The following is a 137,437-nucleotide window of genomic DNA, read 5'->3' as shown; positions in this document are numbered from 1 at the left end:
AGGATCCTTAAACTATACTATCCCTTTTAATTTTGATCCCTAAAGTTTGCTAATAGTTGCTCTTTTTCTCGAGTTATGCCCCGTGTTGTACTTGTGGTCATTTTCCATAACCCTAATGAACAGAAAATCAATTAAAATTAAGATTGAGAGTTCCGATTATAAGCACAAAGTTCTATGAATATGCCACGAATTATTTTCAGATGAAGTTCTTATTTTACAACTTTTAAGTTGACGGAGTTAAAGAAAATGACTACCAGTGCAATAAATGACATAATTAAAGACGGGAGAAACTATTAGTAAAGTTCGGAGACGAAAACTAAGGTATAATCAGGGACATTTACATACAATTTAGCCTTATTTTTTATTTATTTAATGGCGTTATGTTTCAAAAGAAAAAAATATTTTATTTCATGAATCAGACGATGCTAAGCTAAATAATAAGTTAATCATAAGTCATAACTAAATATCGTTTTCAACCCAAATTACGCATTTATTATCTGAAACTTAAAAGAATAATACGGAACTGTATTATTGGTAAGTAGACGTTTGATTAATCTAATACAAATTAGTAGCTCAGTCAACAGACCGTCTATTCCCCCAAGAATATAATATAGTTTTTCTAAAAATTCCCCAAAAATTAGAATATCCTTTTTCTAATGAAAAATTAAATCCTATAGATAATAAAACCCAAAATTTAATTTTTAATTGGGGCCTGCCTTTTCAAACTTTGACTGAGAAGCGTGAGAGGAGAGAGGAGAGAGGAGAAGAGGAGAAGAAAGAAGCATCAACCGAGAAGAAAAACAGAGCTCTGCAGCTTTCGGCGCTCTTTCTTTTTTTCTTTCTATTTTGTTTTCAGATTTGGCCAACACTTCCATAACCCATTTCGCTTCCTCGTAACACTGTTCGTACAATTATATACAAATCCCACAGCATTCATTGCTTTCAAATGTTAGCCAATTTTCTGCGCTGTTTTTATTATAATTTTAATTTAAATACACACCCAAAGACACCATTTATTGTCCACGTTTAACACAGTAGTACTTATACAAAAAGAGATTGCTATTCAGCTCAATCTGTTGCTGCTGCTTCACTGCAAAACTCCACAGCCCAGTAACGAAAGGTCGTTTCTTTTTCTTTGGGTAAGCTTACTTAAAGTTTCGTACTTTATGTGTTGTATTGTTCTTCTGCTGCCTTTTGCTTTGTGGGATTTTTTTTTTTTTTGGAAAACAGATCTCTGCTTTTGATCTTGCCGGACTGGATTGAGATGTTAGTTTGATTGAAAATAATTTTGGGTTGTTTTTGGATTTAGTTTTCTTTGATGGGTTGCTTTCGAAATCTTTGATTTTTGTGAAATGTGAATATTTTAGTTGGTGGGTGATTTGTTTGGTGTCCAGCTAAACTCTTAGGAAAACAGTAAAATATTTGTCAATTGAAAGGCAGATCAAATGCAAATCTGCAGTTAATATTTGCAAACTAATTATCTAGTTTGCCTAACTTGGCTGATGGGTTGTTCTTAATTTCGTATTGACGGTGGCATTGTATCTTAATTGCCATGTTTTGTTTTGAGGTTTCTGCCAGTCTTATATAGCTCCCACCACCAGCCGCACCCCCCCGGTATGAACTTTTCAGAAGGGATTTGAAGTTACGTTCAACACGTCGTGCAGAAGACTCGTGCACCGTCTATGCTGTCTATTTTGATCGAAAATATGGGATTACTCTGCAGCAGAAACAAGCATTACAACGAAGAGGACAACGAAGAGAATGCTCAGGTGGATTATGCATGATTGAATACAATCTTTGAATTTGCTATTAACCAAGAGTTGCTGGAGCAACTTTGCGTTTACGATTAGGCTCTAATTTATTGTCAATGCATGTATTTACAGACTGCAGAAATTGAAAGGCGAATTGAACAAGAAACAAAGGCCGAAAAGCACATTCAGAAACTTCTCCTACTTGGTACATATAATTTAATGATTTATTGTTACCTTTTTATGATATCCATGCTCAACAATTACGCACTCGCACTTACTAGTTTGAGCTTTGTACGGTTGCAATCTTTCATTTTTATGACCGAGAGTAGCATATGGATGTGTTGTACTGTTTGTGAGGCGATGATTTCCAATTTCAGGGAAGTAACAATTATAACTTTGATATGTATTCTGTCTGATGTTAAAAGAGTTTGCACCTGGTGCATCTATACCTTGGTCATTTTGAGAATTTCAGCTTTAATTTTCTCATTAACCATGGTTATCACTTCTACAACTAATGTGTTCAACCTATTTTTTTTAGGTGCTGGGGAGTCAGGGAAGTCCACAATTTTTAAGCAGGTAAGATATTGTATACGCTTCTCTATTTAAGTAACAATGTAAATATTTATACTTCTGTTACACATGATCTATTTGCAGATAAAGCTTTTGTTTCAAACTGGATTTGATGAGTCAGAGCTCAAGAGCTACATTTCAGTCATCCATGCCAATGCATATCAGACCATAAAAGTACGCAATACTTGAAAGGGTGTGTTGGTTATTTCCCTTTCTGCATTATACAAGGAGTATTAGAGTCCACTCTTCATAGAAGAAAATATATCTTATGGACTTGTATTCAGAGAAAAAGAATCTGAATGTTATGCTTCTATATAATGTATGCATGATATGGTTGAATAGGTACTGTATGATGGGTCAAAGGAGCTTGCGCAGAATGACAGAGAAACGTTTGAAATATCCAGTGAAAATAAGGTTGGAGCTCATCTTTTGATTGTCTATTACTTCGCCTTCTCTCGTGTTGTTTTTTAATTTAGCAAACAATACTTGATGGAATTTGGTTTAACTGTTTATGACATTTGATTTATACATGAAATTAATGCATGAGGTTCGGTTATTTAAAAAATTTGGCTTGTTCAGTCCTTTGCTTGAGTGTTTTCTTAAAATTTGGATTCGTTATTAGGGAATTGGAGAGAAACTATCGACAATTGGCAGCAGATTGGATTATCCACGTCTCACTAAAGAGCTTGCACAGGATATAGAGACTCTTTGGAAAGATGCAGCAATTCAGGTAGCTGTTACTTCATGTAACTGATTGACATATACCACTTGTTTGACATCGATCCTAGTGTTCGAAATCCAGAAGATATTTTTTACTTCTGCTTCTGCCTTTTGTCCAATGCTCTAAGTGAAGCACCCCTACTCTACAATTGTAGGAAACATGTGCTCGTGGTAATGAACTCCAAGTTCCTGACTGTGCCCACTATTTCATGGAAAATCTTCAAAGATTAGCTGACCCAGATTACGTTCCAACCAAGGTACCTAAAGTTCACAATTTTAACTCATTGTTTTAATTTAATAAAGCACCAGAATATTTTATATGTATTTGATTCGTAGCTTGAGCATGCCAAGAACTTCTTGCATTAATGCGGAAATGTTACAAATGTATAGCTCTAAAGTAGCATTTTTCGTTTTCAGGAGGATGTTCTTCATGCGAGAGTTCGTACAACTGGTGTTGTAGAGATCCAGTTCAGGTAATTATTCTGTTTTTTAACTTTTTAAAGACTTGTCACGACTTCTTGTTGGAACTATGACATTTTATTTATAGCTGTACTGGTGCCAATGATCGGATCTAAATCAGCTGATTCTTGCACTTGTAGAAATTCAACCTAGGGGCGCCCTCACAATTTCATTGAGTTCACGATTTTCTAATGACGTGTGCGCATTTACAATGATGCATTTATTTTCAATAAATTTCTATGTTGTGCAACTCATTTATAGAGCGGTTGAAAATTTCGAACAAACAACTCATTAATGACTATGATTGCAGCCCTGTTGGAGAAAATAAAAGAAGTGGGGAAGTATATAGACTCTTTGACGTTGGGGGCCAGAGAAATGAGAGAAGGAAATGGATCCATCTATTTGAAGGCGTTACAGCCGTAATATTTTGTGCTGCTCTTAGCGAGTAAGATCATCATTACTTTCAGTTACCCACTATCTCATCATTTGCATGCAGTGTGGTAGCGATGATTTTTTTCAAAGAGACCTCTGCCGAGCTGAAGTATTCTCGACTGTTTGTGTTTCAGGTATGATCAAACACTCTTTGAGGATGAAAGCAAGAATCGAATGATGGAGACAAAGGAACTTTTTGAGTGGGTTTTGAAGCAACCGTGTTTTGAGGTTTTATTTTCTTCTATTTTCTTGTGCCCGTATGTCGCATGTGCGGCTGTGCAGATTTCTTCTAACTCAGTTGGCTCTTTAACATTTTATCTTCTCTTCTTTTATATTTTGGTGCAGAAAACGTCGTTCATGCTGTTTTTAAACAAGTTTGATATATTCGAGAACAAAGTTCTAAATGTAAGAATTAGTAAATCAGTGTACAGTTATTCATCATTGACAACAAACTAACATCCGGTAAGGGCTGTTGAATTTTACTTGTGCAGGCACCGCTTAACGCCTGCGAGTGGTTCAAAGATTACCAGCCGGTTTCAACAGGAAAGCAAGAGATTGAACATGCATATGAGTAAGCATATACATCTTTATTGTGGTCCTTTGCTTTGGACGGAAGGAAAAATACTAAAACGTATAGTACACGTAGTTAGCTTTAACAACCCTCCGAAAACTCTGGCAAACTGTCCATTATAAACGAGAAACCTAAACATCGTAAATGTTTGCATTCAGGTATGTGAAGAAGAAATTTGAGGAATTGTACTTCCAGAGCACGGCCCCTGATCGCGTAGACCGGGTGTTTAAGATCTACAAAACCACCGCCCTTGATCAGAAGCTCGTGAAGAAGACTTTCAAGCTTGTGGACGAGACGTTGAGACGGAGAAATCTCTTCGAGGCCGGTTTATTGTGACCGGGGAGGGGACACACCAGATTTCATGGCCAAACCACAAGATTGTATTTTGAAGGACATCACATCTTGAGCACACGCATCAGATTCCTTGATTTTTAGCTTTTATATGTCAATTAAAATCCTGTTCCACTTAACGAGTGTCAAAAACAGATGTTATAATATATAAAAATAATTGTTGCAAGTGATTTATAGCTGAGTTGGTTAAGAGAATGCTGGAGGTCCCGATTTGCTTCTTCCCTCACCCGTAACGCTTGTATCGAAAAAAGAAAAACACGTCTTTAGCCCTCCCATGTAGTTTTGAAGATCAATATCATTGGTTCTCATTTTTTTATTAACAGGAGATTAGCAGATGCCACTGCCTAAGTAGTTGGTTAATGACCTAATTAGGAGGTCCATTTCATTTCATTTACTAATAAAGTAAAACAAAACAAAATTGGTTGTGTCATATCATATGTTGTACTTATCAAATATCATATGATTCTTCGAGACTTGTAGTTGTAGGCCGCTTGTAGCACACTGCTGGCAGATTCCGACCAAATAATTCCAACTCGTATTTTGGTCAAAGACTCAACAGAAACAGACCCCACCAAGAAGGGATGTCAAGTATTTTTCTTACCAAAACTGCATTTTGTGCTTAAATACAACAAAAATAAGTTTTATCTTACGAAAACACCATTACGCTCAATTCATCACTAGAGACTACATAGAATCAATAGTTCGCTATCTGAGAAACAAAATAATGTCGACGAAACATTAGCTTCAAATGCATGATGAGAATTTGAAACAACACATACCCTTGTATTTATCAAAATTCAAACATGAACAACTTGAGTTTACTACTCGTTGCATGCTCATGTATTAGGGTTTTATTACTTTGCCATCCATGCACATTAATTGTTTTTCGAAAAAGGAATAAAGTTTTGAAAATATTTTCTGTGACACACACGACAAATTTTTCGCGCCTGGAACATGGATGGAACACTACATGCCATTATATAATTAAATTTCTTTTTAAGTGGTACTCTAATTGTATAACAATAATACTGTTACATTTGTATTCTGAGCACACTGAAAAAACTCTCAACATCCACAAGTCCAATCCAAAACTGTAGTCAAAGAATATTTTATTTTTCATAATTCCCCAAGTTCTCTGTATTTGTTCCAATTTATTGGAAAAGAATCCTGGTCAGATCCTCTTTGTGGGGATCCAGGGATCAATTAATCACATTTGTTTATCGTATATCGTGCGGTTAGAAATTATTTAAAATTTAAAATTGAATATAAATAGTATCTAACGAAAACTAATTGCACGATTTACGATAAAATAACATGATTAATTAATATCCTGAATCTTCACAAAAAAGATCCGACGATTATCATTTTCCCAATTTAATGGGAGGTAGTTATTTAATTGTTGAAAGGAAAAGGCGTATGGTCAGCCGACCCTGCCTGCCGACTGGGATTTGAACACGCGTGTGCGAGAAAAATACCGAAGATCGAAGACAACTTTGGCACCAACTCCCCAAGGACATAAGCGTCATTTGAAAATTTACTTGCCGTCCAACAGAAAAATGCTCCAATTTGTCTTGGAAAATAGTTTTACAGAATTTTTTTTTTAAATTTTTTAACTTAGTACTATGGTGCAGTAGTATTAGATTTTCTGTTAGGCAATTTTTTTAAAATTTTTTGACTTAGTACTATGGTTTTAGTTCGATTCTTGTACAATGACGAATTTGAACCATATTATTACTAGCCTATTGTCAGACCAAGCTTATCAAGTCCCCCCTCAATGTTGATAATATAATTTGTTTAAAAAAAATAAAATCAAACAACATAATTAAAAATGGTATATGGAAAGTGAAAAAGAGTGAAGATATCTCTTCTTTATGTTATTTTGAAACTTGAATTTTTATTTGGTCACTAAAAAACGATGAAAGAGTACAAATTTTATCCAAATATAAAAGAGATGTCATATAATATTATGGTCTAATGAAATTCATCTTTACTTGTAAGTGAGAGGTCCAAAGGTCAATTTGTACCAAATTATTGATAGCTCATTATGACGCTGAACCTACCCCATCCACCTTAGTATAAATAATATCGTTAATTCAAAAAAAAAAAGAAAAAAAAAAGAGATTTTTACACAAGAGTCTTGGATAGAGACTTATGTATCACGTTATTAGTCTATCTATTTGAGAACACCAAATAAGGGGAAGACTCTACATTCGGTTTTACACGAGCCTATTTTGTCAAATACAAAGACAAACTTAGATCATATAACAACTAGCTAATTAGATGTTTAGGCACTCTCATAAGAGAGTGGTTCCTACCGTATATGCCTACAATCAAGTCCCATATGTAGTATAAAACTCCCAGTGCACACAACCAAGCTGCACTATTGGTGTTTTTTTTTTTCATTGAATGGACAAGAGCGACATGACACGTATGTCCTTACCTAAGAATTTCTTATTTTCTACTCTCATTCATAAATGTACAAACGATTACACCATACATAACAACATGTGATTTGTCTGGAATGCCTGAAATGCCCGAAGGACCTAAACTCCTAGAATATAAAGTTGAGATCCAACTTTGATTTGGCCGAAACTGTTTTCTCTTTTTCTGTTTTCCCGTTTTTGACCCGGGAAAACTTTTCATCGACCGTGACTTGTTCCCATTTCGCACCCAAAGCATATTCCTTTCTCTCCCCACTTTCTTTCGGAATTTAAAAATACACAAACTATACACAAAAATCACGCAGAAAAACCCCAACTTTTTGAATGCAGAAGAAGCACCGAAGATCAAACGGAACCCAATTGATATTTCGCCTCGGAAGCTCGATTGTTGCAATCCCAGGTTCTTAATCTTGTGATTTTCCTTTTCTTTTTTCTGGGTGCTTTTTATTTTCTGTCTGGTTCTTGAGAAAAATGAGGAAAAGCAAGCGCAGAAAGCATGAAAGCCAAAAGCGAATGCCAAAGAAAAGTGCTTTTCCCAAACCCATTTGCATGCATTTCCTCGCTTTCCCATTTCCCTTTTCCAATTTTCTGTGATTCTTTCCAAGAACAACTAATTGACATTTGATTAAAGGTCTGAAATTGCTGTCCTCAATGTGTCATAATTTATCAAATTGTTTTGATTGAATGTTGAAACTAATGGTTAGGAATTTGGGACTTAAATTATGAATTGTACCGTTAACATCGAATTATGTGCTTTATATCAATGGAATTGATTGAAAATGTTTATATAAATTGACAATGTTTATGAACGTTTATTGTTAATATTGTTACGTATGAATGTTTTCTTTTTCAATGGAATTGCTGTTACATTTATTGTTAATATTGTTACGTATGAATGTTTTCTTTTTCATATTCTGAACTGCCGTTTGAATTTCTGCAGGTGTATAACATGTCGTATCCGTCTTGATTTATATCTTAAACCCAATTTTTGTGTTGAGGAAGTTTTAAGTGCCAATTAGGTTAGGATTTTAGGACATAACAAAACATGAGGACTAAGCGGTTCGGGTTCATGGATTTCGATGAAGGATCTCCATACAATTCACATTTTAGTTCATTTGCGGATAATTCATTGCAACGGTGTAGATACTTTCATGTTCCCGGAAGTTTAGCTCTTGAAGGAGCATTTAACCACATCTCTAAACTTGCTGGTTCTTTACTGTTCTTCTTCTCTAGTGGACCCAATGCAAATGCTACTAGAGATATAGAGGGTAATTTGCATGATTCTGAACCTGGAAGCTCCACGTCTTATCCACAAGTTAAACATTTTACTTCTGGTCGACATAATCTTAGAGGATTTCACTTTGGATTTGCATCAAGAGGAGAATCTGCTAATGCAGTGATTTTTGGAAAGATTTCGGCTTTTGTAATGCAATTCCTACACAGAGAAGCTGAAAAGCTACATTCACATCCCTTGCTCTCGTTAGCTGCTGGACTTGTACCTCCTTTTGGCAGCTTGTAAGTCTTTAAACCCTTCACGAGGGAGTGGATTAAAGTGTAAAATTTCCCGATCGGTTCTGTTTTGGTGTTGATTACATACCTTTTTCTTTGTTATTACCACCAGATCTTCAAATGTACTAGCTGTTCCATTGGAGACTACGGATGTCTTGGATCAAGGGCCTTGTGAGGTTGGGCATCACAGATGTGCAGGATTACCAATTCCCGACTTGAACTGGAGAAGACATGCAGTGGAACCTATTACTGGCACTGAGTTTCCTATGATTTTGGACGACGTTTTAACAGGGGAGAGTAACTCCAGTTTAAGTTCAGAGGTTGGTGTTTGTACTTTTGTTCTTTAGTGCAAGGCAGCCATGTTTATGTTCAGATCTTCTCAGTTACATATGATTTAATAGCGACATTGTGTACTGTTGCAGGTCCTTGTGGGAACTGGATCCAAAACAATGACAATAATCAAAATAAAATCTCTGAAGGTCTATGCATTTGGGTTCTGTAAGTTATTAGTACTTTTATATTACTTCCGATCTGCAATACTTTTTGCATCCAGTACCTTACTCTCTTATTTATTTATCAATTCTTCCTATGTAGATATCCATCCTCACTCTGTTTGCAAGAAGTTGGGGCCAAAATATGCTTCCATTTCAGTAGATGAACTAAACAAGTGCCATGATTTCTATGAAGATCTTCTCAGGTATTGACAAATATCATGATCCATGCTACACGGTGTAGTTTTCACTATTTTTCATTTACATTTTTTTCTGGTACATGAAGATCGATCTAATCCGTAGATGCTAAATACTTTATGTTTCTTTTTGCAATTTCTTTCCAAGCTGAGTTAGCATATGAGTCATCATATTGTTACTGTTAAATTAATTTTTATGGCTCTGCTGCTAAGTTTCATGGATTTGGTTAACTTGCTGCTGCTTATTGCATTTTCCATTTTGCCTACAGGGCGGATATTGATATGACAGTTAGGCTTGTGGTTAATTGCAATGGGATGAAAATCAATACTGTGAGAGAGTAAGTTATATCTTTGTTTCAGCATACCCTTTGATATTTAATTGGGTTTTGTATGTCCCTATTTTAATTGAGATAAGAGACATTCTTGAGGCTTTTTCATTATGATTACCGTTCTCAAACATTCATAATTCCTGTTTCGGATATCATCACTATTAGGATACCATCTCGGTTAGCTCCATATTTTATAGTGGCTTGATAGGTTCACATTCAAATGGGTGGTGTGAATGTGAGTTGAGTGAACTTGACGCTTAACCAGCTGTTGTTGTGAGGCATTACATGTATAAGCTAGAAGTTTTACAAGTTACGCACTCATTCACTATCTAAAGCCCAAAAACTGATTCTGCAAGTTAATTTGACACGTTACGTGAGCTTAGCTTCTGCTTAGCCTTGTTCCTTCCTCGCTAGGTGTCCTAGTGTATATATGTTACAACCATTTTGAAAATTGGAATTAAGTGTTGATCATTCTCATTTATGTGCTTTTGATTACACTGGATGCAGTGCCTTTGAGAAATCCCTTCGAGCTCGATTGGTGAAGGTAAATCATCTCCCTTTCTAGAATCTCCCTTTTTTGTGTTTCTGATCTGGTATTTGCTAATTCTTGTCCTTTGGTTCCTTTAGGCGAACCCAGAGACTGACTATCATTGCATAAGAACATTTGGTTCAAACTTCACACAAGATATTCCTTTGCCAGTGGTAATACTATATTACATTATTGCTCTTGCCTTCCTTTTTTATACCAATTGTTCACTGAATTACATTAACATTCTCGATATTTCAGGGAACGACAATTGATTTCCAACGCACAGCTGATGGAAGCTTAATTACTAAAAGTGAGTGGTGGTTGCTTAACCAAATGTCAAATTGAGCACAAAGCATACACACTTGACAAGACCCGAGAACTGTCCCACATGTCCTTTCACATTCCTAGAACTGTTCCACCCGTCCTCTCACATCTCTTGTTTACATGCTTTTAATGCTTTAATTTTCCAGTTAAAATTTGTTGATTGATTAGCATTTTGTATGAAATTTTCCAGTTGAAGGTAATCAGATTGGAGCAGTCCACAGCAAGGATCTATGCAGTAAGTTAATTTTCCTTCTGAACCATCTGTTTTATTTTGATACTGTCCTTGGTACATTTTTATTTCTCATCATGTCTCAATGAATATGGTGAAGAGAATCCAGTCATATACTTTTGCGGGAATAGATTTCTAATGCCCAAAATCGTACTCTCAGGAGCCTTCTTTGACATGTACCTGGGTGATGTCCCGGTGTCAGAGCAAACAAAAGAAGAGATTGGCAGAAACGTCGCCAATATTATTCGAAGTTGCTGAAATGTGGCCTCCCTTGTCTAACTTTTTAAAGGGCAAGTGGTTGCCAATCCGGTGAAACTGCTTACTGCTCAACCATATTTTTTGTTCACACGCACTGAAGCTCAGCAGTGCCAGATGCTGAAGACGTTGATTGGACTGGAAGGCCTCACAAAAGCAATCAGAGCCTGCTGCAAAAGTTTAAAGGCTTGGCTGGGGTCTCGCCGGCTTCTAGAATAGCGATTATTTTCTTACGGAATGTGCCATTCTTTGTAGCTTAGCAGATGTTAGATGCGATTATTTTCGAATTGTAGCTACCGAAAGTATCCCATGAGAATAGTTTGGTTTCTTCTTGATGATATATACATATTTTTACTACATGCTTCTCGGTTTTCCATTTGACTTCTTATTTCCTTCATCCCTGCTCTAGTTGGTGGAAAGGGGGTCTTGTTCGGGTTTACGGTTTTATGCCGGTATCACTGGTTGATCAACATGCAAAATGATACAAAAGTAATAATATAATTATACAGTAACTCAAACTCGAGTATTTTCAAGTGACTAGGTAATGAAGATCTGAACTTAAGACCACTACACAAAACAAGTTGAGTGAACCATAAACTTTGCCGTCCATCATGTTACATGTGCCTCTCATGGGCTAAATTCTCCATAAATCATAATTTTTGTCAAATTTGAAAGGCTGCTGCCGTCACATCAAATATGGAAGCAGCACTAAACATGTGTTTTACACCTTTTAACGAGGAGTTGAATTCATCATCTTCAATTCTTCGTGTTGAAAACTCAAAATGCAAGGAATTAGAGAGATACCACAAAGCTATTAGGCAATTGGCCTTCCCTAAAACAATTGAAGATTTGGTAAAATCATAATTTAAATTAAGTTTTCATACTATTATATTCCTTTTAAAATTTTTGTAGGTTGGTTCCATCAGTTAAAACATATCTTCACTCCTTTATATCAAAGTTCAAGCTCCCCTATAACTTAATTCCTAGAATCCTATATAAGCTTACGATAAGGAGAAGTAAATCTCCAAAACTTAAGAAAACCTCAAGGACAGGGAAGAAAAATAAGAAGAAAATGAGTGGAATTACACCAAAACTAGAGTCTTATACACACTTTTTTTTTACCTTCTACACACCTCTTGTCAATTTTTGTTTTTTGATGCTCTTCAATTTATTTGATCAGACGGCTGAAAATTGAGAAGAGCGTAAGGAGGGGTGTGGATAGCACCACCATATAAAAGATGGATGCTAATTTTACTATTTTGAGCCCTCTAATGCTAGCAAATAAAAAAACCAACCAAACCAATTAAACATCTACCATATATTCAAGTATGGTAAAACCTTAAGTAAAAAATGTTTAATTCCAGCCCCACAATTTTCCTCTTCCACCCAAAATCCCACAACAACACACAAAATTAGCTTCTCTTCCCTAAACCTCTAACCTGACTCAACTCCTCTCAACTTTCCCGCCATCACAAACCAAAACTGATTAACCAGAGCCAGTTAAACACCACCTCACAAAATTACCTATTTTTCCAAAACAAATTAACCACCAAACAGCAAAACACAACCATTCACTTTGTTCCTTCTTCCCCCTCCTTATTTATTTGGTTATTAAAGTAGACAGCATTTGTGGGCTTCTTCATCCCATCCCTTTTTTTTCAGCTTTCTCAATTGTAAAATTGGGGTTTCTCAAAACTGTTTTGGGATCTGAGGTTTCGAAAATTTGTAAGGAAATGTTTGGTGGAAGAAGAGGCGTCGCCGCCACCGTTGTGGCATGCCTTGCTCTCCTCCAAGGACTTGTTCTTAGCGTTCATGGCACTGGTATTAATTACAAGGACGCTCTCACCAAGTCCATTATTTTCCTAGAGGCTCAAAGATCAGGGAAACTCCCTCCCAATCATAGACCTGCATGGAGAGGCGACTCCGCCCTCGACGATGGAAAAGAAGCAAATGTTCGTCTCTCTCCCCCCTCTCTTTCTATGATTGAAGATTAACGTTTGTATCTAACCATCACATGTGACGTGACATGAATGCATTTCATGTCACATTAACGTGAGCGAGTCATGTACGACGGTCAAATACAATATTTTCTCGACTTTTGTTTAAATTTTTGTATTTTGAGCTTTTGTTTTTAACGCAGGTCGACCTTGCCGGAGGATACTATGATGCCGGAGACAACGTCAAGTACGGTCTTCCCATGGCATTCACCGTCACAACTCTGTCGTGGGCTGCCATGTTTTACAGGCAACAGCTCGAAGCTACTGGTGAATTGGAAAATGTTCTTGCCGGCATCAAATGGGGCACTGATTATTTTCTAAAAGCCACTCGAAAAAACAGATTATACGTTCAGGTATAGAAATTCATTAAGTTGTATTCATTACTTTTAAAACCATACACTAATTAGTGGTGATGCATCATGCATGTATAATTAAATTGCTAATTATTTATCAAATTCTTAAAGGTTGGAGACGCAAATCAAGATCATCAATGTTGGACTAGACCAGAAGATATGCAGACACCAAGAACAGTGTTGAAGATTGATGATGGCACACCGGGAACTGAAATTGCAGCTGAAACTTCAGCCGCCATGGCTGCCTCTTCAATTGTGTTCAGAAAAACAGATCGTGCCTATGCTCGTAGTCTACTCAACAAGGCCAAACGTGTATGTATAATTTTTTAGGCGTAACATATGCACAAATAGAACCGGTTTACATATATCAATTTCTTGTAACATTATTGTTCTCTGTAGCTCTTTCAAATGGCTAAGGCGCATAAGGGAACTTACGATGGAGAGTGCCCTTTCTACTGCTCTTACTCTGGCTATAATGTAATTTTCTTCAACTCTCTCCCCCTGAAATCCAATTTTAGTTTAACTTGTTCACTGTATTTTCTCGTACAAATACAAAATTGAAGTGTTGGAAAATGTAGGATGAGCTGTTGTGGGCAGCAACATGGTTGTACATTGCCACAAAGAGGCATGTGTATCTCAAGTACATTCAGGAAGAAGCCATCAGCGCCACCGTGTCTGAGTTCAGTTGGGACCTTAAATACGCGGGAGCACAAGTCCTCCTGGCCAAGGTACTTATTTATAAATAAATTTATACCATCTTAACGGATCATCACTGTACCACATGGAAAGTTAAATCAAATGCAGCGGTTCCACTCCTTTTTGAATGCATGGGTTGGATAGTCTACTTGATTCGTTTGTCGGACTGTCCACCTCTCCTTTGTGAATATATAAGTTAAACAGTCAACCTGATCCGATTGTCCAACTATCCACTAGGTCTTACTGTCTAAACAAGATTTCTTCGCAACACATTACACATTGCATTATCATGATCGTAAAAGTAACAATACTGGCCGATACAACTAACTTGAATTTATTTTGTATATTATTGCAGCTGTTCTTTGAAGGTGAAAAATCCCTAGTGAACTACAAAAACGGTGCTGACAGTTACATTTGCTCAAACATCCCCGACAGTCCTTACAACCAAGTCACAATGACACCGGGCGGCATGATCCACTTGAGAGACGGAGCCAACACCCAATACGTCACCGGAACCGCCCACTTATTCGCCGTCTACAGCGAAATCCTCGCCCAGCACAACCAAAAAGTCAACTGCGGAGGCAAAGAGTTCGACTCTGGCGCCCTGATCGCTTTTGCCAAGAAGCAAATGGACTACTTGTTGGGTGAGAACCCAAAAGGAAGATCCTACATGGTCGGGTTCGGACCCAACGCGCCCCAACAGCCCCACCACAGAGGAGCTTCGGTACCGAAGGAGGAAAACGGCATCGTTAACTGCGCCATGAGCTTCGTGAACTGGTTCAAGAAGGACGTGCCAAACCCTAATGAGTTGACTGGTGCCATCGTCGGGGGACCCGATAGGTTTGATAACTTCGAGGACAAACGTTGGGCGTCGTCGTATACCGAGCCATGCACTTACGTGAACTCGCTCGCGGTCGGACCGCTGGCGAAGCTTGCGGCCTAAGAAAAGAACCATGCACTGCCTATGATATGTGTTGCCCTAAACCCTAATCCCAATCTAGTGCTATATATTTTTACGAAAGGAAGAGATTTTGGGATTTAAATGTAAACTTTTGGAAACCCAAAACGTACCGCCGTTTGTTGAGAGAAAGCTGTAAAAAGAGGGGTGGAAAATGGTTATATAACATAGTTATTAAACTGTTTTTCTTTTGTTCTCTTCCTTCGGAAACTCTCAACTAATGGTTGTTATATTTTCCTTTATTTTATTTATATGTGACAAAGGAAATTTAAACTATCCAAACTGTATGGTAACTAGAGGATAGAACTTAAAAGAGAAAAGAGAGAAACACATTAACTTAATCAACTGACCTAATAAGTTATTAATTTAATGTTTCTTTCAGAAAGGATAATCAAAATAATGTTGAACAAGTTAGTGTAACTATCGAGTCTCCGTAACACCAACCCCATCCCACAGCTGTGAAGCAACATGACATGCTCAATTGGGTTAAAACAGTAAAACTGGACTTGTTTTTGTCTCTCTTTCTTCTCTTTGATCTTTAATTGATATAAGTTCTTAATTCTACATAAGATACATTGTTATTGTGTAACTATCAGAGAGACGGACTAAATGCCCACTTTCAACAATACAAATATTATCTCAAACTTAGTAATTACGACATGCACTATCCGTCACGTGTGATGTTTTATCATAAAATACTTAAGTATTAGTTGAAGTTGAGCTAAAATATTTAAACTCTTATCTCAAAAATAGATCGATATAAAATATTTCAATAAATAAATAAATTAATCTCCTTGATTTCCGTGGACCTCAACAAAATGTAACTATATATACAAATTAATTAACCCTTGCTTTTCCATCACTGTCTGCAAACATCGCCAAGATGCCACAACAAGGAACATCATCATTTCAACCGATGCCTTTCTCGACAAGAAAAGGTAAAATTTAAATCCGTTTAAATTTTTAATCATTGGATTATCTCCCTAACACGTTCTGACCAACCATCTAATTGGCTTAATTAGGTAGAAAGATGCTTGGAAGATAAATCACAAAATCAGACATCCAAATCCGTACGAGTACGAATTAATTCATCGAAAATTAAAGATCAAGGAAATAGAATGAAATAAAGTAGAAATGTTTTTCATTTTTATCAAACGATAAATTTTATCAAATTATATGTTAGATTAGAGTTTGAACTTATGCCTGTCATATAAAAGTTCAACATCTAACTATAATAAAGACCCACTTGCAAAAGTAAAAATGTTTACCCTTAGGATTAATAGTAATGGAGTAATGTTATTCATATCATGTTTTTATATCACATTAAGTGACATTGATGTGGACAACCACATCATTTGAAAAATTTACAAAACCCAAGAAAAAGAAGGAGAAAGACTCATCGTATACCACAATCATCATTTAATTAACTAATTTTTCTTAATTATTAGTTTACTAAATAATGAACTAAATTTAAAAATCTGATTAATTCAAATAATATGGTTGTCTACATCAAATGTCATTTAAGATGGTATGAAAATATAGTACAAAAACATGGTATGAATAACATGAGTAATGCTATTCACGAAAATTAGTTAAAATTTATTTTCCAAATCTTCAATCCGGTGCACTCTTGTTTTCATGGGCTCAAATCTTAGTTAAAATTTATTGGTCAGAAGATTTGAGCCCACGAAAATTAGTTAAAATTTATTTTCCAATAAATAATAGCATGAGTAGTACTATTTATACCATGTTTGTGTATCACATTTTCATTAATTTGATGTGGACAACCACATCATTTGAATTAATCAGATTTTTTTAATTTAGTTAGTTAAATAATGATTGTGATATACGACGAGTCTTTCTACTTCATTTTCTTAGGTTTTGCAAATTTTTCAAATGATATGGCTGTTCATATCAAATACTTTTATAAAAATATGGTACAAAAATATGATATCAATATCATTACTGTAGGATTAATTAACTTTGTCAAAGTGGGTGGACAAAGCAAAATCTTATCCGAATTCGTTTTCGAAAGTGGGTTTGGAGTAGATGGTGGGCGGGTCCCACTCCGTTTTGGATAAGCCTCACCAGTCACGACTCACGAGGAGGGGAATTAGAAGGGGGAGGACCAATTGCTTTCCACGTTGCCACGTCATTCACCGACATAAACCTAAATCAAAGTAAATAAAGTGTCTCTCCCTCCCGAGGGCCGACCACATGCGACGTGTAAGCTTCTAGAGGCTCCGCGCGGCGCGGCAAGCAGAAACTATGGGCGGTTTATGGTTGGTATTTATCGGATGCGCCCCGAGTCGCTGATGCCCACAGGGAAACGGACTTTCCTTTTCGATCCGGTGCACTCTTGTTTTCGTGGGCTCAAATCTTCTCAACCAATAAAAATCCTTTTTAGCTTTTATTTATTGGAAAAATAAATTTTAACTAATTTTTTTTTTAAAAAATTCTCCAACCGCTCAGAGGCCAATTTAAATTTTTTTTTTTTTAGTGGTACTCGATTGGATTTAAGGGCTCAAACTTTTTTTTGAAGGTTGAAGATGAACGAAATAATCAAATTCATACAAAAATTAATCAAGTTTATTACTGACGAGATTATTTTGTATTAAACTTTCTCATTTACTAATGTCATTAAATTTGCATAGTAAATAATGTGACGATACTATACATATTCATATTATGTTATTGTATAGAAATATAATCAATCAAGACATTATATTAGTGATTAAAATCTCGATTCATCTTTGATTTATTAAATCGAAAATCAGAAAAACCAAAAAAAAGGATTGAGAAAGTGTAAATAATAAGGAAGTGAGATGGAAACATTGGAAGTAGAATAGGATGTGAAGCAGAGGATGACGGCTCATTGAAAAATATTGAAAGGTAGATCTTGGTTGGCAAAGGGATTGAGGATAAGGCCTAAAGTCTTTGCTGGCTATGGCTGTGCACTGCCATCATTTTTTTAACTAATTATAATATAAATTAATAATAATTAATTAGGTGCATTATCCTCTCCTAATCAAATAATCAAGCACTAATTAATCAAAGGCATATCCATCCTGTTAATCTCATCCGCCTTAAAGCTATATATACAAAATATTAATGCACAGACAACAAAGTATATGAAAAGACAAACACCATGTGTCTCCTTCTCCGGCAAATCTAACGCGCTCTCGAAGATCCGCCTTCGCTCATCGATCCTATTTCTCCGGTGAAGTCCCAAATCCCATTTATCCGTTGAAATCCCAAATCCTTTTTTTCCCTGATATGTGAGATTTAGATTGCGTTTGTGATATAGATTAATGTCGATCGCATTGAATAGCGCCGCCGCCAGGATCGGCATTGCGCCGTCGTCTGGGTTCGCGCGTGGTGGGTTGATCTTCGATTCACCGGAAAACCGCCGGACAGTTACCGCCGGTGAGGTTACGGTTTGTTCTTCGAGTTCGTCGTCGATTGGGAAGAACAGCGACGATGGATCGGAAGGCAACGACGGCGGCGAAAATGACGAGGCTCAGAGCTCTTATAAAGGTCCGTTGGATGTGATGAACGAGCTGGAGGAAGTTTTACCCGTGAGGTTAGCGGTTAAACCCTTTTCTCATTTTTTTTACTGCAATTTTTACTTTTGTAAATTGGGGTTCCTCAGAATGTTAGGAATCAGGATAGAAATTTTTTGATATTGGCCCAATTGGGTTTTTACCGCTTTTCGCGATATTCTAATTTATTATAATTTATAAAAAAAAAAAATTATAAACTTTTAAGCGGCGGAAATTGCCTAACCAACTGGCTTAACTCACGTCAATGGCAATCGAGTTTTTCTAATGTGATTTGATTGATGAAACTATGAATAAATGCAGGAGAGGGATCTCGAAATACTACAACTACAAATCCAAGTCCTTTACGAGTCTAGCAGAAGCTTCATCTTCTTCCAACATTCAGGAGCTTGCAAAACCAGACAATGCCTACACCCGAAAACGCAGGAACCTTCTTGCTTCCAATCAGATGTGGGAGAAGAACCGAACCTCCTTCCCGCTGAGAAGCAACGGCGGCGGAATTTCAAAGAGACCGATTCCGTCCAGTCGAAGCGCATTGGCTTTGGCTGTCAAGTTAGGCAGCTGCTCGGAAAGCAGTACTAGTAGCGCAAGCGAGGATTCCAATTCGAGCTCAAATCCAACGTCGCCGCGGCCGCCTCTCCCACCGGGTTACGCCTGTCCATTAGGAAGTTATGCAGCTTGGAGATCGTATTCATTGGCTGATCTGCAAGAATGTACCGCTGCTACTACTGTAAATAGTTCCCGTTTCTCGGCGGCCACCACTAAACCGAACGTGTAGAAACCTAACTTGAATCTTGCCGGTGTTGTTGCCCGCATCGAAGGAGTTTGCCATGATGTCGAGAGGTATGGTTTTTTTCTTGTCTAATTTTTAATTGAAAGTTTAAGGGTAGAACAATTTGAAGTATCTGATGTTATTTGTACATACGTTTAATGAGTAAAAGGACCATATATTACGAGTTCCATCTCCACCAATCTTCAACACTTGTATAATAATTAATTATCAACAACTGCGTTATATAATTTACAAAACATGGACGCCACCCCGCATCCAAAAGAAAAAAATTAATTGGAGAGAAATGTGTTATAATTACAATTAGATGACCAGTCCCTAAACCTGCAACTGACTGGAGGCAAAAGAATTCATCAAGTCTGATGAACCCTAAAACCCCCAAAAGTTAATTAACAAATTCGAGCAATGTAACGAGTCATCCCTCTTAATATTTAGATGACTGCTGCTCATTTTTCGAACTTCATAAAAGACGTTTCCCCTTGAGGTTAGCACACCATTTACTTCTGAGGCTGCACAAGAAACTGTACACAAATATAACCAGACAAGAAAGATGGAAGTTCGATTTCAGAAGGATCGATGAGAGGAATCGCCTTATCAATATCTTCGGTGGAGAATGGAATGCTGCAATCAGAAAGTGAATTAAATAGAGTAAGGTTTGCTATTCTGTTTTTATCATACAAGGAGCGATATCTTGTTGAGCGTGCAATTAAGACCAGATAATTGGACGAGAAGCAGATTACCTCAGATCGTCATCCAACAAGAACGAATTGGAGGTTAGATTGTGGTTGTCCTTGTTCAAATTCTCCCTCATTTGAGCAACCACCTGCAAGCAATGACGTTCAGAAAACAATTGGGACTCTAATCACAGAGTTTATGGCACAACAACAAAACTAAATACGCAAACATGCCTCGTTGGACACACTCTGAGTGCCGTATTTGTCGTCCCAGTACATAGTACTTATCCGGTAGATTTGTCTGACAGTCAATGCCTGGACATTGATCACAATGCCAATGAATTCGTTTCAGAGTTCAAATATACTTTTAGTGAAGCCAGTGACAGGAAAAAGAGAAAATTTAGACAAATAAACCATACCGGACAAAGATCCTGCCTAATTTCATCCAGAGACTTTTTCCTCTTCTGATGTATTACCTATACCAATCGCACACAGAAATGGTTCATAACTTCTCATAAATTATACATTTTAAAAAAATCAAAGAAATAGCTTTAGCTTATACCAGAAAACCAACAGCTTGCCTGATATAATTTAGCTCGTGCCAGGAGGTCCCTGCATACTGCATTGCACAAAGAGTCAGACCAACAAACCTATAAAGTTCGTTTAAACAGAAAACACTTGCAGCATGGTAGTTATATACTTGCCTCCTCCCCGGTGTTGACAATCCATTTCTCCAGTTCAGCAAGACCTGATTTTACATATTCACCATTTGAAAATGTGCAACATTCGCGTCGCAGCAGTAGACTGCTCGGGGAAAGAAAAGGTCGGGTCAATACATAAACCATTGCAAATGTCATTTTATTAGCAATGAAAAACTGGAATAGCAATAAACTCTTGCCTGTTGAAAAGTGACATATTGATGAAAGAGAAGACTTGTGTGATTAGCTTGCGAATAAAAAATGAAGGTACCTAAGCAGAGTAGTGTTTAGGTCAGAAATGAATAAGAAAAAGTCGACAAAGGGGATCTATGGAATAAATATTAAGCTTCAATTTAGCAAACAATTAAATGATCTCAGATATGAAGCTTTGACATCAACTAACGGAAATTGGTGATTTAGATCGAAAGAAAGCAATGTAGATCTAAAGAAACAAATCAGAAAAATGTCCCACATACATGATTTCCCCGTAACCGACTCATAAGGGTATCCAAGAATTTGATTATGTTGTCCCACTGACTTCCTGGTAATTGCTGAGGAGCGTTACCATGTGATATAGATGACTTTCGCGCAGCTTTGGGTGCCTAAAAAATTGCCATGAATATTCGTAACATGTTAGGTCAAAATAGTATGCAGATCAACCAAACACAAATAAAACAAAACTGAATAGCCAAAAGATAGCAGTCAGACATGAAAATCAAATATTAGGCTTCAGAAGGCCAGCAAGTACCAACTGACGTATGGATTCTTGCTTAGATAATTGCTAATGGCAGGTCAATACTTGTGATTGATTCAAAGCAAAAGAGTTAAATGATTTTCACTATCCCCAATGGTGTATCACAACTAAAAACGAAGGAAAATGCAAATTCATCCATTTCTCCGTTGTCTCATTGCTTTAAATTAACTAAACTATAGCAAGTAACCACTAAATGAATACACAAACATGAACAAAATTTCTGGACCAACTACCATTTTTCCAAATGCTAACAATAGTAAAATGAAAGTCATCCGATGTCACAGAGTGACATTGCACCCATACTTTGACTTAGAATATTTGAGCAGATCAGACTCAATCAGATTCACCTGAATGCATGAGCCCAAGAGCGGAGCCAATTCCTTCTTCAAATTGTCGCGCATCAAGCCAAAGATCTTTTCTACACAAGCAGTTAGCTGCTGTTTGAACAATACAGCTGGATATCTTGCTTCAAGATGTGACATACCACCTTCATAGCCAATATATTTGAAAGGAGATGTCAGTCCCTGAAAATGAAAGTGGGGGGATGACATTTAATAAACTACAATGAAATATTGAAAGTAAAGCAAACGACATAATAAACTCATCATGAGTGTGGAACTCAGTAAAGTTCAAAGGAGATCTAAAGAGTATTTTTTGGTCGAACAATTACGTATACAAAGAACATATATTCAACAAGCCTGTCATTTGATTATATAACTTACTTGTGCAATCCTGATAGCTAAAACAGAAGACCCAGAACGTTGAGTTGCTGGGAAACTATTTGGTCGTAAATTCCTCTGCAAAAGGCATAGAAGCGCTGAGGCATTGGACAGCCAATAGGGCAATGTTATGTTCTCATCCCCAACCTGAAACAATGACCATACAGATTTTTTTCAAATATTCTAAAACATTATGCAAGTAGTTTATTTCACATTTGATCGAGAATAGCTTTTACATAATATATGTATCTCTCCACATAATTTAAGAGAGTAAAACATCAGTTCGAGCCTTAAGCAGAAACAAAATCATAAGCCCAAAGAAAATTGACTGAAGCAAGTAAATTACCTTCAGAACATCATTTATTCCCTCAATTATATGGTCAAAAATAACTGTAAGCTCAGACTCAAAGGCATGCCACTGAAGAAGGCATTTGTATACGATACAAGCCGCCAATGGTTTGCTGTCTTTGAACCCTAAATCTTCTTTAACACATCTTGATAGGAATTCATAGTTCTCCTGTACATATCAAAGCGACATGCTTAAACTTATAAGCCCAACTACCTAGAATGGAAATGACAGAAACTTTATGGCACTGTGAAGATAACCGCAGTTACAGTCCATAAGAAGATTCAGTGGATACCAAAATTTAAAGCTAAGGTTCAAATAAACAATAAGGGACAAAACCTGGTGCTCATGCCTCTCAACCGCTAACTTTGATCGGCGTGATTTTGGCAAGCCATGTGAAAAAGGTGCAATCATTTTTGTAGGTGCGGGTGACTCCTGCATTAGATCGTATGACACATGAAGAAGTGTTACTGTGACGGTTAGATGAAAAATAAATCAGAGTGAGAGAGATCATGTCTTACGAATATCGGCTTCTGGTCAGTGATGGGAACAAGCGCACCAGAGTTTTTCTGTTTACATTAAAAAAAAATACCATAACTTGAGAATACAGTCCAGACCCACAAATCTATGTTATAAGATTTTATGAAGCAACAAAATTTGACACCAGTAAAATCAAAATGCATACAAAGAGGTTTTCAACCGACTTTTTAGATCAAACCCTTTAATTGTACGTCGCTTGTACATAATCATTTACCTCTGGAACCAACTTTTCAACACCACGCCGAGTGCTCTTTGCAGGCACACTAAGGGCCTTTAGTTGCAGGATAAGATTTTCCTCCTCTAATACTGAGAGTTTCTCCTCAAGGCTGTAATTTAGATACAACTTAATAATTAAGTAGCGTAATTGATCTGAAGAAAACATATTTGGGGTGATAAACAAATCTAAAACTGATGTCCAAAACTACTTAACAACTCTGAAATAAACACTCAAAAGATAATTATGAATTTCGGAAAAACACCTCTTTACATTCTGCTGGAGCTGGTTGCACTTCTCTTCAAATTCCCGCAACTTCTGAATGGTGTCTGTATTGTCGCTTTGAGCCTTGAGAAGTTCAGTTTCTAGAGCTGAATTCTTCTTATCCAAGGCATCCAAAGAGCTCTGGAAACAACAAATAAGAAAATTTTCAAAGGACACTGCAAAAATCTTAACCATCCCCAAATGTTGGGAGGGATAGGGTAGAGAAAAAAGAAAAAACACTCTCAAAAAGAAAGACATGCCAAGAAAATGAGAGAATAGACTTCAGTAAATGTTAAATACCTGTTTAGGTCAAGAAAAGCAAAGTAAAGTTTAAAATGATTAAAAAATAGTGAAAAAATTGAGTTTGTAACTTTGTATTTATCAAATTTTTGAGAATTCAACTGATTATATACCATGACTCTAGATTTCCTGCCTGAGAGATATATAATTTCTGAGTAGATAAGATGTAGCTTACAAAATCCCACAAAGTAAAACCGACCTAAGAACATAAATTTAATAAACATCAGAAGACGCACTTTTAAAAATGCACTTTCCCTTCTCAATTCAGCCATTCCAATGATTTCTCTTTCCAAAGATGATTTTTCTTTCACTGATAACTCCAATTGATTTTGAAGCACTGCATTCTTGTTGCACTCATTAATTGTAGCCAACTTTGATGCATCTAACTCAAGACTCAAGGATTCCAACACTTTTTGAAGTTTTGAAATTTCCATTGACTTAGCTTCCTCGTTTGATATCTGCATTCAGTTCAGCTTGCAGTAAGCAAAGGAACTTCTATGTACCCATACAACAGTTGGTCAAGTTGCTCAACCAAAAGAAATAAGGTTAAGTTGAAACTAAAAATTTACACAAAAGCACCTAAGCACCTTTATAATGATTTTCTGAGGAAACGTGACGAGCATATAAAGCAAATTACAAGTATCAAGTGATATATTGGAATCAATAATTGGGAACTCACGATATATATAGTTCTTTTATCAAGAGAATTTGGCAAGTGCTGAAGCTATTTTATGGAGGTAAGGTCAAAACCTTCACTTAGTCAATGAGCCATAATATTGCCAATTAGCTACAAACTCTATTGACATACATTTGGCAGAAGCAGAGTAATAACAGAAGTGCCCCAAAAGCAGGTTACCTAATACTTTAACGGATGAATCCACAAACCAACCAACACAAATTTTAACACAGCCAAAAAAATACCCGTAATCTTTTCTCAAGTTGTAACCGCCATGTGAGGTCCTCTAACTGCTTCTCAAGTTTACCCTTAGCTAAACGCAAGGCACCGGTTTCATTGGCCTCCTGCAAAATGAAAATAATTAAATAAACATATAAAGAAATTCTCATGCATATTGTTTCGTCAGGAGCAGCAATATAACTGACTCACTTGTTTAAGCCTTCGAAGCAATCTCCTTGCTAACTTTTGCCTCCAAAGACATTGTATTGCTACAACAGAAGCCTGGTGATGTTGGAATGCCGAGCGAACCTTGCACGTCCTCCACCGAGCCTAACAAGTACATACTTTATGTCAAAACAGAAATGAAGTGGCAGTGACATATCAAGTAGACAACCAGCCAGATAATCATTACAAAGAAAAATACATTTATGCATGAATAGAATCCAACTTCATAATGAAGAACATATTGCTATTCCTAAAAATATTCCACCCGCATATAAAATTTTTCCAAAACACCCTAAATTTCTAAACAAAAGAATCATATCATAACACTCTACATGCTTGCCCACCGCAAATTATTACACAAGAAAGGTCCATGAATTAAGTTTACCTGAATCAAGGTGGCAGCTTTATGTTTCTTTCCATGCAAAAATCTTTGGCGAATTGAAAAACCACGAATATTGGACTGTATGACAGTAGCAGCTGAATATAATTCCATATAAGCACACTTTAATAGCCATCTTTGGACATGTTTCTGTATTAAAATAGCAGCCGCTGCCTCCCGTTTTAAAGTATACAGCGCTCGAGCAAGGCATCCTTCAACCATAATAAACATCAAACATCAACAAAAAAATAAAAATACAATGGATCTGAAGAAAATGTTGGTGATAAGAATTTGCATTTCTGATGGAAGTCTGGCAGAAACATCTGACCTCTGCAAAAAGCTTGGATTGCAAATGCAGCAGCCCGTTTGGAGACAAAATCTTTGCGAGCAACAAACGTTCGCAATTGACGTTGAATGCGCTTTGCAGCATTGTCCAAAACCTCAGCCCGTCGGAAGTCCAAAACACCAATTTGACCAGCCCTAAGAAATACTTTGGTCCTACCCAACTTCAAGGAAAGAACAACCTTGTCAAATTCTCTGTGAGCAATAATATCATGTGAATACCATCCTACTGGATCATAGGATTCGTACCTGAAAATTCTCTAGCTTTAACTTTTTCAAAATTTTCTCAGTTAGAGATTTTTCATCATAGCTGCATAAGCATAGAGAAGCAAAGAGATCAAAAGATATTAGAACAAGGGAAAGGGAGAAAAAGGAATTGCTTCAGAGACTTAAAAGAAAAATATTTGAAAAATAAAACAGAATTAAAAAGTTAGAATCAAAAGAAAACATAGAACAGCATCTTTTGCTAACCATTACAAAATAATAGGCAGATTAAAGTTTGCAACACTAGTTTGCAGCAGAATAAAATGTAAAGTAAATATTTAAAAACATTAAATGTGATAAAGACAACCAGAACATCTTCGATATTTATTAGGCAGTCTTCAAGATTAAGCACTATGAATGAAGCTCACCTTCCATCAATGAATTCAGAAGCTAATAATCCAAATCGATCTATAAACTCTGCATAAGTTCTACGTGTGGGATAACCTGCCAGACTTATCCGAACAGCCTCTAGAACACCCTAAGCGGAATAAGAGAATCATTAGTGTAAAAAATATCACATTCGATACGAAACACTACGCAATGCGAATGCGGGTGAGAACAGAAACCAAACAAGTACATGAGGTGGAGTGGTTGGGTTAAGATGTGTGTTATGTTGCTCCAATATTGATAATACAAATAACTATTCAAAAACTAAGATACAGATATGACAAAGATATGAAGATAACAAAAATCCATATATATGAATTGTTACTTTCTTTTATTATTTATTTTTATGTTAGCATACAAACTCTTTAAATTTCAAATATCATTCAAATACTCTCTTAAATGAAAATTCGAAGTTTTTTTAATTTAACCTCAAACCTAAAAGAAAAAAAGTAGGCAATCCTTTTTTTTTTCTATGTATGACAACAGATCCAACATAAAAGAAACATAAAAATTTTGATCGCACTTACCCCACAGCGTAACTGATGTAAGATGCTCAGATTCTCAAACTTTTGTGGTTGATTCAATGAGTTCGGCTTAACACAACGTATGTAATGAGGCTCTGTTGAATTGAGGGTTTCCATCAGTGCTTGAAGTTGTTGCTACAATAACCAAAACAGAGGAAAGGGGCGAAGTATCAGCTTAAAGACCATCAAACAAGTAATTAAATGCAAAACCTTCAGGAGGTAGGTACATCACGCAAATAGGCTAATCTTAGAAGACAGTAATAATTCCCAATACAGGTCAAAGTAAATGATCAGTTGAATACAAGCAGAAATGATAACCACATCATGAAGTATTATCCGAACAATATCCAACAAGTAGGATGTTGTTGGACGCATGTGTCTGAGGAAAAGAAAGGTAGAGATTCAACCAAATGCTATTTACACAAAATCTAAGACCATATCAGAAAACAATGACATCCTCAAATTGACATTCATTTGTGGAAAGATAAATTGAAGCCCAAAATCCTGCACGACAGCAAACAACATACAATTTTTTTTTCTTCACTGAACCGTCTATCGGATTGGTCAATCCGATAGACTTTGTTCAACCTATTAGTCTTTTAAGCAGTTGCAACCAAACAACATCACATCACAGAAAGGATAGAGATGGAATGTACCTTAAATCTAGTGGCCACAGAAGAAAATTTATAGGATGATCTTGAAGATTCCTCAGGTAGTGAACCGAAAAGACCAGCAACAAAAGGGCGCTTGGATGAAGACAACAGATTGCAATGTTCTACGACAACATAATCACGATTCTTATCCAAAAAGGTATCGGTGTGATAAGTAACCTGGACAAGAAGTGAATAGACTATATTATAAATGATTCAATATCAAGATGCTGCACAAAAATATGTAGTGACGTATAACATGCCTTTCCAGCATAATGGGACATGGTAAAATCTGTTTCCGAAAATTTTGCCTTTTCCAACCTTGGGTGGGCCCAGAAAATTTGAAACAACCTAGTTGAAAAACTTTGGTGCGTCGATTTTGGGAACATGCTGCAAAAATAAGAAAATCAGGATAAGGATAAAATTCCAGAAAATACTACGTAGTAACACGCACCAAATTATAGTGAACTTAATTGTACCAAGCTTCATCCAAGAGAGCAATTATCCCAACAGGTTTCTGCAAACCAATGAGTGAGAACATAAGGTCCACGCCTTACAGCCTCTCAAGGCATATAAAAACAGAACACTATGGAAAATAACAGCAGGCAAAATGTTATTAGAAATGAAAAAAAGAAACGAAGAAATAAAGTTATTTTCAACTTTTGTCGTACTATAGATTCACCAAAACTCAGACCACAAACGCCCGTCATGCATTTTTCCTAAAAGCAGGGTGGTAGCTTCAATCATATATTAGTTCAGAAAATATGTAGAACTTCCCGACCATGGTCATTCCTTAGCACGTAAATACGACTAGAAATTAGGTCCACTCCTTGCACACATGCTACTACGAAATCAATCCAGAATACTGATTATCCTTTTAAAATCATATACCAAAAGGGAGCGAAGAAGAAGATGGCTTTGCAGCTTTCCATACAAATTTGTCCAAAAAAAGGGGAGACAAAGGCAAAACCTTCTCAATCAAATCTAGAACATCTTGGTTGTCTATGAATTCAATGTAGCTCCAATCAATTTCCTCTTTGCTATACTCTTCCTGCTCCATCTTGAACACATGCTGGAACAAGTGGGAACGAAGTTAGAATACAGTGACTAATTATTGCATAAAATCATATATTAATTTCAAAAAATATTAACGCTCACCTCATTGAAGTGTTGCTGCAGCTTCTCATTTGCAAAGTTAATGCAAAATTGCTCAAAACTGTGGAAAAGAATAACTTAACCAGAGGAATAATGTACAAACGCAAGGATACTCTAATAATAATAAGACTAGAGTTTGACTTTTGACAAGACAGAGATAAAACAATAATGGTAACAACGATGATATAGGACGAAAGAGTAAAACTTGAGCGGAGAGACTATGACTATCACCAACTAACAGATCAGTTGGGATGTCAAAAGTCCAATCACCTTATGAATTACAGTGACAAACAAGATGCAAAAACACACATGATCCCAAATAATTTATAATAGATTTATAGACCCTCTGGACAATTCAAGCAAATTCAGAGCAACATGACCATTTACTATTCAAACTTTCAATGGCACTTAATATTCCAAAGCCAAATTTAAGACTCGTAATATTTTAATGGAAATGGGTATGGGTAAAGATTTTACCTATTGTCCTTAAAGCATTCAAAACCATAAATGTCCAGGACTCCTATTTGCAATTGGGAAGTCACATCTTGGCCAACAGATTTATTAATCTTATCAACAAGCCTGTGAAAATATCCGAACCCAAATAAGGTAGAGAAGATCTTCCCAGACGAGTGAAGAAAATGAAGTTCCTAAAGTTGCTGTTGATGAAATCATACCAGTCAAACAACCGCGAATAAACAGTCTTTGCCAATGCATCTCTACTAGAAATAGCACCACTACAGTCAAGAGCTTTAACAATAATTCCTTCACGAGTTTGGATTGTACGAGTAGACAGTGTTGCTAATAAGAGGTCCACATCACACCTGATTGTACGAGTTTGGATTGTATCAAGCAACTCTAAGTTAAATTATTGAATGCAAATTATATTCATGATAAAGTTTGGGCAGGAACTTTCTTTAGCATGTTCCTATCACAAAATGCAATAGAATGATTCAGTTACAAGAGGTATTCCAGAGAAATATCTCCTGACTCATAATATGCACAGATTGCATTAAATATTCCATGAAGATACCCCCTCAGTAAATTACAAAGAAAATCTCTGAATTGAATGTTCACTCATAAAGTATTAAAGAAACCGACAGGATATTAAAATTAACCCTTCAGTTTGTTGAAAGTTGGGGAAAGTATAAGTTCAAGTTCAAGCTACACTAACCACTTACATGAAAAGATTAGCAGCCATCTGCATATGAAAGTTCGATTTCTGATCCTTTAGAACTGAAGAGTCGTGCTCTTTCCCTGGAGAAAATTCAATGTTCCCCAAATGCAGAATTGCAGCTAAGGTGCGGAATATTGCTTCCTAAAAAGGTAGAAAAATGAATCTCATAAACACCCAAGAGCGGAAGTGAAGGAAAAAAAAGTATTCATCTTAAAGCACCATCCACTTGGATTAAGTTCTAAACCTGATCTTCATGGCTGATACCAACAATGTCCATTGCTGTTCTTGTCTTCGTATACTCTTCCGCACTGCTCACTCCAGCAAGTTCATACGTCTTGCTTTGATTTAAGTAATGGAAGTGGCTTGGGTGGCCTAACTTGTACTTCTCTGCATCCTAGACTTAAAGAGACATCCAAATAACAATATCCATAAGCTTCAATAGAGTACATAATACTGATGATCATATGTGAACCACGAGGATACATAGAAATGGTGCAAGAACACACGTACACGCACACACAACTTGAAACATCTTAAGATGCATAAGAAAAACACATGCACTCAGTGATACACAGCTAAATGACTACAGATGCTTAGATATTTAAAATGGAAACCGTGTGATAAATCCATCCAATCACAGACACAAAGAGTACCTTTCCAGATGCGCACAACTGGTAAAAACAGTGGTAATTCCTTTCAGGATCTGTAATCTGAACAACACGGGATCTTTCCAGTAGATAAGTTCTAATTGCAGCTCCAGATATTCTACCGCTTGCATCAAACTGGATCTCAACAAACTTGCCGAAACGACTGCCTCAGAGAAGCATGAAAATGGAAGGAATATCAATTGTTAGTTCCAAAACTCAAATGAAAATTGGCATGATATCAGAGCAAATTGGCAGGAAAAATATACAAAGTAGTTAATGATATACTACTAAACTGATTAACGATTACAATAATATAACCCTAATTATTGTTTCATACAATAAATAAGTTCATTAATGAATACTATTACCTATTAGAAAGGGCAGAAAAAGTACAGTAATGATATTCTATAACCTCTACTACATCCTCCAGCAACAATTAACCTCAAAGCGTTTATTTTGTACTAAGAGCCAAGACCTAGTTCATTTCATTATGTCATGCTCTTCCTGCATTGCCCTTCATTCTCAACTACCCATCATAACTTTTACCCCATTCTTTTATCATCAAGAAAGCATACATTAAACTCAACAAAAAGTGTGAGAATTTCAAATTTATACATATCAAATTAGTAATATTTCAGGAGAAGAATAAACATGTAGCACACCTTGAATTGTCATTCCTAACAGTCCTTGCATTACCAAATGCCTCCAAAAGGGGATTCGACTAAACCATGCACAAAAAAGAATCAGTGACACATTAAAGCAACAAGATAAAAAAATTCAAAAACAAATTCCAACAAAGATATAGAACACTGAGTTGACCAATATTCTCAGTAAAAATGAAGAAGATCAAATACTTTTCTCAAGCGTTGGACAACGACGAAAACCAAACTGGTCCCAGAAAAAAAAAAATTTACCTCAACCATAACTTCTTCGCTGCCAAAATTTAATGGTAAAATAATAAAACCTTATCTATAACAGTGTGAATTTATGCCTACTCTTATACAGAGTTGGTATTTGTTTGAACAGAGGTAGATCTTACTTCAAGAACTTGTTGTTCAACAGTTCTCTCATCACCAGCACCAGCAGCTCGGCCTCCTACATAAGTAAGATACTGCATAATCAGTTTCGTCGTTTCCGTCTTTCCAGCTCCACTTTCACCACTGACCAGTATTGATTGGCTTCGTCCATCATTCATCATTGCTCTGGATTACAAAATCAAGAAAAGCTAACTTGAGTCATTCAATCGAATAGCAATATAGAACCAAGGTCAAGACTCAATAATCATAAAGTTGGCCTACCTATAAGATGCATCAGCCACGGCAAAAACATGGGGGCTTAGCTCACCAAATGGGGCTCCCTTATACTGCTCCATCATATGGACATTGTATAGATGGGGAAGCTTTGTGAATGGGTTAACCGCAATCAAAATGCTCCCTGTATATGTCTACCATTGACAAAAGAAAACAATCACTTCAATTCCAAAAGTAGGTGCCATAAACCAATTTTAGTACTATGAAAATATAAAAGGAAAAGTTTTTGTATATCCCATATGGAAACATAAACATTCAATATACCGCATTTTCTACAGCAATTTATGATATTATCCATTTATCCTTATCTCATCTGGAAATGAAGGAGTCAAACATGGCAAGTGAATAACCAAATCCATTATAACACTCAATATGAGCACTTTCCTATACATTTAACAGCAGACAATTTCAGTCATCCCAACTCAACAGTTGAAACCAAGGATTTATTTGTGTCATACTTAACATTTCTAGAATAAGCCAATACGCGTCAACTCATCGACTGCTAAGCCTCATCTAGGGGGTAACAGAAAACCAGTAGCACGCCACGTGGAAGCCATCAATGAGAACCAATAGTCAATTTGAAAAATTCTGAATCATTTAAACCGATCAACAGAGTAACAAGTCATCATCAGTTTTTGATGACATAACACAATGTGGCACATAACTTCATAAAATTCAGAACTCCGCCAAATGGGAAGCCCAGAAACCTTAAGTTAGTCCACAATTAACACCAGTTGATACGCAAATCAAGAAAGCCCCTTAATTAAACTAGCCGTAACACTCCAAATATATCAAGTGCACACGAAAATGGACTCACATATATATCATTGAGTGCGTATCTCCTCTGAAGATTATGCAGCACACCCGGCTCGTTCAAATACGTCAGCTTAGTCATGTCGTCCACTCCGCCATGCTCGTCCTCATCTGCATCCCTCGGAAACAGCTTCTCCGGCGACGCCAAAACCTACACACCCAAAATCCCCACAGTCAACACAAAAAAATCACCTAAATTTCAAACACACTAGTCAGTAATTTACACACAAAAACCGAGGGCAAATGTTTCAGTTCACCTTCTTTCCCGAAGCGGTGACGACCTGAAGCTGCTTCCCCTTCCAGTCGGCGACTTCAGCCGGGGCCCAGGCCAAATCCCGGTCCTCGACCCATACCTTAGAGCCCCGGCGGAGGCTCATCTCGGCGGACCTCCAGCGGAAACCGAGACCTTGAGCTAGTGACGGGAAGCCAGAAACCCTAGAATTCGGTGGAGAAGACGACAAGTGGCGGAAGAGCCGAAGTCGACAGAAACAGAGAAGGACAACGTAGAGAAAGTGAGAGGGGAGAGAGAGAGTTTTGGGTGAAAATTTTGGGTTCCCGCCCTAACAGCTACAGAGCAGGAGTCTGAAATGGTGAAACCGAATGTTTATATAGCGTACTCGACACGTCACCCTCCAGTGACTCTGGACGCAGCAGGTAGAAGTTGGCAAATTTTAATGGCGGTTTTATTTGTTTTTTGTTTTGCGCAGCTTCTCCCTGTGAGACGTTACGAAATTTCCGTTTTTTAAATTACTTTTTGCGAATCTTTCAATTTCATTTCCGAGAAAAATCCTTTTTTAACGTACAGATCCGTCTACTGATTTTATTTCTTCTTTTTAAACAAGCAATGAGGTGTAGGAGGATCGAACTCGAAATTTCAAGATAATTTTCTCGATCAATTGAGTTATAAGATGTTTAATTTTTTGTCTATTGTCTTGGCTTGTTAAAGACGTTATAATTTTTTTCTAAAACAAAGCTAAACTACAATGGAGCTGAATAAAACTACTTTATTATATTCTTGTGGGCATATTACAATAAAACAAAGAAGACTGAATTAAGATAAAAAAATTCAATACTATTTGTCAGCATATTCACTAACACTACAGTGTAGTGCTATTCTTCTTACTTTTAAGTTTGAAATCTCAAGTCCAGCTCATATAAACGATGAGTTCGATGCCTAAATAATTATGGATGTCTTGTGAAGCTTAACTTGAATTACGCACCTCTTGAAACCAACTTGGTTTGCAAATTAGGGGTTTGACATGTTACATGGATTTCAAAATCCAATTGAGGGGGGGATTTTGAAACCCTTATCCCCTCTTAGGATTTAAATTCCCTTGCCTATGAAAGCATTTATTGAAATTTTTATTTTTGGTGTTTTCTTTATAAGGAGGGTATTATTGGAAAATAAAACAAACTTTGATTTATTTCCTTGTTACCGTTGTCCCCAACATTTTCAAACAAAGGAGTAAAATCATTTCCTCTGCATGGAAGTCCACTTTTTATTTTATTTTCATAAAAGCAATTTACTAAAAATTTAACAAATATGATTATTTCTGGGCCGACATTTTCCAAGGCCCGTGTAGAATCACATGTCGATGGCGGGCCTCAGGTGGCCCAAAATCTTGTAGAATTAATGTCTCTTGTGGTAATGAAAATTGTTAAAAAGATAAATTAGTATTAGGATAGATCTTTTCCTTGTTTTGGTTAACCAAATAATTAAGTATGATGGGATTCAACTAATGAACTTTCAAGATCCTAAATCCAAGAGAATTTCTTTTGCTTGGACGCCTAAAGTTCATTACAACTTCTGAGATCCTAAATGTAGGGTACGAGGCCCAATTAGGGTTGCAGGTCCACGATTTAGAGTTCGAGGCTCACATTCATGATAGACACCCATGTAGACTGTAGAGCATCTGACTCAAAGGGGTCAGAGATGTGGCGTTCGATGGGATTATAGATTACATACCAAGGACTCCATCTTCTTTATGAGAAGGGCTGGATGGTTCATGAGGTTCAAGCGTTCGGATCCAAGAATTTCTCCATACTAAAAAGTCTTGGATCTCAAGTTTAAGACCAAATAATCCTTCTTGATAACATGTTACCCAAAAAATAATGTTCACAATTTTATAGGCAAAATTGCAGCAGAAGTCCCCGTTGTTTATCTGAGATTTCACTTTCATCCTTCCGTAACTTCCGTTAGTTTTTCACCACCCGCAATTCAAATATTAAAAAATAATTTGCACCATCAATAATGGTAAGAGGCAAACCTGCTCGGAGTTTTCAACTTCTCAGACTGACACTGTCCTCTCAAGGACTGCATTATTGCTCGGCAGTCGGCAGGCATATAATGCACCTCCGCAGGACCACCCGCTAATTTTACCCTGGTACACCTGACCTTGTGTGACCCCCACTCCGGCCCCTTACGCTGATGGGCCCCGGTCGGGCAAGTCTAAGTCAAAGTTACTACAATAACAACTCTAAAGTTACTATACTTACGTAGGCTCAAGTTGACTAAAGCAATATCCGGCAATATTTTCCAAAAAATAGGTGTTCCCCTCCCTCGAATTAGAACGGAAAATTGACCTACACGATCATCTTTCAAACCATATCAAACTTTTGATCATTTATCGTAAGTTTCTTAATTAGAATATTGCTTGAATAAAAAGGTAAAACAAAGTTTCTTAATTAGAATATCGCTTGAATAAGAAGGTAAAACGAAGAAGCTACTTAACTTTATAAAGCCATTAATAAAAGGTTGTTCATATTTTGCCCATCTTTTCACCTACAAACAAGCTGAAAGCCAAATCTTTGTACATAGTTTTCAATCCCCTGAGCCTCCTTACTTTCCCACTGCTCTTTCTCTGATGTTTCATGACATGTAACATCATCTAATAAGTCTTCCTCTCTTAAAATGCTTCATTTTTCACTCGCTGTTCTGAGAAATTACCTCTCCAAACTTGAGAAACAGCTGGGCATCTGAGGTGCTCATGGATGGACAATTTAGCATGTGCGGCGTTTTGAGATTCGCGTACTCGTCCACGTAGCACGGCACTTTGGCAGACGGGTGTTGTGTCGATGGTGGGTTGGCGGAGGCTGGTTGTTTTGGTGGTGCAGGGGATGGCACGAGACTCCCCAACACACGAGTTACTTCATGCATTGTTGGCCGGTCTGTTGGCTGCCGCTTTGTGCACAGAAGGGCAAGCTGGAAAACCTTCTTCACTGCTCCGAGGTCTGTGCATGTGGCCGTGATCTCAGAATCTACGGTTTCCATGACAGCATTGTTTGCCGTCTTGGATAATATCTGAGTCATTATATGAAGCATTATGTGAGAAAATTTGTTCAATTTGAATGCATTGTGAGAATACAAGAAAAGAAATAATGTGTCCTACCAAATGATGGAGATTTGATTCATTGTCTACGGCTTTCCTTCCTGTCAGCAGCTCCAGCAGAACAATTCCATAACTATACACATCGGACTTCTCAGTGAGGCGTGACGTTCGCGCATACTCAGGATCTATATAGCCAATTGTGCCCATTATGCAAGTAGACGTATGGGTCTTTGAGGGGCATAAGTTCTTGGCAATGCCGAAATCAGTTAAATGAGCTTCAAAATCCTTGTCCAATAGAATGTTGGACGACTTGACATCCCGGTGTATGATTCTGGGGCTGCAATCATGATGCAGGTAGGCAAGCCCTTGGGCTGCTCCAAGGGCAATCTGGAGACGAGTTGTCCAGTCGAGCTTTTTCTTCTTGGAAGGGCCTGAATGTAAAAAAAATTCAGTAGATAAGGAATTAAAATTAGGTACTTTGTAACACCAACAGGCCAGCGACATTCAAGAAACGGGTGAACCTACCATGAAGGAGATCCCAGAGACTGCCTTTTTCCATGTAATCGTAAAAGAGAAGGTTTCCGGAGGAAGACAAGGAGTACCCCTGGAGGGTCACCAGATTCCGATGCTTGATGCTTCCAACCGTCGAAAGTTCAGTCTCAAACTCCTTCACGCACTGAGGATAGTGCGAGTAAAGTTTCTTGATAGCCACTGGCTTACAATTTTTCAGAACACATTTGTACACTGTACTCGATGCACCATAACCAATTATATACTTCTCACTCAAGTTTTCGGTCATCCTCATGATGTCCTCGTATACATGAAGTGCCATATTCATGTTAAGTATCACCAGCTTCGGAGTCGAGTAATTAACTGCTATTTCACAAGCAAATGGAATTGATTAGCTTAAGTTTCTACTACTGTAAGTGTTGGAGTACAGAATAATTATCTTACGGGGAAATTACCTGGTTTGTCAAATGAACAGTCAGGAAAAGGAGTTGGATTATATGGCCTGCATGCAGCAACAAGAATCATGAGAAGAATCACAAGGGCACCAAGAGCGATTCCCAGGATAGCAGCTTTAGATAGTGTCACTGCAAAAGAAGGGAGATATGAGAAAAAGTTAAAATTCTTCGTACTAAAGTAAATAACAGATTATGTAGTCGGTCACGTCAAATTTTGGTCCCAACTGTATCAGTTATCTTTGAAGCTCATCATGCCACTTGATATCCATATTTACCTCGCTCTGTTGGACGAGACTCATGACATCGAGAATTGAGCCAATAGCCACAAAGATTAGGGTTTCCAATAAAACTGAAAACAAGAGGTTACATCAGCCAAAGATGGGGAAAAAAATTAAGCTAAATGGAGTAGCTAATTGTTTATGAAATTTCGGAAATATAGTCAGAATCTCTAACCTGTCTGGTGAAAACCTTGAGAAGTTCTTGCTCGTGGGAATATCGCCTGCCAAGTTGTTGTAAGATACATTTCTGCAAGGATTCAGCGATATTTAGTGTTTGAAAATAAAAGCTGCACAACCCTGCCATCAGATTGAACACATCAAATAGAAATTTGAATGCTTAGAATTGACTCACAATACGGAAAGGCTGAAGCAGTTTATCAGCAACACCACATCCCCGGATATATTGTTGTGGTCTAATCTCCTGTTATATCGTGCATTAACAACGCAAAGAAAATCAATATGCAAATTAGTGACGTATACAGTAACATTCTACTATTCTTTCAATGACTATACTGGTCAATATTATAGAGATCGGTATGTGGAAACTTACAATAAATTCATATTCTGCAGCTGACTGAGCTCTTGAGGAATTAATCCCGTGAGCTGATTACTTGAAAGGTCTCTGCAAAAGCAAACGCATTGAGTTTACGTAAGAAAAAGCAGAAAGAATAGAACAGATTATCGATTCAATTCATTAAAAATAAGTATCTAATGAATAACCAAATACGTACATTTCCATAACACTCCTTAAATTACCAAACTCCCCTGGAATAAATCCCGTCAAGTGGTTTCGACTCAAATTCCTACCACATAATATCATCAGGTGTCAGAGAATAAAAAGAAACGAAAAACCATTGCAAACGAAAATCAAGCAGTTGAACTCACAGCTTTAAAAGATGTTCCAAATCCCCAAGTGATGAAGGAATGCTTCCACTTAGTTTGTTATTTGAAATATCCCTGTGCGAAATTAACCACATACGTTATTAAAAGACAGGAACACAGGAAGAAAATACGAGGACATTTGATACTTACAAAGTATCCAAGTTACCAATCCGAGACAGCTCAATAGGAATTGGGCCACGAAGATAGTTGGAGGATAGATTTCTGAAAATGATAAATAATTTTTTTCTCATCAGAGCAACGGGACAGAAACCTTAATTCATAATACCTGACTTCATGACATGAACATGAAAGATAAATGTAAAACAAAAACAGGAGCATGTTTTAACCATAAACCAACGTTTATATTGATGGAACTTACAGATAAGTCATACTCTCGAGCCTCTGAAGAGCAGGCGGAATGGTTCCATTCAACTTGTTCCCATGCACATTGCTGATATCAGAATAATTAGGGATGAGCAACTTAAGCCAGTTGATAAAGCAAACTAATAACTGAGGTTTATATGCTTACAGGCTGTTCAGATTTGTACACGAACTAAGATTATCAGGAATGGGCCCTTGAAGATAGTTGTTCGCAACGTTTCTGCAAGGATGTTGATAAGTAACTCAAAATTTAAGGCATTCAGACACCGTTCTCACTTAAAAGAAACATGGCAAGAGAACCTACAGGTCATACAAATCCGTAAGCTTCCCAAGTTCAGGTGGAATATATCCCGTAAGATGGTTATCGTTCAATTCCCTGCATACGCAAAACAAATGGGACCATACATTGAATCAAAAAATCATATGTGCAAATAACTACGAAAGAGATGCATGAACAGTCCATATCTGTAGCTATGAAAGAAATACATTCAAGAGGTAAAGTAAGAAAGTTCACATACAAATAATGCAGCCTTGTCATCTGTCCGAGCTCTGGCGGAATGGATCCATTAAGCTTGTTACCATGCAAATACCTATACAGAATATTTAGGAGTCAGAACTTGCATGCAAGCAACATGTACTTTCTTCAATAAGGTGTTAAGTAGTAACCAAATAACTTAAACGCCCGATAAATACACAAATGTATTGATAGAAAAATTTTAATAATTTGTGGCTCATTAGATGGAGGTTTACAATCTGAAATTTATTAAGTCATACGCCAACATACTTTGTAACAATTTCATAATACTTACAATTTCTCTGTATAAGTCAAATTCCCCAAGATAGGAGGGATCGATCCACTTAACGCATTGCTGCTCAAATCCCTGGAATGGAGACAATGAAGATACAAGCCACAAAATGTAAAATAAATTGAAGCATAGGGGACTTGTTAAAACTCCACAAGCTTCAGATGTATACAGTTAAGCACTTACAATACAGCGAGAGCCTGCATCAGGCCGATCACAGATGGGATAGGCCCAGAAAGTTGATTACCTTGTAATGATCTTGCAAGCACAAGGAGAACATTTGATAAACTAATAAAATTGAAATTTTTTATGACATATCTTTGATTTGAGGAATCTCAAAGAAAATTCCAAGCACTTACAAGGTGGCTACTTGCAGAAACCCAATATTAAATGGAATCTCTCCAGTTAGCTGGTTGTAGGACAGATCCCTGCCAATCAAAAGGGACGAAACATATTTGAATAACCAAACTACGGCAAAGTAGAAATATTTCTTCATCAGTGAGAATTTGAGACAAGATACGTACAAAACCTGGAAAGCAGTGCAGTTCCCTATATTTTGAGGAATGCTACCGGTCAAACTGTTGTTTCGCACATCACTAAAGAATAGTAGGGAAAGAGGGTTAGACTGTTAAACTATCTTCTGTACTACAAAATATAACATTCTTTAAGGCTTGAGGAAGAAGGGGTTTAGATATGAACTTACAAATACCATAACCCAGTCAACTGGCACATATCTGGAGAAAGGGTTCCGACTAAATTGTTCCCTCGCAAACCACTGCAATGGTAAAGGCAATAATAATTACGTTGGCAGTAAAGCAGAAATAACATCACCAAACGAATTTGGAAAGGCTACACAATGAAGAATGAAAACAAAAATTTAGCATCAGCAATTGATCAGTCTACTCACAAATACTGTAGAACTTCATTCCAGTATATAAGCCTTGGTATTTCCCCAGTGAGATTATTCTGTGCTAGGTCTCTGGAATGAGCAATTCAGAACGTAAGAAATTCAGTCACGTGTAGAAAACAATTATACATATGATGAAATATAAGATGGGGAATAAAGTACTTACAAAATCTTCAGATTCGGAATCTGGGACAACGTCGAAGGAAGTGGACCGATCAATTGATTATTTTTCAAAATCCTGCAAGTCCAACTAAGCAGTAAGAACAATATAAAATATATTGAAGCAATGTTTATGCATAAAAGTGAGCTTCTTGGGAACTTACAGATTTTCCAGCTGTTTCAACTTGGATATCGAAAATGGTATGTCCCCAAATATCTCGTTGAAGGACAAGTCACTAAGAACACCATTAACGAAACATTCAATCAACTCGGCATTAAAAATGACAGATGCTAAAATAAATTCTGGTAAAATTCGAATAAAGTACATGTTTTGCAGAGCCGAACAGTCACCAATCTCATCTGGGATCTGGCCGGATAGGCGGTTTCCCCTCAAATCGCTGATCAAACAACCAAATAATAATCAATCTCTACCTAAAATCCCACCAAAAAACCAAGTGGATTTTGAAAGAAAGTTTACATAGACTGGAGGTTTTCGAGATCTCCTATTACAGATGAGATTTCCCCTCCAAGATTCAAACCTGATAGATTACTGCACACAAACATTATTATAATCAAACAAAAAGAACACATGTTTAAGATAATATTTAAAGAAATTAAATTAATTAAGTCAACCCCAAAAGGGTAGGAAAAAAGGGGATAGTGTTTCTTACAGTGCAATGACATTGAGAGAGTTATCACATGTGACGCCTCTCCAAACACAATAATCTAAAGAGGGTTGGTCTGTCCATTCATAGAGAACATTGTCCACATCCCTAAATGCCTTCTTTATCTCCAGCAGTGTTCTTCCTTGATCTTAAATATTACCAAAAATCAAAATCTCAGGCTTCAAAATGGTATACAAATATATAAAGTGATAAACCCCAGAAATTAATTTCATAGACAAACCCTGCTAATCCCAGTTTTTTTATTATTTTCACACATAATTAACACCCAGATAAAATTTCAGAAATTAGGGAAGAACAGACGGTAATGGAACAGATGGTTGTTATCCAATGCTTGGCTACTTAGAAAGAAGGAACGACGGTAATGGAAAACTGCTTTGGTAGAAAGTTGAAGACTTTGGTGCATTTTCTGGGTGCCCAAACAGAGAAAAAGCCTAAACTCAACCCAGAAAAATTTTCACTTGTTTTGGGAAAGATTATCCTCTGTTTGGCTGCACAGAAAGAGGGAAGAGTAGTAGAACATAAATGCTTGGTTGAAAGCTCAAAAGCTTTCGTGCATTTTCTGGGTGGCCAAACAGAGTAAAAGCCTAAAACATTCTGCAACAAGTTTTGTTGGGGAAAACAGATGGGTTAACCCTTGTTTGGCAACAGAGAAAGAGGGAAGAGTAGAGAAGAAAGTGCTTGGTGGAAAGCTAAAAACTTTCAAGCATTTTATGGGTATCCAAACAGAGCAAAAGCTCAAAACAATGTCAGCAACTCAACCCGGAGAAAATTTCACACTAATTTTTGGGCAAAACAAATGGGCTATCCCCTGTTTGGCTGCAGAGAGAGGGGTCAGCAGAACACAATTCGTGCTTAAGATCTCAAAACTTTCTTTGCATTTTCTTGGTACCCAAACAAAGTCTGTAGCTCACCGTTCTGTGAATCCCCATTGCCGAAGCTCATACACCCAAGCAGAAGAACCAGAAGCACAAACTCCACCCGAACTGCCACAACTGCAGTCACATCAAACCCCATTTCACAAATTGCCCGCCAAACTTCAGTCCCAAAAGAACAAATGCAGATAATCCGTACACCCCCAAAAGCCAAAAGAATCCCTCCTCTTCCCTCTTCCTCCTTCTCTCCTTGGACCCGGCTACATTGAACCACCTTTACAAAAACAGAGCTTCGGAGGCTGAGGATATTTTGGGCGATCAAAAATTCTCCAACCCTTCAGCTTTGGTATTTTTTTTCCCCTCCCCTTGTCCTGAAAGTCTATTGATTTGAAGAGAAATATTCAGACCTAGAGAGAGAGAGCTTCTTCAAACCAAAAATCTAAAGCCTGCCATTGTTCAATCACATCGCTATGGCAGTAGGCCTGTAAATACAACTGTGTCGACTGGAGAGTGTGTAGAGAGAGAGAGTGAGAGGAGCTAGAGAGAGGAAGGAGAATTATTTTCATGGATAAAGTTAAGAAACCACATGCCAGAGGTCTCAGTCTCCCTCTGTTTTCTGCAAAATCACTGCTCTCTCACCTCTCTCCCTCTCTCCCTCTCTCCCTCTCTCTTTAATTTTTCGGATTTCTCTCCTTTTCGCTCTGTCTCAGTGTCCACAATGAATTAGTGGTCGCCTTCAGTGGGCCTAAGTTTTATTTCTATTATTTTTCAAAAATTTTGTTATTGCAAAATGGCCCCTAAGTATTTTGTATTTGTTGGTTTGGCATCATGTTTGGGGACAATTACCAATTACATCCTGTAGATTCTCTTCTGTGATGGAAAAATAGCAAAATAAAGGAGTATATGTAGAGCTATAATTTCATATGTCAGAAGTTGGGGTCCTGATGGGTACAAATGCTCAAGCTACCTTGTGTTTATGGTTTGTGAAATGTAATCACACCTCTTGTTTCTAACATTCACACATTCGATTCTGAGTGATTGAATTCAATTAATCAAATTGTTATTAGTAAATAAAAGGCATAAAAATGAGAAATTAAGAGTGTGAAAATCATCGCTCTTTCATTCTATCATTTTGTTACATTCGTTCATATTGTCCACCTGGTTGCACATCAATGCACTTTGTTGCACTAGTTAATGATCAATCCATGTGATTCTACTCATGCTCTTGCTGTGATTAACGACCAGTCTAGGAACATGTATGTTATTGGTATGACTGCAAAGGACGTAGTGCAATTAGCGGATGTATTTCAATTTAAATAGTTCATATACGTGCCTAAAAATTGTAATGGGGTTGCATATAGATTAGCTCTTTGCCGTGTCAATTGGCAACGACGTAGTTTGGTTTGAGAATCCACCTAACATTATTCAAGATCTCATCATCCAAGATTTGATGCAACTCTCGTTTGAGGTGTTTTGAAGTTAAGCAAAAAAAAAACACCAGTTAAAAAGTTAGATGTTTTGAAGTGTTTTTTTACATTGACCATTAAATTGGATTAAATAATTATCATGGTTTTGGAATGTCATAAGAAATGGTAATTACATGAATACCATGTAAGGAAAGACAATTGTGTGTTGGTGAAAGGGAATTCAATTTATGGTCAATGCTCTTTGGAATAAAGTTCAAAGTGGTATTTGTTGAAAATAGATAAGGAACAAAGAAACACTAATTAAAAGAGACATTTGAAGATTTATTTCACTTTTGTGTGTTTGTGGAAGGGACATTGAAGTTGCAAGCCAAAAAACAAGCACCAACTAACATTAAGTAGTTTTATCTTGCTCAATGTTAAATCATGTCCACATTTCATAGGCAGTGTAGTCATCCAAATTTCATTTAACCATCTGTAGCATTGCCTGATGAACTATAGATCTGGTTTTGTTTTTTCCTCGACTTTTAAGGTGTGCAAATGTCCCTCGATTTGTCAGTTTTGTTAATTATTCTGTCAATTTAGTGGTTGTGTTTTATCCAATTCATACAATAAAAGCTTTTGAATTTGATTTTTGCACAAATTGAAGACTAAGGGGTTCAAAACCTAATTAAAAGTTTGTAGAACAAAGTGAAATGAGGTCCAAAGTTCGAAATAATTGTTGAAGTTTTTTCTTATAATGAATATTGGAACCATTCACTACATATTGTAATTCACATTGCTAAGTTTCCGACATGAGCTTCTTCATTCTTCGACCTAAAACGTCCCAAATAAAATTGAACTCGTTACAATATTGTTTAACATTAACAAACAAGACTAGAATAGGATTGGAATCATAAATACGTGTAATGATTTGTAAACCACACATGACTTTTGTACAATTAAGGTTCAAATTAAATACTTAACACAGACCCTAGAACTTTAATCATAATTAGAGAATCCATGAATTTAAGATCAAATGCCATTAAAAATATGGACCTCCCAACCTTTATTCATATTGGCATTTTATCACCTGGCAGGGGACCACATGAAACCAGAATTATGTTCCATATCGTCAAAAATTGAATTATGAGTTCTAGCATAATAAATAGAAACTCATCCTTGCAATAGTAAATGAGTAAATTGAATAAAGCGACAAAAGGGAAGTGGAATAATAGAATATTACGAATTTACACATGCTAATTATAATATAATAGCTGCTGAAAGTGGGGGATTCCGGTGAATACCAAAAATAACAAGGTAACAACTCTTTGGGTAAAAAAAAAAAAAGGGAGATTAGTAATAGCTTTCTTATTTAGATGTTCTCATTCGACTTAATCGGTTCTCCTTCTCGTGATGATCTGAATCAACTATTTTTTACATCATTCTTTAAATAACATCTCTAAAAAATTAAATATAGATCATTTAATCACGTAGCAATTGTTCAAAAAACAGTGAACCATATCAAGGCATTCTTTAAATAACATCTTTAAAAAATAAATATGAATACTTTTATCATCCAACAATTATCTAATAAATATGGCATATTTAGTTGATTTTTATAAATTGTCTATTAAAATAGAAATTATTGTTGACACTCTAAATTTTTTATATTTAAAAAAAGAAATACTAAATAAGGTAAAATAAAATTTTTAGAATGTCAATATTAATTTCATTTAAATTACTTATAAACTAGACGATTTTAATCATCAAGATAAATAAAATCCAAAAAATTAAAACGATAAAGTATTTTTCTTTATCAGAAAAACGAGAAAGTCTAAATATGAAAATTGCCAACGTCCACTAAAACCGTATATACATATACGCATACATACAAAAAATTTTAATACATAATGTACCAACTTATCTTCCGACCACAAAGCCATATAGAAATTTCTTCGTACAACAAAACTGGAAAGAATGCCAAGCCCATTTCGGCCTCTGATTTTTACTCCCTCCTATCCTAAAAGTGAAAAGAAAAGTTACTCGCTTTTGTCCTTTTACCTCGGGAAGGCAAATTGTACCGTCCTCTCATCTCTTAACTCGCCGTCTGACACACCGCCATGATTCGAACATGGGTCCCGCCCGTTGGCAAAAGCCTGGCCCGACTGACGACAGCCTTTTGACGGCCTCCGTTAATCGGACGTCAAACGCTGTCGTTTTCACTCGCCTGTCCTTTCTGTGTTATAGTATTACAGGTGTAATTAAAAAGTAATTTTGCGGTTAACAACGTTTTGGGCGTTTCGCTAATCCGCGAATGTTTCCCGGATTAGAGTATGTTCCTTTTAAAGCAGCATAACCCATCATTAACCAAAGAAAGATAAGGAATCAGCGAACCAATAAGAGCCCGCCACACGGGATGAGAATCTGAGTACAATCTGACCAATAACACATGCATAGGGCAGGGCAATTTTGACCTCCAAGTCATAGTGAAATGATTTCTGCTGTAAATACATCAACGATGACTACGCACGGCTAATCCAAATGACTCATGATTATCTTTGTGAGAATTTTGAGAGTCTGTAAATCGTGTTTCTAGAATTTGTAAATCATGTTTGTTCATTTATTTTAAATAATTTTATTTAAAAATAAAAATAATTTAACAAAAACTGATCGCATAATGTACGATGAACACACATAATTCACGAATTCCTATGATTCTTACCAAAAGGGATCCGGAGAGGATCCTGTTGGAATCCAAAGTATCTGGCTATCCTAAGTTGAAGTCCTTAATTTAATCACTTAAGTGATTTTTTAATGGTTGCATATGTTTGTTAAATGTATTTAAAATATGTACGATCGTTAATGAATGATTGTATTAAATATATGAATGTATTGTAGCTAATCAAGGATGTTTGATGAAATTGTTAATGCAATGTGTAATTTCTTATTGGTGGGTATCCCTGGTGGTCAGCATGTGCTTTCTAGCCACCGGTCGAGCGGCGGCACTTTTGTTGCTGGGAAAACACGACGGCGGAATTGTGTGGTATAGAGCCACGAAGGATGAGAATGGTGGTTGGGTCCTGAGCTAGATTTTTGTAAAACTGCGCGGAGGTTGCACTTTGTTTGGAAATGGACGGGAGGAGCAACGGCATGAGGAGTATGGATCTGGGAATAAAATACGGATTAGCTTTTCTTTTAATGAAATTACATAAATATCTTCAATTAACGGGTCCATCTGTTAACGATATGTTCCATTAATCATTCTCCTAAGTATTAATTTTAACGGATGAGTTGGGTCCAAAATGCTACCTCCAGGTGGGGCCATGACTCATGAACAGAGTGGACGACCGATTGTACCCAAAACTTCATTTCTTGAAGATGCTCTAAAACAAATGTAAGAAGTCATTACAATCACAAGTGAAAATTTCTAATAGAGATTTTCTTGGAAAAAAAAAGTTGATTGGACATGCAAGATGCCAAATATTTTTCGAAAGAAACTGAACGGACCCATCAGGTTTCCAAATTCCACTACTAAATAATGAGTTTAAAGTACTTGTCATAAAAAAAAAAAGCATGAGCATACAGTACATTTGATTACAATCTTTATGTTTTCATAAATAAGGATTGCATGATAATATTTTTAATTTACCAATAATAGTTCTTTCGTCAAAAATTTCATCTAAAAAAATTTTGATTGCGCCTCAACAATATCAATTGTACTTGAACTGTTACATAATTATAAACTCATAATCGGTGATACAATCATAGTTACTATCATTATTACAGAACTGTGCATGAGATTTTCACCTTATACGCCCATAAATAATTATAGGATTGTGTCAGTATTCTTTTATGAATCTTGATATGTTTGTAGGATGGATAATTATTAGCCGAAGTTTAAATTAGACCAATTGAATTAAGTCTCTTATAATTATTTTAATTCGAAATTAAATAATAATTTTTTTTTTGAATTGATCTCATCCTTTCTTCAATTCAACAATCTAAGAAATAATTTCTAACGTATTTTGAAAATTTATATAAACCAATGAAATTATTAATTAGATTTATTTATAAAAGGAGTGATTGATTCTCAAATGTTCTTAAAAGGGAAGAGATTTGGGATTTGGATTCTCTCCGGTTCCTCTTCCTGAGGATCCTAAAGATCAACGAACACGGACCATTGATATAAAATCGTCTAGCCACAATTTTTTCATTTTTTATATTTTTCACGCAAAACGATGGTATTTTACTTTTAAAAATATAAAAAATATTCGTATGATTTTTTATCAACGGTCCGTATTTGTTAATCCTTAAGATTTCCAGGAAGGGAATCCGACGAGAATCCAAATCCAGAGATTTGTAATGATAGGGAATGCAGAACAAAGCAAAAAATTAATAAAATAAAGAGGAAGAAAATAGGAAGAGTTGGAAATGTTGGCCCCCAAATCACATGCAAGGCGTTTCAGCATGAAGAGGCCTTCTCAACGGTTGCTCTCAATCACGTGCCGCATTAAATGTTGTGTATTAAAGCGTAGTGGGCCACATGGTCTCAAGAAAAAAAAGCAAATATTAAAGGTTGATGGGCCCGACCCGATATTGTTCTCAAAGGTTTCACCACCCGACCCACAAATAATAATTATAATATTATTTCAGAATTAAATCTCTCCAATTTGCATAGTGATCATCTATTGGTACAAGACACACACAAAACACGAATTTATTGTCCCCCCCCCCCCCCCCCCCATAAAAATCTCTCCAATTTCCAAGTTGTTTCGTAAGGACACTCAAACTGAGTTCATCCTGTGACATCCCACATCGTTCAGGGGAGTGATCCTTAAATGTATATTCTCATCCCTACTTAGAACGAGGCCTTTTGGGAGCTCACTGGCTTTGGGTTCTGTAGGAACTCCGACGTTAAGCGAGAAGGGGGCTAGAGCAATCCCATGATGGGTGACCCACTGGGAAGTTGCTCGTGAGTTCCCAAAAACAAAACCGTGAGGGAATGGTAAGCCCAAAGCGGACAATATCGTGCTATGGTGGTGGAGCGGGCCCGGAAAGTGATCCGCCTCGGGCGGGGATGTGACACATCCTATATGCATTAAAACCTTTTCCAACCCTTAAGTTAAAACCTAAATTTTTTAACCCATAAACAGTTTTTCTCACTCAACTCTTATGGATTAAATTTTTAACCCGAGATTATTAAAAAATGAATTTATAATATATTTTTTTTCTTCAAGTAACTTAAAAAAATAAAATTATGTAGACTATCCTAACTTAATTTTATGAACATTTTAATCTAAAAATATTTAGATTTCGATAAATATTGAAAATCACTAAACTGACACCATGAAACTCATGGAACACTATGGAAAAAAAATGAAACACATAATTTTTTTTTATAATTACTTTAGTTATTAAATTTAAATTTGGAATGTTAGATCTTTTTTTTTTACCATTGGATCTGATATTAGATTTTAACTGGTGGATTTAATGAAATTATAAATATAAAACTAAAAAAAGATATACATATATGGTGGGTTAACCCCACTAACTTAGGGGGAAATGAGTTTTGGGTTAAATTTTTTATTTATCTCCAGAGTTGGAGTAAGTTTGAGTAAATTTAAAACTTAAAATTTGAGTTTTAGTCCAAGAGTTGGAGTAGATATAAGTGAGCTTAAAGTTGGAGTACTTTTTACGTAAAAAACAAAAAAACAAAAAATTGGAGTACTTTCTTGTTCAAAGTTTTCTGTAGATTGTCTGTCCTTATGTTTGGGTGCCATTCTCATCTCCTTCTATTTTGTGCGGTCACGGCTAAGTTACGTCAACATTTTATATTGATTTTTTTATAGAGATAATAAGACAAAAAACAATAGGAATATAAAATGTTAAATTGACTTAACTGTGACTGTACAAATAGAAGAGGATGAGAAGGGTACTCAATCAGGATGACAGCCTTGTTCGGTTTTAGACAAAAGTACGAGTCGGGTACGCGTCCTGTCTGCCTGGCTAGCCATGCAAGCTTTTGCATCAACTTAATAATTGACTGAACGTTTGGCTGGTTGGAACATGGCAACTGGGACACAAGGACATAAAAATACACCGCATTATTTTCCCAAAACGAAAATAAAAATATTACACTACGTCGAGAAAAAAGCAAAATTGAAAAGTAATTGACTTTTTACATGTAAAAAGTCGATAAAAATTACTTTGGCAAATCATCGTTGTGAAATACAGACGATAATGATAGTTTGTTAGTATGACTTCAGAAAATTCAAATGAAATCCAATGAGAAAATGAATAAGCTTGGTCAAGACACCGCCCTATAAAGATGAAAGCTACGAGTTCGAGCCCTGTGAATCGACCGACGACCCGTTATTGGTGAAGCTAAAGTTTGTGGGTATATAACTGCATCGTATATATGTACCAACTAGCGTCTTTTTTTGGTTCTACAACCTGGATTTCTTTTTCCTGATTATGTAAATCCTAAAAAATACCTCCAGGATCCACCAAAACTTCGCCATCTTTGAAATGCAAACAATCCCTCAACAGCCAAAAAATATTTTGAACTCAAAGGTTCTGTGAAGGAGTGCTCATGAGTTCAGTCCGAGAAGTTCATCTCCCGTATTGAAACAACATGAGTGTATTTGGCATAAGGATATACCGATACGAAGAGCCCCAAAAGACGTATATTACGTTTGCCGGATGGTGCCACCATCGCCTGAAATTTCTCCGCTGCTAAATCGAACGACATGATTCTTGCATGCACCGGTGCTGAACTCTCTGTATATTCAAACTCTAACCATTGCAAGAACCCACAACAAGCCCTCTATGAAACTGGTTCAGAGTAGGAGGTTGAAGCTGCCGGTTTTGATGCCATCGACTGTGTGGCTGAGGTGGTTTTTGACAAAATAAGAACTGCATATTAAAGCTCGCCACGACTTGGATGCACACAGATATTGCGGTGGAGATTTCTCCAAAAGCTGAGACAGTTTCGACAACCATATCGTATTGAGGGGTTCAATTAGTTGTGGGGATAAATACTACTAGTTCGTAATGCTAAGTTAGGATTTTCCTGTTTGAATGTCGACAGGTTTTCTAGATTCTGGCGGGCTTTATTGATACTGTATAGGAAATATTATCAATTACATAGATTCGGGTACGACATTTCCTGTTTAGTTGAGCCGACCATTAATAGGAAAATGAATTACACGAACCAGATTATTCAACTTGAAGTCTTGGACAGACCGGCATCTGCAGCGCTAGCTTAGCTAACTCTTTCTACTCCCGTCGGATTTATGGAGCTGTAGAAGCAATGAATTGGAAACTACAAATATTGAGCTCAAGGCCATCATCCCGCCTGTAACAAGCATTTAGAAGGATATATCAATTTCTATGCAAAAATAGTCGTACGCAATGGCATGTTTTGCGAGAAGTTTCAACGTTGCTGTATGGTCCAGTTCCATTCAAGCAAATATTTATAGGAATGAGAGACGATGTTACTCACCGGAGAGTGATGGTGTCATGGCAAAATCATATTGAGGAAGCAGTACTCCGGCAGCAATGGGGATGGCAAATAAGTTATATGCGATTGCCCAAGATAAATTTTGATACACTTTTGCCATTGTTGCCTGTGACAGTTCCAGGGCGTCTACAACCTGCGGGCAACAGCTTCCGTGGTTTAAGTATAAAAATGTAGAGAAGCTAGTAAGCCTTGTTTATGAGACTGTAAAATTACTTGAGATAATTTGTTTCCGAGAAGTATAATAGATGCAGCATTTGAAGCGGCATTTTCTTGCCCCTCAATCTGAAAAGCAATCCCAACGTCCGCAAGTGCCAAAGATGGTGCGTCATTTATGCCATCGCCAACCTTCAGAAATTTAGATGTATCAGTTTGAGCATCAACTCCAGAAGGCCTAGTTAGATCTATTCGACATTTTACCAAAACCACCATCGTGGAAACAAAAAGAAGTTCCATAAAATAATGGTTTCTCATTATAAATTGGTATAAGTGTGTGAGGCCACTACTCTATGTAGCTCCCAGCAACAGAGATTTACCACCGTTTTACGATAGCTTTGGCATAGCACAAAACATGTAAGAGAATTACATTAGTGATCAAGGATGGTTACCATTGCAACGTGATGTCCTGCATCTTTAAGACTAGAAATAGCTCCAGATTTTCCCTGTGGAGTCAATGATGACTTGACAAATTCATTTTCTATTCCAACAGCTTTCGCTATAGTTGCAACTGCCTCTTCCCTGTCTCCGGAAAAGAGGACAGTTCTGATACCCTTTTGCTGGAGTCTTGCAGTCAGAGAAACAAAACGTCAGCACATAAGGCAGAAAATAACTTGCTAACAATAAAGTAGAAAGATGATGCAGGCTATCAGATTGTAGGTCAATATATTACCTATTTACAGTATACTCAGCATCATGACGCAGGCTATCAGATATTGCAATAGCACCAATGATGCCTTCTCCTTCACGACCGACATATACAATCGTTTTTGAATAACTTGAAGGTGTTATGCCTTCTGATGATTGGCGCACAGTATGTTCTAGATTCGAAAGATCAGACACATTGGCTTTTGCCTGGAACCGTTGATGGACCCATTCCAAGCTACCAACTGCAACCAATCGGCCATCTACTTCTGCTACAGTTCCAAAACCTGGTTCTGTTAATTGCCTTCTTGTGATTGGTATACTCATGTTCAATGATTTTGCTTTATTTAAGATAGCCCTTGCAATTGGATGTGATGCTGTATTCTCCACTGCAGCAGCAATTTGAAGAATTTCGGACTCTTCATACATGGAAGATGCAATACCAGAAACAGCAGGTTTTCCTTCTGTAAGAGTTCCTGTCTGAAGGTTGAGGTTTGGAGTGAGATTTCAGATTCACATGTAAGCTCTCTACAGTGCAATGCATAACTTATTCACCATATCCACGGAACGTGAGTGCCAGTTTCTGTGTATGAGCATGATGTTCAGAAATGTAAATCTACCTTATCTAAAGCAATATAATCTACGCTGGCTAAGCGTTCGAGCACATCTGCTCCTCTCACAAGGAGTCCCTGCCTTGCTCCTGCTCATTTTTTCATGCAGTAAAAGTAAAATCAGAACTTTCCAGAACTACATTAATGTCATAACGAGTCATAATTGTAAGCATGTTTGAAAGGGCCAGCAACTAACTGCAGCTCTCTTTTGACTAAACTGTCACATTCAAAAGTGTGTTATATAAGGAACAATATGCAACATCAAAGAAAATTTTAGGTGGTGTACCGAGTGAAGTCCCAACTAGGATTGCTGTAGGTGTGGCAAGACCCAGTGCACAAGGGCAAGAAACAACCTGCAAAAGAAACATGCATGCTTGTTTGAAAAACATAAAGGATAGGTTTTCCATATGAGATATATTCTCCACGAACCAGGAAATATGCCTAGTAATTGGCAGATAGTTCAGAGAGAAATGAAATGGTACTGGGGTTGCTTAATCCAAATAAGGGATAGCCTTCGTATTTTAAGAGTAATGCTACCGGCACCAAAATAAATCCCAAATTCTACATGCAACCTGAAGTTACAGTATTTCATATTTGGTCACGCCTGACTTGGGTCTGATGTCAATTTCCACATATATGGTGACTAAAATATGGGAAAACAATAGTGCCTCTATTAGTGGTTTTATAAATTAATCGGTAATTATCTTGTTGGCATGATTACACAATTTTACCTACAACCTAAGTTACAAATAAACCAACTGCCTAAATCATTTTTTTTTTTTAACAATAGTGATTGACAATCATAAAACAACACCTCCAAAGGAAGTCAATTGATTCATGGAACGTCATACTAACCAAGACATCAACAGCAAGTTTCAAGCTCAACAGCAATGGATCTCCATCTGGCCCAGCAATATCGTTGAGCAAAACATCTGGAAACATTTGTGTTCCAAAGTAGTACCTGGACACAAATTCAACGCATAAGTATGCATGACTGGAAAGAACCATTTGGCACTCATGCATGACAATGTTTTCACTAGTCAAAAGAAAGCACAATGGTTCTTCAATATACATGAAGTTAAATAATCTTTTCAAAAAATAGCTCAGGCCCAACAGTTGTAACATGTGTGAGAGAGAGAAAGAGAGAGAGTGACTACCACCTACCAAAAAGCAAATGTTGTAGCTGATAGAGTCATTATACTGTATACAAAAGGTCCGGCTATTGAATCAGCAAGCCTTTGTATAGGCGCTTCATGTCCTTGAGCATCCTCAACCTGACAAGTATGACATCATTAATCGACTAACAAGTAAGGGTGCCAAAGTTAATTATAATACACAGACAACATCAAACAAAGAAAATTTCCTTGCATTATTAAACTTTCCTCAATGTGGAAAAGTGTCTATCCTCACATCATCTGTAACAAATTGTCCGTGTGAAAGTAAGTTACTTACCATGCGAACGATCTTGGATATCATTGAATTGGAGCCAGTTGAAGATGCTTCAACCCGCAGAGGACCATCCTGAAATATGTAAACAAATGCCCTCATGTTTTAGGCATGCAAGGGACAATCTAATGGAATTACACATCACTCTCAAGCTAAAATAAACATACCCAGTTTATTGTTCCAGCTGAGACAGTAAGGTCTTTTTCCTTGAATACAGGAAGTGATTCTCCTGTGAGCATGGATTCGTCGACAACACTTCTTCCAGCCACAACTCTTCCCTGTTGAAGAAGTTTAGTTTCAGAAAACACTTAATCACAAGTTTACATGAACATCCAAATTAGACAAGTAATTGAACATTTGTTTTTTCAGTTATGGTCTCTGCAGACAATCCAAAATGCTTACATCCACAGGTATGGTTTCTCCTGGCAAAACCAACACAGAGTCTCCAACTCGAATATCATCAGTTGGGACTTCAACGCAAATTGCATCAGAGAAAAGTACACTGTTGCTGGAGGAATCATTTTCCGAGGAACCAATTACAAGTCTTGCTTGTGTGTTTATCAGTGACTGTCAAGCACATTCAAATCAAACTTGTGTTGGTATACTATCCACTATAAAATATTGAAGTATAAATGAAGAAGAGCCACATCCTGCATATATCATGACTAAAATGTATCAAATTTTATTTTTTCTCTACACGAGCTAGATTCTAACTTACCAAGAGTTCATTCATATCACTAGATGCCATGATCCTTGCCCTCTCCTCAAGAGAACGTCCTAGGAGCACAAAACCAAGAAGCATGACCTGCATACTAAAAGAGAAGAGCTTTATGTGAGAATCTCATCAACCAAAGATCTTTAGTATCTATATAATTATGTCACTGTAAAATGCAGGTTCTCAAGCAAATCTAGGCATAAGAAAGCCAAGAGAAATGCAAAATGGGATACCAAAAGGCTCAAGCTTGATACGGGATATCAACAACTTCTCATAGGATCGTGCAAAAAGCAGAAAATTTCATAAATGCTAAACAATACAAAGGTTGAAAGCAAAACCAGTCACCGGCTCATCGAAGAACGCCGCATCCCATTGAAGCCCAGGGTTGAGAAGAGAGACCTACATGAACAAAGCATTTAAATTTCAAAACTTTAACACCAAAACAAATTGGAACCAACTTGCATTGAAGTGAAAAACGAAGAATCAATGCTAGTTACTAAAACAAAAAAAGAGGGACAGACCGCACTAATTGTAAAAGCAGCAAGGGATCCGAATCCCACAAGAGAATTCATATTTGGTGATCCTTTCTTTAAGGCTCTCAGACCATCAAAAAGCAAGTCTGCCCGAAATTAGTTTCAAAAAATATCAGCAAATGCATGAAAAGTGAAAATTTGTTAGCTTCTACAGCAGAAAGCACTTCTACTTAGAAGATTGCAATCCAAATTTACTGAAAAATGCAAGTAAATTGCAGGAAGATCAACGAACCTCGGCCAGGTCCCAACAAAGCTCCGGTAGCTAAACCCGCCTTCACATACGAATTATGCAGCAGCTCCCAAAACGATCCTATTCCAATTCAAACCAAAATCCATTGTCGAAATCGAAATGCACCAAGTTAAACAAAGTTGGAAAGAGAGCATTTTTGGTTGTTAGTAATTTACCATGAGCAGCATGAATTCCAAGAGAATGCAAAATGTGAGAAGCATGCGATCCGCAGCACAATGCCACTAAAGTCCAAGCTAAAATCACTCTGTTCCTGCTCTTCACCAGCATCTCCTCCTTCTTATTCACCGTCTCCTTCCACTTCCTCACGCTCTCCGACACTCCCATCCCGGAAGCCCTCCTCTTGGAAGCGAATCCGCACTCCGTCAGCCTCCCCGCCAGGCTCTCCGCCGCGACATCGGCGGCGACCTCCGGCCTAAGCTTGATCGCCGCCGTCTCGGTCAGCAAGTTGACCGCTACCGAGTCGACTCGGTCGTCGGCGGAGAGAATAGATTTGACTCGCGAGACGCAGCCGCCGCACATCATCCCGGAGACATCGAGCAGCACCGATGCCTCGGCGGGTGGATCATTCTGGACTTGCTGAAGTGGCGCCGCCGCGTCGGCGGAGGTCTGGAGGGAGCTGCGGAGGGTGAAATTAGGGATTGATTGTGGGCGGAGGAGGTGGTTGGAACGGCGGCGTTGGGGGAGGTGGTGGGGCTTGAAGTTGAAGGCGAAGCGGTCAACACTGGAGGAGTTGGTGGTGTAGCTGAAGAGGAGCTTGGGGTCAGAGGAGGGAGAGAGCCTCAGCATACTGTTTATCATTGCGCAGATTCTAGAGAGAGAAAGCTTAGTTCAGAGAGAGAGAGATCTGATAGAGAGAGAAGAGAAAAACGTCAGTGGTGGAAGATGAAGGGGAAAGGTAGAGGTGCTCGTTGAAAATGAGTAAAATAATTGGCGCTGGAATTAAATTTAGTTTGCCACGTCGGATTCTTGCCCAACTCGTTGTCGGCTAGCAGCTCACCTCGTGTAAAATGAGCTCGGATACAAAATATTAAAAAAGAGAGTAATCATTGTAAATTAGTTTTTCTCGATCCCCTTAATTAATATTTAAATAATAATTTAACAATTGATAAATACATTATATAGTTCATAAACTTTGGTCTAAATAAATGGTATTTGTAGTATTACTTTCTTTTTTTCAAGCTATATAATCTGACAGTTGATGATTGAATATTATCTTTAAATCATTAAAAACATGTTCAATCACTATGACCAACTCTCATCTTTATTCAACTAGTAGGTCTCACAATCTGGACCGTCAATTGTCACATTGATTTATAAAAGATATTCTAAATTTGGTTTACCTAACTTTTCTTTATTATTGTCATTTAAAACTATTATCTAGTGATATTCTCATCCACTTGTAAATGAGAGGTTTTAAGTTCGATTCTGGTCAAAAAAAAATTTGAACCACATTATTATTAGGAGGCTTAGCTTACTCTCTTTCGGTTGGTATAGATAATATTTTTGTTCAAAAAAATAAAAAAAACTTTTCTTTATTACTATATTATTGTTAAGTTGGATTTCCATGTATTTCTTTAACACAATAATTAATTATTGAAATATGATTAAATTAATGAACACCAAAATACCAAAGGAAAACGAGTGGAGAGGAAACGTCGTCGTTGGAAGTACACAACGCCAGGGAAATACAACACCAATTATCCAAAAATAGTCTCCCCTGATCCTACGCTTTATCTGGTTCAGCTTCTGCTTCCTCACCACCACCAGAACGAAAATGGCTCCCAGCGAGTCGGCCTCCGCCACCGAAACCCCAAAACCTCTGGCACCAAGCTTTGGAATGCTACTTTCTTCCACCAACTTCGCACCATTTCTCAGAGCATCACCGTCGTCGTCATCCTCCAAGAAGCCCCATTTTGTTCTTCCCGACATTCAAGCTTCGATTGCATCCGCCGCCGATAAGTGCTCCCAATTGCTTCACTCTCTGGCTACTCAAAACCCGCTTCTCAGCAAGCTAATCTCTTTGCGCTGCGAATTTCAAAGTATCTGCCACCAGGTATTTCTATTTCCATCTGCATTATTTCTTTCATGATTATTTTCGATATTAATGCAACTATGCAATTGTAAACAATGCTTCCATTTTCTTCTTTGAGCTTTCCGATTCGTTAATATCGTCACACTTCAGAGAAAAACACTTCGGCTCTGATACTTTAGAGAAAAACCCTTCAAACTCGATAATTTTGAGAAAAAACACTTCAACTCCGATACTTAAAAAAAAACACTTCAAGCCCGATACTTTAGAGAAAACCACCTCAAGCCCGATACTTCATTGTCGGTTAGAACATGACAAGTGGTTATGATTGAACTCTTTGAAGTGTGTTTTTATTGAATTATTGTTGTTGTTGTTGTTGTTCAGATTGGGTGCAGGAAGAACAAGCAGGTGAAGGCTTTATCAGCTCACAATTTTGCGGCGGTTTTGCCGGGAGATTCAGTGGCGGGCCTAGTGGTGGCAAACGGCATCTCCAACTTCTTGAACTTGTACAACACTCTCTTGGTTGTTAGGCTTGTCCTCACCTGGTTCCCCAACTCCCCTCCTGCCATTGTTGGCCCCCTCAGGTATTGTAACGATTTGATTTGGTTGTCATTGCTCGATATGTTACATTGTCACACTATGAATTAGGATCTAGGACCGTGCAGTTCTGTATATTCTACTTGATCAATGCTCGTAATTTATAGTTTGACAGCATAACATGACCGATTGTTGGATAAGAGAACGTCAAATTGATTATGATGTGGATTTGATGTGCAGCACAATATGTGATCCGTACTTGAACATATTTCGGGGGTTAATCCCCCCACTTGGAGGCTCATTGGATCTCTCTCCCATTCTGGCATTCTTGGTTTTGAATGCCTTTACAAGCACAGCTGCTGCATTACCTGCAGAGCTTCCAGCATCACCGTCGTCAGTAGCTTCCCAAGAACTCACGGCTTCTCCTACCGGAATCGCTAATCTTTCTATATGTCAAAAGAAATGGATGACGAGGCTTCAGGGCCACAACAGCACAAAGAGCTCGGGCGGTGTCAATTAGGTTTACACACTATAATTCTCTTGTAATATCGAGTACCGAACATTAATCTTACGGCTATTCCCTTTTTTCTTGGTTTTGTACTTGGCTGAAATTGCACAATTTTTTTGCCTAGCATAAAGATAGTGGTGCTATTGATGCTTTTCATTTGTTGCTGTCTAATTTGAAAATGTAAAAGCATTTAGCATGCGACCCCAAGCCAACAAGGTTGCTGCTTTGCGAGGGGCGGGGAGGGAACGTCTTTCGTACACAGCCTTACCCTTACTTTGCAAAGAAGCTTCCACAACTCAAACCCGTGACCTTTTAGTCACAAATAAACAACCTTTTCTTAACAACCAATGAATGAATATGCAAGTTTGTATATTAGCCCACTTCCTGATGGATTTGAAGTGGACATTGTTGAAGTTTAAGATAGCACTACAATGTCATTCCAGTTGTTTGTAAGTTCTTATCTAACTTCCTGCCTAGAAAAACGTTCGAACTAAGAAGTCATAGGCAGCTCCAACCCCTCTTTTTTGGGTTTAGACTTCAGACCTAAGTTGATTTTGGTAGTTTTGCTCCTACCCAAATCTTTTTCCTTGATAAATTGATCAACTTTTAGTGATATTTTCAACTAGGCCGACGACTTTAACATTTGTCTTTTAGCCCTATTGCGCTCATGTGGGTGCGAAAAAATGATAAAATATTCAATTTAGAGTAGAGATGGTTAGCGTCAGATTTGCTATTCTACTCATACGGTAAGAGTCTTTGAAAATTCATGGGAAGCATGAGGAATCTGATTCCATTCAGCCACAACCAGTACACAATCATCTCTAAATTTTTGTTATTGGAGAATAATCTTTCCCACTCAGCCTTGCACTAGAGCCTTCGTGTTTAAGCTGCTAACTTCTCTTCTTTCAAAGAGCATCCACAGGGGACTTTTTCACCTTTTTAAGCTTCATAAGAGATCCAAGTTAGAGAACAGAAGGTGGTTTCTCCCGACTCTCCTAAGTTGGTATCATAAAATGGAACTTGGAGCGACGTGGAGGACAAGCAGGTTTTCATCGTACGAGAAGCTGGTGGCGATAGGGTTGGGCCTTCTAGCCGTGCTTTCTCCTCTCTACATCGACCGCAGAACTACAGATGATTCAGAGCTTGATTCGGAGGAGCCTATCAGCTTCGCTTCTTGGCTGCCTCTGCTGCTCTTGGTGTTGATCTTGGCCATCGCTTTGTCGCTTTTCTTAGATAGAAGCTTTTCCAGGTTTGATCCTTATTGGATTCACAGAGTTGGTGGTTCTTCGAGCGGTATAACAATAATTCTCATGGTTCTGGCTTTGGTTTTGAAGTGTAAATCTTCCATTAGGAACTGGGACGCTTGAGCTCAAATCTTTTGCAGTACTTGCTCGTTTTGCTGTGTAATTTGCTCTACGTTATGCAGAACAGAGTTCATGTATTTGTGTATATAAATAAGAGTTAGCAGCTTCTTCTCTGCATTATCTTTCCAGTCATAGCAAATTACGAAAAAAAATTAGAACCAAATAGATCGTTCATCAATCATCATTCATCTGTAATATAGAATAAATGCTTCTTGGCAGCCATTAGCCAATAATGTACTATTTTACAACTGAAGAAAATGAATGGCATTGATCGCACCGTTCAACTCTACATACAACGAATGCCAGAAACAAAACCCAAATTACAACAGACCAAAGGGGTTCCCAGAAATAATTGGAAAACAAATCCAGTATCTTAAAAACATGATCACAACCCAAAGGCATACCACATTGCAATCAGAGCCGTGGCAAAAAATGGCCACAGATGACTGCTTCTAGACCAATCATTGGCACCACTGGCTGGGTGATTAGATTCGCTGCAGTCGTCATTAGCACCACTAAAGCATCCGGGCCTTGTTATTTTAGCCTCACCTCCCTCCGTTACAAAGCTGCTGTTAGTTTTTCCACCGCTGAACAGCACACACCAGAAATATGGAGCTCCGCCATCACTGCCACTCGCAGCAGCTCCCACTTCAGTGTGGTTCTTATTGTATAGAATGTCCAAGCCCTTGCTGTTTTCAATCAAGATTGTTGAAAATGCTTCGTCAGCGTGGACATATTTGGACTGGCAGCCAATTAAACGACCGGTGATTGGAGTGAGGGTTGAGGGTTGAACACCACAGTTGGGAGCAAATGTTTCGGCAAATGCAGAATCAGCAGGCTTCTTGGCGTCAGTTCCTCCTACAGCATCGCAGTCACCTTCATACGCTTTTATGTACTGCAGGGCAATGCACGCCAAACCCTGGTTGCTGTAGAGGGATGATACTTTGTGTGCAGTTCTGTTGCTGTTAATTATATCGACTAGCTTATCCGCCGGGTTGTTAGTAACTTTGACTGCAATTTTCATTCATTAAGTCGGAGTTTATAAGGTTTTGTGAGCCTCAAGCACAATAATACCGACACAATGAATAACGAAACAAAAAGGAGAGATGTTTTGATCCTGACAAGAATACACTATTTGAGAGCATGTAACTGATAAGTCAAGCAGAAACCAATAAAGCGAAAATCTGAATCCAATGAAGCGAAAAACAGAACACCATGAAGTGAAAAACTGAACCCCATGAAGCAAAAAACCGAACCCTAATGAAGCAAAAACTGCCCCTATGCAGTGTAAAAAAGGAACCCAATGAAGCAAAACAACTGAACCTAATGAGAAGTGGGAAGCGAAAAACTAAACCATGTAGATTCTAAAATGTATCAAATTCGTATAAGCACAGCATCAAATTAGGGGGAAAATGAATCACCTTAGTATTAAATAGGTCCAATGCCAAATTTAGAAATCGAATACTGGCAATGTTATTAGTTGCATTGCATCCCAATTCAGAACCCTCTGAAATCTAATCTGATGTTTTGGTCCCCATAAAATAAATCTTCAACCGAAGAGAATATTCAAATCTAATCAAAATTACGAGAAGCGGGATTCGAACTTGGTTGGATACAGAGTGGGGAGCAAACAGCTCTAGCCAACTTGGCTACGCCTGCATTCAATTGTCCCTTTAAACATAAAAATCCAAGATCTAAAATTCTAATATTGCTATGAAAAGAAGCAAGATTGTAAATGGAAAAGACCTGCCACCAATTAGATCGACCGGCTTAAAACCTAAGCTCTGGTCTTTAACCACGAAGATCTAAATCCAAAATAAACTCCAACCCATAAATTCACAGACTTTCATGCAGATACATAGATGAAATATGCATCCACATTTGGGAAAGTACATCAAAGACAAGACATTCAAAGTTCAAACTAAAGAAACAGAAACCCAACAACCTTAAAGCAGCAGATCCAACAATTAGCACCCGCATAGAAAGACATGTTCCAAATCTGAGACAGACATCACAAATTTTCCAACATTTTCTACTTACATTTTTTTCTTCGTGTAAAAAACATGCATAAAGATGGAAACTTGGAATATATTTGCATTGAAGATTTGCAGGACACTTACTTTGGGTACCAGCTGAAGCAGAGACGACAAGAACAGAAACTACAAGAAAGAGAAAGAAAGTGCTGTTTGCCGCCATTGTTGCTGAGACTCAGGAGAGAGAGAGAGAGAGAGAGAGAGTTAAGGGCAGGAGAGGATGAGTGAGTAAGGTGTCGGCCTCACTTGGGTTGGAGCTTTTACTAGAACTGGACAGCTATTATTTGCAGGACCCTTCTTTTCTTCATGTTATTAAAGAGAAAATTTCGAAAAAGAAGAAAACTTGTGTTTGTGGGTTGTGGTTGTTGTGGGGGGCCTTGTGAGAATGGTATGGACCACCAACCGGGTCACCGGGTTGAACCCGTATTTGGGTATTGGATCTGTGGGTGTTCCTTCAAAGTTGAGCCATTTCTCACAACCACATTGCCAATCATTGTCAATTTGGTAGACAACTGCTTTGCAGTGTGGCCATTGTGTTACGTGGGATGTCCAAACAACGCCTTAATTGAATTTAATTATCACCAATTATTGGTAGTTAATATAGTTTATGAATATGGGATATGAAGAGCATAATGGCATTTAATTATAATGGGTGAGTAGTTAGTTTAATATTGTATAGTAAGCATTCACATTGAGTTCAAACATTATTCCAAATATTGAATTACGAATTGTAACGTGAAACTTAGATACTTTTTCTTTTAAAATAACCTGATTATCTAGTGGTTTCGCTATGATATATATATATTTTTTTATGCCCGGAAAGATTCATAAAAATATTTCAATCTCTTCTTCTGATCATCATTATGTGATTCACAAAAATAAAAAACTAAACTCAAAATATATTTTGTGAAATACGGATCTGAAATTTGTCCCTAATCATTACCCACTGGCCACCATGAAACTCACACTTGTTACTTCAGGTAAGCACATTGCCACATACGACGCACGATACGCGTCAATTCATCAGAACTCACAATTACAATAATGCCCTTCAACATAACCCTATAGAAATTGTTAAACAGAGATTTTCAAGGGCAAGTATGGCAATTCAGCATAGTCGAACAGATAAGACTCGCAGGTTTCTTCACAGTTGATCTGTGTCTTTAGCATGGCCACGCTGAGCAGCACCGCGCACGTTGGCACCAACCCCTTCAGCTCCTCAATTGTCCCTCTCTCACAGCTCGTAAAGGTCGCCGCAGCATCAAAGAAGTCGCGGCGAGTGAGGTGCGCATTGCCACCCTCGAATTGGCGGGAGAGCAGACGATTGGTCTCCATCTCTCTGTCTCTCGCCCTCTCTAATCTGCTCCTTGTCCCTAACCGTACGGCTCATAAATCTTTATTCCCTGTTTGGCAGCAAAGAAAAGTAAACACTCTCTTTGATCAAAATTTAACTCAAACCACGTTGTATTATTGGGTTTAATGCAGATGCTGTTGCCGGCGGATTCGACAAGTATGTGAAAAGGTAATTACAATTTTTACTTTATTTAATCAGTTTAGCTATTAGTACATTATCTTTCGGATACATCATACAAGCTTTAAGGTTTAGCTTTGGGAGGGGGCTAAAAGCGCTTTTGGCAAGCGCTTCTGATTGCATTTAATAGAAGGCATATTAGTCTGTTTGTTCTCTCAACTTGTATGGAGGTGTCATTTTTCTTTCTGAATTTTAATTGTAGCCGATTACCCTCTTGAACTTTCATAATTAGTTAATTTTCTCCTTGAACTTTAGTTTTAGTTGATTATCTCCCTGAACTTTTATAAATAGCCAATTTCCCTTATGACGTTAGATTTTAAAAAATTTCATCCAATTTTCCATCTATCTTGATCACGGAAACATCACATTACACCGGTATGAAGGCAAAAAGGATGGAAACTTGGATGGATGAAAAATTGAATGAAAGTTTTTAAAATCTAACAGCTGTAGGGGAATTGACCATTTATAAAATTTGAGAGGGTAATCAGCTAAAATTATAGTTTAAGGGAGAAACTAGCTAATTATAAAAGTTCAAGAGGGTAATCGGTTAAAATTAAAGTTAAGGGAGGAAATTGGCTGCTCCATACAAATTTAGGGGGCAAATCAACAAATATCTCTTAATAGAAAAACTTCCAAGAAAGTACTTGAGTTTTTAACAAAATTTGAACGTGTTTGTCATAAAAACAGTTTTACGTCTTATGAGCAGAAGTGTTTTTAAAGAATCAAATTCCAAATGATCCTATGGAGGACCGACCATTTGGGAATGCATTATGTACAAAGCACTTGTGGTCATAAGTGATTTTGCTAGAAGCGTTTTTGTTAGGATTACATCATTTTATTCTATTAAATCCAAGTGCTTCGAGCTCCAGAAACAATTTTATGACCTAAAAGTACTTTTTAAGTTTTTTCTGCTAGACACAGTTATTATAATGCGCTTTTAACCCATGGAAGTAGCACTGATTATACCTAAATATGATAAACTCAGGAAGAAGCTCGACCCTCTCGAGGCTTATGTGTCGCCAGTCATACTCACCCAATTACAAATCAAGGACTTGGGTAATTTCCTTTGCCTTTGTTTTCCTTCTTCATTCATTTCTCTAATGTCATTTTCGACGATTTATCGAGGCTTATATGTCAACAACTGCAGAGAAATCTCTGGAAGGTGATCAACCCCAGTTTGCTACTTGCCGGTCTCTGCTGCGTTCAGGCCCTGCAGCGTCCCTTCGCATAAATATTCGAGCTGTAAGTTGAGGATTCCTTGAATACCATCAGTCTTCATGCTTTTTTTTTTTTCCATTTGCTTTATGTTATTGCAGTTTTTATGTGATAAACTCCTAAGAGCTTTGGAAATGTTTTCGGGAACTATAGGTGGCGCAGTATGCTTCAGATGATGGTAATGGGAAGGCTGCTTCGAGCGATGTTGATCAATGTCTCAGGTACCATTGCTTTCTTGACGAAACTATGCTTCTTCTGAACTGGGTACAGGAGCAGTCACAAGCTTATGACCGATGTCAACTAACTTTTAAGACGGAAATTGTTTCAATTTTTGAAGGGCCTTGGAGGAACTGGATTCCTTGCTTTTGCACGCAACAAGGAACGAACGAGCTCCGGTCAGTTCGATGAAGGCACAGATTAAATCTGCCCTTAATGCGTTGGACAGGTGAATCTTTATCTCCCATCTTGTTTCACTTACAATGTCAATCTCCGATTTTCTGAAAACCCGTCTTCTTTGCAGCCTCCTCAAAACTGTACCTTCGGAAGTGCTAGACAAGGGGAAGGTAGCGGCCGATTCTTACCGGAACTCGTTAGAGAACGCAGATCTTGATATTTCGGACCCGGACCTGAAGCAGTTGGAATCGATATTGTAAATACAGGAACACATACACGGATGGTTTGTATACTTTGTATGGTGATACATTGTTTTTCGTTTCACGGTTCGATGCATTTCTTGTACAACAAGACCTGAAACCAAATCCTTACCGGCAGACGATCCAGGTGTGACAATACACATCTTTGAAATTCCGGTTCAAAAATAGCGAATCCTTGTGGAAATTTCAGGAAGTCAAAAATGGAACTACGAAATTAATCGAGAAACGCAATTTATTGTATACACAAAGGCAGTACCAAATTCAGTACCCTATACACACAGTACTCAATCGTTTAGAATTCCACTCGTCCCGAAAAAATCGAATACAAGAAAGATGAACAATAGGTCAACATAAAAGCAAACATTACTTATTGTATGGGTTACATAAGAAGCCTATGTCTGCTACCTATACTAATACCTAAATCAAATACAAGCACAATCGATGACACCATTTACATACAAGTTCCGGGATCGATGACCACATCTGTTTGCCGGACTACAAGCCGAATCCAATAAGCCCCCGGAAGAAAAGATGCATTTCTTGCTATAATCAAGACTGTTGCAGGCTGCTGAAGATGCGCTTCAAATTAGGGCATGCAGCACGTAATTTCCCCATGCTCATCGGGCTTATCTGTCAATCATCATAAAAGACAGTATTATAAGAGGTAGGTTTTCTTACAACGATATGGCGAAGGAGAGAGAAGATTGTACTGACCTTGGGACAAAAACGAACATCAAGAGTCTCCAGCATGCTACATTTAGATATGGCAGCTTCCACTGCTGCTTCATCAATGTTGCAGGACTAATACAAAATCCCAGCAAGAAAATGAACTTAGGGAGCAGCAAACAAAATAAAACTAATTTTATAGGAAAAAAAAGAAAAAAAGAAAAGATATAAATTTAAGTCTAACCGCACCTCTCTTAAAAAATATTCCCCAGTTACACGCCTTTTCAACAATTTGTTTGTGGTTGAACATGAATTTTATGTGGTAATGAATATTTTTTTAAGGTGATAATCCGTATTATAACCACAAAATGCATACCTGAAGAAAGAGACTAGTCAATTTCGGACAGTCAAGCTTCAAAACTTCCAAAGAAGTACAATTGCTGAAAGAAAAAACAGAAACGTTAGTAACAAGACAAAACATCATGAAAATCAAGAACCAAACATACAAAGAGATTTTCAAACTAAACAAACAAATTACCTCAAATTAAGGAAGCAGAGGTTGAAACAAGCGACATCAACGTCCTTTAAATTTGCAGAAAGAGAAAGGTTTAATGACAACATGTGGAAACAACGTGCTGCTTGTGGAATGACAACTTTCCTAATATTTGGACAGCCTACACAGTTGAGGTTCTGCAGTAACCGGTTTGGCTGCTCAATTGGAACCTGCACATTCTCAGGTAAAAACATGCCAGATAGAGCAGCAGGTTGCCCGGCACTGCTACCCCAATTCAGGTCATGCATGTTCACACAGCCATTCAAGCTCACATGAGTTAAGTGCGTGCAAAAAGAAAGAAGCTCCTCGATAGCAGACTGACAGAGGGTTCCGTAAGACAAATCCAGTTCTTGGAGAGCTGGAAGAGCCCCTTCCTTGTAAAGAGGCTCCAAGGATGAGTCAGATAAGTACTTGCAGGCTTGTAACTTTAACACCTGGGACAAGATAAGATCCAAAAAATCATGTCAAAAAATCTGCCCAAGATTCTTCTAATTTAAGTTCAAATTAAAAACAAATAAACAAAGTATGAGTAGGAGGACCAACATGCTATGTAAAATATCATATGGTAGGAGGACAAACACGCTAAATTTAACAACAAATCAACAAAGTATGAGTTGTACAAATCACCTTAAGTTTCATACAAGACTCGAAAACTGGCTTCAAGTTCATCAAGAAAGTGTAGGACAAATCAAGCGCAATTAAATTTGGAAGGCAGCACAAAGAGTAGAGTCCATCAGAACCAACAGAGGGGCATGACATTAGAATTAAAGACTCAATCAGCGGGCATGAAGCAGCAGTTGCAGACAAGCAATCATCCCTAAGTTGACTGCATGTGCAAATTAATAGAGATTTGAGTTTAATTGAGTCTGAAACAGTAAGAGCAGAGCGGGCAGGCACGTAGGTAAAGTATTAATAAGTAATGAAAATAACCTGCAAAAGGAAGCGTCTAGAGACGTTAATAATGGACAATTGATGGATACTTCAGCTAACACACCACATCCCTTCAGCTCAAGCAGCACCATATTCGGCGCTTCGATACTGAGCACATTCAATTTGGGACATATTCCCAAATTTAGTGACCTAAGACCAACCTGAAGAAAAGAATGAGAAAAGGATTCAGTTTTCTATTGACTGCTTAATGTCAGAATTAAAATGCAGTGAAAACAGTGTGATAAGCTCATGACTTTATATAAGGGCAACATAATGCATATTGTAAAACTCATAAATTTTCATAAAAATCTTTTTACTTTACAATCATTATATCTTACTGGACAAAATGCTGCTCTTTCAAGATGATCACAACCATCTAAAGAAACTTGTTCAATATAGGGGCAAGTCAGTTCGAGAGAAGTAATTGCCCGGCAACCAACAAGTGAGAGGCTGACTATAGAAGTGCTGCAGAATCGAACTGCGGTTAAGCTCTGGGTGAAGTAAAACATTATGTCAGCCAAAGGAAATATACATACCAAGAGACAGCTGATAACTCAACAGACCAAACCAGTAATTAAGGATGATTCAACCCTCCCTGAGTAACAGACTAACAGTCCAAGTATCAGGGGGAACAAATAACATTCAAAAGAGTTTTTCACAATCCCCTACATGATTCAGGGGAATAACCAACAGGTCATGCATTTGTTGACAACATGGTTTAAACTCACAAGTTTATTGCATCAATATAGTCTTACTCTTACATAAGAACACATCAAATAATTTCAAACTGCAAAATTTTATATCATCCCATAAGCTAGCGTAATCATTTCTCAACTGTATTAACTCAGGTAATAAGAAGAGATAAATTGACAAACCTCACAGTTTTCGAGAACTAATGTTTTGAGCAAAGGACACCCACCACCATCGCTGAAAACATCACATATAGAATTTGTTAAAGATTCACAATCTGTAAGGTCCACTTCTTGCAAACTTTGGCATTGCAGTGCCAGCGTGGTTAAGCTCTCTTGCTTTTGCAGAGCTAGTTTCTGCAAATTCCAAAGACAACTCATTCAGATTTCATGTGTCTAATAAAATGAACGCTAAAAGAATATTAATGGTTCTTCAAAAGATTTACCTGAAGTGAATTTGAAGTGATGTTGATACGATGGAGCACAGGACAGTTAGAGACCATTATTGATGACAGCATGATGCATCTTAGATTCAAATCAGCAAACCTGCAGGATAAATATGCAAGATTAAAAAATTTCTAAACAAGTAAGAGAAATTCTCCTCCCCAATTGGGAAGCTTTCTAGGTTTTTTCCACAAGGGAGGGGGGACTGGAAGAACATGAGCATACTTGCGACAATGTACTAGTCTAATATTCTGCAAGCGTGGAAGATCCAAGTTGACAGCAGTAAGTAGACTGCAATTGTCAAGCTCCAAAACCTACAATGAGTAATAATCAGATTAATATGTTTAAGGCTTTCAGTGAGATAGCACAAAAAATACCAATACTTGAGACCAGATTTATACCTCAAGCATGTAACTATGAGATATCGCAACCATTGAAGCCGAAGTGATGCCCTCACAACTGTGAAGCTTAAGAACCGTCAACATTGGCAGTCTTACAGACTTCAAAAGGAAAACAATGCACAGAAGCATGTCAAATAAAACTAAATCCAAATATTGCTAATAAAAAAAGGGCAGTGGAAACCATTACAAACTAACCTCAAGGGATATATTTGGACAGTATGACGCATTGAGAACATGGAGATTAGCACAAGTAAGAGCAATCTCACGTAGAGTTTCATCACTAACACATGAACAATTTGACATATCTAAAGACTCTAATTGAGGGCATGAAGTTGCCGCTGAACGAATTGCAGCATCTGAAAGCTTGTGGCAAGAGCCTATATCAACATCATGCAAAAGAGGGCTATTAAGAACAGCCTGCGCCATGTTACTGCGCTTCAATGACAGAGTTTCGAGTTGCGGACACCTGCAGAAAATCAGATTTAGCACAAAATGTAACCAAGCAGACAGTATGTAACAATTCAATTATAACTAAAAAAATCACCTGATGGATATGCGCATAACACGACATTTTGTTAATTGAAGATGACAGAGTCTATCATGGTTTATAGGTATCTCCTGGATACCATTCCCAAGAGTAGCATCATTGATGATCAAGCTTTTCAACATTTGACAGTCTGCCAAGGAATGGAAAAAGATGTCCCCTAGTTGCCCTTTACCTAGGATTAAAACCTCAAGATTCCTGAGAAACAAAAAAAAAATTAAGTTACGTGAACTGGAAACTATATAAAAGAATAAATAGAAGAGCATAAATATTTAGAAAAGCAATTTACCTCAATGAAGAGATAGCTTTCATGACAAGCAAGTGAATAGCAGGGGTACCAGAAATATTCAATTCAGTGGCATTGGGATACCGCCAACATACATCCTCAACTGTAGTTGCATATAAAATGAGTAATAAGCCCACAATTTTATATGATATTAAAATTCACACACATTAGAATTTACAAATGGAAACTAAAATTATACAAACTGAACAAACACATTAACCATGTCGCATAAACTATGAGTACTAACCACCCAACTTTTAATCTAATAAATGAATACTTCCCAAATGCATTATCCATATCATATGCTATGTCATAACACAAGCAGTAAAATTACATATAGCAAAAGAGGGTGACCCCAAGCCAACAAGGCTCCCTGCTTTGCAAGGGCATACAAAAAACCAACCAAAACATGGAAATCCATTACACATTTTAGAGGGGGAGAAGACAACATTCGGCCCAAAACACATCAGTGACCAGTGGAACAAATTCTCTACTTACTTGGCAGTTAGCACAATAAATCTTCAGTTTTTATACTTAATAGCAGTGAACCACAAAAAAAACAGTAGAACTCACATTGATCCACAGATATACTTCGATTCTCAAAATTCAGACACCTCCAGAAATCTTCATGAGCACTAGCAGATCGCCACTGCCTGCAGACTATTGCAGCTCGGCAAAGATGAATGTGGTCCAAGAAAGAGAAAACCTGACAATAAGGAGAATATGATATTAACAATAGTAATTATAATAACATAGTTGGGACCAAAAGTGATAATAGCCCTTCATTATATGCACTATACGCGAGGCTATGCTTACCATATGTAATAGGTCATCTGTAAGATCCATCCGAACTTCTAAATCTTCTGTTTTTGAGGTGCCACTATTATCCCCTTCATCATCCTTACCACTTCCAGAATCAAAGGGACCCTCCTCACCACCATTATTAGTAGTAGTATCTTGAAAGAATGTCTCACTCTTAAATGGAACAAAAGAGCTCTGATTTATTCTGTAGTCTCTGTCTGCAGATGAACTGGAATTTCCCGCACCTGAAGACATTGCCATTGCATAATGGAAATCACTGCAAGAAAAAACGTTGCGGACAATCATGAGCCTCTTTATTCCCAGCTGACAATCAGATTATACTGAAACCAAATAAAAGATAAGCATATACCACATACTCATTAGGCTAAAGTAAATTATTCCCAGCTGACAATCAAATTATACTGGAACCAAATATTCTAAAACATATAAACCTCTAAACTATTAGTAATGAAACTAATCAGTTAATCTTACATCCCCAATTATTCACCCAGTAGCTATTAAAGGTCAATATTTTTGTAACCCCATAGAAAATTACCTAAAATCTACCAATCAATCAACATTGAGAGCAAAACCCACAAAAATTAGAGAGAGAAAGAGAGTTACAGTGAGAAACTCACTGATTAAAGGATTGAACTTTGGCTCGCTTATGGTGCGAATCGTGATCACCACCATCGTCTGCAGCCGAGCTACTCTCGCCTTCGGAAAGCCGAGGGTTCCTAATTGAGGCCCTCAACGACGCAAGAGCGCCAACACACACAGACTCGTCCCACTGAGCACCGCCGCCGCGCATTGCCTGAACCATCCCTTCAAACAATCTCAGATGGTCGTCACGGCCGCGCTCATTCCCCACCAGCCCCAAACTCTGAGCATTGCCGTCAATTTCGTCGCCATTCCCAACGGCGACCTCCGAATTGCCGTCATTTCCGAAATCCCCCTCGTTCATGATCGCCTTCGCCTCGCTATCGTCCTCTTCGGGTTCGTCTCCTTGGGTGAAGCATAGGCAGCACCAAATCTTCATGCACTCGAAGAGCAAACCCCTCGGGACCTCGGCAAACCCTAGCTCTCGATCCGACGCATCTCCATCCCCCTTCCGACTCCTTCCCAAAAATTAAAACCCTAATTGTCGCAGAACGGCTTTTGAAACCCTAGAAATTTGAGGACCGTCGATTTGAATTTTTTTGATTTGGATTTTCAATACGAATTTCAACACGAATTGATCGATATCTACATTAATATACAGACTTGAATTGGGAAATTGAGAGGAAGAGAGGGAATTTCAGCGGATCTGACCGGGGATCCTCCTGAAAGTGCTTATTTGCGGCGAGGTGCTTTTTTAGTGTACCCTCGAAAGTGCTTTTGAAAATAATCTCTCTGTTTATTTTTCTACTTGGAAATGAAACTGCAGGTCTTGCAATAAGAGAGTCTTCCTTACAAAAAAAAAAAAAAAAAAAAAAAGAGGAAAAACAGAACCATTTATAGTGTAAACATGACGACGTCGTTCCCTTTTGTCTTTATTTTTGTAACTTTCTTATTTGCTTTTCTCTTTCCTTTTCTGCTATTAGTTGTTTGGGCCGGCTAGTAATTTTTTACAAAATGACTTTTGAAAAACTGTTTTGTAAAACGGAAACAACAAATATGATTTAAATTTTGTTGGGAATTTGTTTGACAATTGAGTCCGATAATGATTTTAGAGAATTAAAACATTGAAAACGCATTTTGTACCCAATGTCAAAAAATAAAAATAAAAATTTGTGTTTTGTAGTAATGGTAGATGTGGTGGTAAGGATGATGGTTGAGATGATAGTGGTGTTAGTAGCAATGGTGGTTGACATAATGGTAATAGCGGTGACAAAAAGATCTTACTATGTGAGCAGTGGTGGGATATAAGTGGTGGCAATGGCGGTGTAGAGGGTAATGGTGAAAGGTGCAATGGTGCGATGGTGGTGGTGGTGGCAGTCATTGAGATGGTGGTAGAGAATGGTTGTGTTAGCATTGCTTATGAGAGATGGTTGTGAAAATAGTGGTTGAGATGTGGGGATGATGGTAGCAAAGATGGTGAAGGTGGTGGTGGCCATGGTGAAGGTAATGGATGGAGAACGTGGTAATGGTGGTGGTGCCAATGGTGCTACAAGATGGTGGTGACCGCCACAATGTGATGGTGAAGGTGGTGATGGTAATGGATAATGTGGTGGTGGTGGTGGTGGTGGTGGTGGTAGTGGTGTTAGTGGGGGGTGTGAAGGTGATGGGTGAGGTTCATCTAGTGTTGGTCATAGTGAGACGGCGGTGATAATGTCGATACCGACGATGATGAGATGGTGAAGGTGTTGGTGACCATGGTAGTGAGGGTGATAACGATCAAGGATATGGTGGTGGGAGGTGGTGTTGTCAAAAATAATGGTCATGTTGGTGACATTGGTGATGGTAATGATGACATACATGATTTTATTTTTATCAGAGCTCTAACTTAATTTGTTTTATAATGTATCTTTTATTTTTTTTATTATTTTGAATGTTTTTGAAATACATATAAAATATAAAAGTAGGCTAAATATTGTTTTTTGCTTTTTTCGTTTTTTGAGTTTATTTTCACAAAAGAGTCTGTTGAACCCATTTTTAATCCATAAAAAAAAAAACCATTATTTTGCAAAACGTTAACAAATGTACCCTAATACGCTCATTGATTTGTTTATATTTTTTATTGTCAATTTCTTTATATATTTTCTTTTGTCATTCCATGCTTCTTACATTTCAAAAGGACTTAGAGAAATATTATCCGAACCCAATTGACTTATCTCTACATCAAACTTAAAATTCTTTAAAACTTCAACTTTAATTGCTGTTAGGTAAATAAAAAGAAAATAAAAATTAGAACTTGTTGGATGGCTTCGGCCATCAACACCTCTCCATATTTTCGGTGAACCCAATCGAAGTTCCAGCGACCATTGATGCTCTCCTTTCTCTTACTCCTTTGTCTCTTGTTTCTTTATACGAACTTAAATCCAATCAATCGGAAAAGAGAAGCCGGTATGAAGTGGAGCTATACAGTGAAAGATAACAGAACAAATTATTTAATCTCAACTCTGTAACTTGGAGTTATACATAAAAACCATGAAATTCAAGCAAGGAAAACTCAATACAACAAGAGTCAAACAACAGTTATATGACTATGTCCTTATTGGACAGGAATTGCCGAATTGGTTTCCAATAGGAACTATAAGAGGTCACATTGATGACTGATTGGAGTTATAGATGGTTTTGGGTTTTCAAATAGGAATTTAGAGCAGAGTCATGTTGGGGCAACCGCTGACAGTGTATGGTGATTCTTATTCTTTTAAGGTATAATAGTTGTCAACAACCTTAAGGAAATTTTTTGACGACGTTTGGTTGGGTTCGTGGAAAAGAATGGAGGAGTGCAAATGTGTGGCAAGATTTGGTTTAGAGAATGGGTGTGGAGATAAAAACACAAATTATTATTGTATTATATTTATTTATTTTAAGGCCAGGTTTGACAGTTTGAAGGATAACATTATTTAATTAAGTGTAGAAATAAAATAAATGGGTCCAAATAAAAATTCCCAATCGTTAATGTTTATGTGATGAGGTGGGGTTTATGCTCTACTTAAATCATTGTTCTTTAAGAAAAAGGAGAATATATGGAAATCTAATATTGTGTCCTGATTTTCCCACCTAAAAGAAAAATCATAGAAGGGATATTTGTTTGGTCAAAATAATCTGGTAGCATTTAATGAGTAAGAATATCTAATTAAAAAGAAGAATATGTCAACACAATGCCTTGAATTTGTCTTATTTCGTACAATGAAAAATGAGAAAAATAAATACTATATAGGCTAAATTTTACATTACTATTCCAAGTAAATTCTCATGTCAAACTTAATTGATTATATCAACTAATTTTTAGTTCAGTGATTCTTAATTTCTGGTATCTTACGTTCAATTCAGGCTCTCTATTTATTTGAAAAATAATAATATCAAACAATTTCGCAACAAATATTTATTATAACTGTGCACAATTACTCACACAGATTTAATAAAAATTGGTGGAGTCAGAAGCAACCATCAAAATACAGGAAGAGTGTTTTGTGGGGGTAATTGGACAACACGTGGCATGACTGTTCTTCAAAGCTAGATTAATTTCAACTTTGATAATTAAAGAATGATGAAGCATTACCCATATGTGACATTAAACATAGTGATAAACTTGCAAATTGAGGAACACGTGGGCCCCAATGGACATAATAAATTGTGGCAAAAAGATGTTAAGAAATCCACCATGTCTTTAACCCTAAATTTTAAACATAACCTAAAGCTTGTCCTGCCCATCAAAATGGTAGACAACATTGGACTTGCCCACAAAAGGTTCACATTTTCAAATATCAAAATTCACTTGAATCTTCTAAAGCCCAAGCCCTCACTAGCTTAAAATTACAAAACAGGCCTCACACAAAAAGCCCAAATATTTGATGATGGGTTTGATCCATTTCTTTAATTAGCATCAAAATGGAAGTATTAGTTGTGGCTAATTGAAATTAGGATGTTAAATACATGGGATAGCGTCACGTGCTTAAAGGTAATCTAGGTTCAAGCGTCAAGGATTTGTCCTTGACATTTGCTACACGTAGCGAGGAAGAGAGATAAGGTAGCGAATAAATGCATAGTGCTGCCCCTTCATATTTTCTCAATTACATTAGATCTACAACAGTGATGGTGGTGCGTGATGAACAGTCATCGGCCGCTGCACTCGCTGACGCCGGAGACGGCAGGGGGTGGAGAGGTCATTGGGTCGGATCTTCTCCAGACAGGGGCGGATGCATTGAGGGGTAGGGGGGCCAGCTGACCCCCCCCAACTTCGGTGAACATCCATAGATACCTTGGTTGCTGACCCGCCAAACTTTGGTGAATGTTCATGAATACCTTGGGTGCTGCCCTTTTGAAGATTAGAGTTGGCTTCATACACCCTCCAACATCATCATTTTTGGACAAACATATTAATGGGATGCAATGATATCAAACATTATTAGTGTGTTCAAGATAAGTGTGTTTCTTTGTTAAGCATTCATATAGACGCAGTCTTGGAACATGTTAGTTACCCTCGCAAATGAAGCATTAACAGGTGTGCAATATGCCTTTCAAATAACTTTAGGCCTACCAAGACTCGATGAAATGACGATATGCATGTTATTTCTGGTAAAAAAAAATGTGTGCGCAACGTACTATTCTTACTTACCCCTCTAATATTATTTCCTAAATCCACCACTGACTCCAGATATGATTTTTTTATTTTTTTAATCCTGATTCGGGTTGAGACATATATGCTTTAACAATACTCACATTCGAACATGCTAGAGCATAGATTAGCATTGGAATGGTTAGATTCCCTTCCCTCGTAACAAAATAAAAGTAAACAGCCGAATATTTAGCTCATCGATCCGTGGCTTTAGTTTCCACAGCATTCTCTCGATACTTCTCAACTTTCCATGCTTAATTTTCAAATATTTGCAGCCTTTTGCATGGTTCAAACCTTCAACGTAACATGTTGTGTATATTATTGATTTTAATGCATGGTCTGAGCTTTGATACAAAACACACACTACTTTCACCCGCGGTAAATACTAAAAGTAAAACACGTGATTGCATTTGCATGGCACATTTACAAAGAACGTATACGATGCTTTTTTGCATGGGAATTTAATTAACCAAGGCAGTTCTTTTTCTAACCATGATGAGTTTAAATCTTTTGCATTTATTTTATGTGTAGTTTTTATGTGACATTTATTATTGATTGATTCGTGTTAAATTTATGAAAGTTGAGTTAAGAAGAGTTAAATTTATAAATACATGTTAATTAATAATAGAGATCATAGAGAGACTACAGATAAAATGAATCACAAAAAGACTACAGATAAAATGAATTCGAAAGATTTGAATTCTCTAAGCACATATTCGATTGTAGCTTACAAGAAATCATGATCTTATAATTGCCTTCTAAAGCCTGATACGGGGCGCACAGTACCACAACTTTTCTCTACTTTTCATGAGAAAAAGATAAAAAATAAATAAATAAATAAAGGGAGAAGAAGGAAAAGTAGAAGATAAAGAGAAACCAAGTAAGATTTGATTTTCATTGAAACCAAAACAAACCAAAGCGAAGCTCGAGGTTTGGTAAATAAGATCCAAATCGATTGGGAGAAAAAGTGGAAGTTTTTTAATTTTTTTGCATGGTGTGTTTTGATCTTTTTTGCATGAAAAGAGAATCTGATGCCCTAACTACACGCCTAATTAGCAACACTTTTTTTTCCATCTCTTTTTTGTTGAAACGAAGACTAGTGGCACTTTGGACAAGTTGAAGTCAAATCATCTCGAACTGAACATCAAAACCAGTTAAGGTTATCCTAGATAAGACATAATTAATTTTGAATTAAATCGAGTGGTTTAAAATAATTAAACAAGTTCAGCTTGTACATCAGGGCTTAAGGTTTAAAACTTCAAAAAGGAGCAAAGGCAAATTTAAAGCAAAAGAAGAAAAGAAAAAAAACATACATATCATTTAGAGATTCTTAGTTATTTTTTATTTTACTTATGTAATGAGAGAGATAAATACAATAAATGATTATAAGTTAGAATCTCACATGATCATGATATTCGTGAGAAATATCGTAAAACTTCAGGCATAATAATCACACGCATGACTTCAATGTCATGGATAATTGAGTTAACCAAAGTGATGATCATGATCACATTTCAATATATTACCGGTTCTAAAATAGAATCTCAGATTATCACGGCATTCGTGATAACACACATACGTCAATGTCCTGAATAATTGATTTAACCACACTAATGATTGTGTGATATATAAATGCTCACCAAGAAGATGTGTATATCTGACTATTAGACAGATTGTCTGCTTAACGTGGCATGTAACGTCAGTATCATGGATAATTGAGTAAACCAAAGTGATGATCATGGCCACATTTCAATAAATGAGCATGATGGTCATATATACTTCCACATTTTCATCATCAACTAAGAAACAAATAGAAAGATGATAAAAAAACTTTGCTCAAAACTAAACCTTTACATTAATTTGCTCCAACAGCTTCTTTGTCGAATGTCAATTGATAACAACGGTACTGACCCACCAGAAGCAATGAAGCAAAAAATTTAACGAAAAAAGAAAAATAGATGACAACAAAATTACATTGGACTGAACCATCAACAGAGACTATTTATTCAACTAATGCTAGGGTTGAGAACCCTCGAGAAAATTTTTTGTCCAGGAGCAAGGATGGCCATCGGATCGAAGCACATCTTCCGCTCTACAAATCTCGACCATCGATCGTTTCCGAAATGTCGCTTCCAATCCTCCGAGGATATGTAGTGAGGCAAATACAACTTGAAATCGAACCCTTTCTTGGTGCAGTACTGTATAATTTCTTGGTTCTGAGCCACCAGATTCTCAGAGGAGGGGCCTTTTGGGTATGGTGGAGTGAAACGTAGCAATGCCACTATGTAGAAGATTTCGCTTTCTGGTAGCACCACGGACGTACGAGTATCCCACCTGATCACGCATAATTAAATGTTATTTAATAATTAATCAAATCTAATCTAGTTGCATAATTAGTTTATGACATCTACCAAACCACAGGGTTTTTTCTTAATTTAAAAATTGGAGCTGGAGCCTGACAAAATTATGGTGTTCATCGATATATATTCTCATTTGAGAAATATCAAATTTCCTTGTCGTTTCTGAAATGGCAAAGGATTTATGGAATATAAAATCCTCATTTTCCATAAAAAGTACAAAAAAGAAAAAATCCATATGACCAACATGCCCCTCGAAGGGCCATCCAACACATCTTGTCAGGTTAAAAGAAAAGAAAAGAAAACTAATGAAAATGGTTTGAAAACATTAAGTTTTAATCAAAAGAGCAAAAATGTGTTGTAAGTGAATAGTACCAAAAATGATTTTTTTTACAGTAAAAATATTATTTTTGTTAAAAATAAACAATACCACAAATATTTCGTTAAAACTTCCTTAAAAAAACCCTAAATTTACTGCACTACCCTTTAAATCCAACCTATGACTTAATTTTAAGCAATAGAAAATTAAATTAGTAGTTTTCGTTTTTACTTTGGGTGGGGCCCACTATATCTTTGTCCTGCAAGTACTCTCCTACGTTTGCTTATACGCTAACCCAACCCAAACAGCTCAACCAAACCACCTAACCCTGACGTATGTGGTAACCTCGAACACAAGACAGTTTGGCTTGTGTACGGTCGGGTGCAGAGGTAGAATAGTACAACCATCATCAATCCTTCTGATTGGGGTCCCACTTGATGACCTTACAAGTAGAAAATTTTTGACCTGCCATCGGAATCTTAACCATCCGATTTAAAATGTTTAACCGAGTTAGTCAGCGTATCTGATTCGCAAAACTATGTTCATGATGTCACCTTATTTAGTGTACCCAAATAAAGTATGAATCTTCCTAAAAAAGCAAAAAAAGGAAAAAAATATTATGCTACGGCGATGCGGATGTCATATAATTTTAATTGACATATACCAAAATCAATGCAATTATCGACATGAAAAAAGAAGAATGTATGACTGCTGATGTTAACACAACTTAAAAAACTATGTGGTCTTGAATTTCCGTTAAGAATTAAAGTAACAAATGAAGATGATATCCAAGAGGTTGGAAGTCAACAAAGAAAACTCCGTCGTATCAAAATAATGAAGAAAATTTTTTAGGGGATAATCTCATTGATTGAATGTTCAGACACTCTAACAATGTAACTCAACACGCATACGACAAAATAACCCATTATGAAATCGACCCAATTAGTGTGATTAGGCTGCTGTATTGGATATTTTCTCTACCAAAAAAGCAACGATCTCAATTAAGTAGGAGTGGGGAGTGGGGACGTTGAGGAAGGGAAAAACATACTTGCTTCGCCGGAGAGGGTAGACAAGCATGGGCCCGCCGATCCCATTCTTGAGGATCTTTTTGAACACAGTTCGATCGAAATCAGCAATATCTGATTTCGACACGAACATGTTCAACCAAGGGTGAGGAGCGTCCCAGATTCCATTTGCCTTGGCGTGTTCCTCTGCGCGCTTCACACGCAATAGAAACTCGACGTAGCTGATGTCCACCTGGAACTTCAACTGCTCAACGAATCCGAGGCCTCCAAGCAATCTCTTCACGCCCTGCAAAATAATTCAGCAAATAACGTCAAACAACGAGGGTAACTGCGTCATTCCGCACCACACGAGGGACACACATGCATGATTTACAGATTCCAGAAAATGATGGCTTTTTGGCCATTTGCGGAACTGCAGGGACCATGCCGTCAGCCAAATCTCAATCATGGACGCCTACTGGCGTGTATATTTACCATTTTATCCTCCCGAGAGTGTCATTTAAGTAATTAAGACGCAACATTAAGGGGCATTTTTCATGAGCACCATGTCATACAATCCAATGGAAGATAGTAAGATACACTACTGTCGTATTGTCACTCTTAAGTCGAACCACACGACGAACGAATCAAAACTTTCTAGAAAAAATGAATAATAATTTTATTTTCTCAAATTTAGAAATTAAAAAAATATGATTTTGTAAATGGCCTTGTGAATCGGATCTCGAATTTAGCTTCAACTTACTACGTTTCTGATTCAAACTGTCTTTTTCTAAATCTAGTAAGAATATGGTTTTTGATAAATAAAATAAAAATAAATGCTGATGGCAAAGGGGAATAAGCCGTCCTTGCATCGACAAGTTTCGTACACGTGTTTCACCAAAAAAAAAAAAAAAAAAATGCTTCGTGCACGTGTGAGACTGGAGTACACAGAGGGGGCGGGGCTGTTTTGACTTTTTCACTGTCCCGGTGGGACGGTTTTGCGCGGGACATCCCACTTAACCCGCTCGAGGTCAAAATTTTCGCGGCTGCGGGGCCCACTTAGCAACTTCTTAGGTCAAAACTCAGTCACCACCGCATGGGCCCTATGGATAAACTGTACTTTGTGGGACCCCCAGAACCAGCCCCATGACGCAAACTTTAATTAAAGTTATTATACACCTATCTGATGAAATCGTACGGCCAGAAATTGCGGGTGCAAAGTTACTATCCTACAGCAAGAAGCATGAGATAATTGTTGTTTGTAGTTACCGTATCGACAGTTGAGGGGTGGTCAGTTTTGCGGTAATGACGAGCGAGTTCGAGACAGTAGAGGATTGGCCCAGCGGTTCGAGGGAGATGGGCCGCGTCGAATGTCTCCTGAGGATCTAGCGGCACCGAGGGACGCCCGTCCGCCGGATTATCGCTGTTGACGAATGCGAAGCCTTCAACGTAGTCGAACGAGTCGCCGCCGTCGTCCTGCCGAGTTACCAGCAACTCGGCGTCCCGGGTGAAGTCGTCAAACTCGGTGTACACCAGCCTTATCCATCTCACCTAATCACATAATTAATTAACCTTAATTACTTTACGTAAATGTTAATGCAGCCATTTTTAAAACTAATTTGGGAAAAATAAAAAATAAAAAATCTGAAAATACTGACCATGTCCGGGGCTGGTTGGAGAAGAACCCTAGCTTTGGTGATGATACCGAACTGACCGAGTCCGCCGAGCGCGCCGAAAAACAGCTCCGAGTTTTCCGTTCCGGAGCAGTTAAAAATTTCGCCCTTCCCTGTAACGACTTCTAACTCCGTTACGTTCGACGTTTGCGGACCGTAACGGAAAGCCTGACCGCTGACCCCCGCGTTGGATAACGTCCCGCCCACCGTCAAGCTCAAGTAATCCGTCCACGACCGCGGCGCCATCCCGTACTCGAAAACGCACCGCTTCAGCACGTCTTCCCATAATGCCCCTCCCGACACGTCAGCGTAGAAGGAGCCATCCCTGGCCCTCACAACCCGGAAATGCTCCCCCAACGACCGCATGTCCAAGACGAGGCCTCGATCCGCCATAGCCTGGCCGTTGATCGAGTGGCCGTTCCCGCGCGCCGCCACCGTTAGATTCGACGACCTCGTCGCCGTCTTCACCACCCTTGCCACATCTTCTACACCCGCCGGCCGAAGAAAGGCTAGCGGCGAGATGGAATTCATTCCGCCAAAGTCTCTGGCTGCATCCGCGCCGCAGTCGGCGACGCTGCCCTGGAGGTCCAGTGCCTTGGAGAGGCTTGAGACGCCGCCATCGGGCCTGGATTCGGAGTCGTTTTCGTGGACGAAGCACTCCACGTAAGCTATCATCTTCGCCGGAAAAATAACAGAAACAGAATTTCTGAGGCGCTTAAGCTTCGATTCCGCTCTCTCTCTAGAGTTCGAACTTTCTCTTTCTAGAAAGCTTGGTTTGTCCTGTGTCAGACTGTAGAGAGAGAGAGAGAGAGAGAGAGAGAGAGAGTAGTAGAGTAGTAGTACTCTTTTGCTTGCTTTGCTCTCTGTGGTGGTTACGGTTTGAAGTTTACGCTTAAATAGGGGCTGATTCGCGTGTCACTCCCCCTGAGAAATTAAAAATTCATTTTTTAACTTAATTATTCTTTTTTAAAAAAATTTAATTATTTAAATATTTGATTTTTTTTAGGCGTTTCAGCGTTTGAGAATTCAATGGAACCTATTTTTTTATTTTTGCAGTCAACTTAAAAATGTCTTTAATGGAATTTCAACTTTACCATTAAATAAAAAAAAAACACTTTTAAAAATAAAATTGTTATTAGTATTTAAAAAATCTCATTCTATACTTGTATTTTCTTTCTAATTATAGAAAATTTGAAATGCAAAATGAGATTTTTGAAGCGCTAATAATAATTTCCTTAAAAAATTAAAATTTGTAGGATGGCTTAGCTACCATCGGGAAAACATAGTGCAAAGGAGGTTTTCACCGGTGCACCTTTCCATTTTTTAGGGGGAATGCAATCGAAGCTCCCGTGAAAATTGATGATCTCCTTTCTCTCTTTCTTGTTTCCCCATATGAACTTGGATCCAATCAATCGAAAATGGGAAAGGCTAATTTGAAGTGGGGTTAATGATAACATATTGGGGAGCCATGTTTGGCGTCTAATAGAGCATGATAATTCATATCCTTCTCGAGGGTATGAAAATGAGAAGGAGAGAGATAAGAAAAAGAATTGACGAACAAACTCATTGGAAAATTTTGCCAACATTTGGTTGTATTTGGTTTGCAGGAAATAATGAGAGATGGGATTAGGGTTATTGGGTAGGGATAAAAAAACACCAATACCTATTTTATTTATTTATTTAAAGACAAATCCAAGAGTTGAATGGAGAAAATTGTTTAGTTAGGTGTAAAAATAAAATAAATTGGTCCAAATAATTTTATTAAAAAAATTAATTAATTGAAAAATTATTGAAATCAGGAGGTATAGGTCCACTTTCCTGTTTAATTTGTACATCCTCTGTCTGCCACTTTCCGCATAATATATAAAAGAATTTAGTAATTGGAATTTTGTCAATTTCGAATTTTTGTTTTGTTCCGAGCTGGTAGCGCATGATTACTCGGTTAAGTGGTTATTAGTGGAAATCCTCTTTCGTATGCCTTGTTTCATTTTCTATTATTATTTTCATGTTTTATTTTGTTGTACAACTTGAGGATGTAAGTTTTATCTAATTTATTTATTTATTTTTCCTTTTAAAAGAAAATCAGCTCGTAGTTTTGTCACACCAGTTTATTTTTTTAGGAGACTAATAAGACTAACAAACACATTTCAGTCTCTCTGATTATCATCGTGTGATTCATCAACATCAAAAATTAAACCTAGAATGTGCGGTGTGGAATACAGAATTGACATTCATCCATGTCCACATACAGTGTTGATATTCATCTATGACCACTGAGTTGTTATTTATCCAATTAATTGTTGATTAGATTGACATTTTATGACACATCATCGTACTAGAATTTTGATGGATAAGTTGAGGGGATTGTTTGCTTTTGTTTGTCTCTATGATTATAATGTAGGAAACTTTAACGAAAAGTTTTCAGTACTATTTATTTAACGAAAAATTACATTTTTACACTAAAAAGTCAATCTTAGTACTATTCACTTTACCTTTTATTTTGTCCTTATCGTTAAAACTCAAAGTTTTTAAGTCATTTTCATTAGTTTTCTTTATAATGTATGCTTAGGCTGGTAATTTTTTGTACATACGTACCTTTGATTTTAGGAAATTGTTAAGAAGATTATATTTTTAAATCATATTTTGTAAATTATATGATGTGGACGTTGGTGGTTTGATTATTTTTTTAATGGATCAAACAAAAAAATCTAATTATCAACTATTACTTCATACGATTTTAAGATGCTCGTTTGAAATACTTCAGAGCAGTTCCACCGAGGAGGGCCAGCACCCAGCCAATCCACTCCAGCCGAGCAGATAGGCTGTCACCCAGCTCAAACTGCTCTCTAGACCAGCTCAGAATGTGTTGAGCCCTTGCCCGGCCTATTTGCTTTACAAAAAAATAAAAAAACAAAATAGGAATTTGGTAAGAGAAATTCTGCGCTACCTACAAAAAATCGTGTTGTAAAATTTAATGAGAGGGTTGTTGTTATTTAATGATGCATGCATGTCACATGCAAGTTTTAATTATTCGTCTATTTTGGCCAGCATTGTAACTTTAGTTTTACACGATTAAACTGAAATGTGTAAAACCCTAAACCTAAATTTAATATTCTCAGGTCCTTTTGCCTCTTGAGTTTTAAAATACTTTAGGTTTTAGCCGTAGAAAACAAGCATAGCGACGATCTTTAATACGTACAAACTTCCTATTTTCTTTGTCTCATAAACTATACGCATATCTGACATCCAATGATGAAAATAAAATATGTTTTTCTATTCCTCTTTTCTTTTTTCGTAAGCATATGTAAAAGTTGTAATTTTACCAGTTAACAGAAATGAAAAAAAAAAAAAACTAGGGAATCAGGAAACTTTGGAATATGTGAAGTAAGGAAACGGAATCGAACTAACTAGTCCTACCGAGTTGATTCCTAATTTCATGTTACTGGATTACAAATCTTGAGGAACCACAACATAGTGGATCAATGATTGGGTAGGAATTTTAGACCCGTATTTCATACGACACGTTATGTGTTTGACTTCTAGCGCTAGTGAATCATAAAATAGTGCCAAGGAGGAGGTTTAAATGCCTCTGTGAATCTTCTCAACCTCAAAAAAGTGGACTGCAATGACGAAACTACCAGCTGATTTTAAAAAGAGATTGCAAATCTTGAAGGGGAACCGACATTGTTTCAATTCCATATGCGCTAGAAGGCGCAAGGTTACTTAGGAAATAACTATAGAAGCACATAACTCAAGAATCAGAAAGCTTCTAATGGTTCAAATTCTTATTCTTTGTAAATAAATATATATTGATTTTTTATAATAACATGATTGATGCTCTATGTATGAGATTTTATTCAGTAGTTTTTTCAGTTTATATTATTAGCAGTGGAAAAGAATTTATCTATATAAGGTCACATTAAAATAATGCCAACTTTCGCTTATTTATATAAATTAATTCACAACTTAAGACTCTGTTACTATGCGAAAGGATTAGCAGATGGACTTGGTGCTGTATTTGGGGGACACTAGGCAGATAGTACTGGGGACGTTTGATGAGTTCGAGTTCATGAGCCAATATAATATTAATCTACTTAAGCATTTGAGTTTTCATATTCTATATTTAATCGCTTAAATATTTATTTTTCATTCAATTGTTGACATTGATATATTTATATACACAAATGTATATTCCCATAGTCAACAAAAGTAGCACGCCTTCCTTAATGCTTGTACACTACCACGGCTTTCGCTATAAACTAACTAACTATTATATGACGAAAGATTTTATTAGGTGAGTTTCATTTGTTGGTTTAATAATAATATAAACAAAAGTAAGACATCGACCTAAACAAACAAGTGGAGTTGAAATGGTATTTCAATGACTAAGTAATTGCAATAGAATAAATGTTTTGTTTTATTTTATTGGAATAATAGAAGAAAAATTTAGGTTTTCATAAGCTGAGGTACATGTAAACTTGTTTGTCAAATATTCAGAGAGACGGGTAATTGGTTCACCTCTAATCATACCGATATTGTCTCAACTTAATCACTTATTAATAGGTGTTGAGTTTTATCATAAAAAAATTTGGTGTTATTAGGAGTGAAACCATACACTTAAATATTGTATTTTATTTGCTTAATTCTCCGATGTGGGACTTATATTCAACACGCCCCCTCACATGGAAACACTACATAGTAGACCACAAGTGCAACCAATCTCACATCAGACATTAAGTGGGGAAGCATGGTGTACCTTATCTCGATAACTTAGGCACGACACGAATCTTGACCCAGAGTCAAACCCACCCTGATACTATATATGTTAGATTTTAGAGAGACAGGTCATTGACCCATTTCTAACACACTGATATTGTCTCAACTTAACCATCTATAGGAGTTAGGTTTTATCACAAAAAGCCTTAGAATTATTAGAATGAAACCATACACTTATATATCATATTTTATTTTCTCACTTCCTCATGTAGGATTTATTTTCAACATTGCCAGGGTCCAACTTTCACGTGGCTTCTTGTAATTAGCTTACAAAGTTTAAATTTAATATAGTGATTAACAAACATCCCAACCAACTAACAATAATATTTATATTCTACTTTTATTAGAGGATATTTAAAGTTCACAATAATTATTTCTGTGAACTCGATATTTGGTTGTGACAAACTCTCATTCTCTGTAAAATAATCCAAATTTAACCTTTTTTCGTAAAACAAAAGCACCATTCCAATATTCTGATAAGCACCAATTGAACTTGGTTTTTGAAAGAAAAAAGAAGCTGAATTTGAAACAAAATGCCTCATGCATATGTTGTGACCAGGCATTTTGTAAGACTTCAAAGTAGATGTTAAATAATTAAAAAAATGTTCATTAAGTCAAAAACTTATGTTATATCTCAAATATTCTATACTTTGCATAATTAAAATTGTTAATTAAGTCAACAACTTATGTTAGAGATTCATAAAGCTAACATATCTCAAATTTATAGTTGAAATCTTGGAATATTATTCAATTATTTATAATTCATTGGTTGTAATCTTTTTTTTTTCTCGAGTAATGTTAGGTGGACTATATTTGTAAACTAAATAATGTGTCACCAATAAGAAATAAGTATGTTAAGCAACACTTAAGTCAAGGTAATGCTAAGGAGACCAAATGTGTAGACTAATTGTAAACTAAATGACATGAAATTTGATGATTAAATTATTACTTAATTGTTTGTTAGCGTGCTTATTTATTATTAGTGACACATCATTTAGTTTGTAAATTAATTTTTTTTTTAACAAACGATATTATGTCATATCCCGGCCCGGGGGAAATCACTTCCCGGGCCTGTTCCACCACCGTAGCACGATATTGTCCGCTTTGGGCTTACCATTCCCTCACGGTTTTGTTTTTGGGAACTCACGAGCAACTTCCCATGATGGGCCCGGGAAGTGATTTCCCCCGGGCCGGGATGTGACATATTATCTACAATAAAAGGGGTGGGGGAGTGGGCTTAGCTTTACAATGGGCTAGCAATAATGTGGTTCATATTCATCTTTGGCGAGAATCAAACTTAAGACCTCTAACTTAAAAATGAAGAGGAATACCACTAAACCATAATACTAAGTGACAGTTTGTAAATTAATCTAGCTTCCTAGTAATACTCCTTAAGTAATAATCCAATCATTAATTTTCATGTTATTTAGTCTGCAAATTTAGTTTCTTAGCATTACCATTTATTCTTTCTTTTTAATTTTGCATTAGAAGCAACACTTGTAACAAAATTAGAGGCCCGAAGGTATGGAGTCGTTGCGATGGTTGGGCATTCGCAGTTAGTACATTGTACCTGTAATAACGGATTATAAACTTTGTTTTGGTCCAGGGTTTTTGTCAAATACATAACGGATGATATGTTTATGCTGCTGACACATTCAAAGTCAAAACCTTACCAAAAGTCAACTTAATTAATAAATAGTGAAGTATTAGCAGACTGATTAGTGTGTGATAATGAAAGTTGAGCTAAAAATGCAGTGGACTTAGAGGCAAATTAAATTCATATAATTAAGCGAAACTCGCTAAAACATGCAGTAATCCCATAAAGGTCAAATATTAATTTTCTGAATGAAATGATTATTTTTATAAATTAATAATATTCCAAATGTCAAACTGGGTTGTACTTTGCTACTAAACTATATAGTGATCACGTTGATCATTCGTTTTGCACAAGTCACCGGATTGACATCGTTTTATGAGTTAGTTAATTCCATATCTTGTTGTGTTGTCAAACCCTTGTTTAACGATTTATTTTTCTATATATATGTGTGTGTGTGTGTGTGTGTGTGTGTATTAGGAGTCAATCACCCAAATTTGTCATTGTATTTTATTTGGCATAATCTAGTCAGAAGATTTTACTAGCTCAGCCTGCACATAATTGACAATTGTTTATTCGAGTTCTATAAGCTCCCAAATCTGATGATACTTCCATTTATATTGCCAACCATTTGTTATCATATTTTAGAAACGTCATATTACATCAAGAGAAAGATAGAAAAAAAATTAAGAGTTAAGATAAAAAAGGACAGGGAGATCTTTTATCAAAGATGGAAAGTAATTTTAACATATGCCTTAATAAAAGTGAGTAACTTTAGCTCGGGTATTGTGTTTAATTGAGATTTAATTGAAATTCAAGATGAAGAGAGACAGAGGAGAGAAAGAAGAAAAATATTGGAGTAAAAAGTTGTTGTGCTACAAAGAGGAGAACTGTTGAGATAAGATGAGCATGGACTGGAGTAAGCTGGCCAAATAACGCTAAACATCACCTGCAAAACATTGTTTTTATTGAACTTGTTATAGGGTCAAGACAAATTAACAAGGGGGACTACATTGAGTTGTTGAGGCCAAGAACACTCAATGACCCCACTGTAGCTCGCTACTGATTGTTTTTAATCATAAAAAGAGTACTAATATGATAATATATATAATTGTTTTTGCCTATTTAGCAACTATCAAAATGAATGATAAAGTTACCTTGATCGCGCACGAAGTATGCGACTGAGTTTAGCATTTCCATTATACCAATCAACAAATTTGCAAGCACCATCCAAACGTGAGTCTGTCAAACCATTTTGCAAAATTTAGTTTCAATCTCCAAAACACCATTGAATTTGAAACAAGAAGATAAAAGGATATAGTGCCTAGCTTTGCAGAGGCAAATTGATAGGATCAATATTGGGGGTCCATATGATGCTTGAAATCCCTAGCATCTCTCCTTTTATATGTCACCCTATGATATTCTCAAGTTTGGCCCTTACAAAGTAGACAAAATTTTATGACTCTAAACGCCCAAAGTACACCATTTCATTTCGCCCCACACTTCAAATCCTTTTTGCGATATAAAAATTGCCACAATTTGCATTCGGGTAATGTTAGGGAAACTAAATTTGGAGACGAAATTTTGAAAACTAAAGGACATGGAAGTTGATGATTGGTTGATGTGACATCTCACATCGCCCAGGGGAGTGATCCTTATATGTATATTCTCATCTCTACCTAACACGAGGCCTTTTGGCCTTTTGGGAGCTCACTAGCTTTGGGTTCCGTAGGAACTCCGAAGTTAAGCGAGAAGGGGGCTAAAACAATCCCATGATGGGTGAGCCACTGGGAAGTTGCTCGTGAGTTCCCAAAAACAAAACCGTGAGGGAATGGTAAGCCCAAAGCAGACAATATCGTGCTACGGTGGTGGAGCGGGCCCGGGAAATGATTTGCCTCGGGCCGGGATGCGACAATTTGGTATCAGAGCCTAACCCTGGACGTGGTGTGCCGATGATGATGTCGGGCCCCTAAGGGGGGTGGATTGTGACATCCCACATCACCCAGGGGAGTGATCCTTATATGTATATTCTCATCTCTACCTAGCACGAGGCCTTTTGGGAGCTCACTGGCTTCGGGTTCCGTAGGAACTCCGAAGTTAAGTGAGAAGGGGGCTAAAGCAATCCCATGATGGGTGACCCACTGGGAAGTTGCTCGTGAGTTCCCAAAAACAAAACCGTGAGGGAATGGTAAGCCCAAAGCAGACAATATCGTGCTACGGTGGTGAGTCGGGCCCGGGAAGTGATCTGCCCCGGGCGGGGATGTGACAATTTTGGTCACCACCGTAGCACGATATTGTCCGCTTTGGGCTTACCATTCCCTCACGGTTTTGTTTTTGGGAACTCATGAGCAACTTCCAAGTAGGTCACCCATCATGGGATTACTCTCACGCACTACTCGCTTAACTTCGGAGTTCCAATAGAACCCGAAACCAGTGAGCTCCCAAAAGGCCTCGTGTTAGGTAGAGATGAGAATATACATATAAGGATCACTCCCCTGGGCGATGTGGGATGTCACAATGCTCTGATACCAAATTGTCACATCTCGGCCTGGGGCGAATCATTTCCCGGGCCCGCTCCACCACCGTAGCACGATATTGTCCGCTTTGGGCTTACCATTCCCTCACGATTTTGTTTTTGGGAACTCACGAGCAACTTCCCAGTGGGTCACCCATCATGGGATTGCTCTAGCCCCCTTCTCGCTTAACTTCGGAGTTCTTACGGAACCCGAAGCCAGTGAGCTCTCAAAAGGCCTCGTGTTAGGTAGAGATGAGAATATACATATAAGGATCATCCCCCTGGGCGATGTGGGATGTCATAGTTGATTATTTAAACGTTGATAAATGTATTTATTCCTATTGATGACACATCATTTAATTTGTAAATTTAGTCTTCGTAGCATTACTTTTTGCATTCCTGCCCATAAGGCAAAACGAAAATGAGAATCCGAGGCATTATAATTAAACTTTTCTAACAATGTAGACCATAGAAGGGGTATGTTGCCATGCAATTCCAGTCCGAATTCTGAGAGTTTTATTAGTTTAAACTTATGTCTCAAAATTAAGTTTCTCTCTTTCGGTTTAATTTTTTTATATTTTTAGAAACACGTGTCCACACTGACTTCAGTTAAGTTTTTCTCTTTCGGTTGTATCCTTTTATCTTCAACATATATTATTGATTTTTTTCCAAAAGAAAGTAGGAAAGAGGATTGTTGTATACAGCTTAAAGAAAAAGGTTATGCGATTATTTAAGTGAAGAACGTACCCTAGCTAATTATTATGGATGTTTATGTGTTGGTTTGTCGTTTATTGCTCCACTTTTTTCTTTAAAAAAACTACGGGCGATCATTGTTAAACCCTCGTTTCCAGTTTGATATCTAAACATTGACCAAACAAAAATTTCGATAACTAAAATTCAAGACTGAAAGTTGTTAAAAATAAAGGAAAAGACCTTATAGGCTTACAGTGAGTGTCAACTATTACAAGTAACTCCAAGAAAAATATATTATTACAAAATAGTACATTAGTTGGTAAATCTTTTGATTGATAATTAATCTAACCCTACTCGATGTGAGAACGAAATAAAGGGGTTTTTCGATCGAACCAAGGTTTTTGTCCTCGCGTTTAATTTGAATCTTAAAGAAAAAAAGAGGAACCAAGTGTTTTTTTGTTCTCATTTGCTATATATGATTAAAGTGCCGACCATTATATATAGCAACTCATTGTCTTTTTGGACGGTTCATTTTGTGTCAATTATGATTGTAATTGAGTTGTATGCAACCATGCAAATGGCGGGGACAACTTAACATCTTTTTGGTTTCTAATCTTTAGCTTATATGTGTTTAGACGAGGGATTTTTAGAAATAATCGAGATATATCTTGGGTTTCATATCAAAATTCTCGACAATAAGAGGGACATGCAGTAGCGAAGGTAGGTTTTATATCTATCATGGTGAGTCACAAGCTTAAAAGTACATGATTTCGCTCTTAGTATATAGCTATACTCTATATGTTATAAACCAACAGAGGAAAAGAAGAACCCTAGACATCCTCCGGTGCATAAACAGCTTTGCCACTTAATTAATTATACAACTTATTAATTTTAATGTTTAGCGTTATACTCATATATGTTTTGATATACTATTGAGATATAACTAAGTTAAACAAAATATGTACAACGAGAAGGATATGAATCATCAATTAAAGTCGACTTTGGGATTTAAACAAATTATATTATATGATCTTTGACTACCCTGGTCCAAGATCTCACGGATGATAGTAATAACTAGTAAAACAAAGGTTATACTCTTTCTTACGAAGTTGGAAACACTTGGACTTGGTCATTCTAAAACTAGCTTACTTGTTACCTAGTAACGGTCATAAACTGCCAGAGTTGCAATCTTAATCCTCAATTTTTCTTTCGTGTTATCTTAACTCTAAAACTTGTCTATTTCTTGCTTAAATCATGTACCAGATTTGCCATGGATTCTGGGCATCTTCCACTTAAATATTTATACTCTCCTATATAGCCAGAAATTCATGTGTTTGGTACTAGTTGCTATATGCCACCAATAAGACTAATTAAGTTCTTACTTGCATGATGAAGATCATTAATCAAAGGCGGTAGTATTTTATTTCATTTCAAACCTTATCTGAAATCTGAGTTTCTTTCTCTGATGTAGACTCTTGTTCAAAGAAAGGGTTTAGACTGGAGTGTTAAACTTACCTATCGAACTAACATACTGTTCAATATGTAATTAACCGCATATATATATATATATATAGGAGAAATTAGGTTCTCGTCCTTTCTTTTACTATTCCGTTGATTAAAATCCTATTCTTTTTCAATTTTTGATCAAGGTCATTGGTTATTAATAACAACATTAATTATTTCAATAATAAAATATTTTTTTATTTCTAAATATATTCATTTAATGTTAAAAATGTTACAATTAGTATATTTATATTTATGACTAAATTTTTTATCATATATTTTTAGTTTTAGTTTGTACCCGTTTTTAATTTGTACCAATTTTCTTTTCAGTTTTAATTTGTACCCATATATTAATTTCTTTTTGTGCCCATATTTTTTAAAGTTTATTTGTATTTGTACCCATATATTTTTTTTATTTGTACTTTTTATTTTTGCTAAATGTACCCATGCTAATTATATGTACCTATTCATGTAAAACTTTTTATTTTGTTATATGTAAAATGTACCATTTTTTTTATATAATCAATTCAATTTTTTTTAATCCATTTTTAAACTTAATGGGTACATTCTGTTTTCTTTGATTTTAAAATGTATCCATGTCAAGTTTAATCGAAGAAATTTACTAATGTTATTAAGCCTAATATCTTTTTTTTTTTTTTTTTTTTGGTGATTTTGAAGAATGTACCCATGTTTGGATACAATAATTTTTTTGGTTAATTTTGATGAATGTACCCATGTTTATATATATATAAACACACGCAATAGTATATTTATATTTGTATACCACAAATTATGGTTTTTCATTTAAAATCTCATTTATATAAACAATTAAAATTTCTAATTTTTAATTTAAAAAATATAGTAATGTACATAGAAATAAATTATCACATTGATTTCAGGGACCTCGATCAAAAATTAAAAACTAACAAGGTTTTAATCAAAGAATATTAATAACTAAGGATCGCATCCAAAGTCTCCCATATATATATATATCTAATAATATATATACTCTGTCCAACACGTAAACACCAAATCAAGTTTAAGGGTGCGTATTTGATATGTATTTGAAACCCATGAATGATTAATATTGCGAAGTCAATTTGCTTTGTGGTGCATGAGATTTGATCTTGTGATAGTTGAGGTTGGATATTACGTGTGTTAGTCTGCTCTCATAACGTGAAGGAAGTTGATTTCAACCCAAAAATCAATTGACAATATGGATTGTAACTCGTGCAATGTCTTAATTACACGATATAAGATTCACTCTCATAATTTCAAACATCAAGCACCAGTCAGCTACTAATTATAAGCTAGATCAATATAGCTTTACGGATATTATCTTGTCCAATCTTTTTGCGTAATCCAAATCTGGAAAATGGCAACACATGAGATAGATTCGGTAATGAAAAGTTGAAAACATAATGAAGTTGGTTTCGAGGCAATGTTAAACAATTATTCATAATCCAAGTCCTTCTTGGGGAATATATATTCTGCATAAATCTTAGAAATTTGGATGAATCAAGATACTCTGACCAATTTTTAACGACAGATTTCTTAAGATATCCTTTTGGAAGGGTCATTATATGATATATAAACCACTAGCTACTTGATATTTTTGAAAGTCGATAAAATTATATGATTTTGAACTTCTGCAGCAGATCTTGCGGTTGAAAAATGCATGGCAGCTGAGAATCTCTATACGATGTCAAACTTTTTCACGAAGCTGAGGAAGCAAAAATAGGTCTTGCTTCCAGAAGCAATACGATTTTCTTTACAGCTGATGATGCATGTTTACAAGTTGACCATTACTATTATTATCATATCTTGTAATCTTGATCCGATTGCAACTTGGTGCCTAACCGTACTGTTTTCTTATTTCAAATTCTTAGGGCTAAAGGCTGCTGGAGTATCATTGAGCCTGTTGAGTTCCGGCACATGCCGAAAGTGATTGTTCGATGAACAGAAGGAGAGAGCTGTAGCTAGGTTTTATTGTTCTAGAAAACTTGTTTAATTTGTCAAAATAGTTTGGAACATGTCACACCAATATTACTTAATAAACAAGTTAACATGTTGCATGAGATTTGATATATATTCTGATGCAAACTTTGAGTTTTGCGGAAAAATTCTTTTGTAGAACCAATTTTTGTAATCAAAACTAACTTTTGGTTTCAACCGAAAGATATGATTGGGGTCTATCGAAAATGAAGGCATCTCGAGCAACCTTGTAAACTCAGAAACCCTAGAATTGCCAAGTTGTTGCGTCCAATATATTTGTTTGAAGAAAATTTGGAAAGGGTTCCTTTTCAAATTTGTTAAACCAAGTTAATTGGACCAATTGTTAAAGATGGATCTCCTAGGATATTTTTTTTCCCACTATCTGATGATTTTAAAGTCAATTAACATCTGATTTCGAATATTGCAGTGATCTCGCAGTTGAATATATGGCAGCTGCGAAAAGAAAACAGAGCTAATAAGGAGCAAAAACAGATTTTGCTTGCATAAGCAAATGGATTTTCTTTGTGGTTGATGATGCTTACAAGTTATTGTCTTCTTCTTTTGGATAGTAACTAGATGGCGGGATCTTTGACAATCAAAGGCTAGCTGTTTAGTTAGAGCAATACGAAAGTGATTGGTAGATAAAAAAAAGGCTGCTGTGACTTTTTTAAATGAATAACTGCTATAATCTACGGATATGTGCGTTTCAAACTTTCTTTGCGAGCGGGTGGCACATTTCCCTGAACAACTTGCTGCCGACTTAATAGACAATCGCATTGCAATATTAAGCATTGACCAAGATTGCAATATTTTTGAAGAAATAGGAACTGCAAATCACAAACTAACACATATTTTAAGTGACTGATAAAAAACAACAAAAAAAAGGTTAAAGAATGATATGTGACAAACTGTGATTTTGTTTGTGAGGAGGCTACGTCGTCCAAGTTATGTTAATCGCCTATTGGGTTGTGTCCAAATTATTTGGGCAGTTACGGCCCAACGAATCCAATTTTGTGAGAGAAAAATGATACCAACTTTGGCCCAGCAATCAACTTAACGCTCAATTAACGTTCTGGTCCAGAAGAAGAAGGGCTAGTTTCCTCCCTCCAAAATCCCAAAATCAAGAATGTTCTCCCTCCAAATTCTCAAATCTTGCAGATCACTCCAAAGCCACCCCCCGTTCATATCCTCATTGCTTTCTTCAGGTACTCTGTCTCAATGTTCACATTCACTTAATTACTGCCTCAATTCACTTTCCAATGATTCATTTGCAACGTGACTTGCAATCGTAACGTAGTTCACTATTTTATATAAGTTTGTTTGACATTTTTAATCTGCATATGCTTTGCGAGTTCACCCACTAACCTAATTTGTATTTTTTGCCTCTGATTAGATTACTGCTTTTACTGCAAATGTATCCATCAGTTGTTTTATATTGACTTTGTTACTGGATTTCATATTCGATCTCTAAGAGACAAAGACGTGAGATTAACGGTGATTGTATTTGTAGTATAGCTAATTTAAACTTAATGGTATTTTTCGCACATGTTGCACGTCACTAATTCATTCCCTTAGGCTAGTGAAACTGAATTGGTGGCATTCCGTTGTTGCACCAGTTGTTTTCGACTTGTCACGTACTTGATCGAGAACGCTGTTGAACTCGAAAAAATTGGTCTCCACCAAGATGTACATTTCTGGGACGTTCCCGCACAGAAGAGTATGGAAGAAAAGAAGAGGGAAGATGAGGAAAGAAATCGTGCTGCCCAGCAGCTCAAAGCAAAAGTGCCTTCAAGAATTCAATTTGTATACCTTCTCTAAGCAAATTGCTGCTGGTTTGGCTTTCTTGTGCTAAAGGCTTGACAATCAAGGTTGAGATAGCTAGTCAGTTTGTTGAAAACTTGTCTAATTGTCTAACCAACACAGTAGTGACTTGTTCAAAAGAAGACTATTGTATTTTACATTCTAAACGGTTATAATCTATTTTGAGGGGACTTTCGAGCTTAAGTGCGACAGGATAGGCACGCTATCTTGACCGACAACTTGCCAACAACTTTAATCTACAACAATTACTGTTTGTCCCATCTCAATATCGAGTCTATTCAATTTTAAAGCCTTTTAAATTCTAATATTTCAAATTTATTAATGAAATTGGGGTCCTTGTGCCAAGAACATGGCCATATAATTGAGAGTTTGCTTTTTTCACATGCCCTAAATGATGGCAATTTGTATGGTGCGGGTTTCAACTCTTGGTTTTAGATGTTTGTAAATTCTAGATAAATTAATGGAGCTCTGGTAATTCCCATAAGAACATTGGGTGAAACACCTGGTAATTGCTAATTACTGCGCCACATGCTGACGGGTCAACAGGCTCAATGATGGATATGACTAACTGTTAAGGATATCATTGCTGCAATTTGCAATGTAATAACATTCTTCTACTAATCATGATTATCAACTCAAAACAACTCAATTAGCATTGATCTTCGAAGTTTGAATTGCTTTTTCTATTTTCATTTCATCGGTGGTGGTTGATGTTAGAAAGTGATAATCCAATCCAAAAGGTTTGAGGTATTTCTATTTCAAAGTTTCAGAGTCAGTTCAAATCGACCATTGTTACTCCACAACTTTTTATTTTGAGTTTCAGAGACACCTTTTTTTATTTGCATTTTGAGGATTTGATTCAAGTATCCTAACTCAAGACGTCAGAATTTTCGATATGTTGAACTTAATTATTTGTGCAAGGCAATGGATATGGGTTTTTGTACAAAACCCGTAATGCAAGTATTACTAAAACCATTTAATACGAGAAAGATTTAACTTCATCAGGTTTTCGATATGGGATCATGATTCAACATTCTACTACGTTTTAGAGAATAATTCTTTAATTTCATTCAATTGTATGATTTAATTTATAGAGTTATCTTATGAAACAATTCCAGCAGCTATACAATTATTTATTATGTAAACTCCATTCATTAGGATCCAACCGACTATGCTCTTCCAAAACATGTAAATCCACTACTTCTGTTAATTCTAAATAAAGAATGAATAAAAACAGTGCTGCAAATGCTCACTTTTTACCTAATCCTCAATCAAAACCACTATAAACATGTCATCTGTATTCAAATGTGTGTATGGAACTCTCTGCAGGGAGAAAAAAGAGTTGAACCTTTTTGAACTGGGAGAACCAAGGTTTCATTAAAATATTACTGAATTTGCAGACCCAACATAACCAATCCTAAAGTTCATGGTTAATTCCTAACAGTAGAGGCCAATGCAGGAAATCATGCGTCCACATGGCTTTTAAATTTTTGGAGACAGTTTTGTCAGTAAGTTTTGAGTGTCAACACCATTACGTGGATTACTCATTCGCTCATATTATAATATGTGCATGATTTTATGAAGAAAATTGAGGTTTTATTATAAAATTAATTGGTAATATGAGAAGTAGTCCAACTTCTTATAATAAGTCCATGCAAGGTCCCTCCTCCCATCAATGTGAAACTCATTCTCAACACGCCCCCTCACGTGTGGCGAATTTTCGAGTTTAACACGTGGACAACACAACGGGGTGACATGGAGCACATGTGGCCGTTTTGCTTCACACATTAGACAACTTGCTCTGATACCATGACAAAAGTTGAGGTTTCACCATAAAACCAAATGGCAATATGAGAAGTAGCCCAATATCTTATAAGCTCATGCGAGATCCCTCATTCCATTAATGTGAAACTCATTCTCAACATTTTTAACACTAAAATATAAATTAAGCGACAATCTGTTTCATAACATGAAAATTAAATTTCTCTTTCAGTAAATGTTAAAAAACATGAGAGATTATTATTATAAAAGTTACAACTGAGGATGTATGCTCTCTCTCCATCTAACTTGACATGTCATAAAACGAGAGATAGAGAAAAGGCCATATCACTGGTTATGAATACCCTATGAATTTATGCCATATATATATATATATATATATATGTCCTGGAGTCGACTCCCAATCTATACGAGCATGGCAGGTTTTAAGTGGGTTTCCGATGAGTGAGATAGAAAAAGAATATATCACGGATTATATGTAATATTTCATTTCATCTTAAACAGTTAGCTCTTGCCAAGTCGGCTGAAGTTCCAAATGATACCCTATGATTGCTGGAATTGGCCCCAATCTATACGTGCATGGCAGTTTATTCCAAGTGGGTTCCCTGACTTCATCAGCCATCCAAGAATATATAGAGTCCAAAAAAATGAATACCACGTCATATATGTAAAAAAAATTAAACGTTATGCACAATAAATCTCTAGTCTAAATATAGTTACATCTTTTTTCAAGTTGGCTGAAGTTCCGAAAGGATACCCTATGATTTCATGCAACATGATGCGCTGGAGTTGGCCCCAATCTATGTGTGCTTGGCAGGGTTCCAAGTGGGTTCTCTGACTCCTTCAGTCATCAAAGAAGATGGGGTAGCTGGGGTCTGTGGTTTAGTTGTAGAAGATAGAGTTCATGGCCCCTTTTGTTTTTTTTGCATTTTTTTATAAAAAGTTCTTTTATGTTTCAAAATATTTTATATTACTAAATTTATAGCTGTTAAATAAAAAAATCCTTTTATTTTTCGAATAGTATTACGTGGGTTAGCGAGTATTACAACTACTTAAATAAATTTTTCAATGTGTTAGGAACACGGTCCAATACATCAATTGTTATAATACAATTTTTTTTAAGTTTCCAACAAATTGTATTATTATACTTAGTGTACTGGACCGTGTTCTCTATATATTGAAAAATCTCTCCACCAGTTGAGGGTGGTGAGTAAAAATACAACTGATGACAAAAATTTATCACCACAATGAATTAGGCAAACAAAGTAGATAAAATTTTATATATAGTCATCTACAACAACTACCATTATCTATTGGTTTTGTCATCTTCCTCCAAAAAAAATATTTACTATAGAAAGAGATGTTCGACCCCATTTGCCCGCTCATAGTATGGTAGATAACATTGTTTACTTTAAGATAGTAAGCAAAATTTACAAACTTAATTATCTATACCATTAAAATTAACTTTTGCCTATATAATTCTTCAAAATAAATTTGCTTACTCAAATAACTTACCCTTAGCTAACTGTCAAAAATCTCGCGGTATATACTTAAAAATCAAATTTTTTTTATTTTTTATTTTTTTTTATGCCCTAGAATGTAGACAAACAAAAACAGAATAAAAAGGCATGATTAGGCACAGAATTTGGTGACATGAAAAACATATTTGGGCCATGTGGGTTGGAACTTGTAAGGACATGACACATGGGACATCATACTATTTCTGAGAAAAATAAAAGAATCCAACCAATCACTGCAAGGGTATGAGTCCTCCCGCTTTAGGGTTTGTACTTTATTATTCCCTTCTCTGATTATAACCTAATTTTTTATCATGCATTTGACTGTTTGTTTTGATCACTAAATTGACCCGCTTGTTGTCCTAATTAAGTTTGAAACCCTAATTCCCCTTTCAATACTGTCATCATTCCTTTGTCGTGGCCCACTTGGATCACATGCATAGTGTTTGCATATTGCAGTGCCTCAGTGACAATTGCCTCTAACCATGTCATCGTATCATCTTAACTATGCTAAAACCCTATGCATCTTCTTAATCATGATTGTACAATTTGGGCCGTTTGATCAGAAAAATTCTTATTTATTTTAGTTGTCATGGGTAGGAGAAGATTGTCACTGTAGCAACATTACAAATTAATGAAAGAAAACTAAACATTTAGCATCAATATAAAGCTTTGGAATGCCGTTATAATAATATTCGTATTGTATATATGTTTCTTCTAACATAAAATAAAATTTGTATATGATTTTCTGATTATGACAACTATTATATTAAATCAAAATACAGGAATCTCTATGATGATGCGGTTGGCTCTCACACACAAATTTTCTCCTTCAATCATTTATCCACGTCGACATCGTGGGAAAGATATGTACTGTCTTACTACAGTCCTACTCTCGAGTCTCCACATGTATAAATACAAAGGTAGCTGGTGTTGAAATCTTCCAAGGAAAGGTAGCTAAGAAAAAGAGGAAAAACCAACCTAAATATACCTCCAAAAACTCAGTATATAGTTTCACCTCTCTTACTTTGTAGGCCTCAAATCATCTCACATAAGTGTGTCAATGGTTCCAGTTAGCAGTCGAAGTTCTAAGAAAGAAGTAAACAGAGGCTCCTGGACGGCAGAGGAGGACCAAAAACTTGCTCAAGTTATAGAAATCCACGGTCCGAGGCGTTGGAAGTCCATTGCAACTAAAGCAGGTTTTCGCATATTTAACGCTCATTTGATAACCATTTCATGTTTAATTTTTCTTATAGGCGTAGAAGGCTTAAAATGTCATTTTTTTTTTTGCAGGTCTTAGGCGATGTGGGAAGAGCTGCAGGTTAAGATGGATGAACTATCTTAGACCTAATATTAAGAGAGGCAATATTTCAGACCAAGAAGAAGACTTAATTCTTAGGCTTCATAAGCTTCTGGGAAACAGGTAAGAGTGCGGCGCATTGCCCTGACTAGCGGACTTAACTTACATTTACAATGTTCTTGTGTTTGTTAAACATTTAGTTACAGTTTTACTTGGCTTGCTTATGAATATAGGTGGTCGTTGATTGCCGGAAGACTACCTGGTCGAACAGATAACGAGATCAAGAACTACTGGAACTCTCATTTGAGCAAAAAGATGAAGCAAAACAGAGCAGTTTCAAAGACAGTGCAAGGGTCCACAGAGCAAAAGAATATCAAAGCAATGGACGTGAATGCTTTAACAATTGAAAGACAAGACGCCTTCAAACATGAGGAGAACTTCAACTGCGGTTTCAATGGCGACGAATTCTTCAACTGCTCGAGCAGCGAACAAGGGCCTCTGAATTTGGAGTGGATGAATAGATTCCTTGAAATGGATGAGAGTTGGTTTACTTTGCATGACATTTGAGCAATGTTTTTATTTTATTTATTATTTTATTTGAGAATTGTTATTAGTACTTCAAAAATCTCATTCTACACTCCAAACTTTCTATATTTGAAAACAAAAATACACTTGTGAGAAGTGTAGAATGAGATTTTTGAAGTGCCAGTAATACTTCCCTTTTATTTTCTGTGTTCATGATAGTTGTTAGGGATGCATTTGTGAGGCCCTTTTTGCTAATTTTAGGAAAATCCCACTTCATGTTTGATCCTTTTGTATGTATTTTCAATTGAGGTTTATTTTCCTTGAATTAACAAATCATGTTTCGGTGTTACAATCCTTTATATATTATGCAGATATTTTAGCATTTTTTCGTCTGTGTGAGTGATTGAATCTAAGAAATCTTTTAGAGAAGAAAGTGGTTGATTTATCGAGTTCGGTCAGATTTATTCTTTTAATTTTATTGGGTTGCAAAACCAGAACTCAAGATAGGTTTTTGGAAACAGTGAAATAACTTTCACTGTTTCAAACATCTTGAAAGGTGATAAGATGAGTAAAAGCTGCATAAAATGTCGGCTACATCTTCCTTGCAGAAATTCTTGGATACAGCTGCGATTACCACATCACTCGTATGGTCAAGACACACAAGAGCCAAAGGTTACACTTCTTGTGTTAGTCTTGAATGAACGGATGACATGACATGAGCTGCTCTACAAAGGATCTTTCATCACACTGAGACTTGCTATAAATTCATATCATAGACCTTATTCACATTATTTAATTGATCAATCCGGTAAAAGAGAAGTGACTTTCGTGCTTTTAATTTCTTTCATACACTTCTTCCAGAGACTTAAAATTTAAAAAATCAAAAGGGAATTAAAGGAGAAAAACAATGAAATGAGTGCAGAGTAAGAAAATAAGGTCACAATCACGATAACTAACATAATTTTAGACTTAATTTGAAACTAGTTTTATTATAAGAAATCGCAGCGATTTTGAATATTTTACAATCATTTTTGCATACTAACATAATTTTAGACTTAATTTGAAACTAGTTTTATTATAAGAAATCACAGCGATTTTGAATATTTTACAATCATTTTTGCATACGATATTAAATATTAAATATTTTACAATCGGCACTCAGTTAAATATTTTAACCATCTACACTCGATATTAAATATTTTACAATCTTTTGTGCACTCAAATTACTTGAAGATTCAACGTTTAGTCGAATCTACTTATTGGGCAACAATTTCAGCATCTTATATCCTGTGCAGCATGATTGGGGCTCCATGTTTTGGCTTAACGGAAATCGAGATAACAGGAGCATGAGTGTAAGAAGGTGAGAGCTCAAGTGAAAAATGCTGAAGAATCATCGCCAGAGCTACCTTTCCTTCTAACATAGCAAAAGTTTGCCCTAGACATAATCTAGGCCCCCACCCAAATGAGAAAAATACAGTTTGATCCTTGGATGCCTTCACAACTCCTTCGGAGAATCTTTCTGGGTTGAACTCCTCAACATCTTCACCCCAATATTTTGGATCGTGATGTAGAAAAAGAATCGGAAACACGAAATCAACCCCAGCTGGGATGGAAAGGCCTCCTACATTTGTTTTCTGGTGGGTGTGCCTAAATAGAAGAACTAGAGATGGATATAGCCTCAAAACTTCGGTCAATATCATCGACACCTGCAAAAAAAATAAAAATATGAGTAACGAAGTAAGACATTTATTGAGCACATTGTGAATCGCCTTTGTAAGAGATATGAGTTGCAAATAATTAGTAAATGTAGCATTACTCGTGCAGAGAAAACTTACGATTTTGAGATGTTTTATGCCATCTAAATCAGGTGTTTTCTTTCCAAACACACGGAGGACTTCTTCTCTTGCCTTTTCTTGCCAGTTTGGATGCATGCATAATAGAATCATCGTCCAAGTCAACAAGGTGGCTATGCTTTCTTGGCCAGCAAAATAGAATGATTTGCATTCCTCTATGACATCATCAATTGTCATGCTATTTTCCTCTTGTGCTTTGCATTGTAACAGTAAACCCAACAAATCATTATTTGCACCCACTTCACCATTTTCCATGGCTTGCTCTTTCTTCCTGATTGTAGCTCTTAATATTGCTTTGATTTCATTGTCCACCTTATACCTCAACCTGTTCTTTTTGGTGGGTATGAATCTGCACAGAGAACAGAAAACTAGCTGCCTTATAACAAAATCCACATCCGCTCTTCTTTACTAAACACAAAAACAAAGCGAAAGAAAAATAAAACACTACTAAAGATACCATCCATAAACCCCAAACTATGTTTGATGTTTGACATAAAAACTTAAAATTGCTTTGAGGTTGTACAAGTATTTTCTAGAGAATCATTTGTACGTCCTTATTCAGAAATCACCTTCAAGTGTCTTTTTTGAGAAAGCACTTGACCTCTTGATAAAAATTTCTGCATATTTATAATAAAAACATTACTAGCAAAAATGTCAATCAAACCTGAAACCTGGGAAATAGAAACCATAATAGGCTTCACGCGATAAAGCGGCTTGCTTTTTCTGAAGCTCAAATAGCTTCCCATCTTCAAAGCTGCTTCCAAAGGCCGTTAGAGCTATAACTTCACTAATCAATTTTTGAAATTCTGGTGCCACATCTACTTCCCTTGATCCTTCAACACCAATTAATTTTTCCCATCGATCAATCATGTCAGAACAACCGGTTACAAATGAAGCCTCCATACCCTGTCACAGTTTCTATAACAATCAGAATGTAGAAATAAAATTTCACATATGACTTTATAAGGGCAGTTTCTTAACATTTTTAGCTTTCATTTTTCAAAAACAAAAAACTTAACTTTAATAAAAATAAAAAAAATGAAAAACAACATAATTATGCTTTAGATTTTACCATTAATTTCTCAAGGTGGAAAGCAGGATTGACGATCCTTCTGCGTTTGGTCCATTGCTCTCCTTCCAAGGTTGCGACGCCCAATTGCAGAAGTTTCACAAGTGGATTCAGTGGTGGCATTATGAAATGTCCATTTTTGTTTATTAATATATCCTTGATTAGCTCTGGGTCTGTTACTATCAGCCTTGGCCTTGTTTCCATCCACCCCAAACTCACTTTTCCTAAACCAATTAAAATATATGGGATCACACAGTATGTATAAAGTTTGTTTGGAAAGTGAGTTTCACGAAACACTTTCCAGGGGTTTTTTTTTTTTTTTTAACAAACGATAGTATCTATAATAATGAGGGGTGAGGAAGTGAGCTAAGTCTTACAATGAGTTTGCCTTAATAATGTAATTTAACTGCATTTTAAGTTACAAGAAAAAAAAACTTACGATCATAAGCATAAATTTTCACGAATTACCATATTTTTGAATCATTTGATGAAAATATGGGAGGACACGTGGAGCAATCTGGTGGTTGAGTGACATGGGTTTGGACCATGCTTCTCTGCTGGACGTGCTCATCTCTTTCATGTCATCATGGAAAAGCTTGTAAGATCTGCCTCTGATGCCTTGCTTTCTCAACTGATTCTCTAAGCTTCTGGGTCTTACCCAATAGACATGAACAACTCTCAGAACCAAATACAGAATTACAGAAACCAAAGAAAATACCAACATTTTGATCAATAAGAAGTAACCTTCCATCTTTGTTTTCCCGCTATTGCTAGCTGGTTGAAGGAACTGAAACCAACTTGTGATGAATTTATAGGTCCAGCACAAGTGGTACTAAAAAATTTATAGGTCCAGCACAACTTGTGATGAATTTATTGGCTGAATTGCATTGATAATCCCTTGACGTTAGATTACGTATTAATTATAGTCCCTTAATGTGACACACCCCGACCGAAATCAAGGCGTGCTGCCCGTCACCCGAGTCTAACCTGAAAGCAGCTCAGGATCGACAAAAGAGTCTAGCAAACAAGTATGCCACTGATCGGGTGTGTCATAATGTGTCCTTAATTCAAATTAATTAATATGTATATCGAATGCCTCCCATTAGAGATTTGAATTTATTAACATACACATTTGAATTTATTTTTTGACCCAAAAAAGTCTTTTTATTTTATTAAATTTACTTAACATTCTTCAAATTGGAAAACTCAATTAATGTATCTAAATCTATGTGCCGATATGTATTATATTAAATTAATGTACTTAAATGCTTGTATTGAAATATATGCACCAAAATGTATTAATTGAATTAATGCACCTAAATGTATGTACTGAAATGGATATAATATAATATATTAAATGAATTAATGTACCTAAATAAAGAAGACAAAGTAGATCGAAATATAATTAATAAATTAAAATTAGAAGAAAAAAAAAGTGAAATAATTAAAACATCAATATATAATTAATAAATAAGGTGATTAATGTATCAAGGGACTAAAATTAGATTTTGATCTTACTTATGTTTTTAGTCTACAACTCATCTTTGCTAAGGATTAGAATGAAGATTCATATTTTTTATTCATTAATACAAATTTTAAACATAAATTTTAAATTATAATAAATGCTTTAAACCAATAAAAAGCACTATTAATCAATAATCACTTTTAATAAATGTTTAAATCAATAAAAATTAATATAAAGCATTTAACAATTAATTAAAAATTATTAGAAGCTAGGATCAAATTTGACAGCAACCCTCCTTAATTGCTGCCAATCCATATTATGTCACATAAGAATTGACATTTCGGTTGAAAAACACTTATTTTGTCTTTTTTTTACAATTATTGATGATGTGAATTTTTTGAAATGTAAGACAATAAAACTACAAAGGCCAGAATGCAAAACTAGGTAAACGAAAGTGAAAATTCAAACAAGCAGCAAGACTATTGTTGCAATTTGGCCCCCTCATATATTGCCATATTGGTACAGAATGTCAGAATAATCCACTTGGTTTTTCTTTTGAGAATTGTTATTAGCATTTCAAAAATCTCAATATACACTCCTCACAAGTGTATTTTTCTTTATAATTATAGAAAGTTTAGATTGTCAAATAAGATTTTTGGAATGCTAATAACAATTTCCTTTCTTTTTTATTATTTTTTACCCACCTTGTGCGGATATATAATATATATGCATGTATTTAGTATTAAACTGACCGACAGCAACAATAATTATGTAACAACAAAAAAAATAACTTTGTTATTAACGTAAACAATCATATCCTCCCATCTTGCTTTGTAAATATAACATATATATGAAGTCAACTTAAATGTTTCTTTCAGACGAAAAAAGAAAACTATATTGTTTCACAATTTGAATCATAGCATCATGTAAAATAACATAATGTCAAGCTCACTTTAGAAACTAGTCTTATTATAAGTATAAAGATGTGACAACTTCACCGTAGTAGCTGCTTTATAAAATGTTGAGATATTGAGTCACCTTAAATCGCTTATGTCAGGCACGGACCCATGCACATGATAATTTGGGTTATAATATGAGATTTTTATTTTATTATTTTTAAAATTAGCAAACATAGCCTTTTAAGTTATAAGAACATCTTCACCAGTTAATGGAAGGCAATGACAATTGGAGAGTGAGGGCAACGAAATTGCTCTCACCATTTACTCTATACAATAATTATCTTTGTGCAAGTCCACCCATTTGGAAGGAGGAAGGGTAAGGGTAAGGGCAATGACGATTACTATTCACGAACATATTTTTTTAATGTTTTCTTCATCTTAACGCCACGTATCATTATTGTCATAGATTTTTGAGTAATTTTAATTGTTTAATTTGTAAGTGTTTTGAATTTTGTAAGATTTTTAAAGTGTGAACGTTGTGAGTTTTTAAATATTTTAAACTTGTTTTGGTAATTTCAATGAACTTTTTTCAATTTTTAGAGTTGGATATTCCTAACCGTTGAATTGGACAATTTTTCGAAATCAAAGGCTCACAAAGGGCTACGTGGGCGGGGGAAGTGGCAGGTGCTATAACGTGGGGAGTTGCAAACGGTTCGCGGAAGTAGCAGCTGCTTTGACGTGGAGAGTGGCAAATAGCTGCTGGGCTTCATGTTGTTTTGTAGTTTGGGGGGGGGGGGGGCGGGGGGGGGGGGTGGCGCTGTCTGCTGGGCTTCAACTCGGGCGCAAGCCCTTGCAATTGTAGAAGGGGCAACTGCAAAATTGGCAATTGCCTCTCATTTTGTGGATTGCTGGAGGAGTTTTTTTTGAGGTGAAGGGTAACTTAACCCAATTGCCCTTGCATTTGGTTGCTGGTGTAGATGCTTTAAGAGCTCAGCCATGTGTAATAGCCCAGCCAAACAATAGAAAAGAGCTTGTCTCACCCTAACCAATTCTAAATCTTAAATCTGTATAGTACTAGATGCATTTTGAGGGTAAGGTTTATTTTGTCCCTTCCCGACTAGGTATATTTATTTTCTTTATCAATAAAATTCAATACTATTGTCAAGGGTTTTTTTTTCATTGTACCTAAGGTAAATTTAGCCCAGATGACTTTGAAATTTTGAACCAATCCCTGCATGCTGCCATTGTCATTTAGGTAAAACTATATTGAAGCATGTGAAAAATCACATTTACATGAAGGATCCAACCTTGTAATTTACGTAAGGAAGTCTTATTTATAGGGAACCAGTTTCAGCATCTTAAATTCTGTGAAGTGTAACTGTGGCTCCATGTTGTGGCTGAAGGGTAATGCCCATAACAGGAGCATGAGTGTAAGAAGGTGAGAGCTCAAAAGAAAAATGCTGAAGAATCATAGCTAGAGCCATCTTTGCTTCTATCACAGCAAAAGTTTGCCCTATGCATATTCTAGGGCCCCAACCAAATGGGTAGAATACAACTTGATCCTTTGGTTCCTTTACAACTCCTTCAGCAAATCTCTCGGGGTTGAACTCCTCAACGTCTTCACCCCAACATTTTTTATCATGGTGAAGAAACATAGTCAGCAGCACAAATTCAACCCCAGCTGGGATGGAAATGCCTCCAACATTGGTTTTGATTTGGGTGTGCCTGTATAGAGCAGACACAGGTGAATATAACCTTAGAACTTCCTTTAGTATCATCGACACCTACACACACACAAAAAACCCGATTAACGAATTAGGGTTTAAATTGATGTTCACATTCATTAATCACATTGTTAACCACATGTGTTATATTAAAGATGAAGACTTATTTTCTACATTATAATAACTAATAAGTAGTTGTGGCACATGTAACATTAAGCAGGAAACGACTTACAATCTTAAGGTGATTTAGAGCATCTAAATCAGGTGTGTTCTTTCCACACACACGTAAGACTTCTTCTCTTGCTTTTTCTTGCCAGTTTGGATGCATAGATAAGACAATCATAGCCCAAGTCAGCCAGTTGGCTGTGGTTTCTTGGCCAGCAAAGTAGAATAGCTTGCACTCCTCTATGACATCCTCAATTGTCATGCTTGTTTGCTCTTGTTCTTTGCATTGTAATAGTAAGCCCAGCAAATCATTTGCACCCTCTTCACCATTTTCCATGGCTGCTTTCTCTTTCTTGCTGATCATACCCCTTAATATTGCTTTGATTTCGTTATCCAAGTTGTACCTCATCCTGTTCTTTTTAGTGGGTATGAATCTGTGCCGAGAGAGAACTAACTAGGTTAACAAATGTTCATGAAATTTGAAGACATGCTCTAACAAAGCAAGAACGGAATGCTGCTAACCTAAATAGTCATGTGCAAATAAAAACTACATAATAAAGTATTGTACCTTTTGCCTGGAAAATAGAAATCATAGTAGGCTTCAAGCACTAGAACAGCTTGCTTTTTTTGAAGCTCAAATATTTTCTTCCCCTCTTCGTAGTTGCTTCCAAAGGCTGTTCTAGCTATAACATCACCAGCAAGGTTTTGAAATTCAGGAGCTACATCTAGTTCACATCTTCCTTCATGTCCAACTAAACTTTCCCACCGATTGATCAGACCAAAACAACAGGTTACAAATGCAGGTACCATTCCCTGTATTTTATTTATTTATTTATTTTTATCCAGCAACCAGAAAGTAGAAGTTAATCGATTAAGTAGCATAGGTCTCTGACGACTATAATTTGCAGCGAAAGAGGAAGGACTCTTTGCATATAAGTAGCCAATCAGTGATGTAAGATTTTGACCTTTAATTTCTCAAGGTGGAAAGCAGGTTTGATGAGCCTTCTGCGTTTGGCCCATTGCTCTCCTTCCAAGGTTGAGATGCCCATTTGTAGAAGATTGACAAGTGGGTTCAGTGGTGGCTTTGTAATCTGCCCATTCTTTTCGGCTAATATCAACTTGATCAGCTCTGGGTCAGCTATAATCAGCCTCGGCCTTGTTTCAATCCACCCCAAACTCACTTTTCCTAAAACAAAATTGAAATGTCATTGAACAGTGCATAAGTAGAATTTAGAGAAAAATACTTGCAATTTACATGTAATGACTAGTCACTTATTTTGCAACGAATAACAGTTTGGCACGTGTAAGGACTTTTGTTTTTGTGATTTTTGATGGGTTACATTAAGTTAGAATTTGATTTGCATATAAATAGAAATGACTTTTCACATGTAAGAATCGTAGCAAAATTCAAATCTAAAAATGAGTTACTATTGGCTCTACAGAAAGTCACTAAATACATTCCTCTCTTACAAAAAAATAAAATAAATGAGGAGTGCAAAATGACTCGTCCGATAGTTTAAATTAGAATTGTGCATGAAAATCTCAAATTGGTATGGGCAAAACATGCACATATTATTGTTTATACCATAATTCTGCACCATTTGATGAAAAAATGGGAAGATACGTGGAGCAATCTGGTGGTTGAGGGACATGGGTTTGGCGCATGCTTCCTTGCTGGACATGCTGATCTCTTTCATGTCATCCTGGAAAAGCCTGTAAGTTTTGCCTCTGATCCCTTGCTTTCTCAACTGCTTCTCCAAGCTTTTGGGTCTAAACCAGTAGACATGAACAACTCTCAGAACAGAAACGAGAATTACAGAAACCAAAGAAATTACCAACGTTTTGATAAAAATAAGATAATCTTCCATCTTTTTAGTTTTTGTTTTGCTAATTGCTGCCGTGAAAGTAAAGCTAGTTGAAGGAACTGAGACAAAGTAGTGAAGAATTTATAGATCCATCCAGGCATGCAAGTTTGTGTGGTGCTCGAGAACTCACAGGCCCACGTTTTTCTGTACAAAAAGTCAGAAATATCCATGCAGGTATTCGTTTTCAACATTGATGCCCCCACCATTTTATGGAATCATCAATCATGGACAATATTTGTATTAGAGTCGATTTTCTCATTTTTCTTGACGACCAAGTTTCAACGAATAACAAAAGTTCTTTCGTTTTCAATAGGTGACCCACGTCAGAAAATTAAAGCCGACTTCGAAGACAAGTATTTGAGACACAAGGTTGGGGAATTATATTTCTTTTCGGTCAAGTATGCTTGGCGCCCAAGTTGTGTTAACCTTATTTATATGAGTTCTTTGTAATAGCTTAGGTCATTGATGAATTAATGAAATTGAGTTAGATTTCTCTTCTTTTCCTTTTTTTTCGGTATTCTTGCAGAACCAACGGATTTATGGATGCTCACATTTTGGCATTCTCCTTCTGATAATCAACAAGATCGAGGAAGGTTGTGCTCGCTTTGATCTAAATATAGTTTCACCCGCTACGTGCTGCATCACTCCCCTTTTTCAATTAATTTGGATGCATACCCATTAATGCAGTTGAAGCTTCGACTTTCTGCCTAGTGGCATTACATAATCTTTGTTGCTTCAAGTTTTGACCTGCCCCTTTAAACTTCTTGATATAAGCAGTATTGAGGAAATGAAAATTTAAACACACGATTTTTCAAATGTAAAGAATAAAAGTTCTTAATTACTACGCTGCAAGTACTCTCTTAAACCTATATTTTAACTTGAAATAAAGATGAAGATAGAAGAATGATGAACGACCATGCAATGTGCTTTTTTTTTATAGAGTTGATTTTTAAACACATGTTTTAGTCTCTTGTATACTCTTCTTTATTCTTAGTTATTGAATTAAATAAATTAAATAAAAAATAACGAACATGATGAAACATGAGTGTGTAACATAAGAGAAGTAGGATGTATTTTATTTTTGGGTTTTTATCACCAATAGTCCCTGAAATTGACCCTCACCATCAAGATAGTATCTGAACTAAAAAATCAATCAATGTAGTCCCTGAAAATAGGTATTGCAAATCTATGTGATCATTCCGTCACAATTTTGTTAAATACTCCGTTAAGTGATGATACGACACATAAATAGGCCCCACAAGATTTACGAGTTTTTATTACAAATGGTCCCTGAAATTGAAAATCAATCAATGTAGTCCTTGAAAATAGGTATCGCAAATCAAAAAGATCCTTCCACCACAATTTTGTAAAGAAAATTTGTTATGTCCTGAAGTGGGTTAATAATGTTGGGGGACTCTTAGGTCGAGGCGGACTTGGGCTTTGAAAACGTCCTATTGTCTCCTTTAGTGCAGATTCGCAACAAGTCCCGGGATAGCACGAAAAAGATAGCTTGTCTTAGGAAATACCCCGGTAACATCAACGGCTCGAAGATAGCGTGAAAGATCAAGATAATGACTTACTCAAGTGAAGCGTGGTGTGGAAGCTAAAAGATTATCAGATTACATGAAAGAGAAGGGATTTGCATGGTTGCATGGCATTCTTTGCTGGATAATCTGGATTTTTCTAAGGTGATAGTAAGGTTTTTAATGATTGGGATGTTTGATGCAAAGCTATGGAAATTACTAAGGTTTCATGGATGGTGATGCTTGGGGTTTGGTGTATGCTTTTGGGCTAAATGGAACTTTCTGGGCTTCTTCCTAGGTGGTTCTCTCTCACTACGTTTTCTCTGTGTCCTTCTCTTTGTTAATTTGAATCCCCTTCTAATGGCTTATCTCTCTCCTTATGTAAGTGAAGGTTTCTTCTCTAGGTTTCAAGGGAATATCCCTTTGTGATTTGGTCTTCCCCTTATTTCTTGCTAGTTATCCTATTATTCCCCTTTTGGTGTAAACTAGTAGCACTGTTGAGACCTACATATTGCTTATTCTCAAGGCACGACTTTCTCATAACGCTAAATCTGGTAGCGCGCTTCATGGCTTTTGCACGTTGGCTGTCTGTGCAGGCTAGGAAGGGAAAAAAGGGTTTATGTAACATCCCACATCGACCAACGAAAAAAGGGGTGATGTGTCTTATATGTACATGCCCACCTCCATATAGCATGAGGCCTTTTGGGGACTCACTGGCTTTGGATTCCATCAAAACTTCGAAGTTAAGCGAGTTTGGGCGAGAGTAATCCTAGGATGGGTGACCCACTGGGAAGTTCTCGTGTGAGTTACTAGAAACAAAACTGTGAGAGCGTGGCCCAAAACGAACAATATCGTGCTATGGCGAAGCTGGTCTGGGATATGACAGAATGGTATCAGAATCACTCTATCGTGTGGTGCGAGTGTGCCATCGAGGACGTTGATGGTGGATTGTAACATCCTACATTGACCAACGGAGAGGGGATGATAGGTCTTATATGTACATGTCCATCTCTATATAGCACGAGGCCTTTTAGGGACTCACTAGCTTTGGATTTCATCGGAACTCCGAAGCTTAACGAGTTTGGGTGAAAACAATTCTAGGATGGGTGACCTACTAGGAAGTTCTCATGTGAGTTCCCAAAAACAAAACCGTGAAAGTGTGGCCCAAAGTGAACAATATCGTGCTACAGCAATGCCGATTTGGGATGTGACAGTTGCATTTAATGCAATAATCTAGTTTAATCCTAACTAAAGGGGTTGGCTTGCTAGGGAAATGGATAAACTAGGCTAGTTCTCTTTCAATGATGCCTGCATGAAATACAAAAGGTATGGGCTTGGATCTTTAGGCTCCCAAGCAGCCCAAAGTCTTCCATGACCTCAATTCCACGTAAGCCCGATAACTTTCCGTAACCATCTACACCACAATCCACTTGGCAAGCCCTGAATATGTGACTTGGGCTTAGCATGATTTGTGGCCAATGAAGCATGCCGTGATGAATGAACATGAGCATGGTGTGTCATGGCATGTTTGTAAATATATTCCTCGTCGATGACGTGTCTTGACGTATGTTTGGGCTTGAATGTAGGTTTTGCATGACAATTGGGCATTGAGACTTGGTTGTGTTGGTGTGTGACATTTTTGGGCCCCAATAAATAATTAATTTAAAAAGTTGTCTAAGTACCTTTTTGTACAATGGATTTTTTTTTTCTTATAGTAAGGCCTAATCCAAAAAAATATCCCTTTCATAAATTCTCAAAGGCACAAGGCTTAACCAATACCTAAAAGGGAGTGTGGAAATAGTTTTCAACCATGGATGCACCTCGGTTATAACCTCATTATCTCAAGCTCTCCAAGATTAAAGTTGTGAGGATGTTGATCGCCTAAATGTTAACGATGATGTTCCATAAGTTGTTGCTAATGGGCCAAGCCGCCATCAAAGGTGATCTCGATCCAAGTTCAATTCGGTGAAGGGTGTCGAAGTGTGTAAAGATGAGTGTATTGAGATTTTTTTTAGAGAATAGAAAGCGAATGAGGTAGAGAAATGTGGACTGGCATCAGAGGTGATTGCAGGACTGGGTTTTTGGGTTGACAATTTTTTTATTAACTATTAAGTTATTAAGCTTATTTATAATTTTTTTTAAAATTTAATTAGACTTGTGTGACCCATTTATGTGTCACATCAGCATATAACAAAATTTTTGACATAATTATGACGGAATGACTACATCGATTTAAGACACTTACTTGAGGCACTACATTGATTAATATTTAATTTCAGGGACCATTTTGATGTTGTGAGTCAATTTCAAGGACCATTTTGATATCGTAGGTCAATTTCAAATATCATTTGTAATAAAAAAAAATAAAAAATAAAAAAAAAACTTTTATTTTTTATTCTTTCTATTTAGGTGAAATTTTGAAAATTATGAACAGAACTAAGCCCACACTCATCCAAGTGGGTTTTATTTTGGTGAACAAGTTGGAACAAAATTACAAAATTGGGGGAAACCCAAGGAGCAACTTGAAGAGGAGTCTGGCAGAGCCCATACCCGACTGACTTTTTCTGTCGAGCACCTAAATTTAGAACCCAACTCAGCTATAGACCAAAATAGATGCGTAATTTAAAGGTTTGTGGTTACTTCCGAATGCCTGTAACAACTCTATCGTTGAATGAGTTCTGTATAACACAGCTCGTTTGAGAACGATTATATAGGTAAGCCAAAATCACTTCCACAGTATTTAGTAAAAAATTATGCTTCACATGGCAATAATTAATTGAAAGTGATACCAAATCACTAATGAATAAAAAACCACCTTTAAAATAAGGAGAAAGATTTCCCTGATACATATATACTAACTCCATAACATCTCGTGCGTTAATCATAATTTCATATATAATTAACACGACATTATATAACTAACGCAAAAATAATAAAATAACAATATAATCATATCATAAAATATGCTCTCTGAACGATAACGGACTATTTTCCGTCGAGATTTCGGCATTCGTCTTTTGACACTGAAAGGGGTGAGAGAGAGTCGTATGGTGGCGTATACCAATAATGCTATGCAAATGTCAAACTGAAGCTAACTTTGAATACTGGCCGTTGGATGGGATTCTACATCACCACCGGTCATTAGAATTAATGATTGATAGACAGTCGATAAGAAGGCCAAAATGTACTCTCCTCTTCATGTGCACATACATCGTATGCTTCCAAAAAGGGTGTTAGCGTCACTTCCTCTCTCATGTCGAACGATTTGGACGCGTGTCACAGTGTGTATGCGACTATGTCACCCATCATGAAGAGATAAGGAGCAAATTCCCTCAAAAGACCAAACCTAGATATTGAATAGGAACTAGGTACAAGTTGCAATGGTGTTCTCAATTTGTTTTGTTCAAATGTGGCGGTAAATATTGACCTAATTGTCTTATGGAGTTACAAAATATATGTCTCTCAGTTCATTGAAAATCGATTTTACGAGATAGACGTTTATGATCTCTTTTTTTTTATGTCCTGTGGGTTGTAGTAATGATTTTTTTTGACATTATGATCCTTATCACAATGATACTATCTTACAAAAGCAAAGATAAAGGTTCTAATTATTAAAGTAATTCATTATATGCAGTGTTAAATTAATTTTAAAAGAGTCATAAAGTATGTCACAATCGAACTCACTTGATTCAAATTTGATGATAAAGATTGACCTAATGGTTGATTAGGTCACAATTAACTTTCTACGTATAGTAAGTGAGTGTCAGAAAAAAAATTTAAAAGTCACGAGATGTGCCACAACATATACTAATTTGATTCAAATTTGACAATAAAGATTGATCAAACATCTAATTGTGTGACAAATAACTTCTCACCCAGAGTGAACGAGTGTCAAATAGAGTTTAAAAAGTAACGAGACGTGTCAGAACACAAATGACTTAATTTAAACTCGACCACAATGATGAGTGCAATGTGTACTCTTGTCAAAAAGGACATTTTGTGTATAACAAATGCGTGTTGAAATAAAATAAATCGGAAATTTTTTTTATCACATTGTTAAATACACATTAACAATAGCTATTGTGCTCTAACAACCCAAAAGAACATTGTTAACTTAACTTCCAAAAACAATATTTAAGAATGAAAAGTGCTAGTGAGACCTTATTTAGACCTGGTTTGGTACTGAGGTGATTCTGAAAAAAGCTGCTATAAAAAAAAGCTAAGAGCTGTTTTTGTGTTTGGTAAACACTCAGCTTCAGTTTTTTTTCATAGTTTTGGATGAAAAAAAGCCAAAAACAAGAAGCTGCAAAACCCAGCTTTGAAAAACCGGTTTTTTTTCACATCTGTTTTACATAAAAGTTTACCAAACACTCTAATACTACTTTTTTTTTTCTTTTCAAAAGCACTTTTACAAAAAAGTTTACCAAACACTCCGCTGTTTTATTTCATAGCTGCTTATTCTCACAGCACAGCAGAAACAAGTTTTTTTCAAAGTACAGCAATACTAAACCAGCCCTTAATATCACGGTTGATGATTGAAAACTTTTTTTAATGATTTAAACAAAAAATTCGATTATAAACAAATTTATCATTAGACCCAAAAAAAAAAAAAAAAAAAAAACTATTATATCATGTAGTATTTAAATATATGGTCTGACAAGATGAATTCTGGGAGCTCCAAAATCTTATCCTTTCCTACTCTCACTCTCTGAAAGTTTCAGTCTGTTATGCGTATGAAAATTGAACCTTTCAGAGGATCTTTCTGTTAAGATTTCTTTCCCTTTCTGTTAAAATTTCTTTCCCAATAAGAACAAGAACAAAAAAACAACCCTACTCTCCCCTGCTTCAAATATTTCAAATTACATTGCTTTCAAATTTCAAATTTTCAGTAAAACATTTCTTTCTTTTTTCGATTTGAAAAAAAGAAGATATGCAGTCGAATTTTGGAGCCGCAGAGATTGGAAATCAGCACTTCATGGATTCTAATTCATCAGTTTTACCAGTCTTCAATCCTCAGAAGCAAAACCAGGACTTTTTGCATCAACAATTTCATCAGCAGCAGCCGCAGCCATTTCATCATCTCAGTCAATTAGCTCATCCGATTCCGATTACCCACGACTTGTTTCAACGACAGAATCAGCTTCAATTCCAAGCATTGCTGCAGCAGCAGCAGCAGGCACAGCAGGAAGAAGGCAGGCTGCCATGGCAGCCGAGCCCTCCAAGTTTCAAGCTTGGTCTCAGTGAAAGCAGTGGACCACATAACTTAGGATTCAAAAATTGGAAAACCCAAGAATATTACGGGATTAGAAGAGAATCAATGTGGTAATTTTGATCGATAGTGCAGAAATTTACGTGCTTTTCTTGTACTTGTTCTGTGTTTTCTCTGTCTTTCATGCTGCCTTTGTTTTTACCTTCCACGTGTTTGTGCTAATGCCGCAGTTGGAAGCCTCTTGACGCGGTAGTCGCCGACACAACAAACAAAAGGCAGAGGCAGGAAGAAGGGGAGAGTTGCAGAGACTTGGAGGGAAAACACAGGCTTTATGGTGAGCTTGAAGCAATCTATAGCCTAGCAAAGATGGGGGAGGCTAATCAGAATCAAACCGGCTCTGGCTCTGCGCTCACCGGGGAAAACTGCTCGAAAAATGTGGAATTTCCTGTGGTTTTTGTTGATCCTAATGGCCTTAATGCTGCTCCAGCTGATAATGTTAGGGTGGATAATGTGTCGGAAGCGTCCATTGGAGAGGAGCTTTCAGTGGGGAAGATTCAGAAGAGGAAGAGAAAGAGGAAAATGAAGGAGCAATTAAGTTCAATGACTAGGTTTTTCGAGAACTTGGTGAAGCAGGTTGTGGATCACCAAGAGAATCTTCATATAAAGTATTTGGAAGTGATTGAAAAAATGGGGAAAGAGAGAAGGGAGAGAGAAGAGGCATGGAGATATCAAGCGGAGGAGAACCATAAGAGAGAAACCATGGCCAAACTCCATGAGCAGGCTCTAGCTTCAAGCAGAGAAGCTCTCATTGTTTCATACATTGAGGAAATCACTGGCCAAAGAATCAACCTTCCTCCTAGGCAAACCCCACTGTTGTTGCAGCCTGATAATGTAAGCGAACCCCAAACCGCAGAGGAATTGACACCCTCCCAAGCTGTTCGCACAAATAGCAGATGGCCTCAAAGTGAAGTCGAGGCGTTGATTCTAGTTCGAGGTAGTGTAGAATCGAAATTTGTGGAACTGGGGTCAAAAGGGCATGTCTGGGAAGAGGTGAGTGCTTTAATGGCTTCAATGGGCTATCAGAAGAGTGCCAGAAGGTGCAAGCAAAAGTGGGAGAACATCAACAAGTACTTTAGGAAAACCAAACACACTGCGAAAAAGCGTCCTCTTCAGTCGAAAACTTGTTCTTATTTTAATCAGTTGGGTCAGCTGTACTCAAAAACCCCGACCACCGTCCCTTCATCTTCATCTTCGGTTAGCATGGATGTTAGCATTCAAAGGCAAGGTTATTCAGAGCTTTTAGAAGCCTTTGTAGCAGGGAGAGAGACAGAAGTTACACATAATCTGTCTAATGGGAATTTTGAAATCTCCGAAATGGGGTTCAGTAGGTTGGATTTCAATGGCATTAGTAATGGTAAAGTAGAAAATGTGCAAGGAGACCGTGGGAAGGAGAAGGAAAACGACGAGGATGGTGAGAACATGGACGAAGGGGAAGACACGGATGGTGATGATTCTGATGAATAAGGTAGAGCATTGCCATCGGACAGAACTAGGAAGGTACGCCAGTTAATCATGGCGTGTAGTTCTTTTGTTAACCTAGCAATTTTGATGTGTTTTTGGCTATTAGCTCGAGTTTCAAGCTTTTTTAAGTAGTTTTTGTTGCTGACAAAGTTTGAGGTTGAATTAATTCTCCTTTTTAGATTAACATATATATTCATGTTGGAAAATGTTGGTTAAGTCTACTATCTCATCGAATTAGTAATTCGTATTCATGTATGTTGCTTTTTTCACTTTAATTCGGTCATAGATGCAATGAAAATGACAAGTAACCACAACGATCTCTCAGTTAATCTAAACCGGTAACACTAAAAACAGTGTCCCATTTAGGGCAAATTCCGACAGTCCTATCCTGTAAGCTTTCTCCCGGGAAAAGGACGTGTAGTTTCGAAACTAGACCAAGAAAGCCTGGCAAATTTTGCCCTTTGCACCATCACAAATGGTAGCTGCCATACATGGGAAATATTTGATGAAGGATGCACGATAAGCAAACATACGAGGCCATTTTAGTTCATATTGACATTCAAAGGAAAAGAATCAAGAACCCAAATAAACTTCAGGGCTGACAAAAAGTCGTAAGCTTCCCAATCATTTAGCATCTCCTCCAAATGCGAAGGAGCTTCGGTGGTTGGGGTTGACATTAATGACCCGTTTCTGCAGCTATTCGTGCAATCAACAATCATCGTATTCAGTTCACAAAGCTTTGAGAAGTCGGTATGGAGAAACTCAGATATGCTAAGTTGCCGTGTGTTGAGATCCATTATGAAGATCCACCGCATATCACTGTCATTAGTGTTTGGTATAAGAATCCGTCTCTGGAATCTGATTCTGCTTCTGTATTCTTTGCTTCAATTCCATCGCTTGGTTGTCTGAGTTCTTTGGTAAAATGAGAGTCGGTTTCTAATGATGATGCAGCCTCTTCAGCGAAGTCTTCGATGGTTTTCCTGTCAGTTCCAGTAGTTCTTGATATCATTGTCTGTTCGACCTGGAAGCCTTCCGGCTATCCATGATCATCTACATAAAACACCCATAACTAGGACATATTACTTAACGAAGCTTACAAGGTTTAAGTACTAGTAGTAAGTACCTGTTGCCTCTCTTGATATCCGGCTTCTGATAATTCAACCGCCTAAGCCTACAACGGTTCCCATATCTGTTCAGACCTGCACCGAATAACGCGTATTTTATAAACATTCATGCATTGTAACTAAGAAGCTCGTACGTAGAATCGAAACCAACTCACCTGTTTCGCTCGATAGTTTCCCCCATCTCCCTGACATACTCGAGCAGAATTTGGTCTTCAACATCAGTCCAAGGTCCTCTTCTCAGTCCATCCTTCTCACAACTGGAGCTTCTTCCCATCTCTCACTCGCTTGATTCTCTCACTCTGTTTCCTTCTGAATTGCAGTTATCGCGCCATTGTCTTCGGAAGTGAATGATTGTATATACAAGGTACGTGCAAAACCTTTCATACATGTAATACAAATATCAGGATTCTTTCTGTGATCTTCATCTTCAATTTTTAGTTGTTCGATCATATTTAACTTCAGAAAAATTACATAGTATATCAGGAAAAAAGGGATCCAAGATCAGTTTTACATATTCTTTTTTAAGAGAATGGTGATGGAAAATGGGTGAAACAAAAAATCTGTAATACAAAATTGTATGACTTGCTGACGAATCGTTGGTTAACACGTATGAATAAGTTTTTTTTTTTTTTTTTTTTTTTTTTTTTTTTTGGTTTTAATGAGTTCTTTGCATTAACTTTTGTAGAGTGACTTCCACTCCCCTCTTCAATTTGTCCCTTGATTTTCTTTTGATCCGTTACATTCAACGGTAAAGAAAAAGGGAGTACACGAGGTCAATGGGGAAATGTAGGGATCACACTCATTTAGCATATGTGTTGGACTATAATGTGCAAGTAAAAGATAAATGATTTTATAACGGTAAAAAAAACCATGTTCAAATACAAAATTATTGGTATTTCCAAACTTAACTGGGGATTAGTTCTACTTTTCAGGGTGTGAGATAACTCAGGTTTTAGCAAAAAATAAAATAAAATAATACAAAACTATTGATTTGGTCGTAGTTGATCCGGCGTCATCAGTTGAACTGATGTGTTACCTAGGTTCTGACAGGTATGGATTATGCTTAACTAATCTCTAATTAATAGTCATGGAACTTTGTTGTATTATTAATTACCTTACTTAGTTGTCACTTTGGCACCCGCAATGCCACTCTTTGAAGCTACAAAACAAAATGAATTTTGACGAAAAGGTCCTGGTATTATTTACTTTAACGAAAAATCACATTTTTACATTAAAAAGTCAATCATGGCACTATTCACTTTCCCCTTTATTTTGTCCTTATCGTTAAGATTCAAAATTTTCAAATCATTTTTATTAGTTTTCCTCAAAATAAATTAGGGCCGACTTGATTTTGAATCTCCGGCCCTCAATGGGGAGCGGAGCAAAATACTTTTTTTAACTGAAGGCCTGGAACCAAAACAAATTTTTTAACTCTCACTCCGTCAAACGGTGAAAGAAATGGCTAGAAAACTATGAAAGTTGGTAGGGTTTGTGGCTGAGAAGATAAAAGGAATTTATTCCCCACTTGCAAACGAGCGACCACAATTCAGTGTTCTTCGATCCAAGTCCACCAGGACCACCGCAGCACAGTTGTTTCTCATGTTCGAGTTGCATTTGTTTCAGAAAACCGAGGCTTGGTTTATTAATTTATTAGATGATCGATACCTCATTGTTTTGGTATTAGGTTGGTTATAATAATCTTTTTTTTTTTTTTTTTAATGACAATGCGATGTTCAAACAAGGATTTCATTGAAAACAAGAACGATTTGATGATTATATTCATAAAACACAATTAGCTAGACTGAAGAGAGTCCTGTGGACATTACATAGTTAAAAATATATCGTCGACTTATTGACATTGAGCATACTCTTCTGATGATAAACTTTGAAATCTAGAAGTTTTAAAAAAAGTTTTCAATGGAATTTAACAACTTCCGAAAGAAATGATGAGAAATTTTGAATCAATGAATTTCCTTCGATTTATTATATATATTTGACTACTTAGTTACATTAGGAGTTTTTTTAACTATCTAGTTGAATTGTTTCTATCACATTTTTGTTATGGACAGCGAAATTCTATGTTGATTTCCATCGATTAGTTCACACGTTATCAACATAGAAGAATAGTTACTTTGAAATCATGATTAAATAATGTAAACTAATTGAAATAATTACTCTAAATCAATAAATTTATCAAAGTAAATATTATATGGTGGACAATAACGTTCAGAATCAACTGGTACTATATATATTTAATTTGTTCTAACTAAAAGAGTAATGCTAGAGAGACTGAATTTGTAGATAAAGTTTTGAAACTAAAGGACATGGAAGTTGATGACTGGTTTATCACTTAAACGTTTATAAATGTGCTTATTTCTATTGGTGATACATAATTTATTTTGTAAATTTATTCTCCAAATTTAATCTTTTTAGCAATACTCTAACTAAAAAGGCTATGGAAAGTTGCTGAGCAGACAAGAAAAGCATAATTAAGAAGGTTTAATTTTAAGCCTATAGTTAGGGGGCATGGTCCAGTGCTCTATAATTGGAATCTCGCTGTTCATTTATTTCCACAAGACGATCTATACTTCTACGCATCCGTTGCGGTGCAAGTACTTTTTTAACCACGCACCGTATGTTCGGCTTACTGATTGTTTATATTATTCAATATCTGAGATAAAGTTCAAGACAACCCAATTAAGTGCATGAGATTTCGGAAGAGCATATATATATATATATATATATATATATATATATAATTAAAGAGATCATCTAGGGTCAACACTGACGGTTGAAAAAGTCATCTCTCATCCAATCCTTGAGCATTTCCTCTGAGAACAAAAGAGGTGCAAGCGATGTCGATGACGGGCATCTGTTCTTCGAGCCACCATTGTTAGTGTTGTCTTCCAACTGCTGACATATTTTCCAGAAGTCTGAATCATCTGGAATATCAATATTTTCAGACACTAAAAGTTCCCCCACATCAAAATCCAACATGCTATCTTCTGAAATGGTAGTAGTAGTGTCTTCTAACAACCCATGATTAATCTGATGATCAAGCAGTTGGTCCGGCATGACCAGAACCTTGTTGCACCTTGATGCCTTCGTACGGATAACTGCAAAGCTGTCGGACTTCACCATGGCCCGTGGTTTGGTTTTATTAACAGATGGGTTGGTCTTCTCTGAGTTGTCTCTCTTCTTCTTCTTCTTATTGTTCTCATCCACCTTATTTCCTAATAGCCTTGGTGTTTCAGCACCATTCACTTTTTTTCGCAAGTATGTGTTCCAATAGTTCTTTATTTCATTGTCTGTTCGTCCTGGAATTCTTCCTGCTATTAGTGACCATCTGCACATCCACATACAAATATAAAGCCAAATTAAGACGAGGAAAATACTTTGTTCTTTGTAGCCATTCCTACTTGCAGAAAAATTAAAATTTGACATCCGCTGTTTGTGTGATTGTATTGATTTACTCTCCCATATGTGTTAAAATGTGACTTGCAAATAACGAAGACTATCTACTTATGATTATAACACGTTAGGGTTAGAAATAAGTGAGAACCTGTTGCCTAGTAGCTTGTGGAGCCTAATGATGAGATCCTCTTCCTCCTGAGTAATGTTACCCCTTTTGATATCAGGTCTAAGATAATTGAGCCACCTCAGTCGGCAGCTCTTTCCACATCTCCTGAGACCTACATCAAATTCATCCACAATAAACATTTTTTAATTTGTGCAATTCATGATTTTTACCGTATGGGGTCAAGATGTAAAAATTGTGATTTTTTTTAAAACGAAAATAACAATGTAAAGTTAGACAGTAGTACGTTCATTCATAATTCAAAGTAAAAATAGTTGTTCACGGCGCTTCTTTATATTCTGAAAACATTGCATTATAGTTTCATTGTCACTGCAAGAAAATTTCCTCTTGTATCCGTAGACCCCCCGAACTAGCTTATGCAAATTTCCCTTTGTAATATAGTTCAATAATTTCACAATATCAATTAAAGCACACATAAGGACCAAAGTTTAATTACCTTAGTTAAGCAGAATCTGCTAAGTAAGAAACAGAAGTCACAATTAAACACTATGAATTATCAACTGCAAAGGTGTTTGATTTTGTCGTTATTATTATTATTTCTCAAACCTGTCCCAAAACAGAGTCGTTTGGCCAGGTTGTTTAAAAAAAAAAAAAAAAAACCTGTGCGCTAGGCAGCTGCCGAGTTTCATTCAGCATTTCGTCGAACACCCTTGTGCACGAACTGCCAAAAACTCAGACAGGGTCATCGGAGGTGCTCCCCTCCCCAGCCAGCTTTCCGGCCTCCACGGGGCCAACTGACCCCTTTGGATCGGTTACTGCTAGTCATATATTTATATCATCGTTCTTCTCCGAGAAAAATTACCAAACTAATTAAACTACATTTTATATATATGCTACTCACCAGCTTCCTTTGGAATCCTTCTCCATTTTCCTTCACCATGGGTTTTGATGTAACCTGTGAGAATTTGATCTTCCAGAGCAGTCCATGCTCCTTTGTTCAGTCCCTCCTTAGAGCAACAAGGACTTCTTCCCATTTTAAAATTTTGGAAAATGGCAATCTTATCTTTCTTTTTCTCTCTCTATATATGCAGTAGCTGTCTTTCTCTTCCCTCCTGGTCCCAAGGAAAGATGGCTTTCTTATATGGGGACCTTGATGCCTATTGGGAAGTGACAGATCTTGGTACACAATACCCCACCCACCCTTTATAAGTGCATTGCATTTTTCTCGTCATCATTTAATGTGGTGTATGTTTACTATCTTATTTATCACCGTTAGATGAGTTTGAATTTTGAAATTTATGTTTATCTATTACACGAATCTCGAAATTTAAACTCATCTAACATAATAAATAAGATGGTAAGCATATATCACACTAAATGGTAATAAGCAAAAATACTTTCTTTATAAGCGAAGCTTTCTAAGTACTTTCATTAATAACTAAAGAATTACTGGCACATTGAAAATTGAAATTGAAAATTGAATAAAAACTAGCAAGTCAGTGTTGCAATTATAAACTATTTTGACTGCATTGGTAATGCCTATGAGTAATTAATCAACCTTTTTTTAAGAGACTGCTAAGTTGATTAAGAAATGTGTTCAAGAAAAATTTCGAAACTTTCTTCATATAATTTCAATAAATTTAGTATAAAATATCGCTTCTATAAAAAATAAATTGTTTTTATGTCCTTAAATGGTATACTAGTTGTAATTAAATGACACGTTTTATCGCAGTAAAAGAAAGAAACAATGTCTATGCATTATAATGTGGGTTCGATTCCTACTAGCTTCCCTCCCAGACTCTCCTAACATTTAACAATTTAACACATTAATGCTTTCGTTTGTAAAAAGTAAAAAAAAAAAAAAAAAAATGCTATCAAATGCAGAAGGAAATAGTAGTTGATCGCACTAAACTACTCCCACATGTAAAATATCAGCGATATATAAATATATTCGTCCCTACATCCATGCTGCTGTGTTACCAAAACAATTTAATTTCATGACTCAACGACCACCGCTACTCCTACATAGATAGAATATAGTGGATGGGGATGGCTACGTGCCTTAAAGGGCTTGTGCGTTTACGTGAAACTCTAGGCCCTGCACATCTGCCTCAATGGGCGTGACAATATTTGTATGGTATTCATGCACGGTAGTCAGCATTTATCTGCCCCATATATGAGTCAGGTCCATATAAACTAAATTTGTCCTTAAAAACTATAAAATATGAAGACCTAATATAGGAGTCAGGTCCATGTAAATAAAATTTTCCTTGAGAAACTATAAAATATGTGACCTAATATTTTGGAGATGGGAGGAGCAGTTTCTGTTTTGTTTTCGGGTGAGTTATTATATTTAAAGGTTGGTGTCTGTATAGCAAAAAGTTGGAAACGACAGGAAGGGAGATGATTAGGGACGACCATTTGCGATGAGTACCGTGTTACCCAAGAAAGTTATGACATGGTTTTGACGAAACTGGTATTTGTATGTATGTATGTGTATATAGGAAATGAATCCCTTCCGATCCCCAAAAACTAAGCATTCTGAGCAATAAATCGTAACCATTAAAATTTGATCAAATTGTTACAATTATTATAATTTTTAAAAGGGCTTCGTGTTTGTAGCTGTTGGATTAAATTTTAACAGCCCATGATCATTGCTCAACAACCTCAGTTTTTGGAGATCCGAACGGGATCCTGTTTGTGTGTATATATATATACACACACAGAGCTAGGTCCCTCGGTATTGAATTCCTCTAGATTAATTGTTTTCACATGATTGACTTTCCAGGCTTTGCAGATCTAGCGGTGAATTCACTAGTTCCTAATTAACAAGGTAGGTATTTACTCCTTTCTGAAACTGCCACTTCTCTCCCACACTACTCCATTAAATCAATGTTGAAAAGCCACAGTTCGATATCTCTAACTCTATCTCTGACATTGGTTCCATCGGAATATGCTGTTTTTTAATTAGGGTTTTGGGATGGGAAAACACAGAGTCTCCCTCTAGAATCTCTCTAGTGTTGGTTCCATTGGTCTATGCTGTTTTCTTGTTAGGGTTTCTCTAGCATTTCTCTAGCGTTGGCTCCATTGGTCTATGTTGTTTTCTAATTAGGGTTCATGTGTTAAAATTTCAAAGATATCACTAATCGCATCGATATTATCTTCACGTGATTTGTTTTGTAAGATGACCAATGTAGAATTTTAACTTTAGTCATCATTAGGTAGGGGAACACGCACTCTCTATCTCCATTGGTCCCATTGGTCTATGCTAGGGTTTCGGGATGGGAACCCTAATTGGAGTACAATAATGGAAACAAAGTTAATCAAATCCACAATAATATACCAGAAAACAAACGCAGTACAGAAACCAACAACAAAATTTGTTTATCCAATAAATACGCATAATTAAGAGTATGTGTGTGAAAAACTTTCCACATATTTTGGGGTTACGCATCGATACCGTAGTTGAAGGATTAATTACGAACTCATGATCGATGTGGGTTTTGGATTAAGAATCATACATTAATGAGCTAGAAGGCAAATTCAAATTGATTCGAAAGAGAGAGGTCAGGCAATTATTGGTACTTTCTTAACGGTTTAATGAAGGGATCGAATAATTGTAATATGATTACATAATAATTCATGTATAATACAGTCTCTCATCCAGGCCTATAGACTTACTGCAACATGGGCTGAGGCGCCTGTTACTGCTCTTATTAAACGCAGTAAGTACGCCGGGCTTTGATTAAAATGCTATGAAAGCGAAGGACGTTGTGGCATTTATAATAGCTTCAAAGCTTGGTGTGAAGTTAGGATTTGTTATTGGTTTTGGTTTTATGCACTCAATAGTTGCGGGATGTGAATGTTGCCTACGAATACTCAACATCTCGCAACAATCCCACAATTATTCTCTCATCCAAGAACTTATCTTCAATTTGGAATTGGAGCATAGAACTTAGGATGCAAAGAATATGTAAGTACAACCTTCTTGCATTTTTAATTTTCTTAGCACAAGCCTGAAGCAAAATCCTAAGCAACTCCTTTATTCAGTACTGCAATACACATAATTTCGATAATGCCATTAGGCAATACATATTTGTTATTTACTCCATAAGCCATTATTCCTCAGCTATCAGTGAAAACCCAGTGGAGGTGGAGGTCTACATGATAATTTAATTGTGTCTGAAAACTCAGTGGAGGTGGAGGTCTACATGATAATTTATCTTCCTGTTGTGGTGTCTTACATAAATTGTTATACCAGTAATTCTTGACGTCATTGTTTGTTCGTCCTGGAACTCTCCCAGCTATTGGAGACCATCTACACCAATCACAAAATTTAACCCCAAGTAAATTAGTAATCAAATTCAACACAAATTAAAGAAGAAGAAAAAAGAACTTGGTCGAAATGATCATTTATCAAATTCCAATTCACGAAATTGTTAGTTTTGTATGTCGATATTTAATTAATTTTGGTTAATTAAACAATTGAGATTTAATTTTTGATATTTTAACGTATTTCAAAAAAAAAAAATATATATATATATATATGAAGCAATTAGGACAAGACAAGGCCCGTTGCCTAAGAGTTTGTGGAGTCTGATGATGAGATCTTCTTCATCTTGTGTAATGTCCCCTCGCTTGTTTGGTCTCAGATAATTTAGCCACCGCAGCCTACAACTCTTCCCACATCTCTTCCGCCCTGCATCATGTTTCCGATTTCAATCAAAGAACGCATGAGTTCAAATCTGACGTATGACAATGGTTGATAAAACATAAAAATGAAAAACGACGTCGACCATGATATTCACCTGCATGTTTAGGAACATTGCTCCATTTTCCTTCACCGTGTGCTTGGATGTAATCTGCAAGCATTTTGTCTTCAAGAGCAGTCCATGGTCCTCTCTTCACTCCTTCCTTGGAACAACAAGGATTTCTTCCCATAACCGGAAAGCTAGCTACTACTGCTGCATCTGCTTACACCCTCCTGTCTCTATCTCTCCACAAGAGTTTGTGCTTTGGCTTTGGGTTTTTGCAACTCTTTTAGTCTTTAGCGACAATCACGGATTTGTTTCCTATTGTGTGGGGGCAGCTGCGCCGTGTTGTGTTCATTCTTAGGCATAGACCACCTTGTTCAATATTTTTCAAGATTCAGCATAATTTTATATATAAATAATTGGAAACTTAATCAGTTTCATCATGTACACTTACACTGATTGGTGGAGAGGATCTAAATTAAAGCTCATAATGATCCACCTGTCTACCGGAATCACATATTCTAATCATAGTAGTTAATTACCAATACCTGCTTTGAGGAAAATTTCTGTGTGACAGTACATATATTGTGTTTCTCATTTACGTGTTTTACTATGAGTGAATGACAGTACAGGTATTTTATGAATTCGACGGTTTAATATATATCTTAATGGATAAGGTGTTGGTTTTCGTCAATGCATCTCGAATTCGAAATTTTCTTCTTCTTTAAATTATCGTAATAGTTTCAACTTTTAAACCTTCTCCCTCTCCTTAATAATAATATTTAAAAAAAAATATATTTCATGAGTTACGTATAGTATAAATAAGTGTTATAGCAATAAAAAAATGAATAACAACGTGACTGTATTGCGATTATAATGAAAAATGTTTTTCTACCTAGCATTACTGAAAAATGTATATACAGTGGTTCAGGTTGCATGTACAGTAAAGAACCAAAGAGATCTTACTCTAACAATGATTGACTGTAGTACATGGAGAGTAAGTGTTGGTTTTGTTTAGGGAAAAGAATCCTCACCGGATCCTTTTCTTGAGGATTCCGAGGATCGTGTAATCATGTTCGTTTATCATATATTTATATTTAATTTTAAATTTTAAATAATTTCTAACCGTATGATGTATGATTAACAGACATAATTACACGATTTTCAAGATCCTCAAAAAAAGATGAGGCGATGATTATTTTCCTTTGTTTAGTATTACATTTGAATTATAGGTAATATAATAATTAACCATGCGTCATGTGATCATAGATACTAGATAGCACACTGATCATGTTGGATTAATATTTATATTGTCTTTAAAGTTTAAGACAAGTCTTCAAATTCTTCCACATTCAAGATTCAACCACCATTCCTATTTCCGAATATTATTTATTCCTGGGCCTTCTTCAATCTAACTTTCCCAGTACCGTCTTAGAAATTTGAAAGTTTGTTGCCCCTTTTCCTCTTACATCTTTATTTAATTATCTGCCTTTATTTTTCTCTCGTGTGAACAACAAGAAGGAAAAGGCCAATGGTATGAATATTAGGTACCAATTATTAGTGCAAGTACAACGTCAAAATCAAATATATCCCCTTTGCATCTTTTTAATTTTCAACCGCGGCTCATTATCATCATCATCAATTAAGAAACGTGTATGAATTTGGTTTTTCATCAATGGAACGTAGATGCCGGCTAAATAATAAATAAAAGATATATTTTTTGTATCAAGAAGTTTACGTTTGTTTTGTTTGATACAACTCTATTGGATATAGAAGTTGGGTTAAGCCAACCACTTAGTTTAACGTCGAACTTGCAATTCATATGAATGAAAGATAAAACCTCATATTTACAAATAATAAAAAATACTACTCGATTTTTCTACTAGTGACATAAATTTATAGATGTTTAATGAACGGGAACTATACCCATAAGATAAATGGAGTCAAATTTATTGATCACATTAATAATTACGTTTCCCATTTCTTCTACTGCATTTGGATCATCGCAATACGTCCATAACTGTTTACTATGCTCAGCTACCAATCTGCATTGTTTCTGCAAATTTTTTTCGTTGACGGAAATTACTCCAATATGATCGATCGATCGATTCGATCCCATTCACAATAAAAGATCGATCGATCGATTCGATCCCATTCACAATAAATTACTCCAATATGATACATTTAAACTAAGGGTAGAAGAGTTGGGGTAGAGTGGGCAGCGAGCGGGTCGGCTTCTGTTCTACCTTAACCGATCTAAGGATATCGGGTTGGTAATTATGGAACCGGGGCCGACCAGGAAAATGGGTTGGTAATAGTGGATCGGTTGAGCGGGTTGGCCGGGTTTAGCTGGTTGATACTGGGAGTAACGATGTAAGGGAATACTGGGATTCGTAGCTAGTAGTTGACGTCGGGAGGGTCAGAGGCTTGGAGCAGGCGATAAAGGGCCTTAAGGTTTCAGCGGCGGTGGCAAATTGATCGAGATAGAAAAGAAGAAGAATATGAAAAGGAGCATAACTATTTACGTGAAGTGATCTCAACGTTTCATTGGCCTCATACAAATGGCACAATTAAAACAGGACAAGTGTAAAGAAAATGGAGTTTTAACGAAAAACCCACGGTACTGTTCACTTTAACGAAAAATCACATTTTTACACTAAAAATTCAATCATGTACTATTCACTTTACCCTTTATTTTGTCCTTATTATTAAAACTCAAAGTTTTCAAGCCTTTTTATTAATTTTCCTTAAAGAAAAGTGAATTAATTTATTAAGCATGCATGCGGATGCGGTTTGGATTTCAACGGATTAAAGCGTAATGTTATTCTTATCCCTTACTAGTATATGGGCAGTGTGTGAAATTTTTTTTTTTTTTTAGTTTTTGAAATAGAAGGAGAGTGGAAGAGAGTGATAGAAAATGTGAGGGTGGGAAGTTTTTTATTTTTTATTTTTTTAATTAGAGATATGTTAGGATTACATATAGGTGAAGCTTTGATAAAAAAAAAAAAAAACAGCAAGATTTGGTTGTGTGAAATTACATTTCTGCCCATATTTCTTATTTATGTTCTATTTTAATTAGAGGGTTAAACTTATAATTTCATAGAATTTTGGTTGATAATGAGTGTTTTATTAATTAGTAGAGATGTATACCATTTCTCTCCATCGGATTTAATCCGCCATTAATCTGTTTTGAATCAAAGTGGCGAGAAATTTCCTGCTCAAAATTTTGCACTCGTGTATGTTTGGGTTTTTTGTGTTTTTTTTTTAACCAATATAACATTTAAAATTTTACCATACAAACAAAAATATTTTAAATGTAAAATATGCGATAAAGAAATAAAAAAGTAATTTTACAATAATAAAATAAATAAATCACTTATGTCGGATTTAACTGACATTACATTTACCATAACCGACTGAATACTAAAATAATAAAATAGTTAAATTTTGTCGGTTATAACGGCCATTAGAAACTCTAAAACCGCCAGAATGTGTTAAAAATATATTAAAAAACAAACTATCCGCCATGAATTCTTGTTAAGGGCGGGATTTTTGGAATTCAAAAATCTTGGCGGTTATAATAATTTTATGTCGGTTGGATCCGACATTTGTGTTTGATGTTAGATATAACCGATAGGAGTTCTTTGTTATCCGACACTAACTGAATGACGTGTCATATATGTTTTATCAAACATAATGGTTTATTAAACCGCCACCGTCATTCGACACCTAAAACTAATTTTGTAGTAGTGTTTATTCTTATTATGAATCTAATTTTTCAAAATGTACATGATCGACTAGTCTGCATGGCGGAAAGAAAATTTTTTGTTGTCGCAGATCATAATTAATTGAAAGCTTTAAAATAATTAGACCCCCAACAAAAATGATCCTAAACCCTAGCTGGTCGTCGGGAAATTAATATTAATAATTGACTGAAAGGCTTTAAAATCATCCCCACAAAAAAAATTATATTAAACCCTAGTTGGCTAAACTAATTAAAACTAGATGGTGGGTGAGGTGAGGAATAATATTAAGTGAAACGTGCGTTTGGGACCTGAAAGGAAAGAAGAAGCTATGGCAACTGAGTTGACTCACTTAGAAGTCTCAAGCACAGCGTGAAAGGATTGAAAGTTAGCTAGATGAGGAAGAGAACTCATGAAATTAAGATAGGAGAAAACCCATACTTTCTCAAAACAATTATTGTTATGTTCGCCCAAAAATAATTATTTTATATATGTGGACGACATGATTGACATATCTAACTTGTGATGTATATTAAAAAAATGGTTGTGCTATTCAAACTCCTTTTTTTTCACACACCCCTTGTTGATTTCTATCCTTTGATTTTCTTCAGTTCAATCGATCTGACGGTCTCAAATTAAGAGGGTGTGTATGAAATAAAAAGGAGTGTGGATATCACACCTCCAAAAGAATAGTGTTATTATTTGAATAGAATAAAAACACCATGTAACAGCGTTTTAGATTAAAAAAATAGTAATAATTAAAAAATAAAAAAAACTTGTCATATATCTCGTGATCTCATCCGAATATAAATAACTTATCAATATGATTTGCCACCAATATGATCTCTACCTCTACCTGGTCAAAGTTAATTAGTAAACTATATATAAGAATTTTGTGAGAAAATAAATTAAGGTGATTTGAAAGAATTGACAAGTTGAATAATTATTATTTTGATTTTGAAACATAAGTTCATGTAATTTTCAAAAGTTCAAAACAGGCCAAGTTGAATTTCAGTTGAGTTAGCTGAGCTTAATTAATTAATATTTATTTTATTTTTTTGTTAAGGAACGGTGTGATTTTTTAATGTACCTGTTACAAGTAAAGAACAGTTGAATAGTACATACATGTGCTCCCACTAAATATTAACCCAATCATATTGATATAAAAACCACAAGTAAATGGGTAAATGGGGTCATTTTTTCTTTCTTCTTTTTGGTAGAACAAGCAAATAGGTTTTCCACTTATTCAGATCGTTGCATTGCTCGTTTCCGCTAGTTTTCTACTCTTCTTCTGTCTTGAAGCTCAGTTTGGTTTTGTTTTCCAGCATTCTGTTTGCCAAATATGAACAGGATTCAAGCAGTCCAATCAAACTATTCAATAAGGCCGAATCTTCTATTTAGATTTTCTCTGCTAAAATTTGCTCGTCAGTTACTAGTTGATGTTCCGAATGATAAATTTAAGCATTCAGGTTGGTCATTAATGACTATTTGATCTAGTGACTACCGGTCTTAGGGCTGGTAGGCTGCTTGCAAGTGTCCACATCCCGTAAATTACTTTCGCAGAGAGGATGCTATGTGTGCTTGATCCAACTTACTTCCATGCATTCCTTTTTGGTCTTTTTATACGAAAAAGTGGACAAATTCGTAACCTACCAACTAGAATTAGGTACACAGGAGGACACATACGTGTTAAACAATCTCTAGCTAGAATGATATGAGACCCCGTACGTTTGTCAATATTTATACATATAATTATAGTCTTAGTAGACATATACGGATTTATTTCAATAATGAATAAGAATTTCACATTCAAGAGATTTTTAATACGGACATGTGTTAAAATAGATGGTTATTGAAAAACATTGAGTTAATAGTTTCAAAGTGTCTAAACTGCTTTTGATTTCATTGAATTTTTTGCCAGTGGTTAGTGTCATATCAAATTACTCATTGGTGTTTGGCGTTCATATAGGGCACATTGCACACCATATTTTGACGATCCAACCATTCATATTTAGGTCTTCCCTCAAAAATCATTCACCAAAAATTACCCAAAGCTGAAATCATTTGACGTTGGATTAATGGTAGTCGTTGTAATATTGTTTTTTTTTTTTTTTTTCAAACTGTATCCTTCTATTTTTTTTTCACTACAATTGGATGTCTTAATGGTTGTGGAATTTATCTATTTTTTACAAGAATAAGTTGATGTACTGAATATAAACAATTTAGATAGTTGAAAAAAATATACAAAATGAGCACCAAGGTGTCCCTCAAATAAAATTATTTGAGAGTCCCCTAAACGGAAAAGAACTGTATACATATATAATTATATATACATGGAAGACAATATTTACAAGCTATATGCGAATAATTATGTATAATATAGAAACAAAATGCAAGCTGTTAACATCCCGAATTAAAGAATATTCCTCCTCAATTTTTTTTTGGGCGACAAAGAAAATTCCTCCTTACATATAATCTCAATGAACATGGAAGTGGTAGCTATCAACATGATGAATAATGATCAGTTTTCTCTCCAGCCATATAGAGTACATAATTTCAATGAATCTTGATATTATTTTTCTTTCTATTTTGTTAGAATTCATTGATAAACGTTTTTACTCTTTTCTTTCTTTTTTGGATTCAAAATACTTCACTGTCTCCAACGTACATGTGCACATGCAAGAAACTATGATTGGCAGTGTGCTAACTAATCACGTACTCCAAAACAAATATTGAGAAATAATGCTTGGACATTTGTACTTAGTCATAGAAGGGGTTCGGAATTTTCAAATCCCTAGTAATCTTTGGAAAGGTATCATCTCTGGATTCCTTCCACTTAATTCGTCAAAGTCATAAATCTGGACTCTTAAAATTTGATCCAACTGTTAAAAGTTATTATAACGTTTAAAGTGGACCCCTATTTGTAGCCGTTTGATCTAATTTCAAAAGTTTGGATTTGTGGTCTTGGTGGATTAGGTGGAAGGGATCCGAAGATGATCCCTTTCCTAATCTTTGGAAACGAGAATCAAATTTGCCTATGTGTTATACAAATTACTAAACAGAAATGATACATAAATAATGTATAATAATTCAAACTCACGACCATTATTTTCAGTAGCAAATTAACTTCTCTCATTGCTCCAGTTAATCACTTGGGTTTCTAAACAGATCTGATTTTTTTTTTTTATGAGATATGGGTTTTGGAGATGATGAATCATCACCTCATGATTCACATTGCAAATGGAGTTGTAGGACTGTAGATGATAAATTATTGGAGCCTACATGGCTACTCCACATACGATGGAGAAATGAGAGTGAGAAGTTCTGCATATCATGAAAAAAGATTTGGCGGAAATTGCGTGCATATGATTATGTTGCTGTCTACAATTCACAGAACAAGACGTGTCATATTTTTATTTAAAATAAAAAAATATACTCTTATGTGTTGCAAAATTATATATGCATTATGTTAGTAAGCGCTTTTAATTCGCTCACATGACTTTTCTTTAATAAACTAATTAATAAGGAAAAATGCATGTTGACTAGTTTTTTAATGCTAATAACAATTTTTTACCTTCTAGAGAGTTGTTAAAATAACTTTATAGTTGTTTAGTTAACATTTAAGTTTAGAAAATAAAAAACATGATCGGAGATGGTCTTATTAAATAGATATTTTTTTTAATACAAAGATTAATATTTATATGTTGTCCATATATATATATATATACAAGTAAAAATTAAGACGATCAATGCTTCAGATACAGTCCGATAATGTAAATATGTATGACACTCATCGTGCTTGTGTGTATAAAAACCCTAGAATACCAAATCCTTCCTACCTCGCAAAACTACAGTTTCTTGTACAAGACTCATCAGTTCCTTGCCTAAAGACCCGATACAATATTTCAAAGCAACAGTCGCTTTCTACTCTGATTGTCTTTCTTCATTTGTGGCGTGGGCTATAAAAGGGCACGACTCCTCCTATTTCTTTGTGAGTGTGTGTGTGTGTGTGTGTGTGAGAGAGAGAGAGAGAGAGAGAGAGAGAGAGAGAGAGAAACAGGGAAGGGAAAGCCAAAAAATGGGGAGGAGTCCATGTTGCTCCAAGGAAGGACTCAACAGAGGAGCCTGGACTGCCTTGGAAGATAAAATTCTAACAGCTTACATTAAAGCCCATGGAGAAGGCAAATGGAGAAGCCTTCCCAAAAGAGCTGGTGAGAAAAGCTGCTTTTTGCTTTTTTCTCCATCAATTTTTACCTATCTTTTGCTCTGTTTTCACTCTCTGTTTTACCAAAACCCTTCCAACTGAATAAAATGCAGGTCTAAAGAGATGTGGTAAAAGTTGCAGACTGAGATGGTTAAACTATCTGAGACCAGACATAAAGAGAGGCAACATTTCAGGTGATGAAGAGGAACTCATTGTTAGACTCCATAACCTTCTTGGTAACAGGTATCTCTCTCTCTCTCTCTCTCTCTCTCTCTCTCACTCAAAATTAGGAGACCGTTTGATAACCACTTTGGTTTTAAGTTGGATGCTCTAATTCTGTTGATATTTTACTACAGATGGTCGTTGATAGCCGGAAGGCTACCGGGGCGAACAGACAATGAAATCAAGAATTACTGGAACACAACTTTGTGGAAGAAATCGAAAGCCGATTCTCCTTCTGGATGCTCGAAAGAAACTTCTCAACATCCAAGCAAATCCGTAGTGAAAAAGAAAGATGTCGAGTCCAAAACAACATCAACTGCAGCTGCTAAACCTCTAGTAATAAGAACCAAGGCCACTAGGTTGTCCAAAATTTTAGTCCCACAAAACTTTCCTAGTGATGAAAATTATACAGCAGCTGCCGCAAACCCATTAGAGCTGCAATCTCATCAAACCCAATTGGCGGAACAAGGCGGAAGCACCGAAGAGTTTCCGAGGACTAATGCAGACGACTGCAGCAACATCTTGAAGAACTTTGGCTGCGATGATGACGACATTGATGTGAAGGAAGATCAATACTGCAATGAATTTCAGTCGCTCGACTCTATACCGTTGGATGAGGCAATGATCAACGACGGCTGCTGGACGGTTGGAAACGGTTGCGAGCTGGAGGACTACGGTGCCTCATTGGATTTAGATTCTTTGGCATTTTTGCTTGACTCTGAGGATTGGCCATCCCAAGAAAATGTTATTGTCTAACTCATATGCTGCATAGTAACATAAATAACCAAGTGTGCATGCGTGACTTATGTAAAACCATTAAAATTTAGTTGTAGTTGAGCTTTGGCTCGTGATGGATATTCAATAAGTATTAAGATACCCGGATGCTGCGTATAGATGCCCAAATCATATCCTTAAGGCATGTAGTGACTTACGTACTCTTATTAACTTTTCGTCATTCAATTGAATTTTTAGCAATTCAAAATGAGTATTTCAATAATAACATGTTTAAAGTGTGATTGTTAAATTTGAGAATGCAAACATTGTTACCGCAATAAACAAGGGACCATGAAGGGTGGCAATTATAAATTTCCAACATGTCCAACGGTAAAAAATTATAAAAAAAATAGGGATTTTCTTCTTCTTATTATTCTAAAATTACTCAACCATCTTCTTCATTCCCACACCACAACTCAATATTTATTTTCCACTTTTCAAAATTTTTTCCGTACCCAACAAATAAAATTGCACAAAGATAAATACTATTCGGGGTGAATCGTGAGGACATGCTGCATGCCTTGTCCTCCCTAAACGGGCGAAACTGCTCTAAATTGAGAGGCAGATGTTGCTTA

General features: G+C 36.5%; 19 protein-coding genes across 24 annotated transcripts; 10 read left to right on the top strand and 9 right to left on the bottom strand.

Annotated features, from left to right (window-relative positions):
- Nucleotides 1–703: 703 nt before the first annotated feature.
- On the top strand, nucleotides 704–5,024 carry LOC137739931 (guanine nucleotide-binding protein alpha-1 subunit). Of its 4 annotated transcripts, none has more exons than XM_068479687.2 (14): nucleotides 704–1,139; nucleotides 1,579–1,769; nucleotides 1,884–1,956; nucleotides 2,290–2,327; nucleotides 2,406–2,495; nucleotides 2,664–2,735; nucleotides 2,944–3,051; nucleotides 3,197–3,298; nucleotides 3,459–3,514; nucleotides 3,811–3,945; nucleotides 4,067–4,160; nucleotides 4,278–4,337; nucleotides 4,424–4,503; nucleotides 4,662–5,024. In XM_068479687.2, the coding sequence occupies exons 2-14, from the start codon at nucleotides 1,683–1,685 to the stop codon at nucleotides 4,837–4,839; spliced, it is 1,173 nt and encodes a 390-aa protein (XP_068335788.1). In that variant the 5' UTR covers nucleotides 704–1,139; nucleotides 1,579–1,682; the 3' UTR covers nucleotides 4,840–5,024. The 4 variants fall into 4 exon arrangements, with proteins under 4 accessions (XP_068335788.1, XP_068335796.1, XP_088542606.1 ...); XM_068479695.2 differs by having other exon boundaries at nucleotides 1,568–1,769; XM_088686480.1 differs by having other exon boundaries at nucleotides 734–1,139; nucleotides 2,081–2,327.
- A 2,207-nt stretch (nucleotides 5,025–7,231) lies between these two features.
- On the top strand, nucleotides 7,232–11,517 carry FAP2 (Chalcone-flavanone isomerase family protein). 2 transcript variants are annotated; one of them, XR_015957236.1, is made up of 12 exons: nucleotides 7,234–7,695; nucleotides 8,236–8,810; nucleotides 8,917–9,124; nucleotides 9,227–9,302; nucleotides 9,399–9,501; nucleotides 9,762–9,830; nucleotides 10,329–10,365; nucleotides 10,449–10,523; nucleotides 10,609–10,660; nucleotides 10,865–10,909; nucleotides 11,064–11,260; nucleotides 11,323–11,517. XR_015957236.1 is itself a non-coding variant. In XM_068480023.2 (11 exons), the coding sequence occupies exons 2-11, from the start codon at nucleotides 8,341–8,343 to the stop codon at nucleotides 11,159–11,161; spliced, it is 1,233 nt and encodes a 410-aa protein (XP_068336124.2). In that variant the 5' UTR covers nucleotides 7,232–7,695; nucleotides 8,236–8,340; the 3' UTR covers nucleotides 11,162–11,517. The 2 variants fall into 2 exon arrangements, 1 of the variants encoding a protein (XP_068336124.2); XM_068480023.2 differs by having other exon boundaries at nucleotides 7,232–7,695; nucleotides 11,064–11,517.
- A 1,274-nt stretch (nucleotides 11,518–12,791) lies between these two features.
- On the top strand, nucleotides 12,792–15,346 carry LOC137717327 (endoglucanase 16-like). Its single transcript, XM_068456647.2, has 6 exons — nucleotides 12,792–13,110; nucleotides 13,299–13,508; nucleotides 13,620–13,820; nucleotides 13,908–13,985; nucleotides 14,087–14,236; nucleotides 14,560–15,346. Exons 1-6 carry the CDS (start codon nucleotides 12,892–12,894, stop codon nucleotides 15,145–15,147), a joined length of 1,446 nt encoding a protein of 481 aa, XP_068312748.2. The 5' UTR covers nucleotides 12,792–12,891; the 3' UTR covers nucleotides 15,148–15,346.
- A 2,793-nt stretch (nucleotides 15,347–18,139) lies between these two features.
- LOC137731453 (hybrid signal transduction histidine kinase M-like protein) lies at nucleotides 18,140–19,684 on the top strand. The gene is made up of 3 exons (XM_068470563.2): nucleotides 18,140–18,382; nucleotides 18,470–18,745; nucleotides 19,026–19,684. The coding sequence occupies exons 1-3, from the start codon at nucleotides 18,294–18,296 to the stop codon at nucleotides 19,498–19,500; spliced, it is 840 nt and encodes a 279-aa protein (XP_068326664.2). The 5' UTR covers nucleotides 18,140–18,293; the 3' UTR covers nucleotides 19,501–19,684.
- On the bottom strand, nucleotides 19,654–33,365 carry LOC137731473 (myosin-15). Its single transcript, XM_068470591.2, has 38 exons — nucleotides 33,044–33,365; nucleotides 32,791–32,937; nucleotides 31,962–32,107; nucleotides 31,703–31,865; nucleotides 31,326–31,384; nucleotides 30,670–30,826; nucleotides 30,261–30,410; nucleotides 30,021–30,157; nucleotides 29,517–29,663; nucleotides 29,320–29,421; nucleotides 28,846–28,903; nucleotides 28,658–28,759; nucleotides 28,167–28,204; nucleotides 27,951–28,077; nucleotides 27,694–27,867; nucleotides 27,041–27,172; nucleotides 26,495–26,604; nucleotides 26,112–26,172; nucleotides 25,849–26,026; nucleotides 25,527–25,732; nucleotides 25,127–25,246; nucleotides 24,943–25,041; nucleotides 24,258–24,479; nucleotides 23,723–23,862; nucleotides 23,458–23,569; nucleotides 23,225–23,272; nucleotides 23,043–23,138; nucleotides 22,704–22,874; nucleotides 22,361–22,504; nucleotides 21,986–22,162; nucleotides 21,361–21,486; nucleotides 21,085–21,155; nucleotides 20,891–20,990; nucleotides 20,749–20,805; nucleotides 20,606–20,662; nucleotides 20,421–20,501; nucleotides 20,253–20,335; nucleotides 19,654–20,133 (listed from the first exon to the last, which is right to left on the bottom strand). Exons 1-38 carry the CDS (start codon nucleotides 33,161–33,163, stop codon nucleotides 20,010–20,012), a joined length of 4,542 nt encoding a protein of 1,513 aa, XP_068326692.2. The 5' UTR covers nucleotides 33,164–33,365; the 3' UTR covers nucleotides 19,654–20,009.
- A 2,131-nt stretch (nucleotides 33,366–35,496) lies between these two features.
- On the bottom strand, nucleotides 35,497–42,780 carry ER (Leucine-rich receptor-like protein kinase family protein). Of its 2 annotated transcripts, none has more exons than XM_068475921.2 (27): nucleotides 42,088–42,780; nucleotides 41,162–41,303; nucleotides 40,969–41,040; nucleotides 40,817–40,888; nucleotides 40,655–40,726; nucleotides 40,498–40,569; nucleotides 40,332–40,403; nucleotides 40,128–40,199; nucleotides 39,949–40,020; nucleotides 39,784–39,852; nucleotides 39,611–39,682; nucleotides 39,431–39,502; nucleotides 39,140–39,211; nucleotides 38,926–38,997; nucleotides 38,770–38,841; nucleotides 38,620–38,691; nucleotides 38,391–38,462; nucleotides 38,244–38,315; nucleotides 38,090–38,161; nucleotides 37,909–37,980; nucleotides 37,711–37,779; nucleotides 37,534–37,605; nucleotides 37,356–37,429; nucleotides 37,081–37,209; nucleotides 36,641–36,988; nucleotides 36,176–36,546; nucleotides 35,497–36,087 (listed from the first exon to the last, which is right to left on the bottom strand). In XM_068475921.2, the coding sequence occupies exons 1-27, from the start codon at nucleotides 42,188–42,190 to the stop codon at nucleotides 35,710–35,712; spliced, it is 2,979 nt and encodes a 992-aa protein (XP_068332022.2). In that variant the 5' UTR covers nucleotides 42,191–42,780; the 3' UTR covers nucleotides 35,497–35,709. The 2 variants fall into 2 exon arrangements, with proteins under 2 accessions (XP_068332022.2, XP_068332015.2); XM_068475914.2 differs by having other exon boundaries at nucleotides 36,641–36,991; nucleotides 42,088–42,776.
- Nucleotides 42,781–50,545: 7,765 nt separating this feature from the next.
- Nucleotides 50,546–56,305, bottom strand: LOC137736614 (copper-transporting ATPase PAA2, chloroplastic). Its single transcript, XM_068475857.2, has 17 exons — nucleotides 55,545–56,305; nucleotides 55,372–55,449; nucleotides 55,128–55,225; nucleotides 54,952–55,005; nucleotides 54,610–54,696; nucleotides 54,294–54,458; nucleotides 54,059–54,169; nucleotides 53,898–53,966; nucleotides 53,610–53,719; nucleotides 53,301–53,406; nucleotides 52,732–52,798; nucleotides 52,455–52,534; nucleotides 51,863–52,314; nucleotides 51,582–51,756; nucleotides 51,190–51,321; nucleotides 50,959–51,109; nucleotides 50,546–50,811 (listed from the first exon to the last, which is right to left on the bottom strand). Exons 1-17 carry the CDS (start codon nucleotides 56,185–56,187, stop codon nucleotides 50,723–50,725), a joined length of 2,667 nt encoding a protein of 888 aa, XP_068331958.2. The 5' UTR covers nucleotides 56,188–56,305; the 3' UTR covers nucleotides 50,546–50,722.
- Nucleotides 56,306–57,073: 768 nt separating this feature from the next.
- On the top strand, nucleotides 57,074–58,619 carry LOC137745437 (ylmG homolog protein 2, chloroplastic). Its single transcript, XM_068485404.2, has 3 exons — nucleotides 57,074–57,442; nucleotides 57,803–58,002; nucleotides 58,196–58,619. Exons 1-3 carry the CDS (start codon nucleotides 57,164–57,166, stop codon nucleotides 58,473–58,475), a joined length of 759 nt encoding a protein of 252 aa, XP_068341505.2. The 5' UTR covers nucleotides 57,074–57,163; the 3' UTR covers nucleotides 58,476–58,619.
- A 743-nt stretch (nucleotides 58,620–59,362) lies between these two features.
- LOC137707655 (uncharacterized) lies at nucleotides 59,363–59,944 on the top strand. Its single transcript, XM_068446569.2, has one exon. The coding sequence runs from the start codon at nucleotides 59,477–59,479 to the stop codon at nucleotides 59,828–59,830; it is 354 nt and encodes a 117-aa protein (XP_068302670.2). The 5' UTR covers nucleotides 59,363–59,476; the 3' UTR covers nucleotides 59,831–59,944.
- A 35-nt stretch (nucleotides 59,945–59,979) lies between these two features.
- On the bottom strand, nucleotides 59,980–62,220 carry LOC137707646 (uncharacterized). The gene is made up of 2 exons (XM_068446562.2): nucleotides 61,948–62,220; nucleotides 59,980–60,838 (listed from the first exon to the last, which is right to left on the bottom strand). The coding sequence occupies exons 1-2, from the start codon at nucleotides 62,021–62,023 to the stop codon at nucleotides 60,213–60,215; spliced, it is 702 nt and encodes a 233-aa protein (XP_068302663.2). The 5' UTR covers nucleotides 62,024–62,220; the 3' UTR covers nucleotides 59,980–60,212.
- Nucleotides 62,221–62,957: 737 nt separating this feature from the next.
- LOC137732673 (uncharacterized) lies at nucleotides 62,958–65,424 on the top strand. Its single transcript, XM_068471972.2, has 7 exons — nucleotides 62,958–63,239; nucleotides 63,346–63,382; nucleotides 64,377–64,447; nucleotides 64,539–64,633; nucleotides 64,760–64,827; nucleotides 64,944–65,051; nucleotides 65,127–65,424. Exons 1-7 carry the CDS (start codon nucleotides 63,029–63,031, stop codon nucleotides 65,257–65,259), a joined length of 723 nt encoding a protein of 240 aa, XP_068328073.2. The 5' UTR covers nucleotides 62,958–63,028; the 3' UTR covers nucleotides 65,260–65,424.
- Nucleotides 65,425–65,473: 49 nt separating this feature from the next.
- Nucleotides 65,474–72,040, bottom strand: LOC137732666 (F-box/LRR-repeat protein 15). The gene is made up of 17 exons (XM_068471966.2): nucleotides 71,212–72,040; nucleotides 70,589–70,850; nucleotides 70,346–70,478; nucleotides 69,776–69,875; nucleotides 69,487–69,684; nucleotides 69,138–69,408; nucleotides 68,943–69,041; nucleotides 68,767–68,855; nucleotides 68,544–68,643; nucleotides 68,284–68,454; nucleotides 67,747–67,899; nucleotides 67,409–67,569; nucleotides 67,106–67,304; nucleotides 66,464–66,912; nucleotides 66,302–66,365; nucleotides 65,974–66,060; nucleotides 65,474–65,889 (listed from the first exon to the last, which is right to left on the bottom strand). The coding sequence occupies exons 1-17, from the start codon at nucleotides 71,610–71,612 to the stop codon at nucleotides 65,809–65,811; spliced, it is 3,018 nt and encodes a 1,005-aa protein (XP_068328067.2). The 5' UTR covers nucleotides 71,613–72,040; the 3' UTR covers nucleotides 65,474–65,808.
- Nucleotides 72,041–77,670: 5,630 nt separating this feature from the next.
- Nucleotides 77,671–82,056, bottom strand: CKX7 (cytokinin oxidase 7). The gene is made up of 4 exons (XM_068489439.2): nucleotides 81,178–82,056; nucleotides 80,789–81,070; nucleotides 79,564–79,826; nucleotides 77,671–78,173 (listed from the first exon to the last, which is right to left on the bottom strand). The coding sequence occupies exons 1-4, from the start codon at nucleotides 81,865–81,867 to the stop codon at nucleotides 77,846–77,848; spliced, it is 1,563 nt and encodes a 520-aa protein (XP_068345540.2). The 5' UTR covers nucleotides 81,868–82,056; the 3' UTR covers nucleotides 77,671–77,845.
- Nucleotides 82,057–100,330: 18,274 nt separating this feature from the next.
- LOC137718826 (transcription factor MYB114-like) lies at nucleotides 100,331–101,562 on the top strand. The gene is made up of 3 exons (XM_068458365.2): nucleotides 100,331–100,584; nucleotides 100,679–100,808; nucleotides 100,919–101,562. Exons 1-3 carry the CDS (start codon nucleotides 100,449–100,451, stop codon nucleotides 101,250–101,252), a joined length of 600 nt encoding a protein of 199 aa, XP_068314466.2. The 5' UTR covers nucleotides 100,331–100,448; the 3' UTR covers nucleotides 101,253–101,562.
- Nucleotides 101,563–102,246: 684 nt separating this feature from the next.
- Nucleotides 102,247–104,907, bottom strand: LOC137718817 (cytochrome P450 CYP72A616). Its single transcript, XM_068458357.2, has 5 exons — nucleotides 104,601–104,907; nucleotides 104,136–104,356; nucleotides 103,728–103,969; nucleotides 103,046–103,412; nucleotides 102,247–102,916 (listed from the first exon to the last, which is right to left on the bottom strand). The coding sequence occupies exons 1-5, from the start codon at nucleotides 104,881–104,883 to the stop codon at nucleotides 102,491–102,493; spliced, it is 1,539 nt and encodes a 512-aa protein (XP_068314458.2). The 5' UTR covers nucleotides 104,884–104,907; the 3' UTR covers nucleotides 102,247–102,490.
- Nucleotides 104,908–107,713: 2,806 nt separating this feature from the next.
- Nucleotides 107,714–110,321, bottom strand: LOC137727639 (cytochrome P450 CYP72A616). The gene is made up of 5 exons (XM_068466466.2): nucleotides 109,971–110,321; nucleotides 109,351–109,571; nucleotides 108,954–109,198; nucleotides 108,453–108,819; nucleotides 107,714–108,280 (listed from the first exon to the last, which is right to left on the bottom strand). Exons 1-5 carry the CDS (start codon nucleotides 110,251–110,253, stop codon nucleotides 107,855–107,857), a joined length of 1,542 nt encoding a protein of 513 aa, XP_068322567.1. The 5' UTR covers nucleotides 110,254–110,321; the 3' UTR covers nucleotides 107,714–107,854.
- Nucleotides 110,322–116,433: 6,112 nt separating this feature from the next.
- LOC137716820 (uncharacterized) lies at nucleotides 116,434–118,758 on the top strand. The gene is made up of 2 exons (XM_068456194.2): nucleotides 116,434–117,095; nucleotides 117,213–118,758. Exons 1-2 carry the CDS (start codon nucleotides 116,704–116,706, stop codon nucleotides 118,504–118,506), a joined length of 1,686 nt encoding a protein of 561 aa, XP_068312295.2. The 5' UTR covers nucleotides 116,434–116,703; the 3' UTR covers nucleotides 118,507–118,758.
- Nucleotides 118,759–122,169: 3,411 nt separating this feature from the next.
- LOC137717124 (transcription factor MYB1) lies at nucleotides 122,170–124,264 on the bottom strand. Its single transcript, XM_068456431.2, has 3 exons — nucleotides 124,067–124,264; nucleotides 123,190–123,319; nucleotides 122,170–122,973 (listed from the first exon to the last, which is right to left on the bottom strand). The coding sequence occupies exons 1-3, from the start codon at nucleotides 124,197–124,199 to the stop codon at nucleotides 122,406–122,408; spliced, it is 831 nt and encodes a 276-aa protein (XP_068312532.2). The 5' UTR covers nucleotides 124,200–124,264; the 3' UTR covers nucleotides 122,170–122,405.
- An 11,394-nt stretch (nucleotides 124,265–135,658) lies between these two features.
- Nucleotides 135,659–137,053, top strand: LOC137716671 (transcription factor MYB1). Its single transcript, XM_068456078.2, has 3 exons — nucleotides 135,659–135,873; nucleotides 135,980–136,109; nucleotides 136,223–137,053. Exons 1-3 carry the CDS (start codon nucleotides 135,741–135,743, stop codon nucleotides 136,842–136,844), a joined length of 885 nt encoding a protein of 294 aa, XP_068312179.2. The 5' UTR covers nucleotides 135,659–135,740; the 3' UTR covers nucleotides 136,845–137,053.
- Nucleotides 137,054–137,437: the final 384 nt, after the last annotated feature.

This window comes from Pyrus communis, chromosome 15 (assembly GCF_041283825.1).
Source record: "Pyrus communis isolate YQ-2024b chromosome 15, ASM4128382v1, whole genome shotgun sequence".
NCBI classification, from domain to species: Eukaryota; Viridiplantae; Streptophyta; class Magnoliopsida; order Rosales; family Rosaceae; genus Pyrus; species Pyrus communis.
Note: the sequence above shows the minus strand (reverse complement) of the source record. Positions and strands in the feature narration are given on the sequence as shown.

Bases quoted from the DNA above. Each gene is read 5' to 3' on its own strand.
- CKX7 (XM_068489439.2), bottom strand. From the start codon at position 81,867: ATGATAGCTTACGTGGAGTGCTTCGTCCACGAAAACGACTCCGAATCC. The intron at 81,071-81,177 runs GTCAGTATTTTC...TTATGTGATTAG, and splicing joins TCCAACCAGCCCCGGACATG to GTGAGATGGATAAGGCTGGT. The intron at 78,174-79,563 runs GTATGTTTTTCC...ATGCGTGATCAG, and splicing joins TACCCTCTCCGGCGAAGCAA to GTGGGATACTCGTACGTCCG.
- LOC137718817 (XM_068458357.2), bottom strand. From the start codon at position 104,883: ATGGAAGGTTACTTCTTATTGATCAAAATGTTGGTATTTTCTTTGGTT. The intron at 104,357-104,600 runs GTAATTCGTGAA...TAATTGGTTTAG, and splicing joins TCAAATGATTCAAAAATATG to GAAAAGTGAGTTTGGGGTGG. The intron at 103,970-104,135 runs GTAAAATCTAAA...AAACTGTGACAG, and splicing joins TCCACCTTGAGAAATTAATG to GGTATGGAGGCTTCATTTGT.
- LOC137745437 (XM_068485404.2), top strand. From the start codon at position 57,164: ATGGCTCCCAGCGAGTCGGCCTCCGCCACCGAAACCCCAAAACCTCTG. The intron at 57,443-57,802 runs GTATTTCTATTT...GTTGTTGTTCAG, and splicing joins TTCAAAGTATCTGCCACCAG to ATTGGGTGCAGGAAGAACAA. The intron at 58,003-58,195 runs GTATTGTAACGA...TTTGATGTGCAG, and splicing joins GCCATTGTTGGCCCCCTCAG to CACAATATGTGATCCGTACT.
- LOC137727639 (XM_068466466.2), bottom strand. From the start codon at position 110,253: ATGGAAGATTATCTTATTTTTATCAAAACGTTGGTAATTTCTTTGGTT. The intron at 109,199-109,350 runs GTCAAAATCTTA...AATAAAATACAG, and splicing joins TCCACCTTGAGAAATTAAAG to GGAATGGTACCTGCATTTGT. The intron at 108,820-108,953 runs GTACAATACTTT...CTCTCGGCACAG, and splicing joins TTCTATTTTCCAGGCAAAAG to ATTCATACCCACTAAAAAGA.
- LOC137716820 (XM_068456194.2), top strand. From the start codon at position 116,704: ATGCAGTCGAATTTTGGAGCCGCAGAGATTGGAAATCAGCACTTCATG. The intron at 117,096-117,212 runs GTAATTTTGATC...CTAATGCCGCAG, and splicing joins ATTAGAAGAGAATCAATGTG to TTGGAAGCCTCTTGACGCGG.
- LOC137716671 (XM_068456078.2), top strand. From the start codon at position 135,741: ATGGGGAGGAGTCCATGTTGCTCCAAGGAAGGACTCAACAGAGGAGCC. The intron at 135,874-135,979 runs GTGAGAAAAGCT...AATAAAATGCAG, and splicing joins AAGCCTTCCCAAAAGAGCTG to GTCTAAAGAGATGTGGTAAA. The intron at 136,110-136,222 runs GTATCTCTCTCT...ATTTTACTACAG, and splicing joins CATAACCTTCTTGGTAACAG to ATGGTCGTTGATAGCCGGAA.
- LOC137731473 (XM_068470591.2), bottom strand. From the start codon at position 33,163: ATGAGCCTCCGCCGGGGCTCTAAGGTATGGGTCGAGGACCGGGATTTG. The intron at 32,108-32,790 runs GTGAGTCCATTT...TGTCAATGGTAG, and splicing joins ACGCACTCAATGATATATAT to ACATATACAGGGAGCATTTT. The intron at 22,875-23,042 runs GTTTTGTCCCTT...TGATATGTACAG, and splicing joins TTGAGAGGCATGAGCACCAG to GAGAACTATGAATTCCTATC.
- LOC137717124 (XM_068456431.2), bottom strand. From the start codon at position 124,199: ATGGGAAGAAGTCCTTGTTGCTCTAAGGAGGGACTGAACAAAGGAGCA. The intron at 123,320-124,066 runs GTGAGTAGCATA...AATTTGATGTAG, and splicing joins AAGGATTCCAAAGGAAGCTG to GTCTCAGGAGATGTGGAAAG. The intron at 122,974-123,189 runs GTTCTCACTTAT...GTGGATGTGCAG, and splicing joins CACAAGCTACTAGGCAACAG to ATGGTCACTAATAGCAGGAA.
- ER (XM_068475914.2), bottom strand. From the start codon at position 42,190: ATGGGGTTTGATGTGACTGCAGTTGTGGCAGTTCGGGTGGAGTTTGTG. The intron at 40,200-40,331 runs GTGAGTAGACTG...TTACCATTGCAG, and splicing joins AATGAAGTTCTACAGTATTT to TGGTTTGCGAGGGAACAATT. The intron at 36,547-36,640 runs GTAGGTTCACCC...TTTTACATTCAG, and splicing joins TCTCTGGGATCTCCTTCATG to GCCCTTCCAAGAAGAAAAAG.
- LOC137707655 (XM_068446569.2), top strand. From the start codon at position 59,477: ATGGAACTTGGAGCGACGTGGAGGACAAGCAGGTTTTCATCGTACGAG.
- LOC137739931 (XM_088686480.1), top strand. From the start codon at position 2,088: ATGTGTTGTACTGTTTGTGAGGCGATGATTTCCAATTTCAGGGAAGTA. The intron at 2,736-2,943 runs GTTGGAGCTCAT...ATTCGTTATTAG, and splicing joins AAATATCCAGTGAAAATAAG to GGAATTGGAGAGAAACTATC. The intron at 4,338-4,423 runs GTAAGAATTAGT...TTACTTGTGCAG, and splicing joins TCGAGAACAAAGTTCTAAAT to GCACCGCTTAACGCCTGCGA.
- FAP2 (XM_068480023.2), top strand. From the start codon at position 8,341: ATGAGGACTAAGCGGTTCGGGTTCATGGATTTCGATGAAGGATCTCCA. The intron at 8,811-8,916 runs GTAAGTCTTTAA...TATTACCACCAG, and splicing joins GTACCTCCTTTTGGCAGCTT to ATCTTCAAATGTACTAGCTG. The intron at 10,524-10,608 runs GTAATACTATAT...TCGATATTTCAG, and splicing joins AAGATATTCCTTTGCCAGTG to GGAACGACAATTGATTTCCA.
- LOC137731453 (XM_068470563.2), top strand. From the start codon at position 18,294: ATGAAAAGACAAACACCATGTGTCTCCTTCTCCGGCAAATCTAACGCG. The intron at 18,383-18,469 runs GTGAAGTCCCAA...TTTGTGATATAG, and splicing joins TCATCGATCCTATTTCTCCG to ATTAATGTCGATCGCATTGA. The intron at 18,746-19,025 runs GTTAGCGGTTAA...GAATAAATGCAG, and splicing joins GAGGAAGTTTTACCCGTGAG to GAGAGGGATCTCGAAATACT.
- LOC137736614 (XM_068475857.2), bottom strand. From the start codon at position 56,187: ATGATAAACAGTATGCTGAGGCTCTCTCCCTCCTCTGACCCCAAGCTC. The intron at 53,407-53,609 runs GTAGGTGGTAGT...ATTTGTGTCCAG, and splicing joins GCTACAACATTTGCTTTTTG to GTACTACTTTGGAACACAAA. The intron at 52,535-52,731 runs GTACACCACCTA...AAAAATGAGCAG, and splicing joins CCTAGTTGGGACTTCACTCG to GAGCAAGGCAGGGACTCCTT.
- LOC137717327 (XM_068456647.2), top strand. From the start codon at position 12,892: ATGTTTGGTGGAAGAAGAGGCGTCGCCGCCACCGTTGTGGCATGCCTT. The intron at 13,509-13,619 runs GTATAGAAATTC...AAATTCTTAAAG, and splicing joins AAAACAGATTATACGTTCAG to GTTGGAGACGCAAATCAAGA. The intron at 14,237-14,559 runs GTACTTATTTAT...ATATTATTGCAG, and splicing joins CACAAGTCCTCCTGGCCAAG to CTGTTCTTTGAAGGTGAAAA.
- LOC137718826 (XM_068458365.2), top strand. From the start codon at position 100,449: ATGGTTCCAGTTAGCAGTCGAAGTTCTAAGAAAGAAGTAAACAGAGGC. The intron at 100,585-100,678 runs GTTTTCGCATAT...TTTTTTTTGCAG, and splicing joins GTCCATTGCAACTAAAGCAG to GTCTTAGGCGATGTGGGAAG. The intron at 100,809-100,918 runs GTAAGAGTGCGG...TTATGAATATAG, and splicing joins CATAAGCTTCTGGGAAACAG to GTGGTCGTTGATTGCCGGAA.
- LOC137732666 (XM_068471966.2), bottom strand. From the start codon at position 71,612: ATGAAGATTTGGTGCTGCCTATGCTTCACCCAAGGAGACGAACCCGAA. The intron at 69,042-69,137 runs GTTAGTTTGTAA...TTCCTTTTGAAG, and splicing joins GTCCAAATATATCCCTTGAG to TCTGTAAGACTGCCAATGTT. The intron at 68,644-68,766 runs GTATGCTCATGT...TTTATCCTGCAG, and splicing joins AGACTAGTACATTGTCGCAA to GTTTGCTGATTTGAATCTAA.
- LOC137732673 (XM_068471972.2), top strand. From the start codon at position 63,029: ATGGCCACGCTGAGCAGCACCGCGCACGTTGGCACCAACCCCTTCAGC. The intron at 64,448-64,538 runs GTAATTTCCTTT...CAACAACTGCAG, and splicing joins ATTACAAATCAAGGACTTGG to AGAAATCTCTGGAAGGTGAT. The intron at 64,634-64,759 runs GTAAGTTGAGGA...CGGGAACTATAG, and splicing joins TTCGCATAAATATTCGAGCT to GTGGCGCAGTATGCTTCAGA.
- LOC137707646 (XM_068446562.2), bottom strand. From the start codon at position 62,023: ATGGCGGCAAACAGCACTTTCTTTCTCTTTCTTGTAGTTTCTGTTCTT. The intron at 60,839-61,947 runs GTAAGTGTCCTG...TGAAAATTGCAG, and splicing joins TGCTTCAGCTGGTACCCAAA to TCAAAGTTACTAACAACCCG.